Genomic DNA, 144179 nt, shown 5'->3' with positions numbered 1-144179 from the left:
ACCATCACTTCTACCAAAACGACTGCTTTGTAAGTAATCTTCCTAACTTGTCTTAATTCCTCAGCATATCCAATAGCTCAGAAAAACTTGATGTTGTAACAGAAACTATGGACTCCCTTCTTTACATCACTTTAGACAATGTTGCTCCTTTATGCTTAAAGAAGATAAAGGAAAACAGTCTGACTCCGTGGTATAACGAGCACACTCGTGCCCTAAAGAGAACAGCCCAGAAAATGGAGAGCAGCTGGAGGAAAACAAAACTAGAGGTATTTTGTATTGCATGGAGGGAATGTACTTCTACCTACAGAAAAGCCTAAAAAACTGCTAGAATTGCTTACTTTTTGTCTCTTTTAGAACAAAACAAACACAACCCCAAGTATTTAGTCAGTACAGTGGCTAAATTAATGAAAAATAAGGCATCAACAGGCACAGACATTCCCCAACAGCACAGCAGTAACGACTTTTTTAACTTCTTTACTTCCAAGATCAATTCTATTAGAGATAAAATTATAATTATGTTGCCATTTGCTACAGTATCACATCATAGTATAGATCCCCTGAGGAACAATTTCACTCATTCTCTGCTATAGGACAAAATACTAGAAAAGGCTACTGCCTTTTTTCCCTTTTTTATTTTTTTCCCACAACTATGTTCCTTCTTAGAGAGGAATGGTATCTATGAGGATTTCCAGTCAGGACTGTGTCATAGACCATATCATAGTACTGAGACTGCTTTGATCAGAGCTACAAATGACCTGCTCTCATCATTCGATTGCAGTTGTATCTCTCTATTAGTGCTACTGGATCTTAGTGCCGCATTTGTCACTATCGACCACAACATTCTTTTGAATAGACTAGAAAATGATGTTGGCATTAGAGGAAGTGCATTGACATGGTTCAAATTATACTTATGTAACCGTCATTAATTCATAGCAGTGAATGAAGAGGTATCATGTTGATCACAAGTGCAGTATGGAGTTCCACAAGGCTCAGTACTAGGACCGCTGCTTATCACGCTTTACATGTTGCCCTTGGGAGACATCATCAGGAAACATGGTGTTAGATTTCACTGTTATGCTGATGATACTCAGCTCTGAATTTCTTTGTGTTCTGACAAAGTCATAACAATTTGCAGAACGCATAGTTGATTTAAAAAACAACAACAACTGAATGACTAGTAATTCCCTAATACTAAACGAAAAAACAGAGGTGTTAATTATTGGACCAAAAACCTGCATGTGATAACCTAGATCACTGTCTAATACTTGATGGCTGTTCTGTCCAGTAATCATCATTAGGTGGGAACCTAGGTGTGCTATTTGATATGCAATCTTTCATTTGAAAGCCATTTTTATAACATTTGTAAAACCTAATTTTTCCATCTTAAAAATATTACGACATATGCTCTCAATGTCAAATGCAAAAATGTTAATTCCTGTGTTCATGGCCTCAAGGTTAGATTATTGTAATGCTTTATTGGGTGGTTGCTCTGTGCGCTTAATAAACAAACTATAGCTGGTTCAAAATGCAGCAGCTAGAGTTCTTACTAGAACCAGGAAGTATGACCATATTAGCCCGGTTCTGTTAACACTGCACTGGCTCCCTATTAAACATTGTATACATTTTAAAATCTTGCTAATTACTCATAAAACTACACTATGCCCAAAAGCATGCTAATACTACGTTACTTTAAAGTTAAAAATGGTATTATAATATGCTACTGCAGTCAGAGACAGTAAGCTGACTATTCATAAACTCAGTCTTGAGTTGGTTCTCTCTCACACAGTTAAGAGAAACTCAAAGTGGTGTATTTGAGCACAGAGAGCTCGTCAGGCAGGTTTGCTATAATTATGTGAAAAATTGCCTGAGTCCCTGGAGGCTTTGAGCCCAACACAGGCAGGAACTATGTGAACCGGCATGTACTTCCACTGTCACTGCTCATTTTACAGCCTCTCTCCTATCACACCATCAACTGTGCTGTATAATTAAAATCTTTAATGAAGATCATTCATTTGTGCTGAATACATATCTATGCTCCAGTTACATTGAATAGTTTTGCTGATACATAAGCAGTCATGAAATAATTAAATTTTATAAAATTAACTCATATTCATATGCACTTGTCCTTCTGTCAAATATATACTTTTTTTTAAACCTTTGGACAAAGCACAACAAGTCTAATTTCTCACACTAGATAGATGGCAGTGTTTTCTTTGTTCTAGCTCTTGCCTTACGGGTGTGATGAATGCATGATTGATTTCACATTGCCTGTTTATTTGGCTGCGATCAAGGATTAATCCACTTCTTTCTACATGCATATATTTGATGTTTTTAAGCAAAACCTGCAGCTTTTTCATTTTGTAACTTGATCCCAGGAGTTTCTTTTCACCCTAATGTGATCTCATTCCCTCACATGAGAAAGAAAGAGATTCTCTCTCTCATTGAGCTTCCAGTGGAATAAAGAGAAATGGCAAGATGAAGGTCCTGTAATTTTGACACTAGCATCATATGCCATTTTAAGCTTCCAATCACGTCTAATACCATAAAATTAGAATATACCAACAGTATTCAGTATAGCACTATTCTCTTCATATCTCATCTCTCTCTGTTTCATATTTCATGAGTAAAATCCTGCTTGGCTCATGTCAGGTTTAGATGACGTCATGGATTACGCAGTTAGCCATGTTACTCGGTTTGAATGTCTCAGTAGTTGCTTGCTTCTTAGCATGCTTGTTTTATAGTGTTTGAGTTCTTTGGTCCTGTGGAGACAAGTTTGGAGATCGCCCATAAAGGAAGCCCATATTCTGCTCAATGAGGTAAAGGAGAAAAACATGGCCTGCAGGTAGCTATTTTCCCGCAGGGAAGCCTGGCGCTGCTCGTCCAACATGGAGAAGAAGAACTGATCCTGAAGAATTCATGTTGCGGATGTGAATGGATTCACATTCAACTGATATATTGAGCAGACAAAGACTTCAAACCTGCCTCTGGTGTTTGTTTCTGAAAACTACGTTTTGGTCGAATCTGATCATAAAATCAAACAGTCCCATTAAATGTTCCATTAACATTCAACAAACTGTGAATTTGTAGTTTGATGACACCAACGATTTGTATGGCAAACTTCCCAAACTATTTGTGATTATATGTGGACTGATCGTAGTTTTGGAGACTTTCTGACACCAAGACTCAACTAGTGTCTGTATTTCTCCAACTGTTCTACTTTAACTGATTGTCTGGTCACTCAAACCATCCTCCTGCTGTGTGTGAGGACACATGTGCTGTTGCAGATCAGTTGTCTCCAGTTCTCCAAATTTCTTAATCATTTTCCTGATAGTGGCAATGATCATTTCCCCATTGACTTTTTCCTTAATTTGTGCAGCTTAACAACATTTAGATGTACATCATTGCTATATTTTCAGGTGCTTTCTTTAGTGATGAATGACTATAGGAATTTGTCTTGTGTGTCACCTTAGAGCTTAATGAAACAGGAAGATATGGCTTAAGCGTTCCTAATCACTAATGTGAACGTAAAAACATATAGTACTGTATCAGTCAGATTATACTGCATTTTGATTTTTACTCATTAGAACTTGTTGGGGTGTCAATAATTTTGGCACAGATTTTTTTTTTTTTTGGGGGGGGGGCTTAATTTATTAATGAAAATTTAAATGTTTTTGTTGTTGTTGTTGTTGTTCCTATTGACCAAGGCTGTCAATACAAAAAAAAAGTGAAATAAAGACTTTAAAAATAAAGTAAAAAAGAAAGTCTGATTTAAAAACCTTTTCTAATTTGTTATAGTTTTTCCTCAAATTATATTCATGGTTTGGTTCAAACCTTCAGTTTTAATTTATTATTAATCTAAAATATTTTTTTTTTGCCAAAGACAAAAACATTTATATAAAGTAAAAAGATTATTCATTATAAAGACCTACTTATAAACAGAAATAGTTTCTTTTACATTTTTCTCTTTGGGGAGTGTTATTTGCTTTTAGACAAACTAAACGAAACATGTTTAAACTGAAAACCATGATTAGATTAATAAAAAAATGCACTTGAAATGACACGGTTGTTTCGTGTTTTTATTTGTAGGACATTTCATAGTGTGTGTTTGTTCTGTCTTTCTCTTCTGCATTTACATGCATTCATTGAGGAATTTGTCTTGTAAATACCATGTCATCTAAATCTGAGCTCAGGTGTCACTTTCTTGAGTGTCTTTAGGTATCAGTTGGCTTGTCATGCTCCAGGAAATTCCCATCTTCAAGTACTTTTGTTGAAATGCCTGGGACCAAATGTGACGAGTAATGAGCCTTCACACCTGAAACACTGCAGAGTAAACTCACATGAAAGACTTGACCAAAATTAAGCATCTCTATTGAGGTTTCCAAATTAAAAGGAGAGGAAATTCCCTTGCAAAAATCACCAGTGAGGAAAGCCTGGCCTCTAAATGCATGTTTATGGATGTGGCATTCATCAGGATGAAACTTGTGGCTTTAAGATTTTTTTCATGCATTTTACAGCGTCTCTCTGCACTCACTTGCAGTTGTGTAAACAATTATCAGCAGGAAGTGTCATAATGTGAAGGATTGCCCACAAAATCTCTTGATGGCAGCTTCTTGAAATTGCAGTGTGTAATTTTTGTGCCAATAGCGGCACCAAATGGTATTGCACCATAATGAGGGCATCAAACAAGTTAAAAATAACATTTATTCAAATAATTTATGAAGGATCATGTGACACTGAAGACTGGAGTAATGATGCTGAAAATTCAGCTTTACTTCACAGGAATAAATTATATGTTAAAGTATATTAAAATAGAAAACTGTTATTTAAAATAGCAATAAAAATATTGTATAAAAATATAAAAAATATTTAACAAAATAAAAACAAAATTCTGTATTTTTGAATAAATAGATACAGCCTTGATATATATACCATATATATATATATATATATATATATATCGTATATCTGTCAAACAATTAATCACATCCAAAATATTTTTTTACTATATATAATATGTGTACGTATGTATGTATGAAAAGTGGGGAAAAAATTATTTGATCCCCTGCTGATTTTGTACGTTTGCTCACTGACAAATAAATGATCAGACTATAATTGTAATGGTAGGTTTATTTTAACAGTGAGAGACAGAGTAACAAAAAAAATCCAGAAAAACGCATTTCAAAAAAGTTATAAATTGATTTGGATTTTAATGAGTCAAATAAGTATTTGACCCTTCACAAAACATGACTTAGTACTTGGTGGCAAAACCCTTGCTGACAATCACAGCGGTCAAATGTTTCTTATAGTTGGCCACCAGGTTTGCACACATCACGGGAGGGATTTTGTCCCACTCCTCTTTGCAGATCCTCTCCAAGTCATTAAGGTTTCGAGGCTGACGTTTGCCAACTCGAACCTTCAGCTCCCTCCACAGATATTTTATGGGATTAAGGTCTGGAGACTGGCTAGGCCACTCCAGGACCTTAATGTGCTTCTTCTTGAGCTTCTCCTTTGTTGCCTTGGCCATGTGTTTTGGGTCATTGTCATGCTGGAATACCCATCCACGACCCATTTTCAATGCCCTGGCCCTGGCGCTACATGGCCCTGTTCATCATCCCTTTTTAATGCGGTGCAGTTGTCCTGTCGCCTTAGCAGAAAAACACCCCCAAAGCATAATGTTTCCACCTCCATGTTTGACGGTGAGGATGGTGTTCTTGGGGTCATAGGCAGCATTCCTCCTCCTCCAAACACGGCGAGTTGAGTTGATGCCAAAGAGCTGGATTTTGGTCTCATCTGACCACAACACTTTCACCCAGTTCTCCTCTGAATCATTGGCAAACTTCAGATGGGCCTGTACATGTGCTTTCTTGAGCAGGGGGACCTTGCGGGTGCTCCAGGATTTCAGTCCTTCACGGCATAGTGTGTTACCAATTGTTTTCTTGGTGACTATGGGCCCAGCTGCCTTGAGATCATTGACAAGATCCTCCCATGTATTTCTGGGCTGATTCCTCACCGTTCTCATGATCACTGACACTCCACGAGGTGAGATCTTGCATGGAGCCCCAGTCCGAGGGAGATTGACAGTTATTTTCTGTTTCTTCCATTTGCGAAAAATGGAACCAACTGTTGTCACCTTCTCACCAAGCTGCTTGGCGATGGTCTTGTAGCCCATTCCAGCCTTGTGCAGGTCTACAATCTTGTCCCTGACATCATTGGACAGCTCTTTGGTCTTGGCCATGGTGGAGAGTTTGGAATCTGATTGATTGCTTGCTTCTGTGGACAGGTGTCTGTTCTACAGGTTATACACTCCCTTTAAGAGAGTGCTCCTAATCTCAGCTCCTTAACTGTATAAAAGACGACTGGGAGCCAGTTCTTGCTGATGGATAGGGATCAAAAACTTATTTGACTCATTAAAATGCAAATCAATTTCTAACTTTTTTTAAATGCATTTTTCTGGATTTTTGTTGTTATGCAAACAGTCTTTAATATTCCACAAACACAAGTCAGACAGACAGGATCACACGTAGGGATATAGTAGACCGGACGACAACCATTGAACAGAACACAACTTAAATAGGGAATCTAATGAGGGACAGACAGGTGGAGATGATTAACTAATGATGAACTAATAATGACATGAGGAAAGGAACGACCAAATATGGGCACATGAGGGAGAAAACACAACAAAACAGTCCTTGGGTCTGACAGTTTGCCCCCTCCCGGAAGGCACCACGGAAGTCGAAAGTTTGTCGAAAGTTTGACCTAATTAATGCAGCCTAACAAGCCTTTAACGGATTTGAATTATAGAAATGCAATAGTGTATTATGTGTAAACCAGGTTAAAGAGATGGGTCTTTAATCTAGATTTAAACTGCTTCCCGAACAGTGTTAGGTAGATTGTTCCAGAGTTTGGGCACTAAATAGGAAAACGATCTCCCGTCCGCAGTTGATTTTGATTTTCTAGGTATTATCAAATGGCCAGAGTTTTGAGATTGCAGCGGACGTGAACGACTATAATGCAATAAGAGCTCACTCAAATACTGAGGTGCCAAACCATTCAGGGCCTTATAGGTAATTAGCAAGATCTTAAAATGTATACAATGTTTAATAGGGAGCCAGTGCAGTGTTGACAGAATCGGGCTAATGTGGTAATACTTCCTTGCTGGGGCAGTCGTGGCCTAATGGATAGAGAGCTGGACTTGTAACCCAAAGGCCATGGGTTCGAGTCTCAGGTCCGGCAGGGATTGTAGGTGGGGGGGAGTGAATAACCAGTGAATAACTCTCTCCACTTTCAATACCATGACTGAGGTGAGACCCTTGAGCAAGGCACCGAACCCCCAACTGCTCCCCGGGCGCCATTGCTGCCCACTGCTCCGGATGTATGTGCACTTGGATGGATTAAATGCAGAGCACAAATTCCAAGTATGGTTCACCATATTTGGCCGCACACCACTTCCCTTTCCTATTAAGGGGAAGTTGTAAATTACAAATTTCATATCAACTTTTGCAGAGCAGCTTGTCTAAATTTCAGGAAGCTGTCTCTTTGGAATGGGCAAAGTATCTTTCTAATTTAATTTAAACAAATTCTCATTGTCCAAAGATTTTGTTCTCTACATTGAATTCAGTGTTTAATCCATCCAGACCAACTGGCCCTGATCCTAGCTTGGAGTTATGTGAGAAGTTTTGTAACTTCTTCATTAACAAGATTGCTTCTATCAGGGTGCGGATTTCTTGTAATTTATCCCAGAATTTTCAATATGGAAATACTAGCTCCTCTGTGTTTTCAAATTTTCAAGCTATTTCTCTTTCTGAGTTATCAGACATTATTTTAAATATGAAATCAACTACTTGTTCTTGTGACGTTGTTCCTACAAAGCTGCTGAAGGATGTTCTGCCCTCTGTTTTGCCTAGCTTACTCTCTATTATTAATGGTTCTGTACAGACAGGCATTGTCCCTTCCTGTCTTAAAAAGGCGGTGGTCCAGCCTTTACTAAAAAAAAACAAACCTTGATCCCACTGAATTAAACAATTATAGGCCAATTTCAAAACTGCCGTTTTTGCACAAAGTTTTGGAAAAGGTTGTATTAAACCAGATTTCCCTTTATTTAAATTCTAATGATATTCTGGATCCTTTTCAGTCTGGCTTCAGAGCAAAACATAGTACTGAATCAGCTCTTTTAAGAGTAGTAAATTATATTTTGTTATCTGCAGATTGTGGTAACTGTACTATTCTTTTATTATTGGACCTCAGCGCTGTAGATCACTGCATCTTGTTAAAAAGATTAAATCTTGAGGTTGGCATTTGTGGTATTGCATTAGACTGGTTTGCATCGTATCTCACAAACAGGAGTTTTTCGGTGGAAATTGGTGAATTTTCATCAAGCGCAGTTCCCATCACTTGTGGGGTACCCCAGGGCTCTATTTTGGGTCCAATTTTATTCTCTCTGTATTTGCTTCCTCTTCGTTTTATATTTGAGTTTCATAAAGTTTCATACCATATTTATGCAGATGATACTCAGCTTTATTTTCCTCTAAAATCAGGTTCTGATTCAGTGTCCTCCTTGCTGGCTTGTTTAGAGGACATCAAGAATTGGATGGAAAATAATTTCCTACAGTTGAATCAAAATAAGACCAAAGTTATTTTGTTTGGTCCTTCTCACCTTTTACAAAATCTAAGACCTACTCTGGGCCCTCTTGAAGACAACATCCGTGAGAAGGTTAAACATCTGGGAGTTATTTTTGATCCTGAATTAAAATTCGATAAATTAACTCTGTAGTCAGATCCAGTTTTTTGCAGCTTAAGGGGGTTCGCAAGCTGAAAGGTTTTCTCAGTTTTAATGATTTAGAGGTTGTTATTCATGCATTAATTTCAATCAGGCTTGATTACTGTAATGCTCTTTACGCAGGAATAAACCAGTTCTCACTATCAAGTTTACAACTGGTACAGAATGCTGTTGCTCGCTTTTTGACAGGGACAAAAAAGAGGGAGCATATTACCCCTGTGTTAGCGTCACTTCACTGGTTACCTGTTAAATTCAGAGTTGATTTTAAGGTTTTAGTTTTTGTTTTTAAAGCACTTCATGGTCTTGCTCCAATTTATATTAATATATTAATTTGAATTTACTTTTTGTTTTGTCTCTGTTTGTTTTTTCTTTGGTGATGTTTTGTATAACTTTTTGTATCATTTATTGGTTTTAAATTTTAATATTGTCTTAATGCTTTTGTTAGTTGGTATTTTTGATGTCTTGCCTGTGCAGCACCTTGGTCAGCACGTGTTGCTTTTATAAATAAACTTGACCTTGACCTTGTGGCCTAATGGTTAGAGAGTCGGACTCGTAATCCAAAGGTTGTGGGTTCGAGTCTCGGGCCAGCAAGAATTGTAGGTGAGGGGAGTGAATGTACAGCGCTCTCTCCACACTCAATACCACGACTGAGATGCCCTTTGAACCCCCAACTGCTCCCCGGGTGCCGCAGCATAAATGGCTGCCCACTGCTCCGGGTGTGTGTTCACTGCTGTGTGTGTGCACTTTGGATAGGTTAAAAACGCAGAGCACGAATTCCAAGTATGGGTCACCATATTTGGCCGTATGCCACTTCACTTCACTTCACTTCCTGGTTGTAGTAAGAACTCTAGCTGCTGCATTTTAAACCAGTTTTATTAAACGTGCAGAGCAACCACCCAATAAAGCATTGCAATAATCTAGCCTCGAGGTCATGAATGCATGAATTAATGTTTCTGCATTTGACATTGAGAGCATAGGTCGTAATTTAGATATATTTTTAAGATGGAAAAATGCAGTTTTACAAATGCTAGAAACATATTTTTCCAAGTTTTCCTTTTTACATATTTTTCCAAGTTTTCCTTTTTGCTATCAAAAAGTACGCCTAGGTTCCTAACTGATGACGAAGAATTTACAGAGCAGCCATCAAGTATTAGACAGTGATCTACGCTATTACATGCAAAAGTTTTTGGTCCAATAATTAACACCTCTGTTTTTTCAGAATTTAGCAGTAAGAAATTGCTGGTCATCCAGTTTTTGATATCAACTATACATTCCGTTAGTTTTTGATAAGTTTCATCAAGTCGCAAAGAAATATAGAGCTGGGTATCATCAGCATAACAGTGAAAGCTAACACCATGTTTCCTAATGATATCTCCCAAGGATAACATGTAAAGCGTGAAAAGTAAGGGGCCAAGTACTGAGCCTTGAGGTATTCCATACTGCACTTGTGATTGGTATGATACCTCTTCATTTACTGCCACAAACTGATGACGGTCAGATGTACGATTTGAACCATGCCAGTGCACTTCCTCTAATACCAACATAATTTTCTAGTCTATTTAAAAGAATGTTGTGGTCGATAGTGTTAAGATCCAGTAGCACCTAATAAAGAGATACAACCATGATCAGATGATAGAAACAGGTCATTTGTAACTCTAATGAGAGCAGTACTATGATACGGTCTAAATCCTGACTGGATTTCCTCACAGATAACATTTTTCTCTAAGAAGGAATATAATTGTGAGGATACTACCTTTTCTAGTATCTTTGACAGAAAAGGGACATTTGAGATCGGTCTGTAATTGACTAGATCTTTGGGGGCAAGTTGTGGTTTTTAATGAGAGGCTTAATTACAGACAATTTGAAGGTTTTGAGGACATATCCTAATGACAATGATGAATTAATAATAGCCAAAAGAGGATCTATGACTTCTGGAAGCAGCTCTTTTAGTAGTTTAGATGGAATAGGGTCTAACATTCATGTTGTTGGTTTAGATGATTTAACAAGTTTATACAATTCTTCCTCTTCTATAGTAGAGAATGAGTGGAATTGTTCCTCAGGGGATATGCTGAGGAATAGAGATAAGTCAGGAAGATTATTTATAAAGTAGTCTTTTGTGGTAGAAGTGATGGTTCTACCATATTTGTAACAAGGAGTTGGCTTTACAGCTTTAGCTATATGGAATATACACAAAACTAGATAATGATCTGAGATATCATCGCTCTGCTGCAATATTTCAATGCCACTGACATCAATTCCATATGACAGTATTAAATCTAAAGTATGATTTTGACAATGAGTAGGTCCTGAAATGTGTTGTTTAACACCAATGTAGTTTAGAATGTCTGTAAATGCTGATCCCAACGAATCTCTTTCATTATCAACATGGATATTAAAATCACCAGCAATTAGGACTTTATCTTCAGCCAACACTACCTCAGATAGAAAATCAGCAAATTCTTTAATAAAGTCTGTATACAGTAGCCAGTACAAATGTCAATAGGGGATTTATCATTAGCACTTGTTTCTTTGGATAACGTTATATGAAGCACCATTACTTCGAATGAATTATACTTGAAACCCGACCTCTGAGAAATACTGAAAATATTGCTATAAATTGTAGAAACACCCCCCCCCCCCTCCCCTTTACCCTTTGGCTCATGTTTGTAACTGTAATCTTGGGGGGTAGACTCGTTTAAAGTAATGTAGTCAGCTGGTTTTAGCCAGGTTTCTGTCAAACAAAGCACATCTAGTTTATGGTCAGTGATCATATCATTTACAAAAAGTGATTTTGTAGAAAGTGATCTAATATTCAATAAGCCAAGCTTTATCATTTGTTTATCTGTATTATATCTGTTTTTTATTTGTTGAACATCAATTAAATCGTTTCTCTTACTTTGGTTTGGATGTTTTCTGTATTTTCTAGTTTGGGGCACAGAGACAGTGTCTATAGTGTGATATCTAGGTGAAAGAGTCTCTATGTGCTGAGAATTAACTGACTTCTGTGACGTGAGGCGGCTAGCAGACGGTCGGTTTAGCCAGTCTGTCTGCTTCCTGACCTGGGCCCCAGTTAGTCAAGTACGAACTCTCAAGTGCGAGCTCCATAACAACAAAACACTTTCGTAAACCGAAAACAAAACACAGGGATACATGCCGCGTACTTTCACTTTTTAGGTCCGGTCTTCTACAGTGAAATGAGCGCACAAAGAAGATGTTGAATGCAAACAGTCTTTAATATTCCACAACAGGGCAAACACAGGTCAGACAGGCAGGATCACACGTAGGCATGTAGTAGACCAGACAACAACCATTGAACAGAACACAACTTAAATAGGGAATCTAATGAGGGACAGACAGGTGGAGATGATTAACTAATGATGAACTAATAATGACACGAGGACAGGAACAGGAATGACCAAATATGGGCACATGAGGGAGAAAACACAACAAAACAGTCCTTGGGTCTGACAATATATATTGTGACACCTGTCCCGGGAGCCTATCAGCGTCGCCCTGGCAACGGAGGAGAAGCACCTGCACCTCGTCACGGCGGGCTGATCAGGTCCAGCTGCAGCGGCTTAGGAGAGCGCTACAAAAGCCGCTGGAGAGGAGAAGCTGGTGAGCAACGCCTCCTGCAAGACGGACCGCTAACGTGTGTTCTCTCTCTTACTTCCAGAAAGCCCTGACTAACTGCTCAGCCCGCCACCAGCACCAGGACACTTTGCACGCCACGCTGAGGATTGAGGGACACGAGCACCAGAGGGGAAGAGGAAACCACGCACGAACGGCACTTACTTGCACCTTTTATTGTTTATCTTTGAATAAATACACCCTCCGAGGACTTCACCTCACGTTGCTCGGTTGTGTGATTCTTCAGCCCGCCACACTGGTGGAGAATGCGGGCATAAAGCTGAAGAATCACCACCGCTCACGCACGCCAATTGTTGACTTTTTTCCCTGTTTCTTGTTTGGACACAGGCGGCGACTCCTTCCCAGCCATGGAAGAACTCCTGAAGCACCTGACCGAAGTCAGCATCCGGCAGCAGCAAATCGTGGAGCACATGGCTGCTCGGCAAGGCGAGACCGAGAGGGAGGTGGCCGCCCTTCGGGCTGCTGCCAGTCCGCGGGTTCCGCCCATTGATCCACGTGCGCAAGCGACCCAGCTGCTGCCAAAGATGACCATCCACGACGACGCAGAGAAATATATGAAAATGTTTGAGATCATCGCGGAGCGTGAGGGATGGCCGCGGGAAGATTGGGCGCGAGTCCTGGCGCCAATGTTGACGGGAGAGCCCCAACAAGCATATTTCTCCCTACCAGCCGAATCAGTGAACGACTATGAGGAGCTGAAGCGAGAGATCCTGGCCCGGGTCGGGCTGTCCCCAGTTGCGGCGGCCCAATTATTTCACAGCTGGCAATATGATGGGAAGGTGCCAGCCCGCGCCCAAGCCGCCGAACTATCCCGACTGGCTCAGCACTGGCTCCTAGCGGGAAGTCCCAGCGCCTCGCACGTGGCCGAACGCGTCGTCGTGGACCGGTATCTGCGAGCCTTACCACGCCCCCTTCGGCAAGCAGCTGGGATGCGGAACCCGCGCACCGTGGGAGAAGCTGTCGAGGCAGTGGAGTTGGCAGTGTCCACCATGCGTCAGGAGGCTGGGGAGAGAGCGCCGCCTTTTCCCCGGAGGGTGTTCCAGGAGCGGCGCACGCCAGAGGGGCCCCAGCGACCAGCAAGCAGGCCAGCGGTTCCCGACGCCCAGGATGAGCCCATGCCGACCGAACCGGCCCATTCCCCTAAGCGGACCTGGCTGACCGGCTGTGCGATGCACCAGGAGCCCCCACAAGATGCACGACATGCCCGTGTCCGAATCAATGGACGCCCCTATCAGGCCGTGGTGGACACGGGGAGCTCCATTAGCCTGGTCTCGCCGGTAGTGGTCGCCCCATCACCCCATTCTAAGGCCAGGGTGGCCTTCCAATGTGTGCACGGCGACACACACCACATCCCAACCCGGCGGATTACGGTCACCGCAAGACAGGGGACCTGGAACCTCGAGGTGGGAGTCGTGAAGGACCTGCCGGTACCGGTGCTCCTGGGGCGTGACTGGCCCGGCCTGGAGCGTATGTTTCCCTCCCCCACACGGTCGGGTAGCCGCGCCGGGAACCGCCAACGGTCAGAGCCCAGCCGAAAACGTCGCCAGCCAGCCGTCCTCCTGACAACGGACAGCGCGCGCGATGGTGAGTCTACCCCCCAATCCACTAACTTGTTCTTTGACATCTTCCAGCAGGTGAAAGGGGGGGGAGACTTCGCCAGAGAGCAACAGGAGGACGAGCGCCTTAAACACTGCTGGGCTCAAGTGAGGGTGATCGAGGGCGAGGAGACGCAGCCACCCCCTCATCCGACCCCCCACTTCATAGTGCAAGACGGCCTGCTTTACTGTGTCGCTCAGCGGAGAGGGGAAGGAGTAAAACTGTTGGTGGTCCCACGAGGAAAAGTGGAGACGATCCTGGAGCTCGCCCACTCCCATCCCATGGCTGGCCACCTGGGGGCGGCAAATACCAGCCAACGAATCCGGGACCGTTTCCACTGGCCAGGACTAGATGGTGATGTGAAGAGGTTCTGTCAAGCCTGCCCGGAGTGCCAACGCACCTCCCCTCGACGTCCACCCCCCTCTCCGCTCATTCCATTACCTATCATTGGGGTCCCCTTTGAGCGAATCGGGATGGACCTGGTGGGGCCTTTGCCTAAGTCAGCCCGGGGACATGAACACATCCTAGTCGTCGTCGACTATGCCACCCGGTACCCTGAGGCCATACCCCTGCGGAAAGCCACCACCAAGGCCATCGCTAAAGAGCTATTCCTGCTGTGCAGCCGGGTGGGCATACCAAAGGAGATATTGACCGACCAGGGCACCCCATTCATGTCCCGGATGATGAAGGACCTCTGTCGCCTCCTCCAGGTACAACAGATCCGCACCTCAATCTACCATCCACAGACCGATGGGCTGGTGGAGAGGTTCAATCAAACGCTAAAGCAGATGCTCCGCCGGGTGGCGGCGGAGGACCGGAGGGACTGGGATCAGATGATACCCTATGTGCTCTTCGGCATTCGGGAAGTTCCCCAGGCCTCTACCGGATTCACCCCATTTGAATTACTGTTCGGGCGGCAGCCCAGGGGCTTGCTCGATGTCGCCCGAGAGGCCTGGGAACAGCAACCCACCGCCCATCGGTCCACGATCGAGCACGTGCAAGAGATGAGGGAGCGGATCGAGCGCGTCATGCCCCTAGTCCGGGAACAACTGGCCAAAGCCCAAGAAGCTCAACGTCGGTACTACGATCGGGCGGCCCAGCCACGGGAGTTCCAAGTAGGATACTACGTCCTGGCCCTGGTACCATCGTCAGCCTGCAAGTTCCTGGCCAAGTGGCAAGGGCCGCATATTGTGACGGAGAAGATCGGCCCAGTCACCTATAGGGTCCGCCAGCCGGGGCGAAGGAAAGAGACACAGATCTACCACATCAACCTGCTGAAACGATGGGTTGGAACAGGCCCCCAGCTGTCGGCCCTTGCCACTTCAACTCCCGTGGTTGTCGATATGAGTCCCCACCTGTCGGCCGCCCAGAAGACGGAGCTTCAACATCTGGTCGGTCAATTCTCGGATGTGTTCTCTCCTCTCCCCGGGCGAACTCGCGTCCTCACCCACAACATCCATACTCCCACCGGAACCGTCGTCAGGCAAAGGCCCTACCGTCTCCCGGAGGCCCGGAGACAGGCTGTCGAGGAGGAAGTTCGGGAGATGCTGAAGTTAGGAGTAATTGAGCCCTCCCGCAGCCCCTGGAGTAGTCCCATCGTTATGGTCCCCAAACCAGATGGCACCCTCCGGTTTTGCAACGACTTCCGCCGCCTGAACGAGGTCTCTGAGTTTGACAGCTACCCGATGCCACGCGTCGATGAGCTCCTGGATCGGCTGGGGAGAGCCCGGTATATCTCCACGCTTGACCTCACCAAGGGCTATTGGCAGGTCCCCCTGACCGACCAGGCCAAACCCAAGACCGCCTTCTCCACCCCAAGTGGCCACTGGCAATACCGGGTTCTCCCCTTCGGGCTGCACGGGGCACCCGCCACGTTCCAACGTATGATGGATATCCTGCTAAGGCCCCATCAGGAATATGCAGCCGCCTACATCGACGACGTGGTCATCCACTCAGAGACCTGGGAAGACCACCTGGAGCGGCTCCGGAGGGTGCTTGGGGAATTACGTCGGGCTGGGCTCACCGCCAACCCCAAGAAATGTCACCTGGCCCTACCTGAAACCAGATACCTGGGTTACATAGTCGGCCGGGGACTCGTTCGCCCGCAAGAAGACAAGGTGGCCGCCGTCCGCAACGCCTCCCGACCCTCCACAAAAAAGCAGGTACGGGCCTTTTTGGGGTTGGCGGGGTACTACCGGTGTTTTATTCCTAACTTCTCCTCCTTAGCCACCCTGTTGACAGACCTGACCAAGAAAGGGCGGCCGGAGATAGTGAACTGGGGAAAAGCCGAAGATGAGGCGTTCCAGAGGATCAAGGCTGCCCCCACGTCGGAACCAGTACTCCGTGCCCCCGACTTTAACCGGCCTTTCTTGTTACAGACGGACGCCTCTGACACCGGGTTGGGAGCCGTCCTCTCGCAGGTTCAGGACGGTGAGGAACACCCGGTGATCTACATCAGCCGGAAGCTGTCCCCCGCCGAACAACGCTACGCAGCGGTTGAGAGGGAGGCGCTTGCAGTCAAGTGGGCAGTCCTGGAGCTAAAATATTACCTTCTAGGACGGACCTTCACTCTGGTCACCGACCACGCTCCCCTACAATGGATGGCCCGGGCCAAGGACACGAACGCAAGGGTGACTCGGTGGTTCCTGGCACTCCAGGACTTCCGCTTTGACGTGCGACATCGAGCCGGCGCCGCCCACGCCAATGCCGATGGACTCTCCCGCTGGGGGACAGCTTTCTCAGGTCTGTCAATGAGACTTCCTCCTCCAGCCCCATCCTCCCCCTTAGCCCGAGGGACCTATCAGCGTCGCCCTGGCAACGGAGGAGAATCACCTGCACCTCGTCACGGCGGGCTGATCAGGTCCAGCTGCAGCGGCTTAGGAGAGCGCTACAAAAGCCGCTGGAGAGGAGAAGCTGGTGAGCAACGCCTCCTGCAAGACGGACCGCTAACGTGTGTTCTCTCTCTTACTTCCAGAAAGCCCTGACTAACTGCTCAGCCCGCCACCAGCACCAGGACACTTTGCACGCCACGCTGAGGATTGAGGGACACGAGCACCAGAGGGGAAGAGGAAACCACGCACGAACGGCACTTACTTGCACCTTTTATTGTTTATCTTTGAATAAATACACCCTCCGGGGACTTCACCTCACGTTGCTCGGTTGTGTGATTCTTCAGCCCGCCACAATATATAATCAAATGTAATACTGTGAAATATTATTACAATTTAAAAATTTTAAATAACTGTTTTATATTTAAATAATTTTTAAAAAACTTAATTTATTTCTGTGATGCAGCGCTGAATTTTCAGCATCATTACTCCAGTCTTTAGTGTCACATTATCCTTTAGAAATCATTCTAATACGCTCATTTGCTTTTGTTGTTATTAACATTTAGTTGTGCCACTTCATGTTTTTGTGCAAACACACACACACAAAGTCACACTGACCCCAAACTTCTGAATGGTAGTGTATGTAAAAATTAAAAAATGGGGTCTTTAAAATGAAATAAAATTAATGAAATTAAATGAAATAAATACATTTTTCATTATGTGGGGTAATGCTAAGTGGCAAACAGAACAATGTTTTGAACACATTTTGAAGTTTCTCTACACATAAACTGGGATTAGAGACAGTATTTTCAATAAATCTCAACCTGGTTACCTGCAAATTCCATAATCTGTTTGGAGGAAAATATCTTCAGGTATCACACATACACACTGCAGATAGTTGAGGAGCAGCAGTCACTGAGTTTCCTTCTACACGGAGACCAACATCTCAGAAGTCTCTGCTGTGATGATAAGAAAGGTGAGTGTCAAACGACTCTTATACTGTTGACACAAGGCCGGTGACTGTGAAAGACACGCATGTGGGACTCACGGGTTTCTTATCAGCGTTTGAGCGCAATCTCATGCCTAACAGAAGCAGTGAAGATGAACTCAGATCCTGAACAGAAAGCTGTTGTGAGAGTGGCGCACAGGGCAGATGCTGATCAGACTCAGAGTGAATGGAGATCTGCTCTGAGATCAGCACACAGTGTGAGCGAATGAGCTAACAGCTACTGAGCTACATTCCATGAGCGTTATGATGTGAAACAGCAAAGCACGGGGAAACAATGATCACATTCATCCGTCATTTTCCTCTCCTTTTATCTCACACTTTCTCCCTCCCCTTTCATAAGATTTTTACCTGCACCTCAACTAAAGTGGGCCTTTGAAGAAGCAGCGCTGACATTTTACCTAAACTTGAGCAGCCAAACCTCCCAGCCTGTAATGTCATGTCGTCTGAACACTTACAGTGGCCTCAAAAATCTGAATGTCACTGTATTAGATAACAAAATATCTGTGATTTACTTTCAAGAAACAAAAATGTCATGCAAAAACATCTGCCAAAAAAATATTGGGTCATTCAAATTTCAACCAAATTTCAGAAACTTTGATAAGTTCAAATTTTTGATTTTGCTAAAGTTTGTTTTTTTCTGAAGAAAGATAAACATGTATAGTGATGAAAGCCAAAATACTAAATGTCATGGATGAATATTTACTGAATAATCCACTATTTTAGTGGCAATTAAATTAAATTTAACTATTAAATGGCAATTTTCACCTGAGATTCAGAGTCAAATGACAGGGGGGTAAAAGTGACTTCAGAAAGATGGCAGCTTCACAATGTTATTTTTACACAGAGATTGGTAGGTCTGGTAGTAAAATCTGTTGACTTTAGCAATCTTTGTTGCATTATGTGCCAATGGTGACCGTTCAAAAATGGAGAAACAGTACTTTTCAAGTTTTTTTCTCCAAAGTCTGCATGCCTATAAATCAAGAGGTATTAAAGATATCGTAATGCCCTTTTAGATATTGGATCTTAACAAACTTTCGACATCATTTTTAAGGCCCTATATTATTCAGTTCCAGAGACATTGGAATTTCAATATGGCTCCAGGAATAAACGTTAAATTGTACACATTTTCAATGGTCAAAAACCAAATGTGGGTCACTTCACAAAAATATAATGCTTTTAAAATATTTAATTTAAATTTTTTTTAAGAGGAATGTCTGAAGAATAAATAATGTTGAAACTAGAAGTATCTCATTTCCTTCTGTCAAAACAACTTGATTGAACACCAGTCTGAGTGCCATAAATATTATTTCTGGTAAAAACAATGTTTGCGTGCCTATAAGTAGATATTGCAATAGGATTTTATATTTGGTGTCTTCATTTTCAAAGCCCTACATCGTTCAGTCCCAGAGATATGAGGGACTCATTTAGGCTCCATATTCAGATTGTTGAATATTACTCATTTTCAGTGCTTGAAAACCAAATGTTGGTCACTTTGTGTACAGTTGACACTTACTGTATTTAAAGCACAATATCTGAAGAATGAGTAATGCTGAAACTAGAAATGTACCATGTTATCAAAATAATTTATTATTTTGGCTTTCATCACTATACATGTTAATCTTTCTTCAGAAAAAATATGAGCAAAATCTAAAATTTGTGCTCAATTAAGCCGACATGGAATGACCCTGTTGGGTTTTAAATGATAATACAATATTGAAATGAAGATAAAAAAAAAACGTGTCAAATGTCATTGGAATAAGTTCATAGTTAAGGCTGTGAACTACACCAGTGGTTGTTCTGTTAGGACGCCTGGAAGAGCACAGCTAGTTCTGAGAAAAGCGCTAGCAGCATTTGATTGATAAGATGATGTTGATGTTGTATGTGAAGCATAAGACAATCAAAGGATGAAATCCAGGTTTATCATAAAGTGGCGTTCCACAGGTGAAGCAGTATGTTTCAGATCTTCTGTAGAGACTGCAGATCTAGATATGAATTTCCCAGACATGTCAACAATCTTCACATGTAAGACGATGCTGATTTTGACAGCTTTACTGAAGCACAGCTCCACCTGCTGGTTTCTGAGCACATGTGCTGTACATGCAGCTTTGTGGAAGCTGTTATTGGGTTTTCAGTCCCAGGACAAAACAGGCTGCAAAACTGAAAACATAAAAGTTTATATTCGGATGTAACCACCAGCTTTGGGGTAACGCAATACAAGTAACACAAGTTCTGTAATAAAATTACTTTTTTCAAGTAACTAGTAAAGTAACGCACTACTTTTAAATGTACAACAAAATATCGGAGTAAACTTTTTCAAATAAGCAATGGCAGTAACTTTATTTCTTCATTTTCTTTTTTTTGCTGACAGCTCTCCTGTCTCTGCGCTGATCTTCAGCCTGAGGCCTAATAATTTCACTTTTGGTCTGAAAGGGCCTTTACAGTTTTTTATTTTCCTTTTTGTTATTAAAATATAAATAATACGTAAAAAAGTAACACAAAAGTAATGCAATGCATTACTTTCCAGTATGTAGGACATGATGGAAAATTTCGGAAAGTTTTACAAAAAATTCAATCCAAGCAATTTCTGTGACAGTATTGACATATTATAAACATACAATACAACTCCAGCCTCTGTGTGACTCTGTGTAACACATTTTTTAAAGGTTTATTAATATAATAATATGAAGTATGGAGTAGAGAGTGAAAAAGTTGTGGTTGAAAGACAAAATGAAAAGACATGGTAAAGAACATTCTAGGGATCATCTTGTTTTTTCTTAATTTTACAATCGAATTACAGTTACGTTGTCCTACGTCTCAAGAACTCGAGAATGTAAAAATACTACAGTATCACAAGCATATAATTCAAGCCTCATCAAGTGAAGTTTTGCTCTGTAGTTGACTCCTTGAAAAGGGAGACTCTTTATGCAGTTGCTTTAGGGAAACCACAGATATCCTGCAGAAGCTGAGATCTTTCTGGAAGGAGTACACAGGATATTGTCACCTACCCTGTAGGGGGAAAGATGAAGAAAATAATAGTTAGAATGTGGTTTCTGTGGTATGCAGCCATGAAAGATCGGCCTGTTGTGTCTTGCAGAAGTCAGTTTCTGAAATATGACAGTTTGACTAATATATGTAGCTCTGCCTGCATGTGCAGGAATACATCCAGAGAATAAATACTTCGCCACAATCAGGAGTCGATTTCTGTGATAGTAATCTATAGGGGAAAGAATTATTGAAAATTGCTTTTTTTTAAACCCATTCTTACTGTTGCCAGTTAATTACTGTAATTAAGATTTACAGTAGCAAACTGGATTGATTTATAGTTGCAAACTGTACATTAATCAGTATACTACTGTAATTTTTAATATAGATTTCATTACATTTTATAATTTTTTATATAGAATTAATTTTATTTTTTACTCTACATAGGTACTACTGGCATTCAATTAAAAAAGACACAATAATTAAAAATATAGTCTTCCAATGCTGGACGCGCTGAGTTAAGGCTGGATTTCCCTCAAAAGAAGAACAATATTTCATCCAGCAGAGGAGATCAATCTGATGAATATGTCACGATGTGACAAAAAGCATCTGGAACTTATTCCCGCTGAAGCAGTGTTTCCGGTGGGACACTTGTGAGTGAAACTCCGTCCCCCGGCCTGAGTGTGTGTCTGTTGTCATGACAACCCCAACAGATTGGCGACAGGTGTGGGGAATTTACTCGGAGAGTTTGGAAGAAGCCCCGTCAGTATTTGAGAGGATAAAAGGCAGGAGAGAGAGGCGGTTGTCGTTGGTCTTTTCCCCCCCGTGAGAAGTTGGTTTATTGGGTGGTTGCAGTTATTTGAGTACGGGTGGATGAAGAGGAGAGTGTTGGCTTGATGAGAGACCTGAGGACAACAGAGGGAGAGTGAAATACCCCGTTTGCATTGGAGAAGAGCTAAGTAACTGAGAACGGAGTCTCGTAATTACATGTGTTTGACACTGAATTGGATGTGGCTGGGAGTGTTTGGATCACGTTTAAAAATATCACTGAGTGGATTGTATTGATTCATTACCGATCTCTTATCTCTCCCTCCATTAAAAATGGTGAGGTGAACTCTGCCTGTGTATGTGAAGAAAGACATCCTAAACCATCCTCAGCAGTATTGATGATCACGGCCCCTCGCACAGAGACCCAAGGGTGAGTGCTGGCTTTAAATTGCACTTGTGAAGAGAGTTTGCAGTGCCGATGATTGACGTTTCCCCCACATTATATGCTTGAAGTGGAATTGCCGTGTGTGTGGAAGATACATCCCCTTTTGCCGTGCACTCTCCCTGTGTTATGCTGGTCTACCGTCAATAGTGAGAGTTCTGTGACATTGATCTGTTTTTAACTGTTTGGATGTTGAAGAATTATCATCTGGGATTTGAATTAACCCCTCTGTTGCCCTAATAGGAGAGGAGATGCCCTGTTGCAATGTTCACTGTCTGTCTCAGTAAAAGCCTCGTGCAGCCTGTCAGCTTCGAGTCTGCTGCATCCTTGTAGCCCACCTGTGCTGGGAGAAGCGACTGTCCCTCTGCCCCGAATGTGAGGTTGGCACGCTCTGTCTGAAATATTCATTTTGCCTGTGTTAGAAGAAGCCCTGTTCGGCCTGTCGACTTCGAGTCTGTTGTATCCCTGCAACTTAACTATACTGTGGGAAGTGTTCGCTCCTTTCAACGCATGTGGAACTGTATACTTTGTCTGAAGCATTAATTCTGTCTGTCTCAGTAGAAGCCTTGTGCAGCCTGTCGACTTCGAGTCTGCTGTATCCTTGTGGCCCACCTGTGCTGGGAGAAGTGACTGTCCCCTTGTCACGAACGTAAGGCTGGCACGCTCTGTCTGAAATATCCACTCTGTCTGTGTCAGAAGAAGCCCTGTTCGGCCCGTCGACTTCGAGTCTGCTGTATTCCTGCAACTCACCTGCATTGTGAGAAGTGTTTGTTCCTGTCAGCGCATGTGAACTGCATACTTGTTTGCAGCACCCATTCTGTCTGTCTCAGTAGGAGCCCCGTGCAGCCTGTCGACTTCGAGTCTGCTGCATCCTTATAGTCACCTGTGTTGGGAGAAGGGGCTGTCCCTCTGTCACGAACGTGAGGCTGGCACACTCTGTCTGGAATATCCACCCTGTCGGTGTCAGAAGAATCCCCGTTCAGCAGTCGACGTGGAGTCCGTTACCACTTGTAACCCCCTTGCACTGGAGAAGTGCCCGCTCCCGCCGCGAGCAAGCGTGGGAACAGTGTGCCGTGTTGGAGCCGCCATTCAGTGTGCCCCCTTCCTAGTTACTCACCGGCTTGCCGTGTACCTGCTGAAGGCCCTGCTCTGGTACTGCAAAGAAAGTAGAAGAGCCCGATCACACCTTACCCGAGGAAGACTCCCCTAGTCATCCCACCATAAGACCGTGTACCTGCCGTATACGCACCTGACTGATATCCATCTGCCCCAAATTTTGCACTTGTGAAAGAAGGAAGGAAGGTTGGAATTACCTCCTTACCAGGGCAGACTTATCGGACCGCTCACTTGCCAACTGCATCCCCACCTGTGAAAGACCTACTTGACCATCCACTTGTTCGCCGGCCATCTGCTGCAGGGTCTGCACTGAGGAAGAGGGCGGGGGAGTCTCTAGTCGCAGCACCGTTCACCCTCGATCTTTGAGGGCAACAAGGAAGAAGATTTTAGATTAGGATTTCCAATTTGCTTTTACTTCAAAATAAAACTTGTTAAATTTATTTTCTGTCTCTGACTCTTCCCTCTGACACGCTCCTCGAGGTGGTCCTGGTTCAGGGGTGGGTGCAGTCTAGCTTGGCCCACTCGACCTGTGACAGATTTCTGGCGTAGTCGGCAGGGTCCACCTCGAGTTGAGCGACCGGAGGTTGAGATGGCAGAAGAGGAAGAGCCCGGGGCACGGCAACCCGTCATGCCGATCTTTATGGGGGCCCCGTGGGCTCCGAAGTATGGAGGCCCGGGATCCGAAATGAGCTTGTCGATGTGGAAGGTTCAGGTGGAGTACTTGGCAGGGCTCCAAGGTCTGAGTGCCCTGCAGAAGGTTCAGTTTGTTTTAAATTCCTTGGAAGGGGAAGCGAGAAGAGAAGTTCAGGCAGCACCGGAAGCAACTCGAGCGACTGTCCAGGCCATTTTTGACTTTCTCATGGGACAATATGGAGACACCACCCCGGTAGCTGTTCTGAGGATGCAGTTCTTCAATTCTCGGCAAGGCCCTCGCCAATCTGTTCGGGCATTTACCCTACAACTACGAGAGCAGTTTTCTAGACTTACGGGGAGACGGGATCATGGCCTGGGAGGCGGAGAGGTTCTACTACGAGAGCAGTTTTTATTGGGGCTGCGGGAGGGCCCTGTGCGTCAGAGTCTGCGGGTGCAAGTTCGACGAACTCCGAACCTGACCTTTGAAGAGCTTCGACGAGAAGCACTGGCCCTTGAGCATGATCATACGGAGAATGTAGATCCTCCTAGCTGTCTAGCCACGAATGTTGTTGGCACCCCTTCGACTACTACGGCACCCGACTGGAAGCAGGCCCTCCGGGAAGAGCTGAAGAGAGATGTGCGGGAACAAATGTCTGACCTGTCTAAATCTTTTATGGAGGAGCTTCGTCGAGAACGCCTCCAGTTGTCCTCTTTACCGCGGGAGCGGGCTTACTCCGATGGGAATCGTCCCCCCGACCGCCGTCCCTCTCGACCTTCGGGCTCTCGATTTCAGTGGGATGAGCATGGGCGTCCCATCTGTAACGGCTGTGGAGAGCCGGGGCATTACTTTCGTCAGTGTCCCGCACGACGTGCATCGCAAGGGGGTTTTTAGAGTTTCCGGCCACTGTGGGTCAAGTGGTCGGGACCCCCTTATCAGACCCCTCCCTGCCTACATCTTCTAGGAGCCGCCTGGTGGGCTGTTGCCCGGTGGTGGTGGTTCAGGTCAATGACCAGGAAGTACAGTGCCTCTTGGATACAGGCTCCCAAGTGACCCTATTCACCGAAAGCTTGGCCCATGAGTTGTTTGGCACCGAAGGTCGACCGCCTGCGGAAGCCCCCTGGTTGACGCTACGTGGGGCGAATGGTCTCAACATTCCGTATGTGGGATACCTTGTGACCGATCTAAAGATTCATGGAGTTGTAGTGCCTCAGAAAGGAGTGGTGGTCGTACGAGACACATGCCTGGGGTCCCATCGTGCCCTGATTGGGATGAACGTCATTTCGGACTGTTGGGAGGAGCTGTTCCGAAGTAGACCGGCTCGAGCAGCTACAACATCGGCCGGCCAGGAGTGGGACCGCATCAGGGCTGATTGCCGCCGGGTATGTCTGGCTGAACGACAGGGGGACCGGGAGAGCACGGGAAGAGTGGCCTGCCGTTACGCCTTGTCCATCCCAGCTCAGAGCGAGGCTGTGGTCTGGGCCAGGTTACCCCCTCGACTTTATAGTCCGGAAGAATGGGTCATGGTGGAACCCCATGAAGATGGTCCCAAGGTGGAAGTCGCTCGAGGATTGGCGACTGCTCAGGGGGGCCAGGTCTCAGTGCGGGTCAGGAACACGAACCTCTTCCCTGTTCATTTGTATCGTCACCAGCGTTTGGCCCGAGTGACCTCAGTGAGGCCCCAGCAGGTTCGTGAACAGGGTGAAGTTAACTTCAATCGAGTGAGCCCGACAGTGGTCGAGGTGGCCCTGGCACGAGCAGGTCCGGGGGCGGGAGAGACAGGAAGAGGATTGCCTGCCCACCTGATGGGGGAGTCTTTACGGGGTGAAGGACTAGGGGGAGAGCAATTGGGGCAACTCCAAGAGTTCTTGATGGGATGGCAGCATTTGTTTTCCACTCACGATGAGGACTACGGCCGCACGGATGTGGTACGACATCAAATTCCAACTGGGTACGCTGCACCCAGCCGAGAGCGCTATCGACCCGTGCCTCCGACCTTGTACTCAGAGGTCCGCACCCTTTTGCGAGGGATGCTCGACAAGGGAATTATTCGAGAGAGCAGTAGCCCTTGGGCCGCCCCAATAGTACTGGTTCGAAAGAAAACGGGTTCCTGGAGATTTTGTGTGGATTACCGAAGGCTGAATCAAGTAACCAAAAGAGATGCTTTCCCGTTGCCTCGAGTTGAAGACTCTCTCACGAGCCTCACACAAGCCACCTGGTATTCCACCCTTGACTTGGCCAGCGGTTACTGGCAGGTGCAGATGGATGAGCATGACCGGGAGAAGACGGCATTCACTACCCCCTTCGGCCTATATGAATGGGACCGGATGCCGTTCGGCCTCTGCAACGCCCCAGCCACGTTCCAACGGCTGATGCAGCGCTGTTTAGGCAACCAACTGATGGATACCACCCTCGTCTACTTAGACGACGTCATCGTCTATTCTCCAGATTTCAAGTCCCATCTTGAGCACCTAGAGCAAGTCTTTCGCTCCTTAGAGCGATATGGGTTGAAGCTCCAGCCCGACAAGTGCCAGCTCTTCCGCAAAGAAGTTAAATTCCTGGGGCATGTGGTGAGCGCGGTGGGGATCTCAGTTGATCCGGAGAAGGTGGTGGCAGTGCAGGAGTGGGCTGCGCCCAAGACGGTGCGCCAAGTTCGTTCGTTCCTGGGCTTCGTGGGTTACTATAGGCGATTTATTAAGGATTTTTCTAAAATCGCTAAACCGATCAACCAGTTGTTGGGAGGTACGGGACGAGTCCGGGGCCGAGGGTCCCCTTCGATCCAATGGGATCCGGCCTGTGAAGCCGCCTTCCAGAAGCTCAAGCAGGAACTACTACAGGCCCCGATCCTAGCCTATGCCGACTTCACACAACCCTTCATCCTGTACACCGACGCTAGCCACCTCGGCTTGGGGGCCGTCTTGGCACAGAAGCAGCAGGGAGAGGAAAAGGTAATTGCCTATGCAAGCCGAAGTCTACATCCAACGGAGAAGAACGACTCCAACTACAGTTCTTTTAAGCTTGAGTTGCTGGCAGTAAAGTGGGCGTTGTGTGAAAAGTTCAAGGATTATTTGTGGGGAGCCAAGGTACGGGTCGTGACGGACAATAACCCGTTGGTACATTTGCAGACTGCTAAACTGGGGGCGGTGGAGCAACGCTGGGCGGCACAACTGGCCAATTTCGACTATCAGCTCCAGTACCGGCCAGGAAGAGAACACACTAATGCCGATGTACTATCTAGGCTACCCGGCGAAGGATCGGCAGGTCAGGTACCGGCACCAGAAGCGGGGTCCGACGAGGGATTGATGGTGGGAGTTGTAGAGGCACCGGGGCAAACGCCGGAGGAACCCCCCCCTTGTTGGGGGTGGGACCCACAGCGATGGAGGCTGTGGCAGGGCGAAGATGGAGATGTAACATTGGTTCGAACATGGCTAGAACAGAAGGCCTGGCCCGAGGGTGCGGGACGCCGGGCTCAGACTCGGATTGTGCGGGGCCTGCTGGGACAGAGGGAGAGACTCTATTTGAAGGAAGGTGTGCTCTGTAGGGCCCTCCAGGACCCAAGGTGGGGCGATGAGGTCTGTCAAATCGTGGTCCCTGAAGGGTGTTGTCAGGCTTTATTGGAGGCATATCACACTAGGATGGGACACCAGGGGCAAGAGAGGACATTGGCACTGGTGAGGCGACACTTCTACTGGCCCGGGATGGAGGGTACCACGAGGACTTACCTTCAGAGGTGCCCACGCTGCACGTTGTTTAAGACCAGGAAGGAGGCACGGGCACCGCTGGTCCCGATTCAGGCCAAGGCACCGTTGCATATGGTGGCCATGGATTATCTGACTTTGGGACGGCCAGTGGATCGGATCCAGAACATCCTCGTGGTGACCGATCTGTTTACCAAGTACGCTTGGGCCATCCCAACTGTGGACCAAACCGCCATCACTACCGCCAACGCCCTCTGGAGGTATGTGATCCAACCATTCGGATGCCCTGAAATCTTCCACTCAGACCAAGGAACCAACTTTGAGTCCAGGGTGATCCATGAGCTGTGCCAAATATACGGATGCAAGAAGACCCACACGACTCCCTATCACCCCCAAGGGAATGGGGGGTGTGAGAGGTTTAATCAGACTTTGTTGAGTTTATTGGGAACCTTAGAGGAGAAACAGCAAGGCCATTGGGTCGACAGGCTTCCGGCGATGGTACAGGCCTATAACAACAGTGTGCACAGTACCACTGGTTACGCTCCCACTTACCTGATGTTCGGCAGACATGTGAGACTTCCGATGGATATGCTTCTGGGGACCACTGCAGGGGAAGAGGGAAGTAGCTTGACAGATTGGGTGACGGGACACCACCAACGCCTCCAGTCGGCGTACGAACGAGTCTCTGGCCAGATTAATCAAGCAGCGCTAAAGAACAAGAGGTTGTATGACCGGACGGCTCGAGAGGCACCGCTATTGCCAGGGGAGAGGGTGCTGGTGCGGGACAATCGCCGACAAGGGAAGGGGAAATTGAGTGACCGATGGGAGGCTCAGCCGTTTGTCGTCCAGCGACAGCCACACCCAGACCAACCTGTATATGCATTGCGGCCAGAAGGAAAGGCGGGCCCCGAACGGGTGTTACACCGCAATTTGATCCGCCCTTGCCCAAACTATCCAAAATGTGTTGTAGAGAACCCACCGGTCGAGACGTCCGGGATGCCCCCGCTGGTGGGATGGGCAGTGATTCCGAGAGGCCTAGGCCTAGGGCCACGACCTGAAGCACCCATTTCCCCACCTCGACGGTCCCAGCGAGAGAATCGAGGTCAGCCTCCAGCCAGGTATGGAGACTGGGTGTCTGGAGACCGTTCTTGGGACTAGAACGGTTTGGCGGGGGGGTATGTCACGATGTGACAAAAAGCATCTGGAACTTATTCCCGCTGAAGCAGTGTTTCCGGTGGGACACTTGTGAGTGAAACTCCGTCCCCCGGCCTGAGTGTGTGTCTGTTGTCATGACAACCCCAACAGATTGGCGACAGGTGTGGGGAATTTACTCGGAGAGTTTGGAAGAAGCCCCGTCAGTATTTGAGAGGATAAAAGGCAGGAGAGAGAGGCGGTTGTCGTTGGTCTTTTCCCCCCCGTGAGAAGTTGGTTTATTGGGTGGTTGCAGTTATTTGAGTACGGGTGGATGAAGAGGAGAGTGTTGGCTTGATGAGAGACCTGAGGACAACAGAGGGAGAGTGAAATACCCCGTTTGCATTGGAGAAGAGCTAAGTAACTGAGAACGGAGTCTCGTAATTACATGTGTTTGACACTGAATTGGATGTGGCTGGGAGTGTTTGGATCACGTTTAAAAATATCACTGAGTGGATTGTATTGATTCATTACCGATCTCTTATCTCTCCCTCCATTAAAAATGGTGAGGTGAACTCTGCCTGTGTATGTGAAGAAAGACATCCTAAACCATCCTCAGCAGTATTGATGATCACGGCCCCTCGCACAGAGACCCAAGGGTGAGTGCTGGCTTTAAATTGCACTTGTGAAGTGAGTTTGCAGTGCCGATGATTGACGTTTCCCCCACATTATATGCTTGAAGTGGAATTGCCGTGTGTGTGGAAGATACATCCCCTTTTGCCGTGCACTCTCCCTGTGTTATGCTGGTCTACCGTCAATAGTGAGAGTTCTGTGACATTGATCTGTTTTTAACTGTTTGGATGTTGAAGAATTATCATCTGGGATTTGAATTAACCCCTCTGTTGCCCTAATAGGAGAGGAGATGCCCTGTTGCAATGTTCACTGTCTGTCTCAGTAAAAGCCTCGTGCAGCCTGTCAGCTTCGAGTCTGCTGCATCCTTGTAGCCCACCTGTGCTGGGAGAAGCGACTGTCCCTCTGCCCCGAATGTGAGGTTGGCACGCTCTGTCTGAAATATTCATTTTGCCTGTGTTAGAAGAAGCCCTGTTCGGCCTGTCGACTTCGAGTCTGTTGTATCCCTGCAACTTAACTATACTGTGGGAAGTGTTCGCTCCTTTCAACGCATGTGGAACTGTATACTTTGTCTGAAGCATTCATTCTGTCTGTCTCAGTAGAAGCCTTGTGCAGCCTGTCGACTTCGAGTCTGCTGTATCCTTGTGGCCCACCTGTGCTGGGAGAAGTGACTGTCCCCTTGTCACGAACGTAAGGCTGGCACGCTCTGTCTGAAATATCCACTCTGTCTGTGTCAGAAGAAGCCCTGTTCGGCCCGTCGACTTCGAGTCTGCTGTATTCCTGCAACTCACCTGCATTGTGAGAAGTGTTTGTTCCTGTCAGCGCATGTGAACTGCATACTTGTTTGCAGCACCCATTCTGTCTGTCTCAGTAGGAGCCCCGTGCAGCCTGTCGACTTCGAGTCTGCTGCATCCTTATAGTCACCTGTGTTGGGAGAAGGGGCTGTCCCTCTGTCACGAACGTGAGGCTGGCACACTCTGTCTGGAATATCCACCCTGTCGGTGTCAGAAGAATCCCCGTTCAGCAGTCGACGTGGAGTCCGTTACCACTTGTAACCCCCTTGCACTGGAGAAGTGCCCGCTCCCGCCGCGAGCAAGCGTGGGAACAGTGTGCCGTGTTGGAGCCGCCATTCAGTGTGCCCCCTTCCTAGTTACTCACCGGCTTGCCGTGTACCTGCTGAAGGCCCTGCTCTGGTACTGCAAAGAAAGTAGAAGAGCCCGATCACACCTTACCCGAGGAAGACTCCCCTAGTCATCCCACCATAAGACCGTGTACCTGCCGTATACGCACCTGACTGATATCCATCTGCCCCAAATTTCGCACTTGTGAAAGAAGGAAGGAAGGTTGGAATTACCTCCTTACCAGGGCAGACTTATCGGACCGCTCACTTGCCAACTGCATCCCCACCTGTGAAAGACCTACTTGACCATCCACTTGTTCGCCGGCCATCTGCTGCAGGGTCTGCACTGAGGAAGAGGGCGGGGGAGTCTCTAGTCGCAGCACCGTTCACCCTCGATCTTTGAGGGCAACAAGGAAGAAGATTTTAGATTAGGATTTCCAATTTGCTTTTACTTCAAAATAAAACTTGTTAAATTTATTTTCTGTCTCTGACTCTTCCCTCTGACACGCTCCTCGAGGTGGTCCTGGTTCAGGGGTGGGTGCAGTCTAGCTTGGCCCACTCGACCTGTGACAAATACCTGAACCACAGATTAATCCTGATGACTTTCAGAGGTCACATGCTTTCAAGCCACAGAGAGTTCCAATCGATTGCTTCTGTCTGTCGTGCTGCTGAGAGGCTTGTGCTCCATACAGCTTCGCTTTTCTGTTGAATCTCTCTTACTTTCACTCTCTGTTGTTTAAAGTGATAATATATAACTTAATTCCCACCATATTTCTGGTATTATCTATCAAACTAATCAAACTAATTTGATCGTTCACTTTTTAAAACCGCGCGTGCAGCGCGTTAGCATTCTTTAGCCGGTTAGCTTGTCACTCGCGGTTCCGTTCACATTTCTATTACTGTTTTCTTTTTTCCGGCTCCATTTTTCACGAGTTCATCAAACAGCAGCGGTAAGCGAATCATTCTTCAATCACGGTGAGTAATGGCTTCTTCTCCTGCTATTGTTGTTTGCACTGCTTGCCACATGTACAGTTTATCTCTCTCTGTCGGCGATGAGGGATTCACATGTGATAAATGCAGGGAAATAGTTAGGCTGACAGAGAAGATTTCAGAATTAGAGACACGCATCCAAACTTTAGTTGAGGATAGTAAGAATGTGAGGGCTGTAGATACTGCTTTGGATGTGACTAGTTCAGGGAGTCCTGTACATTGTTTGGTTCCGGTAGAGGCCGTGCAGCAGGGCGGCTGGGTGACTGTGAGGCGGCCTAGTCGCGGGTCAAAACACCACTCTTCCGTTCCGATCAAAACATCAAACAGGTTCTCCCCACTCAGTGAGGCACCCACTGAGAAACCTGATGAAAGTGCTCTGGTTATTGGCGATTCTATTGTACGGAACGTGAAAATAGAGACACCAGCCACCATAGTCCAATGTTTACCGGGAGCCAGAGCGCCTGACATCTTGGCAAATTTAAAAGTGCTGGCTAATGCTAAACATAAATTCAGTAAGATTGTTATCCATGTCGGCGCTAATGAAGTTTGACCTCGCCAGTCGGAGATCACAAAATATAATGTATAATGTATAAATAAACATAATAATGTTACTCCTCTTATGATCAGTGGGACCCCTGTGGAGAGGGTGAGTAGCTTCAAGTACCTCGGTGTAAACATCTCCGAGAACCTGACTTGGACTACACACATCCAAACACATGTTAAGAAAGCCAGGCAAAGACTGTACCATCTGCGACAGCTGAGGAAATTCAGGGTCTCACCAGCAATCCTGAAAACTTTCTATTCAGGGACCATAGAAAGTGTATTGACTCAGTGCATCTCAGTGTGGTATGGAAACAGCTCCAATCAGGACTGCAAAGCACTACAGAGAGTTGTGCGCTTAGCTGAGCGCATCTCAGGGTCTGCTCTCCCCTCTCTGCAGGACATCTACCTCAAACGCTGCAAAAATAGAGCTGTCAAAATCATCAAGGACTCTAATCACCCTGATAACCGACTATTCACTTTGCTTCCATCTGGTAAGCGCTTCCGTAGCCTGATGGCAAAAACTGAGAGACTTAGGAGGAGCTTCTTCCCCCAGGCCATCAGGCTCCTAAACTCTAACTCTGTGTCATAACATCACATGACTCATGTAAATATCATATATCAATAAGCTATTCATAACTTTTTTCTACCTCATATTGCTGATATTTAAATTTCCCTGTACAACTTTTTGCACATTCCTCTTTATTACTAAGTCAACAACATACTGACCTGCACATTTATATTTATATTTGTTATCTTTTATTTTATTTTATTTTTTCTACTTTTCTTTTTCTTAATATTTGTATTCTATATAATTGCGCTGTCCTTGGAGCGGACCTGACCTACATTTCACTGCTGGTTATACTCTGTATAATTGTGTATGTGACAAATAAAAATCTTGAATCTTGAAGAGGTTTGTGAACTTCTCTGACACATGCTTTAATTTTACAATTTCCTATCGTCCAGGTGCCAAGAATGTGAAGGCCGACGCCCTGTCTCGTCTCCATGCCTCTGAAGAAGTTAATGAGGAACCAGAATCTATCATCCCCGAAAAGCTCATCTTAAGCACCATTCAATGGGATTCCAGTCCATTCACTTTCTCCAATGCTTCCACGGCCACTCCATATTACAGACACTGTAATATGCTCTGGTTCACTCCCTGCTTACCGGGGTGATGAGATTCATAGCAGACTGTCGTCACTCAATGGCTGGATGTCTAAGTGGTGCCCGCAGAATAACATAGGTTTCATAGACAATTGGAAGAATTTTGGGGGCAAACCTGACCTGTTGAAAAGAGATGGTCTTCATCCCTCCTAGGGTGGTCCCGCTCTTCTCTCTAGAAATGTGGCACATAGTCTTAAGAGTTCGTACTTGACTAACTGTGGCCCAGGTCAGGAAGCAGACAGACTGGCTAAACCGATCGCCTGCTAGCCACCTCCCGTCACAGAAGTCAGTTAATTCTCAGCACATAGAGACTCTTTCACCCAGATATCACACTATAGAGACTGTGTCTGTTCCCCGAACTAGAAAATACAGAAAACATCCAAACCAAAGTAAGAGAAACGATTTAATTGATGTTCAACAAATAAAAAACAGATATAATACAGATAAACAAATGATAAAGCTTGGCTTATTGAATATTAGATCCCTTTCTACAAAAAGCACTTTTTGTAAATGATATGATCACTGACCATAAACTAGATGTGCTTTGTTTGACAGAAACCTGGCAAAAACCAGCTGACTACATTACTTTAAACGAGTCTACACCCCAAGATTACAGTTACAAACATGAACCGCATCCAAAAGGTAAAGGGGAGGTGTTGTTATAATTTATAGCAATATTGTCAGTATATTGTATATTGTCAGTATATTGTCAGGTTTCAAGTATAATTTGTTCGAAGTAATGGTGCTTCATATAACGTTATCCAAAGAAGCAAGTGTTAATGATAAATCACTATTGACATTTGTACTGGCTACTGTATACAGGCCACCAGGGCACCATACAGACTTTATTAAAGAATTTGCTGATTTTCTATCTGAGGTAGTGCTGGCTGGAGATAAAGTCCTAATTGCTGGTGATTTTAATATCCATGTTGATAATGAAAGAGATTCGTTGGGATCAGCATTTACAGACATTCTAAACTCCATTGGTGTTAAACAACACATTTCAGGACCTACTCATTGTCAAAATCATACTTTAGATTTAATACTGTCATATGAAATTGATGTCAGTGGCGTTGAAATATTGCAGCAGAGCGATGATATCTCAGATCATTATCTAGTTTCGTGTATATTCTATATAGCTAAAGCTGTAAAGCCAACTCCTTGTTACAAATATGGTAGAACACTTCTACCACAAAAGACTACTTTATAAATAATCTTCCTGACTTATCTCAATTCCTCAGCATATCCAATAGCTCAGAACAACTTGATGTAACAGAAACTATAGACTCTCACTTTTCTAGCACTTTAGATACGGTTGCTCCTTTACGCTTAAGGAAGATTAAGCAAAAGAGTCCAACACCGTGGTATAATGAGCACACTCTAAAGACAGCAGCCCGGAAAATGGGGCGCAGCTGGGGAAAAACAAAATTAGAGGTATTTCGTTTTGCTTGGCGGGAAAGTACCCTATCCTACAGAAAAGCATTACAAACTGCTAGATCTGCTTACTTTACATCTCTTTTAGAAGAAAACAAACACAACAAAAAAATATAATATCAGCAGGTGCAGACATTACCCAGCAGCATAGTAGTAATGACTTTAGGAAATACTTTACTTCCAAGATCGAAACTATTATAGATCAAATTGTAACCATGCAGCTGTCAGCCACAGTATTGCATCAGATAGTGCACTATAGATCCCCTGAGGAACAATTCCACTCATTCTCTTCTATTGGAAATGAAGAATTGTTAAATCATCTAAACCAACAACCTGTATTTTAGACCCTGTTCCATCTAAGCTCCAAAAAGAGGTGCTTCCAGAAGTAGTAGATCCTCTTCTGAATATTATTAACTCATCATTGTCATTAGGATATGTCCCAAAAACCATCAAGCTGGCTGTTATTAAGCCTCTCATTAAAAAACCACAACTTGACCCCAAATAATTAATTAATTACAGACCGATCTCGAATCTCCCTTTTCTGTCAAAGATATTAGAAAAGGTAGTATCATCACAACTATGTTCCTTCTTAGAGAAAAATGATATACGTGAGGATTTCCAGTCAGGTTTTAGACCATATCATAGTACTGAGACTGCTCTCATTAGAGTTACAAACAACCTGCTTTTGTCATCTCATCATGGTTGTATCTCTCTATTAGTGCTACTGGATCTTAGCGCTGCGTTTGACACTATCGACCACAGCATTCTTTTAAATAGACTAGAAAATGATGTTGGAATTAGAGGAAGTGCAATAGCATGGTTCAAATCGTATTTATCTGAGCGTCATCAATTTGTGGCAGTAAATGAAGAGGGATCATACCAATCACAAGTGCAGTATGGAGTACCTCAAGGCTCAGTACTTGGCCCCTTACTTTTCACGCTTTACATGTTACCCTTGGGAGATATCATTAGGAAACATGGTTTTAGCTTTCACTGTTATGCTGATGATACCCAGCTCTATATCTCTTCGCGACCTGATGAAACTTACCAATTTGCAAAATTAACGGAATGTATAGTTGATATCAAAAACTGGATGACTAGCAATTTCTTACTGCTAAATTCTGAAAAAAGAGGTGTTAATTATTGGACCAAAAACTTTTGCATGTAATAATTGTGATTGGCTGGTGATAGAGCCTGGCCAATCTGTAACATTACCCCCCTCTCCACGGCCCGCTCCAGAGGGCTGAGGACCCCAACATCGTGGTGGTCTACCTCTTCCCCTGGGTGGTGGACGATCCGGGTGACTTGAATGGAAATTTTCGAGCAGTGTGAGATCTAGGACATCATCTCTGGGAACTCAGGATCTTTCTTCTGGGCCGTACCCCTCCCAGTCGACTAGGTACTAGGTACAGCTGACCACCACGGCGCCGGGAGTTCAAGATCTCCTTGACTTCATAGATGGCGCCGTCTTCCAGAATCAGTGGGAGAGGGGGTTCTTCCTCCGGGCCAGGCTCTGTGGAAGGAGAAACAGGTGAGAGGCAAGGTTTAACTAGGGAAACATGGAATGTGGGGTGAATCTTGTACTGAGGAGGGAGCTGGAGCTGGTTGGTAACCGGGTTGACTTGTCTGGAGATGGTGAAGGGTCCAACATATCTGGGACTGAGATTTCTACAGGGTAGGCGCATCCTGATATCCCTGGTCGACACCCAGACCTTCTGTCCGGGTTGATACTGGGGGCTTTGGATCTACGAAGGTCGGCTGTCATTTTGTGCCTACGCACTGCACGCTGAAGTTGGTGGCGAGCAGCGTCCCAGACCCTCTCGCTCTCTTGGAACCAGTAGTCCACTGATGGTACTTCCGAGGGTTCCTCTGACCAGGGGAACAGGGGTGGCTGGTAGCCGAGCACACACTGGAAAGGAGTCAGGAGGGCTGGCGCAGAGAATTCTGGGCGTACTCGGCCCAGCCAATGAACTGGTTCCAAGAGTCCTGGTGGCCATGGCAGAAGGTTCGCAGGAATCGTCCAATCTCTTGGATCTTCCTTTCTGTCTGCCCATTCGTTTGGGGGTGGTATCCCGATGACAGGCTGATGGTCACACCTAGGAGTTTGAAAAAGGATTTCCATACCCTGGATACAAATTGTGGTCCTCGGTCTGAAACAATGTCTTCATGCCATAATACCGGAAGATGTGATTAAACATCAATTCTGCAGTCTCCTTTGCCGTGGGAAAACCCTTGAGGGGGAGAAGGCGACTTGACTTAGAAAATCAATCAATGACCACAAGTATGCAAGTGTTACCGTCTGAGGCTGGCAGGTCAGTAATGAAGTCTACTCCTAGGTGTGACCAGGGACGATTGGGAATGGGCAGTGGAAGAAGCTTGCCTGATGGTAAGTGGCGTGGGCTCTTGGACATGGCACAGTCGGCACAACACTGGATGAACCTTCTAACATTTCGCGCCATGTTAGGCCACCAGAAGCAGTCTTTTAGCACCGAGAGGGTGTTGTTGGCCCCTGGGTGGCCAGTGCCCAGAGATGAATGAGCTGATCGGATGAGAGATTTGCGTTGAGCCCTGGAGACATACTGTAAGCCGGGTGGACAGCCCGGTGGAGTGGCCGTGGAAGCATTGGAGGAGGTGAATGGACTGGAATCCCATTGAATGGGGCTTAAGATGAGCTTTTCGGGGATGATGGATTCTGGTTCCTCATTGACTTCTTCAGAGGCATGGAAACGAGACAGGGCGTCGGCCTTCACATTCTTGGCACCTGGACGATAGGAAATTGTAAAATTAAAGCGTGTGAAGAAGAGAGCCCACCGGGCCTGGCAAGAATTGAGTCTCTTGGCCTCTCTTAGATATTGCAAGTTTTTGTGATCAGTGAGAACTGTAAACTGATGCTGCGCTCCCTCCAACCAATGCCTCCACTCTTCAAGGGCTAGTTTGATGGCAAGGAGTTCTCGGTTACCAATATCATAGTTGTTCTCCGCCAGGCTGAGCTTACGGAAAAGAAGGCACATGGATGGAGTTCCGCTGGTGTCCCCTGCTGCTAAGACAGTAATGCACCCACTCCATAGGTGGAAGCATCAACTTCAACGATGAACGGCTTTCTGGGATCTGGATGTACAAGGACTGGCGCATTAGTAAACGCTCAAAAGTTTCTTAAAGGATTCAGAGGCGGCTGGTGTCCAGGCTAGAGACTTGGGTTTGTTACGTAGCAGGTTGGTAAGAGGTCTGGTGATGGTGCTGTAATTGTGGATAAACCTGCGATAAAAGTTAGAGAATCCCAGGAATGTTGGAGTTCTTTTATGGTAGCAGGAGTGGAACAGTTTCTGATGGCGTCCACCTTCCCCTCGTCCATCTGGATGCCACCGCTATCGATGTAATATCCAAGGACTGGTGGAAGGAGCATTTTTTCTGCCTTGATTTAATAATTGGTAATCTCTCAGGCGTTTCAGGACCTCCGCAACGTGTTGGCGATGTTCGGCCATGCTCCGGGAGTAGATAAGGATGTCGTCAATGTAGACCAGCACGAATCTATGGAGATACTCCCAGAGAACCTCATGCAGAAAATCTTAAAATACGGAGGGGGCGTTGACAAGGCCATATGGCATGACAAGATATTCATTACATTTACATTTAGTCATTTGGCAGACGCTTTTATCCAAAGCGACTTACAATTGGGGAATAAAAAAAGCGATTAATCTTGAAGAGGCAATCAGACAGAGGAAGTGCTCGTAACACCAAGTCTCAGTCATTGTTCAAATAAGTGCAAGCTAGTAAGCGGAGAGAACGATAGAGGGAAAGGTTTTTTTTTTTGAGTTTAGGATGAAGTAGTTCATAGTGGCCAGTAGGGGTCACAAATGCTGTTTTCCACTCGTCCCCCTCACATATTCGGATGAGGTTGTAAGCGCTGCGAAGCTCCAACTTGGTGAACACGGTGGCTCCGCGAAGATGTTCAAGCGCCGCTGGGACGAGAGGAAGGGGTTAACGGAACTTTACCATTATATTGTTGAGTGCCCGGTAATCGATGCAAGGTCGTAAACCTCTGTCTTTCTTGGCAACAAAAAAGAAACTCGAAGCAGTAGGGGAAGTCGACAGACGGATGTAACCTTGCTGAAGCGCCTCCTCAGTATACTCCTCCATGGCCTTCTGTTCTGGGAGTGAGTGGATAAATCTTTCCACGGGGCACTGGCTCACCCGGTACAAGATCTATTGCACAGTCCCATGGCCGGTGTGGAGGTAACTGGGAGGCCCTCTTCGGGCAAACCACGTCACTGAAGTGGGAGTAACAGGCGGGAATGGACACTGATTGTTTCTCCAGAGGGCTTTCTATGGACGTGGAATTAAAGGCTACTGTCTTGACACGGAGAGAGGTGGGCTGAGGAACATGAGGGAAGCAGCCAGGAAAACATTGGTACACTTCAGGACCTCACCAGTTTGCCAGGAAATATGTGGCTCATGTTGTGCAAACCAGGGTCGACCGAGAATGATATCTGCCATGGATCCCTCCAGAACCAGTAGGTGGATCTCCTCCTTATGCAAAAGTCCAATCTTTAGATGAACAGGGCCGGCACTGGATCAGACATCCTTGTGGCTTAGAGGTTTGCTGGTTACCGACTGGACCTGGTAACTGGTTTTGGTGGCGATTGTCTTTAGGTCGAGCTGGCGACAGAGGTCTCCTGAAATAAAGTTCCCGGCAGAACCGGAGTCGAGGGGGACATAGACTGGAAGAGAGAATTTGGGAGCAATAAGTAAAGCAACGATTGACAGTGTCTATCATGCGTCCTGTTGCCGAGCCCCACCTTGATGTAATGATTGACAGCTGGGGGGGGTGCTCCACCCGGAATGCATTTTCAAATCCACAATGACTTAAACTATATTCATCGTGGGGTATACACTCTAGTTAATGAAATTGCAATTGAAACGTCATATAAAAGTGTCAATGCATTTAAGAAAGACATTGAAATCACTCTTATGCTGCACCTTTGGCTCTGAATACATTTTGAAACTCGCACTGAATTTTGCTACAATTATCACGCGGTCTCACGATGAAAATTCAATCCCAAGTGTCCTACCTCTAAATATAAATGCATTTAGGAAAAACATCAGTTAAATGATAATTTTGCTACAGTTTTTGCTTGAACATGTTAAACATATCTAATCAATTTGGGTAATACATTTTCATTTTGTAACTTATAAAGCTTTAAAATATGTTTTTAATTTACATATGAAAACTAGTGTAGAAAATGGCAAATTTCAATGATATTGAATTTTCCATTTCATTTTGCACTAAAGGTTGCACATATGAATGGGAAAATGTAAATTTAAATAAAGAAATATATTGCCATTTTACATATTACATTTCAAATTGAATTTAGCTACACATATACATGTATACAGCACTGCACATTTTGGATGTCTCCCTAATCAGACACACCCAATTTAGTTCTTGCAGTCTGATGAGTGGAATCAGGTGTGTTAGATGAGGGCGACATACAAAAGGTGCAGGGCTGGGGGCAGGGCCGGCTCTAGGTTATTTGGTGCCCAAGGCGAGAGTGCCAAGGCGAGCAACGCGCGTGAGTTTGACAGCTGTCAGAGTGACTCAGTCGTTTTTTAGGATTGTATAATCTAGTAAAAGAAATGGACAAATACAAGCAGTGTGGACAGTGCACAGTAAAAGTGTACAGCGTGTGCGCAGCTTTCATAATACGATACATACATTTAATTAACTTTTTTTTTTTCTTTCTGCAATTTTGCGTCCCGTCCAGCAGATGGCGCCCCAGGCGGCCGCCTGTGTCGCCTGTCGGCAAAGCCGGCCCTGGCTGGGGGCCTCCAGAACAGGTTTGGGAGCCACTGTTTTAGAGCAGTTGATTTAAGTCAATTAAATCTGTATGTGAAAAAAAAAAATCAGATGTAAAACCCATTTGCAATTTGTTCAATGATACCTAAAAGTGACTAGATAATGTGGAGGCTGAACAAGTAGTTGAAATGTAGGCTATCAAAGCGACTGAGAAAAACTAGAGTTTCTAGAGCATTTCTAGAGCAGCCACAGTAATTTTAGAAGCACTCTCAATGATGTGATTCTGGAACAGGCCTGTAAGGACCGCTGTAAAGACACAGAATGAAACTGTGTCTGCACCTCTTATTCATTCATTTAAAATACGTCTATATTTTGTGAATGATTACTATTTTTTTTTTAAACCAACACTGTCTGCACTTCAGTACCGTGTACCTTTAAGGAAACTCGTCACTCTTTTCACAATGACGGAGTGCATGTCCCAGCATGCATTACCACGGCGGGTATTTCCATGCTACTATGTGTTCAAAACATAATATTATTTTTGCATGCTCCGCCTAAAGTTTTGGCCCGTTTTTCGGACTTATATTTTAAATCTCCACGGTTTTTGTTCTTGTTTAAATATCTGAAGCGCTGAATTTATGAAGCAGCAATAATGAAAGTAGTATTGCCGGTGACAGTGAGTGCGCGTGCAGCTGCTGTAACGGTAGTCTGATGCACGCACTGCTCATTTCTGACACTTGCTCAGTGCTTTGAGGGATGCGGAGGGAGCTTGAGTTTCTGCATGAAGCTACTGGAGAAACCAAATTATCTCATAACCTTGACTTGACATATCTTCGTGAATAGTGAATCTGTGAAGATGATGAACGCTCGTGCGCTCGTTATTCTGACCTTCATCTGCAGTTTGACGCACGCGGCCAAACTCAACATACCTAAAGTTTTATTACCTCTTGCCAAAGGCACGAAGATTAATTTTACACTGGAAGCAACTGAAGGATGTTATCGATGGTAAGTGCACTGAATATAGCATATACTTACAGAGTCATTAAGAAATACTGCTATATTAAGAATGTAATAAAGCACACACATATATATAATATACCTTACCTCGTTAATAAGATGCCTTGTAACATCAAACATGTAGTCCGTGACAGGCCAAATGAGAAGGTACAGTACAAGGAACATGGTGGATACCTTATGAATGATAAAGTAACAGTAAAGCTGTTGCTTGTGTAAAGATGAAGCACGTGGTGCTGTTGTGAGGGATGCTGGTCCCACTTTATATTAGATGGCCTTAATTACTACGTGCATTTAAATGAATCACTTGATACAATGCACTTATCGTGTACATGTTCTTACATTGCACTTATATTTTATAAAACACCTGCATGCGATTACATCTGTAATTAATTTATGTAATTACATTTATAATTAGACTGTTGACCCATTCCTGCACCTTAACCCCCCCTTAATAACCCACCCATAGGAAACAGTGTTGGGGAGTCACTAGTTACATGTAACTTAATTACAAAATAAATGCAACTGTAATCTGTTACTGAGAAAAATAGATATAATTAAATTACACTTATGAAAATGTTAACGATTACAAATGGAGTAACATCTGAATATTTTTTACACACAAACGGATATGATTGATTTCTTTCATAAATTGCATTGACTGCTTTAAAATATGAGAGACCAATGTTTCAGGAGTTTAGGACACATGCTTATTTGATAACTGCTTTATTTCCTGTTTGGGTTTGTGTAGATGCTTAAAGACGTTATTAGATGCCAGTGTTTCCTGTCATAGCTATGCAAAGAATTGATTTGAAAAAAGTATAAAAGCTATTAAACTAGATTTGGTTGTGATTTTAAATCTGTTTTTAATCTCAGAACGATCTCAAAGTAAAAAGAGGCACTAAAGTCTGATGTTGTGGTGGCTGTGCTTTAAGTGAAATGTTTTATGATCTTAATTCAAGTGAAGTCTACTGTAAGGTTACCCCGGCCTGCTTTAAATGTTTCTAAATGATCAACAGTTGAAAGCATTTGTTAGAAGTTTAGTAAAGTAATTAAAATAGTTATTACATTGGGGTAATCTGTAAACTGTTACTCTTCCCAGCTCAGCCAGTAAGTGAAGAGTGTTCTCTCTCTCTCTCGCAGGTCGTCTAACAGGCCGGAGGTGGCCAGTATAGAGGCGCTGGATGTGGATGAGCGGCAGTGCTCTCATAAAGCAGTTCTTCAGGCCCGCTCCACGCAGGCGTCCAGACTCACCAGCATCATACTCGCCGAGGACATCTGTGAGTGCCGCTGACGACTCCTCTCACTTGTATATGGTCCCACACCTGTATAGGGTTGCATGATATACCAGTACTACAGTAGTGTTGCGATAAAGCTTAAAAATACCTGCGGTGCCATTGCATTTTTTAAATGGTAGTATCATCCATACTTTAGTACCGTAAGATATGTTGTATGCACGGCAGGAACACTGTTTAAAACGTTCGTTTGAACATGCATGCCAGCAGAAACTTTACAAGTTAATTGCCAAATGTCTTCTCCTGTGCTCTGTGTCGTACAGGCTGTGTATACGCTTTATATGCTATTGGGTGATTCCCGATGCTTCAGTTCAGTTTGCACGTCGTTGTTCATGCTGCAGATTATCAGAAGAAAGGGTCTGATTTACACCATCTGATGGCATTTTAAAAAACAGCAGCTCAAGCATCACTTATTCAACGTCATAATGTCTTATAAGGAAATATTCTCGCCGTTTTATTCATTTGACCACAACTAGAACAGGTGTAATAGTTAGTTTCTGGAAGCATCTTTGAGATCACGAATGCAGTTCCATTCATCAACAAAGCGGCTTTGCACTTGGTTCTTCTATATTTGTTTTTAACATTGTTTTAATATACATGCTGCTAACTTGGAAATTTCAAAAATGCTCCTGACAGTTCGGCAGTATGACACGAGCAAGAGTGCTGTTTTTGATTCGTTTCTGGGTTCGAATCCGAATCCGAGTTGTTTTGGGCGAATCACTGATTCACTAAACCATTCCTAAAAACAGTCGTTTGATTCGCTCCTGAAGGAGTCAGCCGTTTCGAAAGAATCGTTTGAATGACTCCGTGATCAAGAGCTGCACGATTCTGTCTCATAGAGATCACGATTTTGAACTAAACAAAATAATGTGTGACAAAATATTAATTGCTGCACTCTAAGTGTTTAATTTAAATGAATTATTAAACATTTTAATATATAATACACAGACAGGGCTTAGACTAAGCCAGGATTAGATCATAGTTCAATTAAAACATTTAAGCTATTTTTAGAAACTTGCTTATATAAACATTATAGAAACTTTTATAAACTTGCATCTTAGTCTAGGACTAGTCTTAAACCTTGTCTGTGAAACCCGGGGTATATGTATTTAAAATAGTGCATTTAATACACCAATTTTTTGTATTAAAATGATGAAAAACTGGTTTGTATTAATGATTCAATGACTCACTCATACCTCAGTTGTTTCATTAATGGATGAATCTGTGTTTTTGAACAAATCTCGAATGAATGATTCAATGACAAATACATTTTCTAAGTCACTTGTCGCCACCTAGTGGTGAAACGATGCAATCGACACAAACGTTATTTGAAGCGCCACTTACTTTCGAAAGATGAGTGGCTCTATTTTGATCGCTACCATAGACATCAATGTTTGTAGCCGAACTATAAATTATTATCCCAGTATTTCTATGAATGACTGTAAGACAGAAATAATACTGGTAGTTGAAAAGACTGTTTGTGAAGCTTTTTCGTACCTAAACACGTTAACTGTCTGCTCTCTGGATCAGCAGCATTTTTGAATATTCCGGTATGAGTTTTTTCAAGTTTTAATAGACACGGGCGAATCGTTGTCATTTAGAAATTAGATCGTGTGGGTATTTGAATTGAGATCGTGATCTTTTAACGATTAATCGTGCAGCTCTAACACTTAACTCTACACCTGTATGACTTTCTAGGAACTCAAGAAGAGTTTTCGTAGAATCTACTGGCTGTTCTTTTCTATGACCTTACAGTGAACTGAGCTTTTGAGCTTCAGGAAGGTGTGCATTAGTACCATTAATGTATAAAAATAGTCTGAATGACCTGTGTGCTATATTACAAGCCATCTAATATATATTATAACTTTGTGACTTGTAAATTTGTATATGTTGATAATTGTCCACTGCTGCTGGATCGGTCTAATGTTTGCGCTCCTCACTCCCACCTCAACTCAAAACAACAATTTGTTCACAACTTCTCTCTTTAACTCCAATAAGCTACTAACAAACCTTTATCAATAATAACATGACTTTCTGTCTGTTCCTCACAAACTGTCTTATAACTTTGTTGGACTTGAAATATAGTTGTACAGACCACTGATGCTCTAATGGTGCTGTTGTGGTTTGGCTGTGCTATCAGCAGTTGTTGTCCATCGTCTCAGAGGAGATGTCCATCTGTGTGCACACTGCTGATGATTGTGCTGTGTGTGTGTGTCAGTGACCGGACAGGTGCTGCGCTGTGATGCTATAGTGGATGTGATCAGCGAGATCCAGATCGTGTCCACCACGCGAGAGCTTCATCTGGAGGATTCGCCGCTGGAGCTGAAGATCCATGCACTGGACTCTGAGGGTGAGTGCATTCAGATCTGCTCACTTTCATTGGTGCTTAGCTTGTATCACCACTGACCAAAAACAATACTTTATAACGTAATTGTGACTTACCATCTTTGAGGAAATAATTTTGTTGTGTTCTACCATATCGGTTTTATTTACTAATTGAAATGGAGAATGTAATCAGAAAGTGAATGCTTCTGTTCAGTTCACCTGTGCATTGTATTCATGCTCAGTAGTTGATGTACATCTGGCTTTATCTGATGAATGGTGTTGCTTTCTCATTCCTGTAGGAATTAAGATGTTACAGTTTTTTTTACTCGGCTCAAACCTTAAATTTAAGCAAAAGTTATCGTTTGTGTTCATCCAACTAAAATGATATAAACAAGATTACATTCATTACAAACTAACATGCCATTTTTTTGGGGGGTTTTTATTGATTTAAAAATACATGTAAATGTAATTAAAACATTTAATGTTTTAATGTTTTAAATACACAGACTCTGATTAGCATTCTTTAAATTTCTTTTGGGCAGGGTTTTTTAAATCATAATGGAAAAAAACATCATTTGAAAACAATTTACAAAATTAGGGATGCGCTATATTATTGGACTGATATCGGCCGATAATGACTTTAAATGTAAATATCGGCATCGACCCGATATGAAAAATTATGCCGATATTTCTTGCCGATAAGAGGATTCACTCGTTTGGATCACTGCATTTAATCTGTGAAAGCACCTACAGAATGAAGCGTTCGGTGTGTGATTTTAGGCGCGTTCGACTTGAAGCAGCGCTGTGTAGAATGAACACTGTATGACATCAAAGTACTGCGAGAGCAGATGGATGCACTAGAATCGCTCTCGCGGTACTTCGATGTCATAAAGTGATCATTCTGTGCTGCGCAAGTCGAACGCGCCTAGAGTAAACAGTAATAGCACGTGCAGAAGCAGCAGTGACAGCCTCCCCCTGGTCCTAACGCCCACTCGGTAAGGAGTTTTAATCTGTAGGGGGCGCTGTTGGCCTACTTCTAATGAAATTAAAAGTAAAATAGTCTACACAAATAACATTTAGACTAATTACTGCTTTATTTAATCAGAAACAATGTCATAAAATGAGTGTGTTTTGATTTAAAGGTCAGAAGCTATAGCTTAAAGCATGGAAAAAAAAAATCACAAACATGACACTTATATATACCGATTTATTCATTAATGTGTAATATGTTTTATTTTTTTAAATAAATCCTAAGCTCAAAAAGATTTTCAGAATTTTTACAACTCTTGTTTTAGACCATGTTAAATCTTAAATCTTAAAATAAAATGTTAGGGTTAACACTGAAGCTGTGAAAATAACTGTGAAAATAACTATAAATAAACTACAGTCAGGTCCATAAATATTGGGACATCGACACAATTCTAACATTTTTGGCTCTATACACCACCACAATGGATTTCAAATGAAACGAACAAGATGTGCTTTAACTGCAGACTGTCAGCTTTAATTTGAGGGTATTTACATCCAAATCAGGTGAACGGTGTAGGAATTACAACAGTTTGTATATGTGCCTCCCACTTGTTAAGGGACCAAAAGTAATGGGACAGAATAATAATCATAAATCAAACTTTCACTTTTTAATACTTGGTTGCAAATCCTTTGCAGTCAATTACAGCCTGAAGTCTGGAAGGCATAGACATCACCAGACGCTGGGTTTCATCCCTGGTGATGCTCTGCCAGGCCTCTACTGCAACCGTCTTCAGTTCCTGCTTGTTCTTGGGGCATTTTCCCTTCAGTTTTGTCTTCAGCAAGTGAAATGCATGCTCAATCAGATTCAGGTCAGGTGATTGACTTGGCCATTGCATAACAGTCCACTTCTTTCCCTTCAAAAACGCTTTGGTTGCTTTTGCAGTATGCTTTGGGTCATTGTCCATCTGCACTGTGAAGCGCCGTCCAGTGAGTTCTGAAGCATTTGGCTGAATATGAGCAGATAATATTGCCCAAAACACTTCAGAATTCATCCTGCTGCTTTTGTCAGCAGTCACATCATCAATAAATACAAGAGAACCAGTTCCACTGGCAGCCATACATGCCCACGCCATGACACTACCACCACCATGCTTCACTGATGAGGTGGTATGCTTAGGATCATGAGCAGTTCCTTTCCTTCTCCATACTCTTCTCTTCCCATCACTCTGGTACAAGTTGATCTTGGTCTCATCTGTCCATAGGATGTTGTTCCAGAACTGTGAAGGCTTTTTTAGATGTCGTTTGGCAAACTCTAATCTGGCCTTCCTGTTTTTGAGGCTCACCAATGGTTTACATCTTGTGGTGAACCCTCTGTATTCACTCTGGTGAAGTCTTCTCTTGATTGTTGGCTTTGACACACATACACCTACCTCCTGGAGAGTGTTCTTGATCTGGCCAACTGTTGTGAAGGGTGTTTTCTTCACCAGGGAGAGAATTCTTCGGTCATCCACCACAGTTGTTTTCCGTGGTCTTCCGGGTCTTTTGGTGTTGCTGAGCTCACCGGTGCGTTCCTTCTTTTTAAGAATGTTCCAGACAGTTGTCTTGGCCACGCCTAATGTTTTTGCTATCTCTCTGATGGGTTTTTGTTTTTTCAGCCTAATGATGGCTTGCTTCACTGATAGTGACAGCTCTTTGGATCTCATCTTGACAGTTGACAGCAACAGATTCCAAATGCAAATAGCACACTTGAAATGAACTCTGGACCTTTTGTCTGCTCATTGTAATTGGGATAATGAGGGAATAACACACACCTGGCCATGGAACAGCTGAGAAGCCAATTGTCCCATTACTTTTGGTCCCTTAACAAGTGGGAGGCACATATGCAAACTGTTGTAATTCCTACACCGTTCACCTGATTTGGATGTAAATACCCTCAAATTAAAGCTGACAGTCTGCAGTTAAAGCACATCTTGTTCGTTTAATTTGAAATCCATTGTGGTGGTGTATAGAGCCAAAAATGTTAGAATTGTGTCGATGTCCCAATATTTATGGACCTGACTGTATATCAGAAAGATGCAATGTAATGTCAAAACTTTATTTTTGTTGATTTAATTGTAACAAGTTTTTGTTAAAAACTAACCAAAATAAAAAATATTTCTGCACAGGAGAGATTTGGTGTTGTTTCCAAACAAAAGAAAATATATCGGTATCGCCCAAAATGAGTAAAAATATCGGCATATCGGCAAAAATCCAATATCGTGCATCCATATACAAAATACATTGTGTGGAATAATATTTTATTATTTATATACTCTGTCATGGACAATACATTACTAAAAGTATCAAATCATTTTCTTTTTTTAATGACAAAACTGGGTTTGTTGAGGTTGCATAATGTCACATGCTGTGGAGCCCAATATAAGGAATTTTACTGAATACTAATTTTGAAGGATATTTAAAAACTGATTTTAAGTAATATTACTTAAAAAAAAAAAAAAAATATATATATATATATATGTGTCTTAATATATACACGTGTATGTGTACACGTGCATATATTTTTTTATAGAAATTAAACTTAAACCATTAGCACAAGAGTGTTTTTCTAAAAACATGGAATTTAATTCGATCTGGAAACGAAATCTTATTCAAATATTTTTTCTTTAAAGGAACACAGTGTTTGGCATTAAGCATTATAACACTTACCGCATGCATTGTTGTTACCTCTGCTTGTACGCTGCACGCATTAAACCGTTTTAGGCTTCCAGGATGACAGTGATGAAGGGTTGTGTCATGCTGTTCGTGTGCAGTCTGGGTAAAGTATTCCTCCTCCTGTCTTCAGGAAACACCTTCAGTACTCTAGCCAGTCTGCTGTTTGAGTGGACGATCGTGAAGGACGCTGAGATGGCCGGCTTCCCCGACTCCTACAACACCCTGCAGTAAGAGCACATCTGTCAAATGAGGACCAAATCAGGCTTTGATCCAGTTTTGTTCCAGTTTCCTCATGTTTGACTAGTTACAATTGAATATTCATAAACACTTTATTTTTTTCAGCATATGGAGGTGAAATTAATCTGTATTTCAATATAAAGGGATTTTATCCTTTAGCTGGGCTGGACACCATGTTTAAAGGGGTAGTTCACCCAAAAATACAAATTCTGTCATTTAATCATCCTCAGTTTATTCCAAAGTTTTAAGACCGTTTCGTAGAACACAAAGAGAAGATATTTTGAAGAATGTTTCAACCGTTTTTTTGTCCACAAAATGAAATTCAGAGTCCAAAACAACATTTTTCAAAATATCATCTTTTTATGGAAGAAAGGAAGTCATGCAGGTTTGGAAAGACATGAGGGTGAGTAAAAGATGTAGTCAGATTTTTGGGTGAACTATCCTTTTAATTATTCATGAATGACAACGAGGCTGTGAGGAATAAAATCTGTTTACTGGATTCGGTTCAGCTTTTGAAGATGCGTCTTTCCAAAAACCATTCCTGGTGACAAAGAAAATGAAAATGAGACCGTCCAGCTATCCTTCACATCCTTGTTTTTAGTTTTATATGGTGTCTACTGTGTCTGTCTCCAGGGTGTGGAGGTTTTCAGAGTCCGCGTACACTCCTCCTGCGTATATTTCTGAGATGGAGCGAGTGGGACATCAGGGAGATATCATCCTAGTTTCAGGAATCAAAACCGGCCATGCCAAACTCAAAGCCAAAATACAAGAAGCAGTCTACAAGGTGCCACTTTTGTACTTGCTTTTACACTTCATACGAATAGATTATTGGCCATATTTTGAGAATGTTATAACAGAGATGAATATGTGAAGGTGTTTTTCTGAACATGGCTTACTTGTGGTTGACTCTTCTAACTGTTTTTCAGGATGTTGGTGCTGCTGAGGTCAGATTGCTGATTCTGGAAAACATCCTTCTGAGTCCTGCATATGACGTTTATCTGCTTGCTGGCACCTCCATCAAATACAAAGTCCAGAAGATTCGGCAGGGAAAGATTACAGGTGAACTTGCGTTAATTCAGCAATGAATCAGTTTCTTTATCGGTTAGTGCAGTGTGATTTATATTATTAGCCAAAATTAATGAACTAAAAAGGCTGTAATCCATTGCTAAAAAAAGATTTTCAAAATCAAATTAATAAAAGGGTCTAAACTGATTTAAATGAAAACTGCTCTAATGAAATAGTGCCATTTAAACACTGTAGGAGTGTGGCCCTTCAGGAGCTGGATTGGACACCCTTGCTCTAGATTATCAAAACATTTGATATTGTTTTAATTCATTTTAATTGTTGTAATAATGCAGGAAACCACTCGTTATAAATCTTTCAGTAATATAAGTAGCTTTTTTTCATCTAAAACGTGCTGTGATTTATATTCCAAAGCGACTCCTATAATGCAGAAACACACATGAAGCAAGCATGTGCACGTATTTGTACTAGTACAGAATGAGAGGGACAAGTACAGTACAGCCAAGCACATTTCACTCTGGCCCATAGTTTCACTTTCGCCATAGTCGTGCATGCTTGAAAATAAATGTTTATAGTGAATGCCCCTATAAATGTTGTTTTATGTTTACGATTTAGTTTTAATCCAAGTATCGGTACCAGAATCGGTATCGGTACATCCCTAGAAAAAAGCGAACGGACCCTAACGTCTTTTTTAGGTTGGCCATGTTGGCTCTTATTGCAGTGGACATGCTTTGTCTGTTTCTGAGCGTGTCCTTCTCTCTTTCAGAGCTGTCCATGCCCTGTGATCAGTATGAGCTTCACCTTCAGAACAGTGTGGTCGCCCCTCACGGAAACCCAGATGCCCCCGTGGCAAACATGGACCAGAGCAGCTCGACGGTGTTTGCGCTTCAGCATGGACACACCAACATCGTGCTGGACCACAAGAGTATCCTTCACACCAGCGACAAACATGCTGACGTTTCCCAGCTTCAGTAGCGTTCTGAGATTTTCTTTCCTGAAGATAGGGGTGTTTCTGTAGCATGGGATGTTTAGAGATGACTGTGCATTTGCATCAGTTGCTTTGATAACTTTACTCTGAGGTTTCCTTCATTCTGAATGTAAAGGTCTCGGGATGCAGGGCGCTTCCCGACTTCCCAACAGCACCATCTATGTCGTGGAGCCTGGATACTTGGGTTTGTCTCTTCATTAGCTTTGCATGAAGAAAACTTACTCTCAGCATTTTTGACAACTTGTAATCTTATTAAATTGATTACTAAATGAATAACACTGAGTAATTGATTGAAATAGTGTAATGAAAGGCTTTTTTATTGTCTTGTGTTCTAGCATTCAAGATTCATCCTGAGGATCGCTGGGTCCTTGAGACAGGGAGGAAATATGAGATCTTCATTGAAGTGTTTGATAAATCAGGACACAAGATTTATCTGTCTGATGTAAGTCAGGTTTGGATGTTGAAATGTCTTTGGTTTTGAATATTTTCAATGTCATGGAATTAAATCAGTCCTCTTCTCATTTCAGTATTAGTGGAGAATCTGAAAAGTTAATCACAAGTTAAATTAAAGGGTTACTTAACCAAAAATGAAACCTTTGTCTTCATTTACCCATCCTCATGATGAAGATATTGAATAAAATTCTCTCGTCATTTTTGTCTATCCATTGGCAGCATAAAGAAGCATACAGGAGCTCAAAGGCTCCTACAGTGCAGTTTATCATTGGTAGAAAATAAAATGCGTAAAATATTTCAAAAACATTTCATTCAGATATGCAATATGTCAAACCTTTAACCCTTTAGCGGGAAAGAAAAGCAACCTGCGGCAACCGTTTAAAATGATCCCAATTCTGTGGGAAGATGCAGATTTGGCAACCCTGTTGTCGTCCCAGACATAAGACATCTGCCACTAATCACTCACAGGCATGAAGTTTGTCAGGATGGTTTGGAAGTGCACGCTAAACCATAAGTCATTTATTACATTTATTTAAAAAAACAAAAAACACACAGTGGTTTGGTTTCCTCAATGACTACAACTCAGTTTTCCTGGAAGTGAAGCTTCTGTTCTCTTGAACACATGGCATTGGAAGATTCTTTAACAAATAGTTTCCCTATATTTTGTGTAAATTAAATTCCCATCTTGTGGTAGTTTTTTTTTAATGATTAAACATTCATGTTTTCACAGAATATCCGAATAGAAACCACGTTCCCTACAGAGTACTTTGAGATGCTGGTCTCGTCTGTTAATGGATCTTACCACCACGTGAAAGCTTTGAAGCGCGGTCAGACCATCATTGATGGCACGCTGAAAGCGGTTGTTGATCAAGTAGGTTTTTGTCTCCTGTTTAAGCATTTAGGGTCTTCCCAGTGTTCAGTGTTGTTGGGTTGATGCTGTTGTAGTTGATGGTCTCCTCATTTGTGTCTTCAGGCAGGAAGTGTCCACGCACTCTCTGTTCCTGTGCGTAATGAGCAGGACGTGGAGATCTACGACCCCATCGTCCTCACTCCCGCCATCCTCACATTCCCATGGCAGCCTAAAGAGGGAGCGTACCAGTACACCATCAAGGTGTCTGACAGTGTTCTTTTCTTTCATCAGACATCATCGTCTAATTGCATAATAGGGCCCTATGGAATCTGTTTTGGTTTATTTTTTCTCAAATTCTATTTTCCATTCCATTTTTCCCAAATTAAATGTTTAAATGTTTCTGAATTCCGTTTTGTTCCTGTTTTCTTTCTAGACCCTATTTTAATGGTTAAATTTTATTAATCAAAAAGCATGTCTAATTAATTAGTCATGAAACTTACAGTAGTAAACAGCAGTTTATTAAAAGTTTAACAAAAAATTACATTTTTAAGGCCCTATGAAATGTTTTATTTTGTTAAATTCTGGTAAATAATTTCTCTGGTAAATATTCCTTTAAAAATAATGTTTAATCATTTTTATTAGTAGTAGTAGTACTATCATTATATTAAGTAATTTCTGTCACTGTTTCTTCAAGTTATAGCGTTAATGTGAAGATCTTTAGGTGTCTGTTTATGATATGACCATAGATTTACTCAAAAGAAACTGTAAAATGCTGATGAAGTGACTCTCAGAGCAGTTCTAGAGATTGCTTGTGTTCATGAACTCCTATATTAAGGTGGCAGAGGCTGAAAACACAGCGAGCGTCCCGTGCTTTAGTGTGTGTAGTAAAGGAAACATTCATTCACACAGAGATGCGCAGAAGCATGATTCATGAATCTTTTTGCAGCTTAATATTCACAGATAATATTTTGATCGAAGCGTACTGACCTACTTTTGATTTATTCATCCAAAATTTGGCAAATTCCGTGACTTTCCGCGTTGTACAGTAAAATCCATTTTTACGACTGGATTCCGTCTGTGTTTTCGGCATCACAGAAATCATAGGGCCCTGCATGAGAGGAAATAAAGTTTGAATCTAGTTTTCCGGGTGTGGTTGAATCTTTAGGTTAATGTGATGTTGCCTCTGTTTCAGGCGACTGGAGGAAGTGGCAACTTCAGCTGGACATCCACTAACTCCGCAGTCGCCACAGTCACAGTGAGAGGCATGATGACCACGGTCAGAGACGTTGGAGTCAGTGTGATTTACGCCCATGACATGAGAAACCCGCTGCACTACGGAGACATGAAGGTGATGCCAGCAATCATGCATGTACAAATGTGACCCTGCAGCACAAAAGCAGTCATGAGTAGCACAGGTATATTTGTAGCAATATCCAAACACTATATTGCATGGGTCAAAATTATACATTTTTCTTTTATGCCAAAAATCATTAGGATATTAAGTAAAGATCATGTTCCATGAAGATATTTTGTAAAGTTTCTACTGTTAAAAATATAAAAACTTAATTTTTGATTAGTAATGCATTGCTAAGAACTTAATTTGAACAACTTTAAAGGAGATTTTCTCAATATTTAGATTTTTTTGCTCCCTCAGATTCCAGATTTTCAAATAGTTGTATCTCAGCCAAATATTGTCCGATCATAACAAACCATACATCAATGGAAATATTATTTATTTTATATTTCAGCTTTCAGATGATATATAATCTCAAATTTAAAAAAATTGACCCTTATGACTGGTTGTGTGGTCCAGGGTCACAAATGAGGATTGTTTTAAATTACTGTTATGGATTGAATATTCCAGGATTTTATTAGATATTTTTAAGTGACGAGCATGTGCAGTGTAGATATTGAGCTAACCTGCTGTGTGCTGCTGCAGGTGTATGTGATCGAGCCGGTGGGGATGGAGTTCAGCCCGTGTGTGGTGGAGGCCCGCGTGGGATTGAGTCTGGACCTGCCGCTGCGAATCTTCGGTCAGCTGGCCGGAGAGAGAGTGACCCTCAGTGACTGCTCTCACTTCGACATGCAGGTGGACATGGAGAGTCACGGCGTCTTTCAGCTAATGGAGGGTGAGTCGAGATGATGTTAGAAGATTTTCTTACTTGTGTTGAACAAAAAAGCAGAGGTTTTGAAGATGAGCTTCCATAGAGCAAAAGTACAGTTAGGAGGGCTGTCGAAATAGTGCTGACCGAAGGAAGCCTGTTACTAGAGTAACAGACAAATATTAAAGGGTTAATTCGAACAAAAATTAAAATTGTCGTCATTTACATACCCTCATGTCATTCCAAACCCGTAAGACTTTCCTTCATCTTCAGAACACAAATGAAGGTATTTGTAATTCAATCTGAGAGATGTCTGTTCCTCCATTGACCGTCTACACAACTACCACTTTAACTCCATATGGATTGTGCGGTTTACTCCAAATGTTCAGAAGAGACTTGATCGCTTTATGAACGGTTTTAATTGAGGCTTTTATTCAGATATAAACCTTCATAAACGCACACACTGGTTATGGCAATTGGAAGCTCAACCTAATCTTTTATTACGCGTCGAGCAAGTACGGTTGAGTTTGTTTACTGATCAATGTAAATATGTGAATAAAAGCCTAAAATAAATCTGTTCATAAAATGATTGAGTCTCTTCAGAACATTTGGACTAAACCACACAGTTCATATGGATTAGTTTTACAATCTCTATGAATTTTTGAAGTGTCAAAGTGGTATTTGTGTGAACTGTCAATGGAGGGACAGAAATCTCAGATTTCATTGAAAATGTGTGATCGAAAGTCTTATGGTCGTCTTATGGAAAGCATCTGCTCCTAATTTGGAAATTAACATCTTCCCATACTTCCAAAAAAAAAAAAAAAAGGTTAAAGGGCTTCCTGTGGTTTCTGTCAAAATAAAAGTCTTGATAGTTTAATGCTTACAATTACAATCTGTACCAGAAAAATCACAATTGCATTTAAGCTTTCTTCAATGGCAGAGCCCTTGGTGTCTCCCAATAACAGGACCATCTCTGAATTAAGATCTTCAGTAGCATTTGATAATTACAGACGGGTCACAGTTAGCATTGAACTCTGCAGGAAGGTGGATCTTCGGGAACAGGATTGGCCACCACTGCTTAGTTAAGTTTTCATGTGTGAAAACGAACAAGAGCCTGTGAAACAGACTGAGTGCATAATTCATCATGAAATATGAACATGGCAAAGGTCACACAAGCTGTTCTGACTCAGTTTCCGATTTCAGTGTTCAGAGTGATTTCAATGTTTGTTTGCAGATTTAACAATGTTATGTAATTCATTTTGAGTGTTTGTGTGTGTTCAGGTCGACTTCCCCCAGGTCAGGGCCACTGCAGTGGGGTTCGAGTTAAGGCCTTGACCCCCAGTTACACCAACCTATTGGTTAGCTACACCCATGGTAATGTCCACCTCAGTGCAAAGATCACCATTGCTGCCTACCCCCCTCTCAGGGTGAGTGTTTAAATGCGCTGTGCTTTAAAGCTGGAGGAGGATCAGTGGGCAGTGATTTGATGGCCATGCATGTTTTCCCTGACAGCCAATTGACCCCGTGTCTGTGGCTGTGGTGACGTTAGGCTCCTCTAAAGACATGACGTTTGAAGGAGGCCCCCGGCCCTGGGTGCTGGAGCCCTCCAAGTTCTTCAGAAACCTGACGGCTGAGGACCACAGCAGCGTCGCTCTGTCTCTGTACGGACCCGCCTCGCGAACATACTCCAGCCATTTGGTCAGAGCCACATGCCGAGCCCTGGGAGAACAGGTCAGAGGAGCCTGTGATGTCATATCCTGTGGACTATCCTCTAGTGCTAAGTTTGTCAGCCATTTTCAATTTAGTCTTATGGTGCGTCCCAAATCACGTACTTATGCGCAATATATATAATCTATTGTGTATAAATAGAGCAAGTAGTGCGTTCACCCTGAAAAAAGAAAGAGTGCACTTTAAATACCAGGATGATGCACTTAACCAAAAAAGTGTGGAATGTTGGACACTTCATGCACTCAACCGTCACAGCTTTAATTACATTTACATTTACATTTAGTCATTTGGCAGACGCTTTTATCCAAAGCGACTTACAATTGGGGAATACAAAAAGCCATTAATCTTGAAGAGGCAGTCAGACAGAGGAAGTGCTCGTAACACCAAGCCTCAGTCATTGTTCAAATAAGTACAAACTAGTAGGTGGAGAGAAAGATAGAGGGAAAGTTTTTTTTTTTTTTGAGTTTAGGATGAAGTCAAGTACTGCCGAAAGAGATGAGTTTTAAGTTGTTGCTTGAAGGTTGCCAGAGATCCGGCGTTCCGGATAGGGGTGGGAAGATTATTCCACCAGCCAGGAATGGTGAACGAGAATGTTCTGGAGAGTGATTTTGAGCCTCTCTGTGATGGTACCACAAGGCGACGCTCACTAGCAGATCTCAAACTTCTGGAGGGGATGTAGGTTCGTAATAGTGAGTGGACGTAGGAGGGTGCAGAGCCTGTGGTAGATCTGTACGCAAGCATCAGTGACTTGAACTGGATGCGAATTACGTCGCAAAGGGGGCGGGGCTATCATACTCCGATTATAAATGACAAAATAACCTTATAAAATTCATGCACTACATGGTTGACTACATGGTGTATAGTGCGTCATTTGGGACGCAGTATTAGTCTTTTAAACGAGTCTTAGTCCTGTGTCCTATGTACTTTTTAGTTATTGTCTCATTTAGTCGGGACATAAACTTTAAACATGTTGGAGGGGGACAACGATTGCTGCTGTCAATGCTTTTCTTTATTCTTTATTTTTTTTCCAACAACTACAGCACCTTGTCTTGTCGTTTATATTTATAAATGGGCATTTGAAGCATATTTTATGTATCATAAACAGTGAAATAAGCATGCATTTGACCCAAATTCCAGAATCGTATCAGGCTGACGTATCTGGTGCAGTGAATGCTTAGGTTATCAACCAATGGAATATTACATTTTATTCACTTGAATACAACAAACTCATAATCACGACTTCATAAGCTCTCGTTCAGCACAGTGGAGTGAATTTTGTTAACTTTGGTTAATTATTTTGAGTGTTTGGGACGTGGTGACATGCGACCCTCTCACAGTATTGCTTAACAGATCTATCACTTTTGGTGCTTAGAAATGTTCAGGCAATCATGCTGCATGTATCATAAGTTCTGCGCTCGGGTGCGGTTAGCTCTCACACTACCTGTGTACCAAGCCCAACCTCTTCCAACCGAGCCAGGGCCGGCTAAACAAACCGTGCATGGAGCGATCACACTAGTCAAACAAACCGGGCTTTGGAGGTCAAACGAGCTCGGGCACGGTTCAAGAGTATACCCTAAACGTCTGAGCATTTTAGTCAGTGAAATCTGTCACATTTTCATCATGCTGTATAATGGTTAAACTGATAAAACATATTTTTGCTCAAGTACAATCATTTCAGGTAATGCACTTTCACCAGTCAGCACAAATCAATAGAATATCAACTCATACACATGGTTTATTTTACCACACCTATTGTACTGATTGTATTATAGGCTATTTATTATGTAAAACTTATGTATCTCGGTCTACATTATGAAAACTGGTAATACAAACAAAAAATTCTTAATAGTAGGCTAAATCCAATAACTCCAAATTGCAATAATATTTCTCTATTAAAACAGCAGTCTGGAGTAATATTTTGTCTCCTTTTTTTGATGAAAATAAAAAGAGAATTTGGTGAAATTTGTATTTTTAAATACATTTTAGTCTCATCTTTCATTGTCAACAATATTGCATGTTGACATAGTCACGCTTATCGTTTATTGACATTATTATCGTCTCATTTTAGTCATGGGAAAAAAGCTTGTCAGCGAACATTTTTCGTCATAGTTTTCATTAACGAAATTAACACCGCTATCCTCTAGGAATGTGGACTGATATGCTTGAAATACTCAAATAATTGTGACTTTGCAGGTCTTAGCAGTGACGGTCGGAAACCATCCCACCGTGATGAACCCGTTTCCTGCTGTGGAGCCGGCTGTGGTGAGGTTTGTGTGCGCGCCTCCGTCACGTCTCACACTGACGCCCATATACCTGAACCCTCAGCTGGATGTGTCCTGCCCTCTGCTGCAGCAGAACAAACAAGTGGTGAGCGCTCAAACTCTCAGACATAGATGTAGTCTTATTATGACAGGAAGTTCAGGAGCGTTTGTGCTTGTTCTGTAGGTGCCGGTTTCCAATTATCACAACCCAGAGCTGGATGTGGCGGCCTTTGACCAGCAGGGCAGGAAGTTTGATAACTTCAGCTCTTTGAGTATGATCTGGGAGTCCTCCAAAGTTTCCCTGGCGAGCATCGAACCAACCATGCCCATGCAGCTACACGTACACGAGGACGACAACAAACAGAAAAAACTCCACGGTACCTCACACTAAATTGCCTATATTGCACAACATGCAATATACTGTGAAATGGCTAGTAAAATAGTATGATTTTTTTCATACCCATCTATTCCTAATACATACTTGAAAAAAATCATGCTACTTTACTAGCCATTTAACCGTATATTGCATAACAGCATATCATAATTAGGGATGTCACGATGAGAAAATTTTAAACTTGTGCCAAAACCGGTATTACCGGTAAGCTGTTTGGATGCTTTCACTTTCACGCTCACATTTTTTGGTCTTGGTGTCACGTAGTTTACTAATTTTTTTTTTTTTATTGCATGGTACAGCCAAACTAACTTCCCTATTATAAAGACAAAGCCTTTCAAAGTAACAAAATATAAAAAAGAATGGTGGATATTTAGGCCAAAGTGGGCGAAGATAAAAATCTTTGTCATTATTTTATTTGTTATTAAAAAATGAATCAAAGATACACATTATAAATACACATAATCTACAAATAAAATAAACGGTGCTTTATTTTCAGGTACAATAGGCATATTTAGCAGGAGCATTCAATGAAATTGAATGAACAAATATAACAACAACTCTATATAGATTGATTCCTATTAAAGCAACTCTATTTTTTTCAGTCAAGAGTACTGTTATTCTTTTTTTCTCGTTGCGTTTTGTTGTTAACATTAAAGAATAACAATTCTGTTATCTGTCTGTCGATTCTGTCATGGGTTTTATATTTATACCATAATTTACTCACTCAAAATGAGTTTTAAACCTGAATGAGTTTTTCTTCTGCTGAACAAATGCAGTTTTGAAGAACGTGGAAACCATGTTTCCTGCTATCAAAGTCAATGTGGACCAGCAACTGTTTGGTTACCCACGTTCTTCAAAATATCTTTTGTGTTCAACACTACAAGGAAATTAATACAGGTTTGGGACAATGTGAATGAGTAAATAATGAAAGAAATACATTTTTTGGGTGAACGACCCCTCTAATGACAGTCGGCTGCATGTTTAGTACTGTCGCTTTAAGTTTAAGACCTGCACTCATCTAATATATGCATCCGTTTGTCTCGGCTGTTTACTTTCTTTTTAGACATAACCAACTATGTGAGTCTATATGTAAAGCTTGTGTGTTTTCACCGTATTAGTTCAAAACATAACGGTAATCAGGCGTTAGTGAGCACACTTTAGGTGTACGGGCTCAGAAAAAGCGCACGGCAGACCAGCGCGCGAATGGAAAGCTGGCAAGGCTTTAAAACAAACACTCAAATAATGTAGTTTTGTGATTGTGAATAAGTGCAGTGTTCCGTGAGTGTACCTCTACCGCTGAGTTAGGGCTGAACGAGTTTGGAAAATATCATCTTTTTTTATTTTATTTTTTTTTACCAATATTGCGATTTTAATATCCGATTTTTATTTTTTTTAAAGCTTTTTATATTCTGTATTCAACAAAGACAAGTAATAAATCATTGTACAGTATGCAGTGTTGGGCACGTTACTTTAAAACAGTAATTAGTTATATTAGTAGTTACTTCTCACAAACAGTAACTGAGTTACAGCATTATAAAAGAAACTAATCACCAGGGGAAGTATTGTTACTTTTTTTTTTAAATGTTCAAATATGTCAAATAACTTGGATGCCCTCAATTTTAAATGTTAAATGAATGAAATGATCACTAAATAGAATAAATTATTATTATAAAACATTGTACACTAATCTACACTATTTTAATGTTTCTGTGGGACAATGAGAGACACTTATCAAATTCAGTTGATTATTGTAAATATTATCAACCCTCTACTTGGCAATACAATCTCCATTGGCTTGTAATTCTTTTTAGTTTACTCACCAGACTAATATTAATTATCTGATATTCTAATGTGTGTGTATATATATATATATATATATATATATATATATATATATATATATATATATATATATATATATATATATATATATATATATATATATGCATGCATGCTTATGTTTGGAAAATGGCATTTTTTTTATTAATTCTTTTTAATATCTCACTTAGCATCAGTCAGTCAAACATGATATTCTGATAATTTAGCATTAAATGATGATAGAACTTTAGTAATTAGAATAATCATGTATAAATGCATATTTGTCTTGTTGACTGAGCTTAGGTCTGGTGGTGGTGCTTAAGATATTGTTTGTCATTTTAGAGTTTCTATAAAAAAGGGGGGAAAAACTGTTAAGATAAAACTACTACAAATTCTTCTACTAATAAGACCAATATAAAACGCATTTCTATATTATTGAGCTGCTGGGTTCATGAATATTAATCAGGTTGTCTGCATTCGCTCGAACTGATTCGCTGAAATCAAAACAGAGAGGATAATAGGTGAGCGCCAGCCAATGAGATTGCCGTTTGCGCATTAGTCCCGCCCACTATCAGAAAACCCAGCAGATCTTAAAAGCTGAAGAATTCCAAAGCAACTCCGTTATTTTGACAGGAAAATACAACAAATGATATAATTTACATGTAGCGTGTCAATTCTGCATGATATGCAAGACCGCAAACCACAGACTTGGCAACATAGCGTGCCAACTTGATGCTTCCTCTGCAGACTGCTTAGATGTGTTCAGCTTGAAGCAGCGCAGCGAGACCGATCGCAGTGGGTCATCAAATACTGCGAGAGCTATAAGAGAGCAGGCGTCTCCTTATGCCTTCTCTCGCCGTACTTTGATGTCATACACCGATCGATCAAGTCGAACACACCTCTTTACTCTCGCGCGTCACGGGACAGTATAATCGCAGCCTCTGCGGTTGAAAAATCGTGTTTTTTCATACCGCGATATTATCGCAAATGCAGTTAACCGCTCAGCCCTATGCTGAGTTAACACTGATGTGAATGTATGTCGTGTTGTACAGTACATAGAGACGGCGGCTCCAGAACTGTATTTGACAGAATGTGCGCTGTAGCACGATCCTATCATATTTCTTCAAAAGCAGATTATTTATCAAAAATAGTCATATAGAACACCCCTAGTGTCACGTTTTACAAGAAAAGACAATTGTGTGTTGCGCTTACATTTTTACACCTTTCACTTTCTAAGACTAAAACAAATGGTTTAAAGATGGATTTATTATTATTCTTTATGAAAAGCACAACAATACAACTAGTGTTGGGCTATTCAATTGTCATATCATCAGCCTGTTAGATTGCCGATATATGGTACTATCGTGCTAATTTATTTAATTTACTTAGTTTCATAGCCGGAGAGTAAACCAACTCCAGGGTAAGGCTAAAAGCAGCCTAATGTTTTTAATAAGACTGAATTTGTATTTAAAATGATGATAATTTAATAGAATTGTAAGGTACTAATCATAAGGCTTACATTTGGTCAGTTATTCAAACATCAGCTACAGAAAACGAGCAAAGAACATTTACATTACCAAAGAACATCATTACTTCAGTCTAGCGCGAGTTTATGCACTTTACAAAACACTCCTGTTATAGTCAGTGAAGCTCTGCACTGTATGATGAATAAATCTCTTATACTTACACGTACATCTGCACTTTGTTGTTTATGATCAGAAAATTAGCGAAAGAGCAGAGTTCAGTTAACAAGCAGAACAACAAAAGTCCGCTGTTTCAGCGATGACTCATCTGAACGCCTCTGATTGGCCACTGCGTTCATAAGCTCAACATAATCGTATGTGATTGGTTATAATGCACAACACTGGAAAAACTCGGAAAAAGATATATAATAATCCCTATTAAAATCTGACCTTCTGCTGCACTAATTGCGAGCATAATGTATAAATTCTCAAATGATTCTGTCGATGCCTATATGCATAACCACTGTGTCTGAAGTTCTTTAAGAAAATTTAATTACACCGTGTATTTATTCCACCAGGTTACACATTTCACCGCTCAGCCCTAATGTTCATATGTATGTATGTGATGTTTTCCACAGGTCATCAGATGGTTCTTGTCCATCGTGAATCAGGCGTGGCAGTCATCACTGTGACCGCAGTCGGCTATCAGACGTCCCATCTAGAGACAGCAGCCGTTCTGAGTGGAGTGAGTTCATCTGTAGTATCCCATGAAAAGCTCAGCCTGTTTTTTTTCCACAATAGTATAGTGCAGGCACAAATTCAGAATCTTTTTTGTTTTTATGTAATTGATTTACACAGCCCCACCAAATCTGCAGTAATATGGAATGGGTTATATTCTGTCATGAGCAAACGAGTTGGTCAGATATTATTTTAGAGTTAGATGCAATTCTTTATTGTCCATTGTCATTTCTTTTCTTAGACGCAAAATTTCAAGATAGTAAAAAACAAACAATAGTGTACACTTATTAATGTTTATTGATGTTGGCAGTTTTTTTTTTTTTTAATTAGGATAAACATGGCAAACCAAACTAATATTTATTATATTGATATGACATTGAGGTATTTATAATTGCAATGTAAAGTCTCTGCGACAGCTCGAGCTCTCTGGCGCATGGAGTAGTACTTGAGTGTTCAAATTTGTTCACTCATGGCTGACCTAGTTCACTATTGAACTGATATGGTACGGTATTTCTTTGGTGTGATATTGAACTGATCTACTGCACTATTGAACTTATATGATGCGTTATTGACTGATCTTGTGCACTGTTGAACTGATCTTGTGCACTGTTGAACTGATCTTGTGCACTGTTGAACTGATATGGTGTGATAACAGCAACTATTTTATTTATTGATTTTTTGTGGCAAGGCTAGTGAAAATATTAACAGGGCAAGTAATAATTTTAACCACTGAAAAAATCCTTAGTATTGAGCCCTGGGCTATTTTTTCAGCGCCATCTTATTCCCTTCCCGCTTGTCAACTGGCTATCGCTATGCCAAACGCAGTCACCAGGCCACCAGGCTGTACCGGTTAACAAAGGCAAATATGCCAGAAAATGAACATTTCTGGGAGCTTTGTACGGTGACCGAGAGATCTCAACGCTTTGCAAATAGAAAAAACACCTGCAAATTAAGAAAACAACTTTCGTCAATTTGACAACACGCATGCTGCAAATGCTCACAACACAACCAAACAAAGAACTGCATATAAAATATATTTGGTTGTATTGTGAACATTTGCAGTGTTTCTTTATTTGTTTGTGTTGTGAGCATTTGCACCACCTCCTGTCAAACTGATGAAGATGTTTTCTTGATTTGCTGGTGCTTTTTCTATTTGCATGTGTTTTCTGAAGTTGCAGCGCGTTGAGCTCTCTCGGCCACTGTAGCTTTGGCTACAAAATGACCTCTTCAAAGACGGAGTTTAAAAAAAAAAAGTGTAAAACATATCAAAGAGCATTTCATGGTAAAAAGGCTCAGCACAACAGCGGCCTGTTTTTCCATTCATTATAGGTCATGGAAATTAAGCTTTTTAGTCAGTGAAAGTCAGGGAATTTGACATTTGACTTAGTGGGAACCTATTTCTATTTACCAGAGTTCCTATTTAGATCCTCCTTCAGTTTTAAGATCATCTTATTTTTCCACTTGTGAGTCTGTTCCTAAGTTTGCTGTATAAATGGAACAAGTAAGAAGTGGGTTAAGGAGAATTAAAAAAGAAATCTGCATGCCCTGACGGTATTAGTGCTGGAGTTCTTAAAGCCTGTGCTGATCGAATATGCTGGGTAATTCACTATATTTTTAATTTGAGTTTGCGCTTAGAAAGGGTACCTGTTTTATGGAAGACATCATGTGTAGCACCTAGTGTTGTCACGATACTGGAATTTCTAACTTCGATACGATACCTTGAAAAATATCGATATTCGATACCATTTTCGATACCACGGTGAAAAAAACTGCCACAATATTAAGGGGGTAATTTTTTTTAATTTAAAGATAGATGTAACAAGTCGAGAACATGCGGTATATTTTACATGAACAAAAAAATGTCTTGAGCTACTGCAATTGTTGATTTATTTATTAATCTTAGTTAAATGTTAATTGAAACTAACGTTTACTAATACATGTACTAATTAAAATCCAAAGTTCTATTTGTTGATATTCTCATTTGCTTCATAACCAAAATATTTCCAGATATAGGGCCCTATGAAATCCGTTTTATTTTTCCCCAAATTCCGTTTAATTTTTTTCTACATTCAATTTTTTCCATTTAAATTTTTCGGGATTCCGTTTTTTTCCGTTTGAATTTTTCTGGACTCTTTTTTTTTTTTTAATGGTCAAATTAAATGCTATTAATCTAAAAACATGTCTAATTTATTAAAATCATGAATATTATACAATTTAACATTTAATTTATTAAAAGTGTAACAAATGACACGTTTAGGGCCGTATAAAATGTTTAATTTTTTTCTCACCTTATGTTTTATTGTTACCAAATTCTGTGTTTTAGCATGTCTATTATTTGAATGCATACAAACTATTTTTATTTATTCTTACAGTAGCCTTATGAAATGTGTTTTCCCCCTCAGAAATTCTGTGTTGTGTATTTAAATTTGACTGGATATCAGATGAAGGCATAAAACTATTTTAATTAATTTATATTTGAATTAATGAAAATTAAACATTTACATTTTTGGCAAATGAAGGGGATTTACTATTAAAATTAAAATATTTTGTGATTATTTCTTTAAAAAAATTAACAGTAGTAGTATTATGTACATTCTACTAAATAATAGTAATATAGCCTATTTCTGGCACACGGTCTTTAATAGGCTAAGTTAAACCGAACTTTTATTTTGACGGGTTGCCGTGAATACTTCTAAAGTTCTGTGTGTGTATGATATGACGCTAGTTTTACTCAATTAAATGGTAAAATGCTGGTAAAGTGCCTTTCAGATCAGTTCTGGAGATATTGTTGATGTATTTATGTCCTCATTGAGACGGCAGACGCTGAAATCACCGCGAGCGCCACATTAGTAAACACAACCGCACGTGCAGCACATTCACACAGAGACACGCAGAACATGCAGGATTCAGATTTAAATCCACTTTTGCAGCTTAATATTTACAGATACTAGTCCATATCGCGATTTGATTTAAGTGTAATGACCTACTTTTGATTAATTCATCCAAACTTTGACAAATTCCGTGACATTCCGCCTTAAACTGTAAATTCCGTTTTTATGACTGGATTCCGTGCGCGTTCTCTGCATCGCGGAGATCATAGATCCCTACAGATAGCGCTGCTGCTGTGTTCTTTAACAACCAGAGCAGTCATCTTTCTATTCGCTTCACTTGTGCTATTTAACCAGAGCGAAGGAGACGAGTGCGGTCACGTGTGGTGCTTGTCCACGCGCCTCTGGAGAGAAGTGAAAGTGACAGCTCGGCTAGTATCGGTGTATCGATACTTCGGGAAATTAATATTGGTACCGTTCAGATATTTCAGTATCAATATTTATCGAAATATCCATATTTTTGACAACACTAATAGCACCAGTCCCTAAGAAATCTAATCCTACTGAGTTCTCTCAGTATAGACCAATAGCTTTAACGGCTCAGTTGATGGTTTTGAGAGGTTGGTTTTAAGTTATTGTGTGCTGCTGAGGATAAACTGCAGTTCGCTTACAAATAGGGATGCAACGATACCATTTTTTCAGATACCGATCCAATCCGATACAGCGCAATTTTTATTTAATTTTTTTAATAGATGTACAATTTCTATACTTCTGTGTTGACCTGATTGTCACTCTTTTGTGTGTTAAACACAATCTACTACATACAGATGACTTCATTTTAATGAAAAATAACAAATGAAAAATATATATATATATATATATATATAATCATAATCTATGACAAAAGATACTCTAGTATATATGTATTATGGCTCAAGATTAATTCAGCCCCGATGCCATAAGGAACGATATAAAAAGTAATTTTTACCAACAGCCATTAGCTTATATAATCAATGTCATATTAGATGACTGATGTAGTGTTTTAAATTGTACTTGTATAACATGGTGTAGAGTGTACTATGATGCTTGAAACAAGGGGGGCTGTATGAAATATCGTATTGTGCAGTATCTTTTTCTCATATCTATTTATTGTGGTGAGCGGCTGTGACGTGACTTTCCCTTTGGGATTAATAAAGTTAATCAATCAATATTGAACTGATATAGTTAGCTATTGAACTGATCTGGTACGCTATTGAACTGACATGTTGCACTGTTTAACCCTCTGGGCCCTGAGGGTGTTTTGGGGGCCTGGAGAACTTTCGACATGCCCTGACATTTGTGCTTTTTTCAGTTGCTTATAAAAATATAAATGGCTAAAGTCTAATAACACTGTAAACAGCACAAACTGGGCTACAATAATATGTTAGCAGCATTTGTGTACATGATTGTGTTTTTGAGAAAACAACGTTTATGCGTGGTTAGTGAAAAACTAAAATTTTGAAGTCACTGAAATAAGGCCATAAAACACATACAGAACAATTGTTCACAAGACTTTTGAGAACCGGATCTTGTAGGCTAGAATATTTACTTCACAATTATGTGAAAATCATTCTGCTTACTCATTCACAGAAAACAATATATTGATTTAAATGTTTAAAGACATGTTTTGTGATTGAAAGCCAATATGCGAGGGAGTGGTAATAGTCTTGAATATTAAGTGATTCTCACCTGAGAGACAAAGGGCCCTCCCCTAAAGCTGCTAATGGCCCATCAGTGTGACTGTGACTGAGGCAGGTAAGCCAGAGAGTGTGAGGAGACTGAAAAAATGGGGTTTTAAATGATTTGTATTTTATTTACAACACAGTATAATCAAAACATACATAATGAAGGTCAAAGAAACATTATTGAGCACACTGATCTAACCACAGAGATGTGAAGAGACTTTGACTCATTCCTGCAACAGATTCTGTTCAACAAGTGAAACAAATAAATCATATCTGATATTTACGTGTTATTTAAGAACTTCTGATGTTGGTGCAGCGCTCTCAGAGGAAAACAGTTGGAAGAGACTGAAAGTCAGCAGGATTCATCATCTGTGGTGCAGGTGTCTGATTCAATAAAATACAAACAACAAAAAAAGAGAAAAAACATTTGTGAGCATGTTTCTATCAGGAGCATCTATATATATATAGGTTTTGTAGTCATAGACTCATTCATGCTTTGTATTATCGTAAAAAAAAGACATTTTATTTGAGAAACAAATTATTATTGTTTAGCACGCTATTAAAATCTATTTTTGAACAGAGTAGGCTATTAATAATAAACATGTTGTAAACATACTTAGACTCGTAGCATTCATCATGTTACAATGTACTCTCATATTACTTTTATTGTTTTATAAAAAGCATGAAATTTAAATATAATGAATTGCCCATCATATTCACAATGTTTTACTGGATTTCAAACATTTTAGTCAGGAATTATAGTTTGGGGAAAACCCAACTATGATTTTGTAGTCATATAGCCATCCTGATCATCATGTATGATTTTATAGTATAAAAGATATGATTCTGCAGTCATAAACTCAAGCATGCTTTGTACTATAAAAGGATGTACTTCGTAATATAAAAAAAGGATATTTTATATCTGATAACTAATTGTTATCGTTTAGCACACTATTAAAATATATTTGTGAACAGATTATTAATAATAAACATGGTCTAAACATTCTTAGATGCGTAGCATTCATCGTGTTGTAATTTGGGAACAACCCAACTAGTAATGTGTTCAAGTTTATGTCACAATAACAGTTAACTAATGCAAAACATAAACATTACTTACTCATTAGATCGATCAGCAGCCTTTTCTCAGCGCGTCTTCTTCCAGAAACTAACAGTATAGCAGCGATGAACAGTCTACGTGTTTGTGTTGGGCGTCTCCAAGCGCGCGGGTCACGTGGTTATTTACATGTGAACTTTTATTTCGGGATCTCATTAGAAATAAGGATTTAGACGGGATAGACTGAACATCGTGTTGGTTTCATACGGATTACTTCATCACAGAATATTTGTTTTCGGTATGGCTTACTTCATTTGAAAGAAGACACTTCAGGCTTTCTATAGATATAACTCATGTCTGTGTGTTGAGTATTTGCTGAGTTACACTTCATTTTAGTGACGCATTTCTGAAAACAGATCGCGGAGACTGAGAAGACAGAGAGCGCACCCTGTTTTTTTTGTTTTTTTTCTTCAAAAGCACAAAGTTTAGTTGTTATTATGAGTGTATACAAATAAAAGAAGACCCCTTACAGATTCAAATGGTGTATTGCTCTTATCTGAACGATCAAAAATTGCAGAGTAATTCAAGCTCATTTCTGCCTTATCAGGAAAATCTGCCCCAAAACGCGTATTCGCGTTTGTCGGGCTCAGAGGGTTAACTGATCTAGTTCACTATTGAACTGACTGGTGCACTATTGAACTGACTGACTGGTGCGCTATTGAACTGATCTGGTACGCTATTGAACTGATCTAGTTCACTATTGAACTGATATGGTGCACTGTTTAACTGATATGGTACACTGTTTAACTGATCTAGTTCGCTATTGAACTGATGTGGTTCGCTGTTTAACTGACTGGTGCACTATTGAACTGATCTTGTGCACTGTTGAACTGACATGTTGCACTATTGAACTGACTGGTGCGCTATTGAACTGATCTGGTACGCTATTGAACTGATATGGTGCACTGTTTAACTGATCTAGTTCGCTGTTGAACTGATGTGGTTCGCCGTTGAGCTGATCTAGTTCGCCGTTGAACTGATAAGGTGCACTATTGAACTGATAGTTCTCTGTTTAACTGATCTAGTTCACTATTAAACTGACTGGTGCACTATTGAACTAATCTGGTGCACTGTTTAACTGATCTAGTTTTATGGTGCACTATTGAACTGACTGGTGCACTATTTAACTGATCTGGTGCACTGTTTAACTGATCTAGTTCACTATTGGACTGACTGGTGCACTATTGAACTAATCTGGTGCACTGTTTAACTGATCTAGTTTTATGGTGCACTATTGAACTGACTGGTGCACTATTTAACTGATCTGGTGCACTGTTTAACTGATCTAGTTCACTATTGAACTGACTGGTGCACTATTGAACTGCTCTAGTTCGCTGTTGAACTGATCTTGTGCGCTATTGAACTGATCTTGTGCACTATTGAACTGATCTTGTGCACTATTGAACTGATCTGGTGCACTATTGAACTGCTCTAGTTCGCAGTTTAACTGATATGGTACACTATTGAACTGATTTGGTGCGCTATTGATTTGATCTGGTTCGCTGTTTAATTGATAGTTCACTGTTGAACTGCTCTAGTTCGCTGTTGAACTGATCTTGTGCGCTATTGAACTGATCTGGTGCACTGTTTAACTGATCTAGTTCACTATTGAACTGATAGTTCACCATTGAACTGATCTGGTGCACTATTGAACTGCTCTAGTTCGCAGTTTAACTGATATGGTACACTATTGAACTGATTTGGTGCGCTATTGATTTGATCTGGTTCGCTGTTTAATTGATAGTTCACTGTTGAACTGATATGGTGCACTATTGAACTGATATGGTGTGCTACTGAACTGATCTAGTTCACCACTGAACTGATATGGTGCGCTATTGAACTGATATGGTGCACTGTTTAACTGATCTAGTTCACTATGGAAATGACTTGTGCACTATTGAACTGATCTGGTGCACTGTTTAACTGATCTAGTTCACTATTGAACTGACTGGTGAACTATTGAACTGATCTGGTGCACTGTTTAACTGAGTGCACTGTTTAACTGATTTAGTTCACTATTGAACTGATATAGTTCACCACTGAACTGATATGGTGCGCTATTGAACTCATATGGTGCACTGTTTAACTGATCTAGTTCACTATTGAACTGACTGGCGCACTATTGAACTGATCTGGTGCACTGTTTAACTGATATAGTTCACCACTGAACTGATATGGTAGGCTATTGAACTGATATGGTGCACTGTTTCACTGATCTAGTTCACTATTGAACTGATCTAGTTCACTGTAGAACTGATCTAGTTCACTATATAGTATAACTTTTTTCTGACGTAGGAACATGGGTTGGAGCTCTTCATTTTGAACTCTCAAAGTGCATTAGAATAATTTAACTTTAAAATGTACGTTTTCATTTTTTCCAAATTTCTTTTTTAAAAATATTGCAATAAATATTGCATCGTGAGGTTTTGATATAATTACATCCCTAATATTCAGTCGTTATTGAACTTGATTCTGAAGTTGAGCTCTTGACTGATGTGTGTTATGTTCACCTGTGTGTAGTTTGATCCTCTGAGCCCCGTCTCTGCCACGCTTGACCTGCTGTTAGTAGAGGACGTGAAGGTGACCCCTGACACCATCACCATATACAACCATCCTGATGTGACGGTAAGCTCATACGTGCCTGATTGCTCTGGATCGTCTGGCGTGTGTGACACCTTGTGCTGTGTTTTCTCCTCTGCAGGCGGATCTGATTCTGCAGCAGGGCTCGGGGTATTTCTACATCAATGCGAGCGTTAGGGGAATCGCAGACGTCACGTTCCAGGAGTCCCAGGGAATGGCTCAGGTAACAATTAAGATGAAAGTAATAGATAAGCTCTCTCAGTGGTATTTGTGGCATTTTTTTTTTTTCACAACAAAAAACTCTTTCTGCATCGCACGAGGAAGAAAATCTGAAATAGCAAATTTTGTCCAGTGGTGTGGTACAAATTTTAACCATATTTTAGGAAGAAAAGCAAATCACATGTGTTGCCAGGGGTTTAGGGGATCATAGACCTGTAACTAATCAATCTATTCTCATTAAACAAGTGTGGAAGGCACGTACATCTCTGCTCTAGAATACAGTAGACTTGAGAAATCAATTTATGGTTTTATTCTAACATGTAGTCCTGTACGAGCCAGGTATTCAAGTTCAAGTTTATTTGTATAGCGCTTTTTATGATACAAATCGTTGCAAAGCAGCTCTACAGGAAATTAAGTTTCCACAATATATTTATATATTGCAGAACCTTAATATATTTAACTTATGGCAAAATTTGGTTATTCTGTATGTTGTCTGAGCATTGGCATCTCTGAGGTCCTCTGAGGGGTTGGCATTATCTTTTCTCAGGTGTTCGGTCATCTCAGTGCGAAATGGCTGACATGGATTTTGTTGAGAGGGTAGTTGCACTTTGTGCTATGGAAACACTGGACGCGTGTATTTCAGCAGAGAATGTAGTTGTTTAAAACTCAAATCTACGGTTTATTTATAAAAACGGCGCCTATTTGAAATTGTGCTTCGCCGATTTCGGAGCCGTGAGCTCCAGGCGATCACCAGGCGCTCGTGCTCATGTATCCCGAAGAGAGGAGCATAACCTCGGCTAGTCCTTCTGACATTTGCCGGTGGCTCTGATGTCTCTGATGTCTCTGTAGTGGATAAACATAAGATATAATTCGTTTTGGGTAAATCTAACAGGTAATCTTTGGTCTATCGTACAGCTCCGGGTATCCACATACAGCGACAATGATTTTATTCTCTGTTATGGATTTCTGCCTCCGCTCGTAATCACGTCACTACTAGAGCAAGCTCCTGATTGGTTAGCGCGGCGCGAATATCCGCCAAAGTTCAGATTTTTCAGCTTGCGTGATTCACGAGAACGCCCGAAACGCTCAATTTGCGCCGCAGGATGAGTTAACAAGTAAATCACTCGCGCTTAATGCTTCATTCGCGTCTGGTGTGAACGCACCATTAGCAGCGTGCTGTATACTTACCCCGGACTTGTGAGCATCAGCCCGGGATGTTTCCAGCGCGGCACCGAATGCAGCTCGAATGTGTCCTCACCTGCACTCAAAGGTAGACACAAATCCGCCATTTAAGGAAGTAACAGTGAAACAATGGTAATGTGTGTGAATATAGTAGAGCTGTCGCGACTTGTCGATTTTAGTCGACTATTCGATTTTTAAAAATCGTCGACTTAATTTTGCTCGCGTCGACTAACCGGCCAAATACCGGAAGTGGCGCATTTCACGGACGAGAATCCATAAAACACAATATTAGACTATTTTCCAAGGCTGCATGATATATTGAACCCATTTAAAAATCATAATTAAGCATAATTGTGAATTCACAAACGCTGATTTAATTCAATAATTATATGCGATGCCGTTCTAATACAGTATATGCGCTTTAATTATTTCCGTGTGTAGATTAAGTTTGTGCGTCTCACAGCGGCTCCGGTCACAGTAGCTCCACAGAAACTTATTTACATGTGGAGCGTCTCAAACTCCATCTCTGCATGTTGAGTTTGGGTTTATTATAGCGTTCATCTGGCAAACGCAACGTGCGCCATTTCATCACATTTGTAAGGTAAATCATTTATAAATCTACACAAACACAGGAGAATAGATCAAAAGTTTACAAGTTTTGATGTCTACATATTCATTTAATTACAGCGGCTATAGCATTTCTGTGCCAAATATTAAAGATTAAGTGGACATTTGAGTTAAATGGTGCTTGGTCAATATTAAACGAGGATTAGATCGCGCAGTAATGAGTAAAAACGATCATCAGGCCGTCGGCGCCCCCTGCAGGCCTGTGTTATGCGTTATCTTCATTCGCTCTATTGTTTATTATACATTATTTAAAGTTTTGTTCAATAAAACCATATGATTTCTTGCTTTTGATACTTTATTTGAATTAATTGCATCATTGCTATTATATATGTATTTTAAGTCCATTTTAAAAGCTATTGTTCACTTACATCTATTTTTATTAACACAAAAGAAATAAAAACAAATATATAATATAATATATAATTATAGGGCCCTATGAAATCCGTTTTATTTCCAAATTCAGTTTTTTCCATTTTAATTTTTAATGGTTAAATAAAATTTTCTTATTTCCTATAGTCTTATTAATTGAGTTTTACAGTTGTATCATCTTTACCAAATTCTGGATTCCATTTAAATGGTTACATTAAATTTTAATAATCAAAAGCATCTTCAATTAATTTTTTTTTTTTTTTTTAAAGTATATATTTTTTGTTTTTTTTCAGAAATGAGTGCGGGCCGCCCTCCTAAGATAATGGCAGGGGAGACACTGTAACTGTTTAAATCCATGACATACAAGTTTTATTAGAAATGGCATTATTTTAATTTAGCATAAATGTTTGTTCAGTACAATTGGCAGTACATTTTAATCATATTTCAAAGACGGTGGAAGTTAAAAAGCACTTAAGTTCAACTATTTTCTTTTAATATCAATTTAAACTATAATACATTTTCATTTAATTGCAATAAATATTAAATTTTATGTGTCCAAAAACACATTGTTCACATTTAAGTACACTATGTAAAGCATAGTATTCTTTATTCCTTTATAATATAAAATTTACACTTTACACGGACATGTGTTGTTACACTATTTAATTTTTAAATTTTTTTCTGGAGCGTGAACCTGGAGCTTTACTTCAACAAAATATTTCACAAAATTCATACATTAGTCATAGTTTCTGGTATTTCCAGTGGACCTCTGTTATGGCTCGTTTCCACCGAGCGGTAAGGTTCAGTACTGTATGGTACAGTACACAATTATGTCCGTTTCCATTGTCAGAAGTTGTGAATGGTACCAAAATAGCGAACCATACCACTTTTTTGGTACCCTTCCCTTGGGGTACCTAGCACAGCGAAGGCTACCAAAAGGGTGGAGCTAAACTCACTGCAGAACGTTGATTGGTTGACTAGAATCGTCACTTGTGGGTCATACAAGGGGATATAGCTTCTCCTTCACTCGTTCCGCGCTGCTGTCCATGAGTGTTCGGCTTATTTACATCAGATTGCGCAAATGCAAAAAAACATAACACTGTATTTTATATTTTCACACAGACAATAGCCGTTTCCCAATATGAGTTCTTGTGGACTTGTGAGACATCATTGCCCAAAAACCCACGTAACTTTCAAAATATTAATGTTATGTGTCATGAAATGTAGTTTTAAGAGTTTTTCAGGTGAGAATGTAGTTGTTATAAAGATGGCGCCTATTTGGACAATTTTCTATGCCGACTTCGGAGTTGTGCTTATTGTCGCACTTTATCTTCGATAGCTACTTTCCGGCATACACCACACCTATCAAGTAAGCGTACTGTTGGCAGTGGAAACGCAAGATGGATCAGGGTGTTCGGTCCCAAACCATGCCGTGCCGTACTGTACTGTACTGACTAGGGCTGGGTATCGTTCAAAAATTTTCGATACCGATACCTTGAGTTCGATACCGGTTCCTGAACGATACTTTTTTCGATACCAGTTTTATGAAATCAGTTTTAATAAGATTACATTATCTCAAAAAACTTTTTTTTTTTTAGCTTGTTGATATTTATACAGACTCAAAGTCTCATCTCCTGAGCCACTGCACAAAGGAACTAAATATATCCAACACAATAAATAAATAAATAATTTTAATAAAGTTCAAATAGTTTTCGGTTTACACATCTGTTAGGCTACGTTTACATTAGTGCGTGTTCATTTTAAAACACATAGCTCAGACAGAATCATCATTTCTAGGTTGTTAAAGACTTCAAGAAATTTTAAATCTTCATCCACTTTCATAAGTGGGTGTTTTATTTTCTTTCACCATATGTTTTATTGTTATTCAATTCTGGTGTAGTATGTCTAATTATTTGAATGCATAAAAACAACTTAGTTTATTTAAATTTATTCTTAAAATAGCCTTATGAAATGTTTTATTTTTCCTCAGAAATTCTGTGTTCTGTATCTGGTTTTCAAATGAAGACATAAAACATTAATTTAATTTATCTTTAAATTATTGAAAATCAAAGTTTATTTATTTTGGCAAACAAAGGGGGGTTACTATTAAAATTAAAACATGGAATAACTGTTATGTGATCATTACTAAAAAAAAAAAAATTTTTATAATTTTAATAGTAGCCTAGTAGTAGCAGTATGTACTGTCTGCTGAACAATATTAATATATTTCTGCCGCAGTGTCTTCCAAGTTAAACCGAACTTTTATTTTGACGGGTTGTCTGAAATACCTTTACAGTTCTGTGTGTTATATGATATGACGCTAGTTTTACTCGAATCAAACGGTAAAATGCTCACGAAGTGACTCTCAGAGCAGGTCTGGAGATGTTGTTCATGTCCTCATTTAGAGAGGCGGCAGACGCTGAAATCACCGCGAGCGTCACGCGAGCTTCAGTCTGTGTATAATAAACAAACCGCACGATATAAAGAGCGGACTGCTCCGTGCGCTTTCGAAACGCTCTTGCGGAGGTCAAACACTGATCTATCAGCGCCGCTTCTAGTCAAACACACCTGGTGCTGCAGGATTATTGGCTCACTGACGGTGATGAGATTAACCCCTTAGGTATCGAAATTTGGTACCGAACGACAAGACGTTTTTCGATACTCGATGGTATCGAGGCAATTCGGTCGGTGCCTAAAAAGTATCGAACTCGATACCCAGCCCTAGTACTGACCCTTACCGCTCGGTGGAAACGAGCCATTAGTGAGCCTTACAGCTGACTACACAATATCAGTTGTTAATAACTTGTTTCTTCTGTGGTTTGCTTTGAATGTAATCTCATGTGGTTGTGACTCAGGTGGTCCCGGCTCAGGCGGGGGTCTTGCAGGTGATGGTTCATGACCTTTGCCTGACCTTCCCTTCTCCTGCTACGGCTACGGTTCACATCTCTGATATTCTGGAGGTTTATGTGCGTGTGGTCGACAAGGTTGGTGACATCTAATAAAAAAAAAAAAAAGCTTGAAACATTCATATGTTAAAATCTCTTTAAAGAGTTTCTCAAAAACAAATCAGTTTCAAACTTCCATGCATGTGCATTTTATAATCGTTTATAAAATGGTTTTGAAATCAGAAGTAAAATTCGGATGACATTCATTTCAGGTGGAGATCAGCAAGTCCGTCAAAGCATATGTTCGGGTTTTGGATGGCAACAAGAAGCCTTTCCTGGCCAAATATTTCTCTGTCATGAACCTGAAGCTGAGGGCAGCGTCCTCCATTATATCCCTGCAGTGAGTAACCCTTTCTAGATCTCCTGAGCTTGATGTTCTGCTGTCTGAGAGAGCTAATAAACCTCTGCTGTTTGCCAGAGCTCTGCCTGATTCCTCAGAAGAAGATACAGCCACGTTTCTGGTCAAAGGCCTGGTGATCGGACAAACCAGTGTGTCTGCTGTCGTCATAGACAACAATGGCAGGAAAATCACCTCTGCACCCCAGCAAATTGAAGTAAGCCTCTCCTGTGCCATCATTTACAGCTTTATGAATGGTTTGTGCCAAGCTTAATGTGTGTGTAGATTATATAGTATGTGTTTTTTGCACTACCTTTACCTTTGAGAAGATATGAAGAGTTCATTTGCAAAAACCGTTAACTCCGTTTTTAACAATTGTCAGAAATCATGTTTCTTCATTGTGCATTCCAATTAATCTCAATCAAACTGCAGGTGGGTTATTTTGACTGGGTTAAAACATAACTACAAAAACAGCTGACTAACACAATAAAACATAATAAAAAAACATGACTTTTGAACATTTTAAAAAACGGAGTTACCTGTTTTTGCAAGTAAACTGTTCATATGCTTTTTGTCTGGTGTTCATAACCCAGTCAGCAGTCAGTATAGGTTTGGGACTTGCTGTTAACTGGTTCTGGGTGTCAGATAAAACGCTGCTGACTGGGCTTGAGTACCAGACAAAAGGGATCTGTTTTGATGGATGTAGTAGAGGGACTGGATCTAATATTGCTAGCATGAAGAACCAGGGGATCCCACACTCTTTTGTGTGGGGATCTAGTTTATTTTTTAAATGAGAAACTTGCCGAGATCTACCAAGTGAACAAATAAATGCATAAAATAATTATAAAATAAATAATTAATATAAAGATGCATCCCAACAAGCTTTATTAATTTATAATAATAATAATGTTCAGATTCTTAGTACCCCGTAGATCTCTAAATCAATACTGCAAGAACCCCCAACCTTTTCTATTAAAACCTTTGTATTCTAGTGTTATTACAACAGGGAGATAGCTTCAGTTCAATTTACTTCATGTTTATTTGTATAGCGCTTTACAGAATTCAAGTTTCTACAATATATTTAGTAGTAGCTTATCAGTGGTGACTGTCACGTTGATGTACATATGGCAGAAATGTACGGTAAAAATCAGTTAATGACGAAATTAAACAGACGATGAACACTATTAACAGCAATGATTATATGTTGCAATCAAACTTATTGCAAAGTTTGGTAGTTCTGTGTGTTGTTTCAGGGTTAGCATCATCTGAGGTGTTCTGTCGTCTCAGATCATTTAAGGGTTGGATCCAGACTGAAGCTTCTGTCATTCCTAGTTACCACGAGATGCCAATCCCGAGGCAGAAACAGAGAAACAAATAGAGACATGATTAGCATAGCTGCTGTTCCATCTAAGCAAAAATGATTTGTTCAACCCAAGCTAAAGGATAATAATAATGTACATTTGATCAGATACAACTGCAGTACAAGATTATAAGATGCATTATGTGAATGCTTGGCTGAAGAGATGTGTGTTTAATCTAGATTTAAACAGAGAGAGTGTGTCTGAACCCCGAATGTTATCAGGAAGGCTATTCCAGAGTTTGGGAGCCAAATGTGAAAAAGCTCTACCTCCTTTAGTGGACTTTGCTATCCTAGGTACTGCCAAAAGTCCAGAGTTTTGCGACCTTAGGGAGCGGGTTGGATTGTAGCGTGGTAGAAGACGAGTTAGGTACGCAGGAGCTAAACCATTTAGGGCCTTATAGGTAAGTACTAGCCTAATATTTGCCAAAGGATTGCATATAAACCACTATACGGATCCATTCAGAATCACTAAACGCCAAAATACAAATGAAAAATGAAACCATTTTGAATGCGTCAACTCAGCGATCTGAAAGCGACTCGACGTCATCAGGGAACAGTTCCTCTGTCAGAACAAGCGGTCATGTTTGGAGCGTCTGATGCCCATATATATACATAAACATCACTGATCCTCAAAAACTTCTCCAAAACACGCGAGCATCTGTTATAAAACACTCGCTGTATACAACGACGTGAATATACTGAACTGTGTTCAAGAAGAAATATGATGTTATAGTGATCAGTGCGACGAGAGCGCACATGCACAGATCATTTGCGCTCAATGACAGACACATGCGTGCCTAATATATGTGGCCCTGGAGCACAAAACCAGTCTTAAGTCTCACGGGATATTTGTAGCAGTAGCCATTGTTTGGGTCAAAATTATACATTTCTCTTTTATGCCAAAAATCATTAGGATATTAAGTAAAGATCATGTTCCATGAAGATATTTTGTAAAGTTCCTACTGTAAATATATCAAAACTTAATTTTTGATTAGTAATATGCATTACTAAGAGCTTCATTTGAACAACTTTAAAGGAGATTTTCTCGATATTTAGATTTTTTTGCTCCCTCAGATTCCAGATTTTCAGATAGTTGTATCTCAGACAAATATTGTCCTATCATAACAAACCATACATCAATGGAGAGATTATTTATTCAGCTTTCAGACAGCGTATACATCTCCATTTAAAAAAATTGACCCTTATGATTGTGTGGTCCAGGGTCACACATGACTCCTGTATGTTACTATAATCGTCTTTACCTTGATTACAGTCGTCATCCATCAAACCTTTATTAGTGCGACCCTGGCTTGATTTATCCAGCTGAGAGCTGTAGTTTGCATATCATATGCTCATACAGCGGTTTGAGCCGCCGTTTAGTCTGTATTTCACAGCATGATGAGAAACAGCTTGAGCTGCTCCAAAACACTGAATACATGGAGAGGTGATGTTATTTATATTTTTTAATTATTTAACATATTAGTCATAATATTAGTGAATTTATTATATCTTAGTGTCAAGTTATATCGCACCTTTTCACTTATCAAGCAGTGAAATAGCAGTTAAGCAAAGAAAATAATAAAAATATTAAATATATATTAAAAATGACTGAATAAATGATAATGTGCAATAAATGGTATTAATGATCAAATTGATAGGATATAAATGATTATTTCTAAATAATAGCTGAATAAATGAAGAATGGAGAGAGCTACTCTTGAAGCTACACAACAGGTTGCTAATAAAAATTCAAATGAGATGCTTGCTTTGTTTGTGGCGATAGAATCCTAAACGTGTTGTCTTTTTTGATCTGTAGGTATTTCCTCCGTTCAGACTGCTGCCCAGGAAAGGCACTCTTATAGTCGGAGCAATGATGCAGGCAAGTCATCCCCTTTCTCAGATTGGTCTTATTTAATACAGCACACTTCACTTGTCTAATGCACTCAGATCTGATGTGAGTGAGCAGATCAACACACAACACAAGCGAAGCCTGCACTCTTATGCATACATCATGCATGTGTTCCCTCGTGTGCTGGCATTGTTTTGCATTATGGATGAAATAATAGTTGGACTGCCACTGGCAAACATCTCCGGTTATGACATAGATGTCTGCTTCCCAGATAACTCAAATGACAAGGATTATAATCTGCATTTCTTAACATTTGGATTATAAAAGGAATATACCACACTTTACAACTGGAATGAAATTTAGGTCACACTTTAGTTTGGGGTCCACTTCTCACTATTAACTATGGCTTTTGTCTCAAACTCCTAATTTGCTGCTTATTAGTAGTTAGTAAGTTAGTTGTTTTGGTAAAGGGTGGATTAAGGGGTCTAAAATGAGCATGCAGACTAAGGAATTAATATGTGCTTTATAAGTACTAGTAAACCGCTAATATGCTAGTGATATGCATGCTAAGAAGCAACTAGTTAATAGTGAGAATTGTTTTCATGTGCTGCCACAATCTAACTGGGTCTGATGTGTGTGATTGGTGATCATCTTCAGAGATAGACTGACTGGATGCATTGCACCTGTTCATTTGTAGATCACGTCAGAGGGAGGACCACAGCCCCAGTCCAACATCCTCTTCTCTCTGTCCCACGAGAGCATCGCCTCAGTCAGCAGTCTGGGTCACGTCAAGGGCCTGTCGGTGGGCAACATGAGCGTGACCGGCGTGGTTCAGGCGGTCGACACAGAAACCGGCAAACTGGTGGTGGTGTCGAAGGTGATGCTCCGCAGACAGATGTGTAGAAACTAGAGATGCACCGATCCACCAGCCAGGAGCCGGAATTAGCTGGTTTTCCGCATGATCGTCCCGAACCGGTGACCGGTGGTCAGTCTGCCGATTCCAAGCCGGTCTGCTTTGACGTCACACTTATAGCGACTGATAATGTATTTTTGTCGTATCAGATGAGGCTCGCGCAGCCTGAGTGAGTGTGAGAGAGAGACTCGTGCAGAAATAAAAACAAATGAGCGCAACAGCACTCACAGAAACTTATAGATGCATACTGCGTTAGTAAAAAAATACGATTTATAATACATGATTTAGGTACGCAACATTGCAATTTGTGTTGAAACATTTTGGTCATGCAATGTTATTTTATACAATAGTACTTCAATAAACGAGAAGTTAAAATTGAGACTTACTTTTTAGACACAACATTGAGTTTTTTGCTCAATTTCGCGGATGAAAATATTCCAATCAAAGCCACAGCAGAACTGTTGTGTGTCTCCGAGCAACACAGCGGTGTTTCGTTACTGAATGAATCCACGTTTCTGAACGAATCAAGAGAGTCAATGATTCAGTAAACCGATCATAAAGACAGTAGTCACTTTCCTCGTTTCTGAACGAATCTGTTAGATGAAGGATTCAATGACTCACTCATTCAAACAGTCATTTACCGCCACCTACTGGTTTGGTTTCATATTTAAAACTATCATTGCATTTTTCCCAACATTTTTTAGTTGTACGTTTAAAAACTATTTAAAACATTAATCTTATAAAATTCTTTTTGTAAATGCATTTATGGTTCAGCTTCATCAAACAGTCCAAGTACATCTAATGCCACTTCTGTGTTTCCTGCAGTGGAAAGATGGAGTTTGTTGATGCTGATTTAGTTCGAATGGTAACAGCTCTACAGTTTCTTATTATTCTAACTGAATTAATTGAAATAATGTAAGAATTTCACAACATGGTGTGAAATGACATCTGTATTCTTATATACAGCAACTCCTTTTCAGTTAACTATTTCTACCTCTTTTCTAGTCAAAGAGCACTTTATTTTGAGAGTTGTTTAAGTGAGAGAACATCTTTGTCCAGATGGGGGGATTTGTAATGTTTAATAATTTATGTAATTTTTATTTTTTTTGCATTAAAGGATAGATTTTTGTTTGTATAAGCTGTCAATTATAGTTTTTGGAAAGTAAATCAGAATCTGCAAAAATCGGCATTGGCAGGTCACACTTACAAAAAAAATGTAAATCTGAATCGGCCGGGAAAACTGCAATTGGTGCATCTCTAGCAGAAAGCGCATTGATGTGTGTGATGAGTGAGTTAAACACCGTCTCTTACAGGATCAGGTGGATGTGGAGGTGGTCCAGCTGAAGGCTATTAGGATCCGAGCTCCCATCACCAGAATGAAGACAGGAACGCTGGTAAACACACATTATGAGTTCAGGTTTTATCTGCAGAGTACTGTGAGAAGGTTGTGATGAAGGTTTGGTGTCTGGCGGTAGATGCCGGTGTATGTGATGGGCCTGACCAGCAGCGAGACGCCGTTCTCCTTCGGGAACGCTCTTCCTGGACTGACCTTCCACTGGTCTGTGACCAAGAGAGACATTCTGGACGTTCACACGCGCCATGCAGAGGTCAGGATAACACTCTCTCCCTGTGCTCTACAGTGCTTGATTCCAGTATTTGTTGTGATGATTTTAACTTCATCACAGTTTGGGCTGGTATCTCGGTATTTTTCTTGGTGATAGGTTTAACAACCTATTGGCCACTTACTGATTTTTACAGAATGAACATAAAAAGAACATTCAAAACCATATTAAAAAAAATCTAAATATTGAGAAAATCTCCTTTAAAGTTGTTCAAATGAAGTTCTTAGCAATGCATATTACTAATCAAAAATTAAGTTTTGATATTTATGATAGGAAATTTACTAAATATCTTCATGGAACATGATCTTTACTTAATATCCTAATGATTTTTGGCATAAAAGAGAAATGTATCATTTTGAGCCATACAGTATTGTTGGCTATTGCTACAAATTTACCCCAGCGACTTAAGACTGCTGTTGTGCTCCAGGGACACATATGCAGTTTTGACGCTCATTATTGTGGTGCTTCAGTTCAAGCAGCAGCACAGAACAAGTTATAGTGTAAAATAAACATGAATGATCCTCAGAAGGTATATTGAAAATGATAATACAATACATGTAATCACTGTTTCAACCGCAGAAAGATGTCAGTAAAACAGCTTGTTAAATGTGACTTAATGTTGCATTTGAAAGTTATCCAGTGTTCACAGTTGGTTAGTTAGCTATGAAGAAACACTAGAGAGGAGCTTCACTGTCAATCATGTATCTGTCATGAAACGGTTTAATGAAAACTGCTTTGTGAGTTGTATGCAGACATTTCAGTTTTTGAGTGTGATTATTGTCTGACAATAAATAGCAGTTAAAAATAATAGTTTGTGCTTTAATTTTAACCTCTATTATAGGAATGTATGAGCAGATGTTATTCTGAATAATCATCTGTTGGTATCAGTGGAGAAAATTGATATTGTGCATCTCTAGTACCAATATTAAAATATGAAAATTAAACCTATAAAAAGACATTGTTCTTCAGAAAACTTGCTTTGTTGCAACAACCAAGAAACTAAGTGGCAGGTCTATTAGTTTCTGTGGTAAACCTTTACTCCAGTGTGTGCTGGTGTTGCGGTTCAGGTAAATCAGTGTGTGTGTGTGTGTGTGTGTGTGTGTGTGTGATCTGTCCTGCAGGCGTCTGTACAGCTCAGCGCCGAGCACAACTTTGCCATGAGTGTGTTTGGCAGGAGTAAAGGCCGCACAGGACTGAGGGTGGTGGTGAAGGCCAGCGCTCCTCTGGCTGGACATCTGCAGGACAGTGCCCTGGAGCTCCATGATGAGATACAGATACAGGTAGACTAACCCCATATTCAGCATTGAATGTTTTCTTTTTACTATATAGTCGAACCAAACATTATTCAGACTCCAGATATAATTTTTTACTACTGGGTGCAGGACACTAAAGGGTCATTTATGTAAGTGAGGATACCAAAATAAAGTCAACTGTGACATATTATACCCCAAAATTCTTCATACAGTGGACTACCAGTAAAACTGATCAAACGTTTGGATCAAATGTTATTCAGACACTTTGAGCTGAGCATGTTTTTCTTTAATTGCTAATGTGATCTTTTCACACCACAGACTGAACAGAATGAAGCATTGCTTGGTGATTGGTTGAGCTAAATTGGTTTTAGCTGATTGTGTTCTTAAGTTTATCAGCTGACAGCTATTCAACTGAATTCATTACATATCTTTTCAAAGTTATCTGACATCATCAAGATCAATTTGTTCTGACACAGTTTAACTCTGAGTTCTTGTCATATTTTATTACCATTTTCTAAACTATAGTGAATAAACTATGAAAATGTGAGAAATGCTGAAGGTGTCTGAATAGATTTGACTTATTTTGACTGTAAACATCACAGCCATTGCAAAACTGTATTTTGAAGAACATTTGTTAAACTGAGAGCCATTTACTGAACTTCAGGTTTATGAGAAACTGCAGCTGTTGAACCCAGAAGTTCAAGCCGAGGAGATCCTGATGTCCCCAAACTCCCTGCTCAAACTCCAAACCAACAGGTGCCTCAGCAGAAACCCTTCAGGTCCACACACACGCACAGTTGCAGTTAGACTGAACCACATCACATATCCATGCTGCGCTGCCCTACAAATACACACAAACTAGTGCAACAGAAATGCAGTACAGACCACATATTACGTTTGTTTTTAAATTAACAAATTTTGACTAACATATGTATGTGTAGTATGTGGAATTAATATTTAAGCAATGTCACGCCTGCATCATGCTGTTGTATATCATTATATCTGATATTCAGAGTATGATATTGCTTTTAAGTGAAATGATAAGCCAGAAGGGTTGTGTACTTTAATTCTAATTTATTACTCAATTTTAACATTTAATTTACAGCAGTTAAATTAGAATTAAGTGCTCCAGAGATCCAAATTAATATTGAGTAACAGATCAAAATTGGATCTTAAGTTCCAGATCTTCAGATCGTTGTGTTGAGCAGTGCTCATTATAGCTGTATGATGTGTGTTCTGTCCTGTAGAGATGGCCTGGGCTCCCTGTCCTACCGGGTGCTGGACTGTCCAGACAGAGCTGCTCTCGTTCAGGTGGATGATAAAGGTCACCTGACGTCTGGATCTCTGACAGGAACAGCATCGCTACAGATCAGCTCGCAGGAAACATTCGGCGTCAATCAAACCATCATTGTCGCTGTGAAGGTATTTATTTGAATTGCAGATTAGTAATAATGCATAAATTCATATTATAATAATATTACAGTTAGGGTTGAACAATTAATTGAATTTCTAATCGCGATTATGGATGCCATAATTGTTCAAAGCCGCGATTAAAAAAAAAAAATAAAACAATTAGAAATGGCCACTTGCATTGTTCTGTGTGCTTAAGAGGTGTTTGCAGCGCGGGGTGTAACAAACTCAAACACTGGATAACACACAGATGTCACTGTTGTGCATGATGGATGTTAAACGCCAAACGTGTCAAAAGCAGAACAAAATAGCTGTACTGGGTTGACCTGCGCACCACACTGACCTTCTATCTGCTCGCCTCAAAAGAAAACAGCGCATGCGTTTATTACAGTGACCAGTCGCGATCAGGCACTAAACAACGCTGTGAACTCCAGTAAGAAGCGCTCGAGTAGAACAAATCACATCTCTTTAACTTAAACTAGTTTAATAGCTAAATAAATGGGAGCTGCTATTCTCATCAGCACTGATGCAGAAACAGTGCAACAACGATCCAGTTAGAAGACGATTCAGTCCACATCACCCATATTTACCATAGTTTTACTGTAACACTAACGGTAACAATGGTACGGTGGCAGAAACGTAGGATATTCATTTTGAGCATTATATTAATAATATACTAAATGTTAAAGGAGTAATGGAATATAATTACAGTATTTTAATTATTCTGTCAGTTGATGTGGATTTGTAATTGACTGAATGTCTTTAGGCTACTGTTCTTCAATGCAAACACCATAGAAACCTATAGTTAGGCTACTTTTTACCATGGTAATGAGGTGCTGTACTTTTGGTTATGTATAAAAGATGAGGCCGTTACAGTTTTCACAATGGTATACGGTCAAATATACATCTGCATCCCGACTCCAATGTTAGTCTGGAGCCCTGATATTATTAACTGTACTGTAATTTGAAATTTGGTCTGTTTAATTGTAAATGAAATATATAGCTTTAGTAGACCCTTTTTTCTTTACATTTTTCTTTTAGTTTTAGTATAACATTATTATATCATGCATAATTTTACCTTTTTTGTTTAAAGAAGAAACCAAACCAATGTATAGTTGACATTTGAGGCTCAATGCTATAGAAAAGCAATAAAAGTTCAAGAGTGTTTTCAGCCTTTTTTTTTAATATATATTTTATATAAAAATATGGCATGCAGCTTCAAACAATGGCATACATCTGTTCAAAATAATCGTTATTAATTACAATCTCAAGGGAATAATAGACAATTATTATTTTTGTCATAATCGTACAGCCCTAATTAGTTTAATCTACAATTAAGATTTAAAGAAAAAACCAATTAGCTCATGGAAGAAAAATAATGACAAATGTCTTTTGAAACGAAAGAGCATGTTGAATTGAACTAACTGAAAAATAATGCATTGTATTAACAGTGTCTGCATTTCAATGCCTTGTATTTTTAGGGGCTGAAATGTAAAATAGGTGTTTATTTAAGCTGTGTATTTTTCAATTCAAAACAATTCACACATTTTCATAATTAAAAATTCATTAAATCATATTCACCTTCCAGAATTCACTTCCGAAATACTCAATCGGTTTAAAAATACGATGTATAATATTCGACAGGTAATTTTCGGTTCATTTTATTTCACTTTACAAATTCACAATTTTTAAAAATGCAAGCCCTGAAAATACAATGCATTATTTTTTCAGTTCAACATGCTTTTTTTATTTCAGAGACATGTCATTATTTTCTTCCGTACTCATAGTTCATTGCCATATATTTCACTGACAAGCTATGAGCAATGTGTGTTTTTATTAGTGCTGTCCAACGATTAATCACATCCAAAATAAGTTTTTGTTTGCATAATATTTGTGTATACATTGTATATGTATTATGTATATATAAATACAAACATACACATGTATATATTTAAGATAAATGTTATGTTTAGATGTTAAATATTTTTAGATAAAATATAAAGAATATAAATATATACATGTAAATAGTAAAAAATATTTACTGTGTGTATTAATATATACATAATAAATAAACGCAGTACACTTACATATATTATGTAAACACAAACGTTTATCTTGGATGCGATTTAATTGTTTGAGTCAGGCAGTGGGATAGTAACTTCAGGGTGATACCTACAGAACATATTCATGAATTTAGCGATTTAATGACTGTACATTATCCCTTACTTATCTGTATAATGTTTTGCCATTCACAATAACTGTTAACTGTAAATGAATGATTCAGTAGTTGACATTGTGTCAGCAGTCAAGCATGTAAGCTACTGGTGTGACACGGAGCTGGTGTTTGTTGCCAGGTGGTGACCGTCTCGTACCTGCGTCTGAGCACTAGTCCAGTCGTGTACACGTCTAACAGAGAGACGGTGTCCGCCATCCCGCTGGGAGCCGTTCTGACCTTCACCGTTCACTTCCACGACAGCACAGGAGAAACCTTACACAGCCACAACTCAGTGCTCCGCTTCTCCACCAACAGGTAACAGAATCACAGCCATCTACAGCAGATCTACATGACCGCTGTGCCTTTGAATGCAACACTTACACCGTTCCTTCACTGCAAACCAGCATCAAGACACAGCTACACCACTCCTATCATCAACAAAACTTCCAGAGGCCTCCACTTGTTTGTTTAATATAATATTGAAGATGACCTATTATCAAACATGGACTAAACATTTCACATCAAAATTCAACAGCAGCTAGGGCTGAAATAATGCATTTGAAGTTGTTGTTGGTTCTTTAACATATATAATGGATAAACTCAGTTGGACTAATTTAACATGCTGTGAAGTCTGATAAAACTTCCCTGTGTTATGGACATTGCTAGAAGTTATTAATTATTGGTAGGTTAACCAAGTTTATTGGTAATGATTAATTGAAAAATCAGAAAATAATAAATTGATTCAATGTAAAAAAAAAAAAAAGATAAAAAATATAGATTGATAGATTAATCGTAAAAAAATAACCAAAAGATTAATCGATCATCAAAATATTGGTTTGTTACAGCCCTAACAGCAACAAACATTAGTTTATTGAGAAGTTCCTTCTGAAACTCCACTTTAGGGACAAAAGAAAGCACAAGTTCACTGTTTTATTTCCATTGTGAAAGAGACTCTGAGAAACATTAGATTTCGAGTTACAAAGTCCTTTCTAAATCTTTCATATAGCTTCCATATCAGCTTTATTTGAAATGAAGTAAGAATTTTCTCGTTTCTACCGTGGTTTCGTCCCATGTATTGCAATAACATTATCTTAATGTAATACTAGCACACAATCAAACCCCATTCCTCCTCATCTGAAGTGGCAAATGGTTGCAAATCAAAAACTAATGTTGTTGTGTTTGTTTTTTTGTACAAATAGAAACTAATTAGAAACAATGTTAAAACTGGTAATTGCAGATAAAAGTCAGAGATAATCAGTGCATATGCTTTTTTTTTTTTTCTTGGATCAGTGTGTATTAATGATCTGTCTCGTGTGCAGGGATGATTTGGTGCAGGTCGGTAAGGGTTCGAGTAACGGCACGCTGATGGTGCGGACGGTGAATGTGGGTCTGACTCTGCTGGGGGTTTGGGACTCGGAGCAGACCGGACTCGCAGATTTCCTCGCAATACCGGTCCAACATGCCATTCATCCGGCTAAAGCCCAGCGGCTGATCGTGGGAGACGTTGTGTGTTTTTCTGCACAGTTTGTTAATCAGGAGGGTAAGAGAAAACACGGACACATGCAAATATTGATAGCATTTACAGGCTTTCTGTGAGTATTCAAGTCATTGTTCATGTGCAGGTGCACCAGGTGTGTGGAGCTCATCGTCCAGCGCTCTGCTGGAGATCGATCCCAGGACTGGAGCTGCAGTAGCCAGAGACAAGGGCACAGTCACGGTGTACTATGAGATACCCGGTCAACTCCACACTTACAGAGAGGTGAAGCTAATCACATGAAAACATTTACATTTATTCATTTAGCTGACGCTTTTATCCAAAGCGACTTACAATTGCTATATATGTCAGAGGTCGCACGCCTCTGGAGCAACTAGGGGTTAAGTGTCTTGCTCAGGGACACATTGGTGTCTCACAGTGGATTCGAACCCGGGTCTCTCACACCAAAGGCATGTGTCTTATCCACTGCGCCATCACCACCCCATAAACGAGTTTAAAATGGAAAAATCATGAAGGTTCTTTGGTCCAACAGTGTGATGCCTGTTAAACTGCATGTAAAGATTATTGGGATTGTGCTGTAATGCTGTATTTTGTTTAGGTTCTTATTGAAGGTGCTTCTCGGACGTCTGTCGTGATTCCCGCAGTGAAGAAGGACAGAGACTCTAAAGTTTTGATGTCAACCAGGGACACGGGAAGCAACCTCATCGGTACAAAACACTGCTGGAATTGCATTAGAGAGAGACTGAATAATGCTTGACATATAACACTACTGTTCAGTGTTTTTAACCGTTACATTGAAATCCAGGAAAAATAAAACGGAGGACACTGAAATCAGTTTAATTTTTACCAAATTCTAAGGGCCCCACTAGCAACACTAACGTCATGGGTTTGATTCCTAACAATCACGAATGCAAAAGATTTTTCTTTTAAATGAGCATTTTCAGGGTTCTTAAGTCTTACATTTAGTTGTGTAAGACTTAAGTGCAATTTATTTGTGATATGGCTTATGTGACGATTAAACTTAAAAAGGTTATGATTTCATATAGGGCTGCACGATTAATCGAATGCGTTTGTTACATGCATCTCGTCAGTAAAGCCGGTTCTGTGATTAGTAGTAAATCTCCATCACCTGCTTTCAGATGGAGCAGCATTTACTACGCATTCGTTGTTTACTGACAAGCTACGTAAAACAATTACGATAAAAATCATACGATTATGAAATAATAACATAATCATGCGATTATGAAATCGTTCGTGATAATGCTTAATATTTATATTTAATAACATATTTTTACTCCAAACTCACTTCATAACATCAGTCGAGTGTTTGAAATAAATCCTTCTGTGAGATGTGGCTTCTTACACAGAATAAGGCACACAACGTATTTCATAGCGTTCTAAGCAGTGATAAAGGCTATGTCGATTAGCATTGCATTATAGATATACTTTATCATAATAAGACGAACTCAGATAAACCATATATTGCCTTAGTCATGTGTTTATTAGTCACGTTGAATCAATGAAAGCAGTTAAATCTTCTGTTTATTCATCTGCAGCGATTGGCATTTCCTGTGTTTCTTCTGCGAGGTGTATTTGGAGTTTCCTTGCTAGAGCGCCCTCTGGCCTTCGGATGATTTACTACTGATCACAGAACCATGCTTCACTGAAAGATGCGCATGACAATCGCAGCTTCTGTCTAATCGCAATTTCCATTTCACTTCAATTTATCTTGCAGCCCTTATTTCATTAAATAAACGAGAGTCCTGTGTTGCCGTGGAAACAAATTTCTTCCGTTCCGAAGGCGCCACCTACTGGCAGGGGACAAGTGTGCGTCTTATATAAGCCTGTTGTTTTTGTTCAGACCAATGCAAAAATCATCCCATGTTTTTATGCTGCAAACACGCAGAGCTGGTGGAGCGATAAGAAGATAATGCATTATAAAAATCTAAACAGTGAAATGTATGTACATGTAATGTAATTTATTGATGATAATTGTTTAAATTAATATAATTAATGCTTTTCAGCATAAATTTTCTTACAACTGGTTGAAAGGCTGAAATGTAAAGTGTATCACTTTTTGTTTTTGTGTGAACCTTTATCTGGACTAATTTATCTGTAAATCATGCATTTTACAGTTTAATATGTTACTATAAACATTGCCCTACCCTGCTCATGTGGTATTCACTTTATTAGGTCTTAAATGTCTTAAAGTCTTCAATTTGAGCTTAAATATCCTGCAGAAACCCTGATTTTTATCAGGCTCTTGTTATTTTCATAAGAAAATAACATTTGACATTTTTTCAAATAAGGCATTGTGTACTAATAACTTTCATTGCAAATAAAGTGAAATTGCTGAAGCTAAACAGGAGCCTGATAAAAATGTGCATTTAAATGAAAAATCTCAGATGGGCTTAAAGGTTTTTGCATCTGAATTTTGCATCTTTTTGCCAAATGAAGACAAGCAAATGTAAAAGTCTCATAAACAGGTGCTGTGGTCCATTTATTTAAATCGTAGTGCTTTTCTGAACAGCATCCTAACACATGTTTCCTCTGTCCACAGGAAGCTGCTCGTCGTTTCAGTCTGACAGCATCGCTCTGCTCCACCCAGAGTCCTCCGTCAGCTGTCAGCTGCGCTTCACCAGCAGCGCCGTGGATTTCTCCGCTCATGATGTCTACCACACTCACACGGCATTCGACGCCAGCACAGGTCTCACATGAACCTTGGACTTCAGCCTGACTTCACACTGACAGGTGTAACCCCTTGATCTGTGTCTCCTCTGACCGTCAGGTTTCTACAGCTGCGTGTTGAGCTTTAAGCCCATGAGCGACCAGCAGGTGAAGGTGTTGAGCCTGTCTATGACGGACGTGGAGGTGAGGGCCGGCGTGCAGGGATCTGTCTTCAGCGGAGAGCAGGTCAGCGCCCGGCTGCCTGTCAGTCCAGGGATCTACGCCGATCAGACGGACATCATCCTGAGCAATCAGCACACGTCTGCGGAGCTGACCATCTACGGGCCGGCAGGCGCTCTTCAGCAGCTAGACGTAACGTTTGCATCCTTGTCTCTTTGTCTGTAAAGTGAAATGTTTTTAAATTAGGGCTGGGCGATAAATCAATAATGATAATTATCGCAATATAATTTTTCTTGATAAAACAATATGAAGCGTTCGATGTAATTTAGGGATGCGCCGATACTGAGCTCCTGTACTCGTTAAAATGCCCCGATACCACACAGCATGTGATAAGTGCTGTATTCAGACAAAGAAACCCCGTCAACAGAACAACAGACAGCAGAATGGAGTTATTAGAGATTAAGGATGTCTACGAAGTATATGTATGCAATGAATATAATGTTAAACATTCTGTATTAACGCCTGTAGAGCTGATGTACATGAGCTGATAAGCAAAGCAGGCTGAGTGGATTGAGCGCGTGGCGGCGCAGATGCGAGAGCTTAAGTTAATATCCATTTCGCATAGACATCACTGGAAAGTTTGTAGTTCGGTCGGATATGTCAAAAACAAGTAAAACAATGCACAAGTTACTTAACGGTAGGGAGGGAGAGAGAGAGAGAGCACACTTCTGTTGCGTGATATTTGATCTCGCTCACTTGGCACACGCATTATTTGGATTAAAATTTAATTATAATATATAAATATAAAACAACATTCATTGGGGCATTCGCCATAAACTACATTTATTTTCAACCTTAAGCATACACGACTTTCTGGCGAAAGTGAAACTAATAGCCTGTGTGAAATGCACTTGGTTGTACTCATTCTGCACCGATACAAATACATGCGTGCGTTGCGCGTGTTTTGCTTGCTTCATGAGTGTTTCTACATTATAGGAGTCACTTTGGAAAATAAAGCACATTTCAGATGAAAAAAACACAAATTTTTCTGAAAGATTTATAACAAGTGGTTCCCTGCATTATTACAGCAGAACGTGTGATTACAGCACTGAGCCGCTCTAATGTTATTCATTTAATGATGATGTACCAGAGAGCAAAAAAATGAACCGTGAAAGTAAATAAAACTTGCAAAATACATTTTAATGGACATAATTAACTGAAAATAACTGAAGGATGTATCTATTTGATAAATGAAGTTAACCAACTAACATTATACACATTCTTTTGGTTTCTGTACCCAATATTTAAAAAAAATTATGAATGCAATGAAAGTATCGGTATCGGTATTCTGTTTCGGCAAGTACCAAAAATAAAAGTATCGGTATCGGCCAAGTACTGGAAAAAGTGGTATCGGTGCATTCCTCATATAATTTTTATGCTCAAAGTGGAAGGAAACAGCACGACTCATTTGAAGCGTGCCATGTTGACCGTTTATCCGCTCGGATCAGAGTTCAAACAGCGGCGCAGAGCGAGCTCACCAGAGCAGATGTGTTTATTCACTAAGCAGCGCTGTGAGAGTCACTGTGAAGCGCTTGAATTGACTCTGTGATTTAAACTAGTTTACAGCAGATGAACAGGAGAAACACTGTGTGCAATGATGATCAGAAGGCTTTTCAGTCTACAAATCGCCATCATTTACCATGGTTTACTGTAGTAACACTAACCGTTGGTACTGTGGCAGAAATGTGGCAGAAATTGTTTTATAGGAGTAATTGAACATTATATTATGTATTTGTGATTAAGCGATTGCATGTGTGCATTTATACTGAATGTTTTTAGGCTAACGTTACGGTTTTTCATACAAATACCTAACAATAATATAGTTATATATTTACCATGGTATTGAGGTGCTATGTGTGGTTTTAACTGTTCATCATGATTCAAATTTATGCTACTATGGGAGAACAATGATTAATAAAAAAATACTTTATTTAGAATAATTAAATTTCACCATATAAAAATGAGGCTGCTACAATTTTTACAGATGCTACTGATTTTGATAATGAACACAACTTTACCTCTGCATCCTAACTCAAGCTACTACTACTATCAAATGTGTATTTCTAAGAGACAAAAAAGTAATATTATTATTATTATTATTATTAGGGTTGGGCCGATAGACGATGCCATCGATGTTGAGCAGACATTGTGATTCTCCCCCATTCCCCCTGCATCCCAATACTGTGTTCGGAAAGAAAATGACGTGTAGCCTATACAGAACCCCCTAAAGGGAATACATACGAGATGGGAGGAAAATGCATATGTCAGTACTTTCTCTCGCAGTTATATCAAGTAATCATACTGTATATAAATTGCGGGCATCAGGAAGCCGCTATTATACCTTGCATTGAATGCATGATCATGTTTTAGTTTCACTTTCGAGGTTCGCGACCGCACGTGCTCTGTTTATACTATGGAGCGGCAGTGCTTGCCACACATTTGACAAGATTAGATGTTTGTCAGTGGTGCTCAGGATCTGTAAATCATTGGCCATCCTCATCTCTCCTTACTCTGTTTATGTGGTAAGTGAAATTAAGTACTGTAATGTAACAGGCTACCGTTAGCAATCATTATTTGTTTTCCGTGCCTTTCTGAATACAGATTCACGCTTCAGGCTAAACCACCCCCCATCGTCATCATTAATCGCAAGGTTTCACTGTAGACCTCGTCCGGTGCCAATTTTGTAGACATCGCCCAACCCTAATTATTATTGATTATTAAAATGATCAGGCAACCCAAACCTTCTTCTTGATTTGAAACAATATCACACATTAGAACATGCAGAAACTAAGAAATACATTTTTCTATTAAAATATTTATTTTGGTTTCTGTAACTCTAACTTTGGAACAAAAATCTGGCTTTAAACTTAAAAAGAAATTAAGATTTGACATGTATCGTTATAATTATTGATATCGACTGATATGGAAAAATAATAATTTGCCCTTTTAGACTTACACTCTATTCATTTACTAACTGCTTGTTTTTTTTTTTAAACTAACACTAGCTTATTTATTCTTTTTGTATTCTATGCATTTTCTTTTTATTTATTATACACTTTAACAGAAAGAAGGGCTCTAACACTAGCTTGCTCTATTCTTTTTCTGTTCTATCGGTTTTCTTTTTATTTATTATATAATACAAATTTTTAAAAACTTGCTACATGTACTGTGTTAAGCTAAATGAGCACTTGTATATTATTGCTGTTTTGTTGATTTTGATTGCTTCCATTGAACTCATTTGTAAGTTGCTTTGGATAAAAGCGTCTGCTAAATGACTAAAAGTAAATGTATGAAAGAAATGATGGTGATTGAAATGTTTTGGCCATATCGCCCAGCCCTAGTTGAAGTAAGTGTTATTGTGGTCAGCAGCTGTGTGACTGGCTCTCTCGTGTTCAGGTGAAGAGCAGTTCTCCTGCGGTTGTGATCGAGGAGAAGGAGGTTTCTCTCAGCGTTCCCAGCTTCATCAGGTACGCGGTCAGAGTGGTGAGGATGCAGGGGTCTCTGACGGCGTCTGTGTCTGTGAGCAGCGCGTCCAGTGCTCAGGTGCTGCACATCCCGGTGTCTGTCATGCATCTCTCAGCCGGCAGCACTTCTGTGCAAGGTTTGTTCCTCAGCATCTGTCTGACCGCATAGTGAGAAGGATCCTTCGGAAGGATTCCAGCATCAGGAACAAGTGGGATGGTTTTTAATGGCGTCCTGATCATGATGGAAGATTATATGTTCTTTGGAGCATTTTACTGCAGACTTTTTTATTATTTTAATATGTTCCTTGAGCTTTACTTATATTGTGCAAATAACCATTGCCTAAAAAAATCCATGTCATGAGCCCTTTAATGTTTTTCTTATACTGACCCATGATGCTTCACCTTTCTCGTAGCACATATAGTAGATGGAGTGGACGGGCCCAATATTCTTCAACAGTTCATTGACTCCTATCAAGTGATGTTCTTCACTTTATTCTCTCTCTTGGCTGCCACCGCTGTCATCATCATCGGTAAATACTTCCACATCCTGCCTAACACGTTTCAGTATCATGAATGATGGGTTTTCAGACAGTGATTGTTCCCGTTTTAATATCATCGTATTTTGCTGTTTCTGTAGTGTGCCATGCGCTGTTTTCCCCGAGAGATCCTGTCCATCATCCTGCATTCATCCAGAAGACTCCGCCTCCTGCAGGTACATGCATCTGGAAAATACTCATGCAGGAACATAACCAAACATAATCTGAATCACTGAAACAACTCAACTGAACATTCACTTTTATTTTTGATATGCGAAAGGTGTATACAGTTCTTTATGCAATAAAGGATGCTAATGAATGTTTATTTCAGTTAAAGAAATCATATATTATTGTTTGCATAATAAACTAAATTAGTACATTTGTTCCCAGCCTCTCTCTGATCCTTAGAAGTCTTCATTACCAGAAACAGCCTGTTTATTGAACAGATGCACTTTAGTGTACTTACACCCGTCTGTGGGTTTTCTGTCCACTAGATCAGCACTGAATTTGTGAAATGTGCTGCTCAAACTGTTTACATCAGTCTGAAATAATCAGGGATTTGGGGGAAGAGTGCTGATTTCTTATGGACTTCCTCAGAAGTGTGTGCAGAGTCGTAGGTGCTACACACACAGAGAAAAGACAACTGATCAGACAGACTTCTCCACATGCTCGCATTATTATTATTATTATTTCTTCTGGTGTTTAGGAATGGTACGCTGTAAAAAAAAATAATAATAATAAAAAGTTGAGGAAACTTAAAAGTTTAAGCCAACCAGTTTCAGGAGATTGAGTTTTCTCAACTTTTTGTTGTATAAACTGAATACAAGAAGTTGAGAAAACTAAAAAAAAAACACATTTAAGCATTCTCAACTTTTGTTTTTTTACAGTGTAGTGGATTTGACTGACTGAATTGAGCACTCATGTGTAAATGCTGCTGTTTCTGCAGGTGTAGCGAAGCTGACTGAAAGCCCCTTCAACAGCAGCATGTCTCCAAACACGAAGGCAAGCCCAAGATTACACTTGTATTCACCAAACTATAACTCCAGATAAACCGTCTCCGCTTGAAGACTGAAGAAAGTGCCTTCCCACTGAATGCAGGAGTATAAGAAGCGTGCTGGAAAATACTTGTACGAGAGTATTGCTTGCATGCTTAAAACGATAGCTTTTCCATTTGAATCCTCGTGTGAGGAAATGCTGCATATCTGACTGAATATGGCAGGGCTGCATATTGTTTTGTCTGCTTTGATTATTTAAACGTTTGACGTGTGAACTCATTTATTATAATTATTTACAGTGTTTTTTCCCCCAATAGTTTTCATAGCTTGAGACATTGTAATTTTTTATTGAATTGCAATGGTGAACTTTCTCTCTCTCTCTCTCTCTGAAGCTCAGGACAGTTTTTGAGATGTAATGTGAAACGGCTCTGTTGATTTGTGAATAGTGCAACCACTGATTCCGTCCAAAGTGCTCTACATGTGTTTGTTGTGCAGGAACTAACGGCCAGTCGTTTTGTTTTAGTTTAGGAACAATATGAATTGATTTTAATGAGATATTGAACTCTTCTAGTGCAGCTTCTTTCAGTTATTAATGTGAATGTTAAATCTGTTTAAGGGCTTAATTCAGTTGCTTTAGATATAAAGGGCTTCTGGAAGGACTGACTGGTACTCTTTGACATGTTTGCTGTTCAGATGAAGCCTCAGTCCCACTATAGATACATTACACTGATACATCTGGAACTGTGTGTTGATTTAAGTATTTGAGACCATTTTTGACCGAAAAAGCACCTCAGCCTTGTGAGCCTGTTTAAGTGAAACCGAGTGAAGACTTTTCTAGTAACTGCCTTTGTAAGCAAGAGCCATAATGTGACTCAGAACTGCTGCACTGAATAAAACCAGGAATTGTGAATCTGTCATAACCTTTGACTTGTTGATGTAACCACTTCTGAGTCTGTCAATGTATGTGTGCTCTTGTCATTCATAACTTTCTCAAACGTTAACCGCTTGTTGCTTTATTTACGCTGAGCTTTGTGCAGCATGTTTGTGATCTATAAACATTAAATACGCTCTTGTTAATTATCACCTGTTCACAGTGGGTTTTACATATTTGCCATTTGAATAAAAAAAACACTGGAATGTGGAATTAATTTGACCTTTGTGGTGGATTTTTATTAGTCGAAAGATTAATTAATCAAGTATAATTAAGGTGAAGTTAGCCATTTATGCATCAAGTTATTCTTCCATTATAATCATATGCCTGTGTGTGTCAGGCCTGCATGAATGTAAAGTGCAGACCCTCAAAATAGGTAACAGCTGTAAAAGTGCAAGAGGGGCTACTTTCCCTTCTATATATATATATATATATATATATGTGTAAAGAAAACACAGCCTAAAAAGGTGAAACCATATACTGTATGAAATGTATTGAACTCTATTTAAAGAGAACGCAGAATAAATTCGGGAGAACTTTTCTGCAGAAGACTTCTCTGCTTTATTTTCTTGTTTTAATAAAGTCTATTTTCTGGCATCGAAACCCCAAGACTTTGAGAGTGATTCTTCATAAAATAGGCGGAAGCCACCACATTTGGCGTCACGAACAGGATGGAAAGAAACAGAGGGTGAAAGACCACGTTGGGCTTGCTTGACAGGCAACACAAATTAAGTGGCCACTAAAAAGGTAATGCTTATATAAGCAGTTTATGCTTATATAATTGGTTTGTGTTGTTTGCCAGTTGGCCCTTGGTGGTAAGAACTCTTAAAAATTGCTCTTCCCAATTTAAAGAACAAAAAGAAAAAGGGGTTTTGATTCCAGAAGAAACGATTGAATGCACAGATCTGTTTTACTGTTAAGAGGATCTTTGATAGATAACAGTGAATTAGGGCAGATCGTGCATGCAACAATCTGTGTTTACTGTCAAGAGGGCCTTGATGGATGGCAGTGGACATTGAGCAGATATACGTTCATGCAATGGTCTGTGTTTATTGTTAAGTGGGCCTTGAGGATAACAAATGTTAAGCAGATAAAGTCGAGGAAAGCATGCAAAGTCCTTCGGATACCGCTCTGTTAACGTTGTAGGAGGCAACAGAGGACTGAATAGGGAGGCAAAAATCCTGCAGGGTGCTGGTTTTTTACTGTGTTGAGGAAGTGAATCAGTAAAAGAGTGAGTAGAACTGACATGGTCGCTCAAGAAGAGTGTAGTGTAGTCTGTTTTAATGTCTGTGTGAGTGATTGTGTCTGTATGAGGAAATAAGTGTGCACCCCCTCCTGGACCATCACGTGAGTGTGGTCAGGCAGTGGAGATGGGCGCAGCTGGTGTTACCCTAGGGAAGAGTGAATGAGTGTATGGGCCCTAAATAAAAAAATGAACAAAGGATGATTTTATGAGCCTTAAATAATAAAGGGACTTGTATAAATGTGGCTTATAAAAGCTGTTCCAAGATGTGGCCTTTACAGATTATTAAAATAATAATAGATTAATTAAAATGAGATATATATTTATTAAATGACATGTCTTAATAGATGAATAAAAATATTGCACATGCTTAAAACTTTATATCTTATATCTGAAGACGTCTAAAATTTGTATCTTGTTATTCCTGGGAGACAGTGTGAAAGTGAATCTAGTACAGAGTTTCAAAGATTTGTCAAAGATTTGATTAGTCTTCATAAGACTAAACTTTAAATCACACAAACAAGTTCAAGTTCAATTTATTATTTGTATAGCACATATACAACAGCCACCAGGCTGACCAAAGTGCTTTACAGATGATACCACATACACAGAAAACAGACCCGACAAAATTTAATATAAGCCGATTAAAAATTAAAAATAGCCATATCACAGTAGTCAATACACTAAGGAAAACAAATACGTTTTTAGCAGGGACTTAAAAACAGACAGTGAAGGGCCATTCTAATCTCTAGAGGCAGGGCATTCCAAAGTCGAGGCCCTGCTACTGCAAATACACGCTCACCTCTGCGCTTAAGCCTAACGTGAGGGACTACCAACAAAGCCTGGTCACAGGATCGAAGGCTTCTGGACGGAGTGTAGAGATGAAGAAGTTCAGAGAGGTAGACAGGGGCTAGGTTGTGTAGGGATTTATAAACAAAAAGGAGAATTTTAAAGTCTATTCTCTGACAAACCGGCAACCAGTGTAAGGATTTAAGAACTGGGGTGATGTGTTCGTTTACGACACTTTAAAAGAAGAACAAACAAGTGATATTTTAGAAATTACAATTGGTTCTATCAGTTGCACAATGCCTAAGACAATTATACTAAACCAATAAATCTATTAGATTTTGTTAGAGGAAAAAAAGAGGTTAATACTGCGATGTTAAATTAATCTTTATCATGACAGATGTTGTCCAGTTGTATATGACATTTAAACACTATGTAGAATGCTACCAGGTCTACGCTTAGAAGAGTCTAACAAGAAAAGTCATGTTATCCTATTCGGAATCTGTGGCATTCCACAGCTAAAACCATTCAGTTCACAATCAGCTGAAATCTCAAAGAGTGTGAAAAAGTATGAATGATGGTGTTGTGGAGTGACGGAAGGTGTCTGGCGAGACACTGAGGCAACTCAATTATTTGCCAAAACAGCTGTATGCAAATTCTAATATGTGGGCCCACAGGGCAAATAATGCCCAGTAAAATAATGACCATGGATGAATTTGGCTAAGTGTCCTGGTCAGTACCTAGGTTATTGTTGTGGCAGAAAGAAAAACAATGCCACACTTGCGCAGCGCATAACACGGGAAGGCAAATCAAGAAAGCTTGCTCTGTCCACCCCACATCTAACTTTCTTTTCACTTTCACTTTTCAGCATATCATGATGGAGCGGAGTCTGTGTCAAAAGGGTCAAATATTGTCTTTCCGACTGTTAACAGAAATAAAGTGAGTTGAGTGTTTTCCAGGTCAAAATGCCTATGCTACGGAGCAAGACAGGCCCAGGAAATGATCTAAGGATATAGAGGAACTCAGTTTATAAAGCAAAAAATAAACTAATTAGTCAATTGTTGAGAATAAATTTGAAATAATTTGGACAATAATAAGGATGAAGATAACAGAGTAAATCCAAATTCTTTATTATATTATAGAAAATGGGTATTAGCCCTATACACATTGTATTGACAGAACTGGATTTGTGAGACAACAAAAAACAAAAAAAAGAAGGGCCAGGACAGCCCTCAACCCACATAAAGTTTCCACAGGTCACTCCAAAAAAGAAAAACGACTGGCCAGATGAGCAAATGAACATGCTTGATATCACTAACAAAAACTGAAAGTTTCCATTTATAGGTTACAGCAGTTCTATCAGGGCCAGGGAATGGTTTGAACCACCATTAAGAACCAGTGAGTGAGCAGTAATGGTCTTGAAGGTCAAAGTGATACCTGGGTCTACATCTCTCGCCTTAAAATACGCCAACCAGCTTCAACAACCCCACGCAGCGTGCAGTAAGAGATAAAGGGCGTGCAAAGACCATTGCAACGACTCGCAAAGAGTCACCCTGGTGAAGATGGAATGATTGATGGGAGATGGCTAATGAGATGATGTGCAGATGTGGGCACACAAATGGAAAAGAGGAAGTGGCAAAATGAAGAAACAGACAAGCAGACGATTCAGGAGAAAGGGACAAGGAGAAACCAGAGGCACAAGATGAAGTGCAAACTGAAGAAAACTCCAAAGAGCGCACAAAGAGCGCACATCCTCCTGTCAGGTGAACAGGAGAGGAGAGAGAATAAGTCCGATAACATATCTGAAGACCATCATATGGCTAATGCTCCTAATAATGCAAGTCCAAACTCAACCAACGGAAAGCAACCTGACTTCCCTTCAATTAACTTTTCAACCTTTGAACAACAGTGATAATGATATCAACTCAACAGAACCAATGACAATCAAATATCGTAGAAATGTTGAACATGATATTCAAGGTGATGCAGAAATCAGTCAAAATGATGAATTATGGGAAACAGGCCAAAATAATGAGCGGTACAGATGGGCAACCTATGCTGCTAGAGAAATGGGGAAAGAAACTTGCGTGCTGTGCTCCAAATCTCCATTAAACAAAGTGATAGCCGTACCAAATCCATATGATTATCAAAAATGTGAAAAACAGAAAGTAGAGATTCCAAAATGGTATAGCATAGATTATAAACAAGAATATTAGAGTATTTTCATAAACCCAAAAGGAACACAAGATGTGGGCGGGTTCAAAGGAAAATGTGCTGTTAGTTGGTATATAGATAAGAAAATTCTTGGAAATCAGGAATTCCTTCTAGGGCTCCAGAACTTCTAGCACACGGAATAAATAAAGGAAGTAAAATAGGGCCAGAAAAATGTGAGAATCAAACTATTGCTTTACCTTCTATAAAAAATTATGAAGACCAATCATTAATAATAGCAGATTTCTTTTGGATCTGTGGAGGTGAGCTATTATTGCCTTCTTTACCAATTGGATGGAAAGGTATATGCGTAAGAGTACGATTACTTCAAGAAATTAACATGGCCCAATGGGGAACAGAAGAAAGCACAAACAAAGAAGACAACAGAATTAGAAGAGGTTATGAGCCAGACCCCAATGTATATTTAGACTCAATTGGACAACGCGAGGCATTCCCAATGAATTTAAGACAAGAGATGAAGTAAAAGCAGGTTTTGAGTCAATATTTGTTTGGATCACACCAAACAAAAATGCAGAATGGATTAATTAAATTTATTATAATCAACAAAGATTTATCAATTATACTGATGACGCATTAACCCTATTAGGAGACCAAGTGCACCAACAAGTAGAAAGACATGGCAAAACAGACAGGCTCTTAATTGGCTTTTAGCAGACAAAGGAGGAGTTTGTGTAATGTTTGGAGATCAATGTTGTACTTTTATACCAAACAATACTGCACCTGGGGGGGCTTTTAGTGAAGTTATGGTTAAAATTAAACCATTAAGAGCTGACGTTACAGCAAATGCCGGAAGAGACAAACAAATTTGGGATTGGTTTGATCTGAAATTTGGAGCATGGAGAGCATGGTTTGCTAAACTGGGAATGTTTTTAGGAGTTGCCATATTAATAGGAGGATTATTATTTTTTCTGTATATTACCCATATTAAGAACATTAATTATTAATGCTACTGTTAAGCAAATGGAAGTGATACAAGTCCCAAATAATAGACAAATGGTTACAGAAAAGAACCTGGATGAATATTATGAAGGATGGCTAAAGAAAGTAAACTTAAATGAGCAAACTTTGGATGATAGTTCCAGTGACTCTGATGAAGATGAAGAAGAGGTGTGAAGATGAACCATACCCTGGGTGTAAGTGCTAGCCTAACCTCTGCCCAAGGGTGGCCCTCTACGATGCGCAAAGTGTCTGGGCTGAAGATCAACTATGTTATTTTTGTGATGCTACAATGTTTATGTTTTGATGTTTAAGTCTATTGTCTTTATACATAACTATGACAACCAAAGGCAAGTGCTGAACCAATTACACGCTCACGCTTATAACATTGTTTTATATTAGATAAGGGTTACGGAGGTGGGATCTTTTACTCCTTCCTAGTCAAGTGTGGGGGGAGAGGTTTGGTCCTGTTGCTCCGCCAGAACGCTGTTACATAATCTAGTCATTGGAGGTAGAACTGTGTGACTTAATTTAGTCACTAGGTACTGATAACTGATAGGACTGGGTTATGAAACTGCACTCTGGGTAAAGACAAGTGCAATTGAGCAACTTTCTTTTCCAAAAACAGCAGATGGTGCTGTCGAGACCTGAAACACCTCTTTACCTTTTCAGACCAATATGAGTGGGGAACAGGTGAGTTTCTGTCTTACTGTCTCTATAATTAACCATTTAGATGTTTTCACAAAGCGACCCTACTACAGAGTCAGGGAAATTCACAACAAGTGCTGTAAAGTTGTTAACATGATTGATTAGTTCAAAAATCAGAGGTGACCTGGATAAACATTTAACTAGGCTGTCTTTCCCTATAAAAACTGATCCATACTCCGTACCTCTTATTAACAGAGGTTGGATGTGACATGATATATTGTTATACCCCTGCATTGTTTTGAATGTTGAACAATTGTATCAGTATATCTGTATATTTCATATCCCGCGATCCAACAGAGATAAGAGGTACGGAGAATGGATCAGTTTTTATAGGGAAAGCCTGCCTAGTTAAATGTTTAGTCATGTCACTCCTGATTTTTGAACTAATCAGTCATGTTAACTGTTGTGAGTGGGGTGGGGCCGAGAGCCGTGGGAATGGAGCGAGGCCGGTGGAGTTAATGATAATGAGCGACACCTACATCACTCACCGGTCTCGAGTCCCACGGAGGAGCTCCGGAAGGATAAAAGGAGGAGTGACGAGAGAGGACCAGGCCTGGACTTTATTTTGTGTGCGGCAGTCGTCCGTGAGGGGCTGCCGCTTTACTTTTGTGTTTATTTTATTTATTAAAGTCCTTAAATGTTTACCGGTTCCCGCCTCCTTCTTCCCGTTCAACGAACTGTGTTACATTAACAACTTTACAGCACTTGTTGTGAATTTCACTGACATTGTAGTAGGGTCGCTTTGTGAAAACATCTAAATGGTTAATTATAGAGACAGTAAGACAGAAACTCACCTGTTCCCCACTCATATTGGTCTGAAAAGGTAAAGAGGTGTTTCAGGTCTCGGGAGACTAGCGTAAATTGACCAACAGCACCATCTGCTGTTTTTGGAAAAGAAAGTTGCTCAATTGCATTTGTGAGAAAATCAAACCAAGTTTCCTCATAAAAAGGCAAATGAGTCTCACAGTTGTAACACACAATACATATATTTGTCCATACCTCTGCATTTTCTCTCAAATAGTTTTGTATTTGAAAATCACTTTGCGTTTGTTTGAAAGTTGAGTTTTTCTTTGCAAAGCAGATTGTGTTTATTTGTAAAACACTGGATTTATTTCATGAATATTGGCACAAAATTCGTTCCATAAAATCACTTTTTAAAATAATTTGTGAAAATGTAATATGTGAATTTCAAAAGCGCTGGTTTTTAACGAGGAAAGGAAGGCTGAATTCAGAATAGTATATTAGCATGCTACTGCAATATCCTTAGATGGCAAATGTACAGTGTAATTATTATATTCTGATCATATGTTTTTTTCCAAACACATTTCAAGTTCCAAACTACATACATCTTAATAATCAGGGAGAATAATAATTTTAGGGTGATGAGTGATGGTGTGATTTAAATTGTCAAACTCTTTAAATTCAGACGTGCTTAATTATTAGGGAGATTTCTACTACAGGTGAAAATGGGCAAAAAAAGAAAGATTCAACTGACACAGAAAAGACAAAAATTACAAAACATCTATCAGAAAAATGTGGTAAAGCATGACCATTAGGCAATTTGCCAATAGTAGGCATGGGTAGCCAAAAAAAATAATGTTGAGAAGAAAACAGTGTGTATGTGGTTGTTTTTTTTGTTTTGTGTTGTGTGTGTCTGTTTGTGTGCATGTGTGGTTGTGTGTTTTGTGTTGTGTGTGTGTGTGTGTGTGTTGGGGGTGGGAATAATGGTGTGGGTTGCTGTGAGCTAGCTGACAGACTGAAAATAAACTCCCAAAACTCCTGCCAGTTTCTGGAAGACACTTTCTCCAGCAGCATTTAGAAAGGTCATGATCTTTATACATGACAATGCTAAGTATTTCACTGTTTGGCTTGCCGGAAAACTCTCCAGGGGTGACAGAACGACGGCCTGCCCCATGAATTAAACCCAATTGACTACGGTGACTGCATCAACTAGTTGATCGAGAACTGATCAAGACACTAATTCTGTGGATTTGTTTTTTTTTATTTTATTTGTGTAAACTTTCTTTTTTACTGTTACACAATGAGGTAAATGAATAGCAATCCTTTATAGTCTAATTGCCTTATAATTGTGCACACAAATATTTGGGAAAGTTGTTGTAATTCCCTTTAGAGAGACAAACCCCTTTTTTTAATGCAGTTTTTGAAAAATAAAATAAAGTTTGGGACTTCTAGTATTGTATCTCTTCAGCAGTAAAGTTAGTCGTGATAAACAGCGTAATAAGTATGCACACAGTGTAGCTGGAGTATTATGCAGGAATGCTATTTCAAATTTAGCTTATCCTGGCCCACATCACTAGTTTGGTCAGGGGTTTTTTTTTTTGGATGATGATGATGATTGTCCTATGGCTTTCAAACCTTTCTTGCAAAATTGGTCTTGTTGCCCCATCACCATGCACTTCCTCTGATGCAACATTAATGTCATCTTCTGAAACTTGTCTTTCAGTATCTGTGACTGAGGAATGGTCCAGTGCTCTGCTGTTATCATGTCTTGAAACAGGATCTGTAGCCTCATTATCCTGCAATACTTGCTCTTTGTGCTCCTTGCAAATGTCATACCAAATAACCCGTGTGTTCGACTGCTGAAATTAGATCATTGTGCAAATTATATGGAATAATTCATTCTACATTGACTATTGAGCTTTTTTCTACCAGTCATATAGTCACATAGTGTTAAGTCAAATGTAATTTTTTAACAAACCAGTTTTTGTGAGCAGTGATAGTGATGTTACACATGATACATAAAAATGCAATATTTAAAAAAACACATTTTCACTCACTAATGGGCTAAATTAATTTCTTTCAAAGCTGAAGTTCTCCTGTTTCATGCAGAATACTGTAGCACCACCACTGATACTTCCCTAAGAGCTTCAAACAATGTTATTCATCTTTCTTTCCTTTTCTTTTTTTGAAGATTCCATAGAAACATCTGCTTTTGTCCATTTCTAAACTCATTAAGACATTTCATGTTCTTTTTGATTTTCTAATATTTAAACTATCATGATATGTCTATAGAAGACCAATACAGATGTTTTGAAAGCTGAGATAGTTCTGTCCCTCTTCTGACAGTTTTCATTATTTTGGGAAATAAATCTTTCATTTAACAAAAACATTAGATGTGTTGTAATGCTGTGCTGCTCACTATATTAGTCATAAATCTACACTAAAAAACTTGCCTGATACTGAAGAGTACAGATGATGTAAAAAACAGATCAGATGTCTGAATGCACTGCTAGAACTCAATCTGTTAGTGTGGTGCATGCCTCACATCAAGTCATTCCAGGTCCAGACAGCTTAATCTCATTTCACCAAATTACTTCAAAGATCCTTACAGTCCTCCCATCATACCACAGTAAAAGAGAGAAAGAGAGAGAAAGCTTGCATCTCCTTAAACATAAAGCCAGTCATTTAACATTAGCTTCTTAAATGGAAATTATTGCATTGACTAGAAAAGCAAGAATTAGAAATGACAGTTAAAAGTCTGAACACCAACATACGCTTGCATTTGTTTGTACTTATGAAATTTAATAATGTTTGTGATTTTCTTTGAGGGTTGTGTTTAGAGGTAGTTCAGCCAGACCAAATTCCAGCAGTTGCTGTCAGTATTAAACCTAGCCTTATAAACCTTTTTGGACACTTGCCACAGATAAAAATGTCTTTGCGTTATAGACTACATCAAAATAAGTAGCATTTGTTTAGAATAAACAGCAGGCCTACTAAATGGGAAAATCTCTATCTTTAAAATCAGAAAAAAGTCAAAACTGCCATATACTGTGATGTTAAGGCCCTGAACTGTATCTAAGCGATGATTAAATACAGGTCAAAAACTGCTAGACGCGACGCGACGCGAAACAGAAGGAGCTTGACGCGTCCGTCAGGACTGCGGTGGAATCGTGACGCAGACCTCCAGTCGACCAATCAGAGCCTTTGTTTACGCGTGCGGCGGGTTTATTCGACGTCGCGCGTTCGCAGTGTAGACAGCTGCGTTGTCGCGTCGCGTTGCATGCGGTGTATTCAGGGTGTTACTGCGCCACCATTTATAAGTGCATTCCAGTGTATGGCAAGTGGATTAAATATTCTCTACTGCACCACGAACTGCTTCCAGAAGTGTGACAGAAACGATGTTAACCTATAGCCACATTTAACCTCTAGTGGCACAAAGCCACCGCAGGAGACGCAGAGTCAGTGTTCGACTAAAGCATGGCTGAGCGCGCCTCTCATATATCACAGCGCGTCTTTACCTGGAGAAAAGACTAGCGTTATTGGTTAGTAAGAGAGGAAGAAGGAGATGGACAGCCGGGCCGAGAATCCGACGAAGGCAGCGGGCTATCTGAAGGAGCTGAATAAGATCATAGAGACCCAGCAGACGCTGCTGGAGCGGCAGAAGATGCGCATCTTTGAGCTGGAGCAGCATGTGTCCGATCTGTGCGCCGAGAACAGCCGCCTGAGACAAGAGTACCAGCGGCACCTGCTCACCTGCAGACTGCGCTCCATCCAGGAAAACAGCCCGCAACAGCAGTAAGACTCCTCTTATACACTTCCTTCAAAAACCTGCCTCTCAATCAGATATTACAAGCTAGGTCAACGACAATACACAGGACGCTTATTTTAACATTTTATTTATAGGCTATATATTGTATTGTTTTTAGGGTTCGTCTCATTTTGGAGCATGTTTGGTTAGTTTGATTTTGAAAAATACATAATTGCAGTGTTTGGTATGTCCAGAATACTATTAAAGTAGATTGTGCTTCTTTTTTTCTAATAGCTGCAGCAGTTAATGCTTTCAGCAATAGGCTAGTCTCCCAGCCTGACGATAATGTGCCCAAAACCATATAAAAACACCTACAGATCTAACCAACCAGCTTAGGCTGGTTTAAGATTTAGATACTGTCTAGCTAAACTAACTAAAGTATTTTCTGTATTGAAAGTGGCATTCTGAATTGGTGTGTGTGATGAATTTCTGACTGAAGAGATCCCATAAGCAGGCTCCAAGACAGCAGTGTTGCAGATGTTGGTTAAATCTGCTGAAATCAGCAATCAAGTTCAAGAAAAAATAAGCACCAAGTGATCAAATGTCTAAAGTTTGTTATGAGGGACTCCCACAGTTTAGATGTTCATGAGGTTTAGGAAACCCTCTGCTACCCCTGTATTTCACACCTCTGCTGCAACTCGAAAGCATGTCAGGTGAGATACACTGTAAAAATAAATAGGTAAAGTAACAGAAAAAGTACTGGCGGCTCATTACACATGACATTAATTTTACAGACATTTCTGTTAACTCTAAAACACTGAAATCAAAATACTAAAATCAAAATACTGGTAAAACACCTATGAAAAATAAACACGGAAAAATTCCTTTAAATTACACAGTTTATTGTGCCCTATTTTTACAGATGTTTTTTAGTGTAAGTAGATTTTCATACTCCGTATCACAACATAACACATTAGTCTACTGGTTTTTCTGGTTGATTTTCTTTCTCTTGCCCAGTCTGTAGTTATTTCATATATTAATAAAACTGCTATTTTGATTTCAACAAAAAAGGCAGAGTCACTTAGCAGAATGACTGCTGTCTAGTTGCAAATCTGTTGTTTGAGGCAAAGCACGTGACATCTCCTTATTGCTTCATGACTCCTAGAATAAGAGAGGAACTACGAGATTGATATTTCACCACAGTATGGGATTCAGTAACATTCTCTCCGTAACTGGATCTTTGATTATAGACAGAATATCTTCAGAATAGACACCAGCATATGAGTCTGTTGACTCTACCATGAGTCTGAGCACTGGTGTCCCACAAGGCTCTGTAATCGGACCTGTACTGTTTCCTTGCTTGCATACTGTATTGATGTATTGTCGAGCAGAACTCAGTTGAAACAATTGTGTCATTCTTTTCGGTCAGATCTTTTAAGTAAATCAGTTAAACCAGTTCACAAAACTATTCTGGTCCAAACAGTTAATGACTCAAAACACTCACTCAATCATTAAACTGAAAACCATCATTTTTGCAAATGTAAAGTTTGTAGGCTAATTAATGCTACTTTATCAGGCTTTATACGATGAAATGAAAATGCTATTGAAACTTTTCTGAAGACAGTTGGTTCCCTTTAGAGATACATTCATATAAAAAACACCTGCACCCCAAACACTCGACTTCACCCACATCTATCTGTGACGGTCTTTTCTAATATTGTGGTGGGCTGCCACAAATAAATCAATGTATGGGAAATGATGACATGCCATGTTACTTAGCTAATGCAATTCTTAAAATATATAATACATATTCACACAAAAAGGTGGTTGAAACAATAATTTTGTAATTTGATTTTGAATTGATAATTTGTAGTACTGAATAAAATATAAATTCAGTTACAATCATAATTTCTTTCTGTTAATTACATTAGATATTCCGGTAACATAATAAATCACACAGACAAATTATTCATCTAAAATATAAAAGATCAAGATTAATTATTTGTGCTGATATTCATGAACTAATGCGTAGCCATTCATTGACCTCACACACAGCATATAGAAATCAATAAGCTCCCTGTTTACAGCAGATGGAATATGTAGAAAGTCCATCAGTGTTTTCCATCAAAAAGCTGTGGCAGTAATTCAGAGACATTTTCACAAATGGGCTAGCCTTAAAAATATACTTTAAGAAGATAAGATTCGAAGCACATTCAGTACAGTTGAATGCACATCTTTTTCACAGAAGCATATGACCCATACACTATGAATGCTCTCTTCTGAAGCCATGGTTTTATGTGAGGAGCAAACTTAGGGGGTTACGTATAACACAGGAAGCCAGCAGTAAATCAGAGCAGTAGTCAATGTGTTTATTGCATCTTTTCTCATGGAGTGGCCTGATGTTTATTACAGTGGCGTCTTCAAACAGTACAGTGGGCAGCTGAGCGAAGACCCACTTCTAAAGCCTTCTGTTCCCAGGCCACAGGGGAAGTCGTGGCCTAATGGTTAGAGAGCCGGACTTGTAATCCAAAGGTTGCGGGTTCGAGTCCCCGGCCGGCAGGAATTGTAGGTGGGGGGAGTGAATGTCCAGCGCTCTCTCCACCCTCAATACCACGACTGAGGTGCCCTTGAGCAAGGCACCGAACCCCCAACTGCTCCCCGGGCACCTCAGCATGGCTGCCCACTGCCCACTGTGTGCCCACTGCTCCGGGTGTGTGTTCACGGTGTGTGTGTGTTCACTGCTGTGTGTGTGCACGTTGGATGGGTTAAATGCAGAGCATGCAGAGCATTTAACCCATGGGTTAAGCATGGCTCATTAAGCATGGGTCACCATACTTGGCAGTATGTCACTTCACTTCTAATGTAACAGTCCTGAGATCCGGTAGATCCGCAGGCATTTGTCATCCAGCTCCAAAATGATGTTTGCATTCAGTCAGACCTTTACAGATTAAAGCCAATATTATCGAGGCCTATACAATTCATAATTCTACCCTCACCGGAGCTGATATTTGACATGAGAACACTAATATATATATATATATATATATATATATATGAATGAGCTGGTTCATGGCCACAGATGCTGACAGTACAGAGTTCTGCAGCCGTGACGTCAAAACCAGGAAGACTAATTCACCACTGGTTTCCCTTGAGATTTTCCTGTGGGTTTTATAATGGGGTTTTGTAAGTCATGAGCAAAATAAGTGTTGATGATATGCTGTACTGTTGTACAACGTAAACTGCGCACACAACACAAACCTTATGTAGTTACTTACATCCATTACAAACAAATAAATAACTGCCTTAAAATTCTTGTTTAATTTGTTTGTTTGAATTACGTTGTGGAGCAAAATGTCCAAGTATTGTCAAGTTATGTTTGCAGACCTTATTTTACTCATGAATTACAAAAACTCAAGGGACTTAGTCTTCCGGGTTTTGATGTCACGTTGCAGCAGGAAAACACTTTATTACAGCTTTTTTCAGCTGCTTGCACACTAAATCTTTCCTCGTCACACAGTTTCTGAAAGCTGACACTCAAACAGCAGAAGCACACACCAAATCTGCAAAACCAGACATTAATTATCAGCCTGGTGTTTGCAAATGTTTGCTTTTGAGACGTGTTTGTGATATTTTGAATGCAGTGCTTCATTTTTGCAAGATATGTGAGGCATTTAGCATTTTGTGCGTGAAGTTTTGAAAAAGAGAGGCAAAGTTTTGAAAAAGTGTGTAAGCAGCTGAAAAAAACTGAAATTTCTGAATTTTATGCTGAAATTTGTCATAATTATGTAGTGGCACTTGTTAAAAAGCATATGTATTTACAATAAATGAAGGTTTGCTTAATTACTGTTTTTCATTCCAGTGTGACTTGAAATGTGATTTTGATTTGTTCTACTCTGTTTAGATATGTTTTTCCTGAAAAATTATTTTTGCGTGTTTCAGGCCAGAATATGGCAGTGCAAGAATCGTCAGGTAAGTTGTATGTTTGCTTCTATTGCACTGGTGAATATTGTCTGAATTTTCAAATATTTTAAACTGGTTGATTATAAAGCACATTACTCTGTGAGTGCTGGGTTGCTAACACCCTGCTAGGTGTCTGAGTGTTCATTTGGGTGCATCACATTCAGTGACAGCAGCTGTCCTGGAGCAGCATCAGCTCGGACATTCTGCTGCAGACTCTTGTGAAGTGTCTGGAGTCTGTGTTGTGTTTCTGTCTACAGAAGACATGCCTCTCTTCCTGTGGAAAGGACGGACAGTCCCAGCAGACTCCGATCAGCCGTGTGCAGGAGAACTGTGCCGTGCCGACAGTGGAAGTCTGCATCCTTCGGGTACAGTAAACTCTCGTCTTTGTTTAGATCATCTTGAAGGGTGTTTGTATACTATACTAGAATTGGATTATTTTATCAGTGACAGTAAGTCATAGCAAATGAAATGCATTGTTTGGCTACATTGGAATTATTTCCTTTGTCCAATTTGATGACATATTGATAGTCGCTTGTCATTTTTACACCTGATGGTATATTATAGGTCGTACAACATACAGAACATCTTCAACAACATCAACATCTTCAGGTCATTAGGCACATTACTAAATGAAACACACCCAAAGAATGATATTAATATTAATAATAGCAGGCATACAGCATTAATGAACGGAACAAATTTTAAGCTTGAATGAGTGATGATAACTAGTGATCAGGTAGATTCATTTCATGCTGTATGTGTAAAAATCCCAGTCACTCTGGTGAAGAATACCAAACACCAGGATATGTGATGAGAAATGAGCTCAGTGAGGATGCTTGTGATGTGATCAATGTGTCAGTGGTTTAATGGTCATCTTGAAATGACCAATGGGGTGACTGTAGTGTAATGAAGATTTCATGGGACATTTAAGGCAAGAAAACAAAATACAGTATGTATTTGAGTTTTGCAGTCTGTGTGAATGACAGTTGACAAAGGCAGACTGGGCTGATAATTGAAGGTGCTGTAAACTTTTATTAATTTTTTTTAAATAGCACACATAAAATGTTGCTACTACTTGACGGATATCACTGATGTTGTGAGAAATCACATCAGCCCTGGGGGTCAAACCTTTGATTTTTCTTTGATCTTAAACTTTCCCAGAAACGCTTTTTTGCGTGTGTACATGAATAAATTAATGCATTTAAAAAACGATGCCCTATATATAGTTGAAATAACAGTACAGAATTTAAGGATGTTTACCTTATTCAAAGATATGTCTGTCAAATCCATACATTAATTCTTCTGCATAAATGCCCATTAAATTAATCTGGGAACTGATATATACATGTCCACCCAATTTTTGGTATATGATTGAAGCTAGTGATTTTGGCAAGTGTGTTGTATCATACAGTGAGTGAACAGGTTATAGTGGTCTGTGTGTGTGCTGTCTGAAGCTGAGACTAGTTTATTTGTTCTAATATCTGTATGTTGGCAAAACATTGCCTTTTAGTGCAGAAATTGAAGTGGTGACTTTATATTGCTATGCGTTTACAGTACCAAACATTTTTTTAACAACGGTTGGAAAGTCTTGTTCGAATGTGTTGAGATGTGTTATGTGCAGCCCTTTATACTTCCAGATGTGAGACTTGAAGGTGACCTGAAGCTCATGAATTTTTCATGGATTTCGAGCAGTTTTCTCTGATTTGTGTTTATTGAGAAGAAACAAACTTTGAATTCTAGTATGGTTTCAGTCATCTTGTGTCTTGTGAGATCACACCATATTGCTTATTAACAGCTAAGAGCTACAGCCATTCATTTCTGAAAGGAAGGTTTCAGGTTCAATAAAAAGTTAGAGCACCATCAGAAGCATTTGTAGCATAATCAGCAGAGGGTGAGAATGAGGGTTGAGACGTGTTTTTCAAACGTTGTTTTTTATGCAAATAATTCTATTAATAAGTGAACCGCAAGGACAATATTAAAATATAAAAGCATGACTGCTTTAACCAAAAAATCAGGTCTGAAAAAGAAACTACAGCCAATTTTATAAATGTAATTTATATACTTGTTTCTCAGACAAACTCTGACAGCATCAGACTCATAATAATGTATTATATCTTATATTCATTAGTTAAGTACTTGGAAAAAATCAAGTATTTCACTGTTAGTATTTTTCCTTGTATCTGTCAGTGTTGTGATTATTATTGTGAGCGACGCTCACAATTTGCAGAAATTCATGAATTTGTGAAATGCATTAATTTCATGAATAAATTAATGAAATTGCAGAAATTATGCATTGAATACATGCATTTACACATACGATGCAGTGAATGTGATGGAAATATAGTCCAGCGTGTTAATAGAGGACACATGTTGACGTGATGCAAGGCAGAGCTCAGCTCTTACTGCACTGGGTGGGCAGGAGTATCCTCACAGGAATAAACCCATCTGAAACAAAGCCTCATCCAGGGCAGAGCCATGTCCTTCACGCTCATGGGACGAGCTGTCAGTGTGTGTTAGCTGCCAGTGGACAGAGAGAGGCCACCAAACTAGAAATGCTGTAGTGTGTAGTAATATGTTTCAATTGCATTTTCATTAAATACCCCACAATGAATATAGTTAATCTATATTCATATAGTTCAAGGTTGCTGCTGGAAGAGGTGTTAGTGAGATCAGCAGGGGGTGCTCACCCTGTGGTCTGTGTGGGTCCTAACGCCTTCGTATAGTGATGTTGAAATTATACTGTCAACAAGCACCATCTTTTGAAAGGTCCTGACTCTCTGTGGTCACTAAAAATCCCATGGCACTTCTCGTAAAGAGTAGGGGTGTAACCCCAGTGTTACTTACACCTTTTCTTTGGCACTCTTTCACCAGCTCTATGTACTGTAGATCTCTTCCTCTCATTGGCCTCCTCAATACGATCTTCTCAGGGGACTGTGATTTCAAAGAGAATGATCTGCTTAGAAGCTGCTGAGATCAGCACCATGTCTGGCCTCAGCGATGTTATAGCAACAGTTTCAGAAAACTTAAGTTGCCTCCCCAGGTCGACTTTCAGCTCCCAGTCCCATGCAGATGTTAGCATGCCAGAGGAGGTGGTCCTGATAGATGTTGTTATCTTCTCCAAAATCCTGAAAAAAGTGATGGTCTTCTTTGATGAGCGTAAGCACTTGCAGTGGGTAATCCCACTGGAGATGGTCTTCAGAACTCCCACGACTCCCAGTATTGCAGCACCTCCCTAGGACAGGTCACAATGAATTCTTCATTCACACTGGTGATGTGGAGTTTCAGCTTGTTGTTTTGCCCATTTAAGGCGATGCTGCTTAGGCTTTGGGGTAATCCAAGCTACTTGCGTTAAAACCTACTGATCCTCCTCTCAAAGCCCTCCACTGTGTAAATTGGAACCCCATAGACTAAAATCTTAGGCTGAAACCATTGTAATAGTCCAAGATGAGATCTGTGAACTTGGCTGGTGTATGGTACCAAGCCAGAGCCACCTCTATTAGCTTGTGGGGTGTGGATCCATACGCGTTTGTGAAGTCAAGCCACAAACTGCAAAGTTCTCTGGGCCTCCCTGATCAGCTGTGTGACCACACCTGTGTGTTCTGTACACCCTGGCACCTTCGGGATTCCTCCTTTCTGGACAGCAGTATCAATGTATGCGTTCCTCAGGAGGTAGTCTGTAAGGTGCCTTGCAACAATGCTAAAGAATATCTTTCCTTCAACACTGAGCAGAAAGATGATTCTGAATTGATCAAAGTTCTTTGATTCTTTCTCCTTCAGAATCCACGCTCCTGTGTACCTCCACTGGTGGGCTACCTTGCCCCTCCTCCACATCACCTTCAGGATCCACCATAGCCTGTGGTGTAGCCTTGGGCAATTCCTACAGACCCTGTAAGGTACCCCACTCAGTCCTGGGGCTGAGCTTGTTCTTGCTTTTTTGAACACCTCCTGCACCTCTTTCCAGCTGGGCTCCTTACTGTCAAATTCCACAGTTGGTTTTGGCAGACTGATCAAGGTCTTACATACCGCTTTTCCACTGAGGCTGGAGCCAGAGCTGGAATTGGTGCTTGGCCAAGACTGACAAGTAGCGTTGTTTGTTTTCTGTTGGAATCTATCTTACTAATACTCTATCTTATTATGGTTTAAACAGCTAAAGTATAATTTAATTCTCACCATATTTCTGATTTTATCTACCAAACTAATCTGACATCTTCGGCCTTTATTCTTTCACTCTAAACCGCTAGCGTTGCGCGTTTGCAGCGCATTAGCATTCCGTTAACATGTTAGCTGGTCAATCGCATCCCCGTTAACATTTCTTACCGCAGCTTTTTTCTCTCTCTGTCTCACCGTATCGGTCTCAGTGTATCTGTCTCTGTCAACAGTGAGGGATTCGCATGTGATAAATGCGGGGAAATAGTTAGGCTGACAGAGAAGATTTCAGAATTAGAGACGCGCATCCAAACTTTAATTGAGGACAGTAAGAATGTGAGGGCTCTAGATTTGGCTTTGGATGTGACTAGCTCAGGGAGTCCTGTACATTGTTCGGTTCCGGTAGAGCCCGTGCAGCAGGGCAGCTGGGTGACTGTGAGGGTGACTGGGTGACCGCTCTTCTGTTCTGATCAAAACATTAAACAGGCTCTCCTCACTCAGTGACGCACCCACTGAGAAACCTGATGAAAGTGCTCTAGTTATTGACAATTATATTGTGCGGAACATAAAAATAGAGACACCAGCCACCATAGTCCAATGTTTACCAGGAGCCAGAGCGTCATAGGTTCCCTTGTTCAAGACGAGAGGTTTCGGGGCGTAGTTCCTGAGAGCTGCGACTCTTGCACCACCAGTACCCATTTCATCCATGCTGGTTCTTGCACACATTGCTGCACACACAATCCACACTCATTATCATATATCCATTGTCTGTGTCCTTTGGTCCATCAGTATGGGATCCTTTTCCACCCCCCTCTCTTGGATCCCTGGGGGTATTCTTCCATGGGTTGATCTGTAGCTTGCTATGGGTTCTTCCTCTCAGAAGCTGCAGGTCTTGCTGCTAGCCCTCACTGCCCCAATGCCATCATTTCAAACTGTCTGCTGTTTCTCCAGCCGTCACCAAGCTCTTCTTGGTCGTCAATCAGCCTCTTCCTGGTAGTCACTAGCTACTCCAGACAGATGCTTTTAAAGGGGTCATCGGATGCCCATTTTCCACAAGTTGATATGATTCTTTAGAGTCTTAACCCTCTGGGCCCTGAGGGTGTTTTGGGGGCCTGGAGAACTTTCGACATGCCCTGACATTTGTGCTTTTTTCAGTTGCTTATAAAAATATAAATGGCTAAAGTCTAATAACACTGTAAACAGCACAAACTGGGCTACAATAATATGTTAGCAGCATTTATGTACATGATTGTGTTTTTGAGAAATCAACGTTTATGTGTGGTTAGTGAAAAACTAACATTTTGAAGTCACTGAAATAAGACCATAAAACACATACAGAACAATTGTTCACAAGACTTTTGAGAACCGGATCTTGTAGCCTAGAATTTTTGCTTCAAAATTATGTGAAAATCATCTTGTTTATTTGCTCACAGAAAACAATACATTGATTTAAATGTTTAAAGACATGTTTTGTGATTGAAAGCCAATATGCGAGGGAGTGGTAATAGCTTTGAATATTAAGTGATTTTCACCTGAGAGACAAAGGGCCCTCCCCTAAAGCTGCTAATGGGCCATCAGTGTGACTGTGACTGAGGCAGGTAAGAGAGTGTGAGGAGACTGAAAAAATGGGTTTTTAAATTATTTGTATTTTATTTACAACACAGTATAATCAAAACATACATAATGAAGGTCAAAGACACATTATTGAGCACCCTGATCTAACCACAGAGATGTGAACAGACTTTGACTCGTTCCTGCAACAGATTCTGTTCAACAAGTGAAACAAATAAATCATACCTGATATTTACGTGTTATTTAAGTGTTTCTGCTACTTTCCATGGATATATACAGTGATTATTTATATATATATATATATATATATATATATATATATATATATATATATATATATATACACTGTATATATTTATATAGGTTTTGTGTCATAGACTCATTCATGCTTTGTATTATTGTAAAAAAAATACATTTTATATGAGAAATTAATTATTATTGTTTAGCACGCTATTAAAATCTATTTTTTGAACAGAGTAGGCTATTAATAATAAACATGTTCTAAACATACTTAGACTCGTAGCATTCATCATGTTACAATGTACTCTCATATTACTTTTATTGTTTTATATGGAGCAAGAAAACATACTCGCACCGTAAGAAATTGAAATACAATGAATTGCCCATCATATTCAAAATTTTTTACTGGATTTCAAACATTTTAGTCAGGAATTATAGTTTGGGGAAAACCCAACTATGATTTTGTAGTCATATAGCCATCCTGATCATCATGTATGATTTTATAGTATAGAAGATATGATTCTGCAGTCATAGACTCACGCATGCTTTATACTATAAAAGGATGTACTTCATACTATAAAAAATATACAACTAAATAAATAAACTAATTGTTATCGTTTAGCACATTATTAAAATATATTTGTGAACAGATTATTAATAATAAACATGGTCTAAACTTTCTTAGATGTGTAGCATTCATCGTGTTGTAATTTGGGAACAACCCAACTAGTAATGTGTTCAAGTTTGTCACAATAACACGCTAACTAATGCAAAACATAAACATTACTTACTCATCAGATCGATCTTCTCTACTTGATGAACTCTTGCTCTTATTTTGAGGGAAATCCAGCCTTTACTCAGAAATGAACAGTATAGCAGCGATGAACAGTCTCCGTGTTTATGTTGTGTGTCTCCACACGCGCGCGGGTCACGTGGTTATTTACATGTGAACGCGAGGGGGCGGGATCTCATTAAAAATAATGAGTTAGACGGGACAGACTGAACATCGTGTTGGTTTCATACGGATTACTTCATCACAGAATATTTGTTTTCGATATGACTTCATTTGAAAGAAGACACTTCAGGCTTTCTATAGATATATAACTCATGTTTCTGTGTTGAGTATTTGCTGAGTTACACTTCATTTTAGTGACGCGTTTCTGAAAACAGATCGCGGAGACGGAGAAGACCGAGAGCGCACGCTGTTTGTTTTCTTTATTCTTCAAAAGCACAAAGTTTAGTTGTTGTTATGAGTGTATACAAATAAAAGTAGACCCCTTACAGATTCGAATGGTGTATTGCTCTTATCTGAACGATCAAAAATGGCAGAGTAAATCAAGCTAATTTCTGCCTTATCAGGAAAATCTGCCCCAAAACGCATATTCGCGTTTGTCGGGCTCAGAGGGTTAATGAAAAGTCTCAATTAATCAAAAAATTTCTCAGTGGTAGTGTAAAACAACACCCTTTTTACCTTGTCAAAAACAGCTGTGTTTAAAATGAGCCGTTTTATTGCATGTCTCTTTAAATGCTCATGAGCTCTGCTCACCCCGCCCCTCTCTTCTGTGGGGTGACCATCAGTTCTCATGAGACTGTTTACTTTAGCCGCATTTAGCCACGGAACTTATTAACTAGCATGTTATTAGGAAAGGCAATTTGCAAAGATTCATTAAAAAAACCTTATACTCACTTCTTCTGGTTAGGCTGGATCACGAATGATTTGCGCGAACATAGGTAGATCGGGGTGTGCATTCCCTTCCAAAACAAATGTAATCCACTGCGTCTTCAGCGGCTTAGATGTCGGGAGTAATTGACAACTGCTATGTTCATTATTACATCCAACAACTAAACACCTCAATCGTTTCCGAGACATTCTTGTCTACCCCTGCTCCGGCATCGAAACAATGGCAGACTATTGACAGCTCACTCAGGGCAGGTCTAAGGTAAAACACCAGTGTCGATCAACAATCGTGGGAGGAGCCTGAGATCTGGAGAACGGCTTGATTTGAGAAAGGGGATATTATTTATAGGGATTTTAAAAAAAAAACACTGGGTGGATTTTTATCATTATAGGGTGGATGTGTACAAACACTGCCAACACACATTTATGTTCAAACAACATGTAAAAGTGAATTTTGCATCCGATGACCCCTTTAACATACATCACCATGTGATCCTTCTGGACACATTATCAGAAGCTATGTTTCCATCCACCTATTTTTATGCACATTTTGGAATATCGCATTAAAAAAAAAGCTGGATGGAAATGCCAAGATGCGCATAAATTCTAAAAATGACAAAAAACTTATGTGGACATTTGAGTAGGATTAACTTTTTATCCGATAAGAAAAAATGCGCATAGACTACGATGGAAACACATTTACCGAATAAATTTCTCTATGCGCATCAAAAGAGTCATGTGACTTTGTGCTGTGAGACGGGATATCTTGACTAACCAGCGGACCGATCTCGTTCACAGCATCTATACGTTGTTTTGGTCGTTCTGAAATGCCTGAGCAAAGTCTGTTGTCAAAGTATTTCTGTGTAATTGTCTTACATGACTACGTTCTCAAACAGCAGCATCCACCTCCGAAAGCAATGATTGCATTTATTGTGTTTCGTCTGCAGGTGCAAGTAACTTATCATATATGAAAATTATTATATTCAGTGGCTTCTCCTAGTTTTCTTCGTGCTTCACTTTTTCGTGTTCATATTTAGTGCCAGTTTACCAGGACGTGACTATTTTGTTCTCTTTGACTTGTTGAATGGAAACGGTGCTTTATTCGCAAATGTTTTATGTGATATTCCAGTTTTGCGCATAAGTTTAATTTGAAACTTTGGATGGAAACATAGCTACTGATGTTTCCTGTAGTATATTCAATTGTAAATAGAGAGCATAACATGCAGACTTCATATTTAGATAGCAGACTAAAATTATTCTAAAAAGAATAACATCTTTAAAATTATTTTAGGCCAAGGTGTTGTCGCTGCATCTTTTTCAAAAGCATACAGTAATTAACACCTATAATATTTGTTTTACTAGAAATGACCAGTGCTGTAAAAAGTGAGTCTTGTGCAGTTTTCATAGGCGCACTAAATTAAGCTGTGATTCTTGTGCCAGGACAACATGTACAAAATGGGACGTCCAAAAAAATAAAGGAGCACTATTTTTGTGATGAGTAGACATTGTTTTTAGATGTCTAACATGCAATGTCTATTTTCCACACAGTGTAAACTCATTTGCTCAGTTGAGGGATGCCACCAGCAGGTGCTGTCAATGTGCATGTTCTCAGCCAGTGGAACATAACATGATAATCACAGTACAGTGAATACTAGCCATAGTGTAGTGTTTAATTTATATGATTAAAGATGGATTACGATTACATTAAGTGAGCAACATAACATCATGACAAAAACACACACATGGTCCTTGTGCTTTGCAATCCCAATTTTGTCAGTCTAACTTATACCTGAGACTTAGGCCCACTGCTAGATGTATATGACACATGCCCTCAAGATGCATCACTCTTAAAATATGGCCCTGCATGTCATTAGATCTTCAATAAAAACATACAAAATGCACAAAACTGACTCTTCATGAATAAAAACACAAGATGATGTATGTATCATGTATATATTATTTTAACACTCCATTTACACAGACTAATTTTGGCCTTGCAGAACTGAGTGGCATCTGTGAGCATTTCAAAAGAGTTTAAGCTGGACTTGACTAGATCACTCCAACACTTTAATTTTTGTTTTTCATTCTTTCTGAGGTAGACTTGCTTGCTGTCTTGCTGCACGACCCAACTGTTAATTAATTCTCGGAGAACAAAATTCATAGAATGATGGCAAGACGCCCAGGTCCTGATGCAGCAGAACATCCCCAAACACCATACTACCAGTGTGTGTATGTTTGGGGATTTTGCCTGACATAACAGGGCCTGTGTTGCATTCTGCTTGTACTGTATCTGTTCATAAGTCCTTTGATCCAGAGTTCATCCAGGATCATACAGGTGGAAGAATAGCAACTATAGACCCTTTTTCTGTTAGTAAGCATTGTGACGTTTTTCTGAGGGTGGAGCTTAGCTGGAGGTACAAAGATTCCCCTGACTGCTTCACTAACACTATCTATGAAGTTTGTTAGCTTGTTTTTTTAACAATAACTGGAGAAATTCAGATTTTACCTGCATATGTAAGGTATAGATGCACTGTCTGGGACCGCACTTGTTTTTGAAAAGGTTAACTTTAACGGACAAAACCAGATTGGCCGACCTGCACACACTTTTACTGAAAGGATCTGACAGGATTCCCTCCGGTTGAGTGACTCACATCTAACATGTATAGTTAAGACCAACTCACCGTGTCTATCTAGTCATGAAGACGTGTATATATTTCAATTTCAGCTGGCAACTATTTTTACAGCTACATTATTATTCCAGCCACAATTAATCACAACAATGTATATACAATTACAAATGATTAAGCATATAAATCGTCAGTTTGTTGTTTTACACACATGCACACAGACATCATTTATTATACATAGCAGTGAGATGCATAAGAAATCTTTAGATGTGCCCATAACAACAAAAGACAGTACTTTATTGAACCTTTTCTGATAAAAGGCTGCAAACGCGAGGATTTTTGTTTCTGTGCAGTTTTATCATGTTTAACCACAGCAGTGGTCAGTTTTTTGTTTTTTTGTCTTGGAGTTAAATCTGTCTTGTGTTTTAGTCTGTGGATAGAGTAGAAACAGCCCATTGTTACACTTGCATGGCAGAGCAGTGCAGACATGCTCTCAGGTCCATTTTTAGCACAGATACACAGCAGAAAGTAGTCTGAGGGGTGAAGCAGAAGCAGGATTCCCAGCCATGCACCATCACTGCTGCTGTATCACTGCTTGCTTTCCATGGGACACAATGGGGCACGTTTTAGAATTTAAATCTCAACTGAAAAAAATCGAATAAATAAATAATGTTTTTGTCTGTAATTATGAATATGATAATGCATGATAAAATTCGAATTTAGTTACTGAAAGTTACAAGTTACAAAGTTACTGTATATGCATTCAGATTTTATAGTCTCTCTATCACCAATGCAGAAGCAGATCAACATTTTTGATTCAAAATCTGATCTGACCCACCACCTTGATAAAATGACTCTAAAGCTGTGCCTGAAATCAGTCAATTATTCAGACTTTGACTGTTGTCTGTCTGGTAATTGGTCCCCTGTGCTCTGTATAGGCGACAGTGAATGATTCAGACCGTCTAAATATGCTGTTCTTTCAGGCGAATAAAGCCCGGTTTGTGTCACAAAAACCACCACAGTGGGTTGTGAAATGCTGAAAACTGTGCAAAGAAAGTCTCAAAATCCAAATGAATCAAATAGGATTGGCTCGGAAAAGATGCCAACGAATGCACACGTGCCACTTGATGCACAAATGATCATCTTCCTTGTTGCATGCGCAAACTGATACACTAATGCAAATGAAAACATCTGCATTCACAAACATGTTTCTGTTTGTACAAATCGCTGCATGTTCATGTAATTCTGAATTTCACAGACACACAGGCATTTGATTGTGGATAGTGAGATTCATTTGCAACATTTATCAAGTTCATGGATTATTGTGTATGCACTTGTTAGTAAATTTGAAACTTAATTTCATTCCATAATGCAAAGGCATTCCAACACCAGAGAAAGACCGATTCAGCATGTTCAATCTCCGAAAATCAGATGCTGACTGGGTAACACACTGATCCGACTAAACTAAGTGAATGTGGCTTTGGTTCTCTCTGCGTCTGTCTTTGATGGTGTGAACTGGCTTTATTACAGCTGTGGCCGCCACACACAGTCAAATGAGGCTTTGCCTGGCTGTGACTTGAATAAAACAAAATTTATAAAAGGGGATGAGGCTCTCAATATCATCTCATCCTGAGTTTCAGTTCACATTACATCCCTTAATAGTGCCATGTGTTTCAAGGCACTTCAGTGGGCATTGAACTATTATGTATGTTAGATAAACTTTAATACAGATGAAACCTAGAACGAACATTTTGTTAGTTTATTTAAAGGTGTCCTTGTTGCAGTGTAATTATAAGTACTGGGTAATATTAATTAACTACATGTACTTACTATATGGTTAGGGTTAGGTTATAATAATACTTTATAATACAATATAATTTATTGTTATTAAAATAGTAATTACATGTCACGTCACAAGGACACCTTTAAATAAAGTGTTACTGAACATTCCTTAAAATTGCATCTCCCAACATAAACTGGACCCTTTCAGTCTCTTTTTTTTGTGCACATCTCTATTTCTCCTACAGTATGTCCAGCAGCAGTGGATTTGTACAGAACATCAGCGTTCATGAACACCTGTGAAGTGTCAGTAGTTTCTCCAGTGAACTCTGGACCACTGTACAGTTTTATTTTTATTTTTAGTCAGGTGGAATTTATTTGATTTCAGTCAGGACCACTCTGTTTGAGTAAGATTGTTGTAGAGGTCCTAAACTTTATATTTGGCGGCAGGCTTCGCTCTGAAGGGTTCAGATTCTGAGCTATCCACAGGCAAACCTCATGAGGTTTAAACCCCCCTGAAGCCTAAGCAATTGCCAGATATTTTATATGCAACAGTTGCATATTCCAAGTAGAGTAATAAAGTACTGTGAATAAATTTGGACAAATTTAGCAATGAGCTGGACAGATGATATATCTCTGTGGGCAAGCAGTTAGTGATCGTGTATCTGCATAAGGAGGAGCTGGGGATGGAGGAGGGTAAGCGCATGTCTATGCGACTCTGGCAAGTGTAAGTACAGATGATCTTTTATATCTTATTCATATGTAGTGGGAGGAGTTACGATCGGCTGAGTGTCAGCTGATGCTGCAGGCACGCTGTGGTCTGCCTGAACTAAGCTTGAGCTCCATTCGACGCTCAAACTAGATTTACTTTCATGTGCCACAATATTGTAGCAGTAGCACCAAAATATGTTTGATATTTAATTGAATAGTGGACAGGTAGTGGGCAATAATAATATTTTTTAGTGGACAAAGTTTATGAAACCTCCATCACCAGGTCATATTTTACCCTAAAAAAACTAATAAAGTCATGATATAATTGAACATTTTTCATATATTTTCATATAGTGACATTATATTCATGACCTTTTTACCACATACTAAATTCACATTAACAAATGATTAATTTACTGGCCATGCGGTTTCATTTCTCAGAACAGAAAGCGATTCTCTCTTCCTTGCTTGACCTCTGGCTGTGATGTTGATGTATTATTACGTGTGTAATGGGTGCTGCGTTCAGGATCTCTCTCCTCCTGTTTCTATGGAGACCAGAGAGCCAATCAGCTGCCCTGGCTGTGGACTGTACTAAAGGCTGCAGATGGAGGAGGCAGCGCATGTCCTACACATTAAGAAATCTCTCTCACACACACACGCACTTCCTCAGCAGCATCGGTGAATTGCTGTCCTCGTTCTGCGCAGTGTCAGTGTTCGCTTGCTGATGTAAGTGTGTGATGCTTGTGTGACGTCGCAGGCCAGGAGCACAGCGCTGTAGCGTTGAGCAGACTGAATGAGACCCGCGGCCATGGCACACAGACTCGGCGTCATGTGAGTATCAGATCCGTGGTCTGCATGCATTACAGCGCTCATGTGTTTTACACAGAGGCTGTGCGATTGAGCTTGTGGTGATGGACTAATGTCTGGATGGCGAGGCTAGTTCTGCATTGGTCATAATGTGTTTGGGATGCGCTGTTGCTTTAAACTGAACTGAGCTGGACGATGACACGATGAATCGATGAACTGCCTTTAACTGAAAATTGAGTGTTTACTATTGGCCTTTTGCATTATTGACACACTATTTTCTTATTTGATACTGTAAAGTTGCTTTGACACAATCTGTATTGTTAAAAGCGCTATATAAATAAAGGTGACTTGACTTGACTGTTGCAGTAAATGGCAGTGATAGCTGCTTGCTCTGCTGAGCTGAGGTGTTTTCATGTGTCGCATCAACACGAGGAGCTGTGACCCTCTGTGTGTGTGTGTGTGTGTGTGTGTGTGTGTTTGGCTGTAGCTGATGTGCATTATGACGCAATTTCACAGTCACATGCTTTGAGCACAATGTGCTGCTATAAACTGATTTGTTATGCATTTCTCCTTCACGTGCAGTGTTCAGTCTGGCCATCCGTCTCATAAATAACTGCCGAAAGCTTTTTGATGCTTTGGATTTTTATTTTTACAATTTGTTTATTCTTGCTCTTGTCAGCATATAAAGCGTACTAAAAGCATCTGAAAGCAGCATCTGAGATGTATGAGTGTTTATTGGAGATTCAGTCCTCTCAAGGTGACTGAGGTTAAACTGAAGGGCACTTTAGCACTAGTTCATGGGTTTAAGGCTATTTGGGCACTTTGTAGGACGTTCCAGCGGTGAATTTAAAGTGATTCAGTAAGGAACACTAGCATCCTGCTTGTACTGCACAGTGTGTACTTTAAACTGATAGCTATTTATTTATTATTAATTAATAAATTTTTCAAATAGCATATAAATCAGTATGATGTGTGCAACGATAACATTTCCATTAGCTGTATGTCGCATTGTTGACCTCATCACATTGCATTTAATTCAGCCAGTGGCATCCAGTTATCATTATAATCAGATATATATTTAGTTAGCTATTTTGTGTTGTATGACAGATATTGTTGTAAATAAAGCTCTTGTATTTCTTTACTTGTATTTAGCTTCAGTTTCAGAAAAATGTTTTTATTTATAGATTAATGTGGTTACATAATAATAATAATAATAATTATTATTATTATTTCTAAATGAAAAAACAGGAAGTAGGAACAGACATCCTATTTTTATTTATTATTATTATTATTATTATTAACTATAAGCAACAGCCTTTATTTATTAGGCCTATGTTACAGCTAGGAACATTATTTGCCACTTAATATTAGGTGGCCAAGATGATGTAATCAATATTTTGTGTGGATGTATTAAAGAAAAAACACTTATAAAAGTTGCATGTGATCCCCGATGTGAAGTGATTATGTTTGACAAACATTTGAATACATTAAATGACATTTAAGCTCTCTTTGTGAAATATTCCTCTTACGTTGATGTAGTGTATGAGAGTCTGTGTCTGAAGCAGTAACGGTGTGTATGTGACAGCAGTCTGGTGCAGAGTTACATAAAGACCTGAGTACTCATCGAGAAATGAACTGACATCTTCACCAGTCATTTATTCATCAATATCAGACACAAACCGCCATTTACCCAGCAAACTCTTTATAAGCCTATTGTGTCACAGGATGAGAGCAATCGTAATGTTATCTGGAGATGAGAATATGCTAAAAAGCATTTAATTCTCCTACAACCCGAATTCCGGAAATGTTGGGACGTTTTTTAAATTTGAATAAAATAAAAATTGAAAGAATTTCAAATCACATGGGCCAATATTTTATTTACAATAGAACATAGAGAACATAACAGAGAAATTTTACACTTTTATCCACTAAATGAGCTCATTTCAAATTTGATGCCAGCTACAGGTCTAAAAAAAGTTGGTACGGGGGCAACAAAGGCTGAAAAGATTCAGCTGGGAGAACATCTAGCAATTAACTGACATCAGGTCTGTAACATGATTGGCTATAAAAGGAATGTCTAGAGGCAGAGTCTCTCAGAAGTAAAGAAGTAAAGAGGCTCTCCAATCTGTGAAAGAGTGCGTAAAAAGATTGTGGAATACTTTAAAAACAACATTCCTCAATGTCAAATTGCAAAGGCTTTGCAAATCTCATCAGCTACAGTGCATAACATCATCCAAAGATTCAGAGAAACGGGAGAAATCTCTGTGCGTAAGGGACAGGACCGAAGACCTTTGTTGGATGCCCGTGGTATTCGGGCCCTCAGACGACACTGCATCACTCATCTGCATGATTCTGTTATTGACATACTAAATGGGCCCAGGAATACTTCCAGAAACCACTGTCGGTAAACACAATCCACCGTACCATCTGCAGATGCCAACTAAAGCTCTAACATGCAAAAAGGAGCCATATGTGAACATGGTCCAGAAGCGCTGTTGTGTCCTGTGGGCCAAGGCTCATTTAAAATGGACTGTTTCAAAGTGGAAAAGTGTTCTATGTTCAGACGAGTCCAAATTTGACATTCTTGTTGGAAATCACAGAGGCCATGTCTTCTGGGCTAAAGAGGAGGGAGACCTTCCAGCGTATTATCAGCGTTCAGTTCAAAAGCCAGCATCTCTGATGGTATGGGGGTGCATAAGTGCATACGGTATGGGCAGCTTGCATGTTTTGGAACTATGAATGCTGAAAGGTATATAAAGGTTTTAGAGCAACATGCTCCCCTCCAGACGACGTCTATTTCAGCAGGACAATGCAAAACCACATACTGCAGCTATTACAACAGCATGGCTTCGTAGTAGAAGAGTCCGGGTGCTGAATTGACCCGCCTGCAGTCCAGATCTTTCACCTATAGAGAACATTTGGTGCATCATTAAACGAAAAATACAGCAAAGACGACCACAAACTCTTCAGCAGCTGGAAACCTATATCAGACAAGAATGGGACCAAATTTCTAGAAACTCATAACCTCGATGCCCAGACGTCTTCAAACTGTTTTGAAAAGAAGAGATGTTACACCATGGTAAACATGCCCCCGTCCCAACTATTTTCAGACCTGTAGCAGGCATCACATTTCAAATGAGCTCATTTTGTGCATAAAATTGTACAAATTTTCAGTTTAAACATTTGTTATCTATGTTCTATTGTGAATAAAATATTGGCTCATGTGATTTGAAATTCTTTGTTTTCATTTTATTCAAAAAAGGAAAGAGTATAAAATAATTTGATTGTCCTGTCTGAGAATGAACTTGTATTTGAATCCTCATATCAACACACTGAGCAGAGTACTGCAGGACACGAGGCAGCTGATCTGTGAGAGTGATGGGCTGAAGTGTGTTTGTAGTGTGGAGTAGATGACGTCTTTGTTTCTCCTTGTGTCGTAGGTATGTAAATGCTTTGCACCAGTACTGCTGTCCCGCGCCGTTGCGCTCTAAGCAGCTAGCTGTACCTGCTCCTCTCTCTGAGTGCAGGTAAGAGGCGCTCGAGTCAGAATGCATCCTATCAAACTGCTGTCCACACTCAATCCTATTAGACGTTACGTAATGCTCTGTGCAAACTTTCAGTAGCCCTGCTGTTTGTTGTATCTGTTATAGTCAAGTTAAATGCATTACATCAGCTTCTTTCATATTTTGGTCTGTCTCTCATTTTAAAGGTTTTATGTACTGTATAATATAAGTTGTCAGTAATAACACTGTTGGCTAGATTCATCACAGATAATATGATGGAACAGTAGCAATTTGAATATTTTAGTGGTTCACAATTACCTGAATTTAATGGTAGACAACAAATGTAATTGTTGTTTAATGAACTTTAAGTCTTTGCTTTGGGCTATTTGAAGATATTTGTAAATATGAAATTTGTGAATTTCTAGTGTCAGGGCAAATATTCAGAAATGTGATGTGACTGTTTTCTCCTGTATTTTTTTTTTTTTTTTTTTTTACATTGTTTATTGTAATTCCAGTTCACGAGAATGTTTTGTTTGTTTCTATATCAAGCTGTCTAATGAGGTTAATGAGGCTAATGAGAATAACATCCTGTGATTTGATTGAAATTGCTTCATTTTAAGCAAGGCGATGATTGGATAAAATTACAACCCAAATGATTTAAACAACCAACAAAATGTTTGTGTATATATACAGTATATATATATATCCTCAAAGCACTTCTTTATGATTTTGCCTAATTCAAATCTGAAGCATTGTGAATCAGTTCAGGGTTTGCGACTGACAGCTGCATTATTTTCTGTCGGTTGTGAATCTCTTGTTCTGACTCTGCTGTGTAAATGCAGCCTGTTGAATCTTTGAATGTGGCTCAGTTTGCTCCCTAGTTGAGTAATCATTTTAGCTACAGGAATTATTTATGAAATTATTTTTATGTATGGTTGGCAGTTTTTTTTTTTTTTTTTATTAGATTTGTTAGATTTTTATTAGATAGTATTTTTTTGTCATTAGATTTTTTTAATGTCTGATTTTCCTTGAGATTTTGACGCTTGATTAGATTAGTTTTTAGAGCTGTTTCACAAATCTGCTGTCTGTCCTATTATTCTCATGAACTGGAATTTAATTAACTTATTTGTGAAATTGTAGACCAATCTCATCACAGCTTGTCACACAATAAACCAGTGGCAAAAATGACCCAAGTAGTTACACTCAAAAGAGCGACTCGAAGCATAAGCCCAGTGCTGTTGAGGGACTACAGTGTTGTGCTGAGCTGTTTCTGTCAAAACAACACATTCTCTCTCACTCACAAAGCATTTGATGCTCTGAGCATCGCTATATCTACTGTACGCTAGAGGCCTGTAGCATCTTTTTTTGTGATGTGGCTGGTAACCTCACTGAATGCTTTGCCATCAAATTACATGGGAATCATTGTGGAATTATACTTTGAGTTCAATTTTAATACAATAATATGTTGTTACATCTAAATTCATTTTTATATACATGACATGCAGGGAAAATATATATATATATATACTGTATTGTGGCCACATATTAAGAATTCATTCTTCATTTGTTTATTTTTAGTTAAATTGTGGCCATGATTGACCAATTTGTTCCTTCATTTTAGTAAATAGTGGAAAAAACTTTTCAGCCTTCTCATATTTTTGTTGTTGACATCTGACCAACTCTTGGTATTTTGGCACATTTATTGGAGGCCAAATGATACAGATGCCAACAAGAGCATGAACAAAACTACGTAAGGTAACCTGTCTACATTAAATACAGGTAAATGGGTAAATTGCACTTCTGATCAACAAAATAATCATTATGCTTATTTAGCCTATGTCATGTTAAAGGGATAGTTCAACCGAAATGTACATTTTGTGATCATTTATTCATCCTCTAGTTATTCCAAACTTCTATGAGTTTCTATCTTCTGTTAAAAGAAGATATTTTGAAGAATGTGGGTAACCAAACAGTTTCTGGTTCATATTGACTTCCATATGGAAAAAATTAAATAAATAAATAAAAAATGCTATGCAAGTCAATGGGGGCCAGAAACTGTTTGGTTACCCACATTCTTCAAAATATCTTCTTTCTCATTCAATGAATGTGCCAAAATAGTTTGGTCGAACATCAGCAATAAAAAAGTATGTTGCATCTATGCAGTTGAAGGTCAGAACATTTCTGTTCACCTCTGTACAATAAACAATTTTGATGACGTGTTTGGGCCGCCACATGATGTCCAGTATAAAACCTGCGTCCTGAACAGTGGTGGCTGAGAAGCGCTGGCCTAGAGTATGCAGTGCGTCACATTGAAGTGTGCTGTTCTTATAGTGTGCTTCTCTCACAGGGATGATAATGTGCTGCATCAGTTCTGCTGTCCTCCGTCTGGAAGCAGCAGTCCTTCAAGATAGCAGGAATGACATCTCCAGCCGGCCACGGATCTGTCCTCTCTCTCAAAGCGTTCTTCATACAAGCATCCATCCATCCGTCTCCTGAGGGAACACTGTGTTTCTCTGAGGGAATAAATGTCACTGTGTGTGCTGTCGCATTCACATGTAGCACAGATGGAAGTCTTCCTGCAGTAGTTAATTTCATAAACGCTGGAAGAACACAACTGTAGCGCTAGAACTTATGCATACAGTCGAGTGTTGAACCTCAAACATGTATCTCTAATACAAGGATGCAGAACTGAGTGTGTTGCACAGTGTGGAAGAGTAAAACGAGTGAAGAGCAACTTCATTCAGTTCTCCGAGTGATGCATGAAATGAAAAAGCAATATCTATTTAAAAACCAATTACTACATCATAGCTGTATTTGCTTTGCTTGATATCAGTAGCTTATTGTCCTGAATGTGTAACAAGATTCAAATTAAAAGTTTCATTTTTTTACCCTCTTGTATATGATGATTATTTTTGTATTATTATTTAATGGCACTCAATATTGTGTTGTGTGTTTTTCTTTCATGTGTGGATGGTTTTTTTAGGACTGTGTTCAGATTGGCATACTAGCTTGTTGCATTCTACTCCGTAAGTGCTGTATACTGCTTACCGTGTTTATTTTCATGTGAAACACTATGTAATGATAAAATAGGAGTATGTTTAAACAGTAGAATGCTGCATGCTTGCCACATGACCTCATTACATTGCATCATCTCATCATATATTTATGTTGCTTTTCTTTCTTTTTTATTATCAAATTGTGTGGTAAAATCACTTTACTCGTGCCTGTCCTGTCAAATACTGATTTAAGAACAAGTTCAGGCTGATACTTCCTGTTCATTTGTCACACTGTAAATGACAGGTAATGGCTGGGAATAGCAATGTGGCTGATGTTGTACTGTAAGTCAAGTTTATTTATATAGAGCTTTTCACAATACACATTGTTACAAAGCAGCTTTACAGAAAATCATGATGTTGATGTTTTATAATGTTTATATCTTATTCTTACTATCTTCCTTTATAGTTGCATTTAGCAGATTAGAGCTGGGTGATAATTTAGTTCACATTTTGAGATGATACGAGCAATTAAGCAGTTGACATTTGCTACAGTACATGGTACATATCACCCTATGTGAGTACATTGTAGAACAAATATAGCTAACTTTATATAAAGAGCTGGCTGATAATATAGTTTACATTTTGCGATGAAATAAAAATAATATATATGACGGTGCCAACTTTCTGGATGTTGTATGCCCATATTTTATTCATACTACATGCGTACAGGATTGTGTTACCCGGGGTTTAGGATGACTAGAATACTTCATGAGTGAAAAGCCCTTGTGCTGCCTCTAGTGGACGACACAGACCATTACATCAAGATCTTGGCTCAATCCCAGTTCATACTTCTAAGTATGAAAAGTATGTTATTTGCTGATGCAATAGTATGCTGTCCAAGAACCTTTGGTGTAGTATTTTCAAAATCCTATGATTTGGGACACACTACTCAATCTCTCTATCTTGAATGTATTGGGTGGATAGTGCATGAATTGATATTTTTATGTCTCTTGTACAGTAGAGATTGTTTCAAAGCAGCTTCAGAAAGTAACAGGATCAATGACATACTCTTCAAAAATGATGCAAATCCAAATTGGGCTTTAAAACATCTGTAGTGAGAGCATATAGTGTCATTATTCAGCTCCAGTCAGTTCAGTGTTGATTCAGTTCAGTTCAATAAGTGTGTAAAGTTCACTCCTTCTGAAATAAGTTCAATTCAACTATAAACAGCTTGCTCACACTTTATTTTAAGGTCCATTAACATTTCGCTATTAACAAAGCATTAACTATGACTTTTGTCTCAATAAACGGTAACACTTTATTTCTATAGTCCACTTTAGACATTCTACTAACAGTAAGTAACTTTGCAACTAGCAGTCATTAGAGTATTAGTAGACTGTCTGCTTAATATCTTCTAACAATTTATTTTTATGGGTCCACAACATGCAACATACTGACTATGACAAACTTTCCAAGTATATGCCAACTTATTCTACTAACCCTAGAACAGTCTACTCATGTAGTTGCAAATTAACAAGAATTAGTTGACATCTAGTTACAAAGTTACTTATAGTTAGTAGAATGTCTAAAGTGGACTATCAAAATAAAGTGTAACCCAATAAACTTAAGTTAGTGCGGTAGTTAAGTTTGGTTATTGGGTGGGATTAGAGATGTAGAATATAGACGTTTCAACGGCAACAACATAAACGTTACTTTTGTGGCCCTAACTTCACTTCGATAGACTTCCAAATAGAATCAATAACAACAGCTAAGTCTCTATTATTTTTGATAACGAGCAAACTGTGTTTGCTGCGTAAATCAGACGGACTTATTGAAAATGCTAATTCATTCTCTGCCAGCAGGAGGCGCTTTAAAGCGGGAGAAATAGCGGTTTCACCGGTAACGGCTGTACACAAAGCAGCGCTGACCTCACAAACGCTGCTTTATCAGGCATTACATGCAAGATGAAATGAAAATGAATGACATTGAAAACTTTCGAAAGACAGTCTTCCTTCAGAAATACAGTGATATAAAAACACCCGCACCTCGTTTTGATTTTTAAACGTGCAGTATGTGCTCATGTTTATTCAACAAAGCCTTTTGGAAAATCGGTCAGTTTTGATATCGCGGCGGGTCGCCACAAATTAATAAATATATGGGAAACACATCCCACAGCACAACAACCTGAGCCAAACTTACTCATCACTTTAACTTTAACTGCGTTTGTAGTCGGCGCCACTAACCAGACTGATAAACAAACACAGACTGGAAGTTAACTTCGGGCCAGGCGCGTGTGCGCCCGATGAAACGTCTATACTGCTTTATAAATACTAATAAACAGGCAATATGTTAATAACAGGCATGCTTATGAGCAACTAGAATTGGTCCCTAAACTAAAGTGTTACCAACAGTATTCAATACTGTATATGGTTAGTGTCGTTATTCAGCTCAATTCAGTTCAAGTTTTGTTCTCATCCGATAGTGTCCGTGCCGTCAAATCGATGATATTACTCAATAGGGCCTTTCGGTGCCTTTTCATTGTACCTGAACTATTGCCGGAAGTACCTGCTTTTTGGCGTGTTTGCACCGCAGGAACTAGGAACAGTTTTAGTTCTATGAACTCCGTTTGGACTCCTTCATTACTACTTCAGAGTAGGGTCTAAAACAGATCTATAGGAACTACTAGTGATTGTAAGTGTACGCTGATTGGCCAAACGCATACGAAACACTGGCTACCCGGCATTTTTAAAAAGACATGTAAAAATACTTACTCCATGGAAAACAGCGATAACGCCATTTACCTGTTGCCTGCAGCATTGTGTTCTTTTCTCTGCCTCGATATGTAACACTGAAAGTTGTCATTGGAGATTTCGTCTCTTAGCCCAGCTTTTTGCTCTTTCAGTCAAGTAAATTGTGCATTTACATTCTATCTCCATTATCACGAAACCCAAAACACACAACAAAAATAGCTCAGATCATGGCGTCCTCCATTCATCGGTTGCTGACATGTAAATGCAGCGCATGAAGACTTTGCTGTCGGCCGCTTCAAAGTTCCTGCTGCTGGTGTGAATGCATCCAGGAGAACAGCCCGAGGGGGAAATTGGTTCTCTAGGAACCACCCTGCTATGGAAGCATATGTGTAGCCAAATTCAATCTGCAATGTAATATGCAAAATGGCAATGGAGTGGTGATGGCGCAGTGGATAAGACACATGCCTTTGGTGTGAGAGACCCGGGTTCGAATCCATTGTGAGACACCAATGTGTCCCTGAGCAAGACACTTAACCCCCTAGTTGCTCCAGAGCTACTTACATAGCAATTGTCGCTATGGATAAAAGCGTCAGCTAAATGAATAAATGTGGCAATGTATTTCTGTATTTAAATTTACATTTTCCCATACATATGTGCAACATGTAGTGCAAAATGAAAATGAAAATTCAATTATATAATTTAAGTTTGCCATTTTCTACACTAGTTTTAATATGCATATTAAAAACATATTTTAAAGCTTTATAAGTTGCAAAATGAAAATGAAAATGTATCACCCAAATTGATTAGATATGTTTAACATGTCCAAGCAAAAACTGTAGCAAAATTATAATTTAAATGCTGTTTTTCCTAAATGCATTTATATTTAGGGGTAAGACACTTGGGATTGCATTTTCATCGTGAGACCGCATGATAATTGTAGCAAAATTCAGTGCGAGTTTCAAAACGCATTCAGAGCCCAAAGGGTAGCAAAATGGTGATTTAAATGTCTTTTTATTTTTTTCTTAAATGCATTGACACTTACATATATGACGTCTCAATTGCATTTTCATTAAATACCCCAAGATGAATATAGTTTAAGTCATTGTGGATTTGAAAATGCATTCCGGGTGGAGCACCCCCCCCAGCTGTCAATCATTACATCAAGGCGGGTCTCGGCAACAGGACGCACGATAGGTCAATATTCACCATTAACCAAACGCTTTTCACCTGCCTCAACATCTCTCACCGTTTACACTCGGATTGATGCACATAAGCAAACAGACAGTGCTATTCTGCAGAGAGTTCCTCAGGGGCAGGGGCTCAAATGTGAAAAAAGTTGCAATGTGAGGGGGGAAAAAAATAAAATAAAATTATAGGTCAAAAGTTTGGATACATTAATATTTTATATTTTTGCAATAAGTCACTTATGGTCATCAAGCCTACAATTATTTGATCAAAATATACTTTAATATACTTTAAAATACATTTTATGAAATGCTTATTTCAGGATTCTTTGAATAAAATGTTAATTAAGAACAGCATTTTTTAAAAATATAAATTTCGTAACAATATACACTACCGTTCAAAAGCTTGCGGTCAGTATATATATATATATATATATATATATATTTAAAGAAATTAGTTTTTATTCAGCAAGGATTTGTTAAATTGATAGAAACAGTGATAGTAAAGATTGTTAGAAAACATCTCTATTTTGAATAAATGCTGTTCTTTTAAACTTTTTATTAATCAATGAACCCCAAAAAAGTATCACCGTTCCAAAATAAATAAATAAATAAAATTAAAATAAAAACAAAACATTAAGCAGCACAACTGTTTCCAACACTGATAATAAATCAGCATATTAGAATAATTTCACAAGGAAGACTGGAGTAATGATGTTGAAAATTCAGCTTTGAATCACATAAATAAATGATATTTTAAAGTATATTAAAATAGAAAAATATTCTTTTAAATTGTAATATTTCACAATATTACAGTTTTTCTGTATTTTTGATCAAATAAATGCAGGCTTGATGAGCATAAGACACTTTCCTAATGCTGCGTAATGCCTAATTATCAAAAATGGTAATATAATAAAGTCATTTCGGCAGCCTACACTTCACATAACAGGCCTGTACGTGGCCCTTGGGCTTCATTAACTATGAGAGTTTCATGAAACGGTGTGATACACAAATATAAGTGAATTGAATAGCCTACTGATTACCTTTTTTTGTGCTTTTGTAGTCATTCAGCATCTATTTTCTCAGCGATGTAATTTGATTTATAAAATGAGACAAACCGCAGATCCAGATCACTCCACAAATAAGCTTGTCTGTCCCACGTCATTTTCTACCGATTTATGAATAAGAACGGAAAACGACCGCTCCACTTCACATTATTGTCCAACGAAATTTGAACTTGAGCCAGATCATGATTGGTTGGTGTATTATACGTGACAAATGATGAATTATTGTAATATTCTAAAATATATAATGTATGGATTTTACATCGACACAAACACATTGATTATTGATGAAAAAAGTTTAAGATATTTTTTGGCTTATTTTTTTCCTTCCATCGACCCACTCACTGAGGGTGCTTTCACATCTGTAGTTCGGTTCATTTGGTCCGGACCAAAGGCAAAAAATTATACATTGTAGCTATTTTTAGCCGTTTTGGTTCCTTTTCACACCACACTGTTTGCTCTGGTCCGAACCAGCTGAATCCAGCCAAAATGCAGTCACGTGACAACATCCGCTTCACTTGTTGGCTAGATGTGTCTTTGAACACATTCCCTAAACTGCTTTTTGATTGGTCAGAAAGAGCGTGCGGGAAAATTCCAACGGTGCTCCCGGAAGTAAACAAAGACAGGAGTAAAATACAGCAGACAGCACACTGCTATTTTGAGGCTCCGCACCTCCTCACAACCCCAAGTTTGTCCACGACCTACCATGCTAAACTGCAAACTGTCAACAAACACTTCCTCGTCCTATAATGCACAGCGCAGCTGACTACGGCTGCTGGTTTAGTCCGTAAATGCGCAGTTATTTTTGCGGTTGGGTCTGTTTAAGGTCGGATCGCTTTCTCAATGGTGAATATTGACCTATCGTGCGTCCTGTTGCCGAGACCCGCCTTGATGTAATGATTGACAGTTGGGGGGGGGGGGGTGCTCCACCCGGAATGCATTTTCAAATCCACAATGACTTAAACTATATTCATTGCGGGGTATTTAATGAAAATGCAATTGAAACGTCATATATTTACATTTATGCATTTAGCAGACGCTTTTATCCAAAGCGACTTACACTGCATTCAAGTTACAGTTTTTACATTTTTATCAGCTCTTGCTTTCCCTGGGAATCGAACCCATGACCTTGGCGTTGCTAGCGCCATGCTCTACTATTTGAGCTACAGGAAAGCATATTAATATATGTAAGTATCAATGCATTTAAGAAAAAATAAAAGACATTTAAATCACCATTTTGCTACCCTTTTGGCTCTGAATGCATTTTGAAACTCGCACTGAATTTTGCTACAATTATCACACGTCTCACGATGAAAATGCAATCCCAAGTGTCCTACCCCTAAATATAAATGCATTTAGGAAAAACAACATTTAAATGATAATTTTTTGTATAAATGATAATACTAGCAATGAGGTGCGGCCTTGGTCTGACGCAAAAAGCAAGTAATTTGTAATTTTAACAAGTGCAGTTTCTGTACTATGGTGAGGCCTGAAACCTGACTGAAATTCTTCATAGAGATCATTTTTTGCAAGAAGGAGCACAATTGAGCAGACACAACTCTTTCTAAAATTGATATAAATTGACATAAACGGAAGATTTGAAATGGGTCTGTAATTTGCCAGTTCATTAGAATCTAGTTGTTGTTTCTTAATAAGAGGCTTAATAACCGCCAGCTTGAATGGTTTTGGGACGTGACCTAAATATAACGATGAGGTAATAATATTGAGAAGCGGTTTTTCTGCTACAGGCAACAACTCTTTCAGTAGTTTAGTGGGTACAGGATCTAATAAACATGTTGTTGGTTTAGATGCACTGATAAGTTTATTTAGCTCTTCCTGTCTTATAGTTGTAAAGCACTGCAGTTTTTCTTTGGGTGCGATGAATGAAGCTGAAATACTAGACGCAGTAGAATCTACATTTGTTATTGTATTTCTGATGTTATCTATTTTATCAGTAAAGAAATTCATAAAATCATTACTTTAAACTGTGAGGGAATATTTAGATCGGGCGGTGTCTGTTTATTTGTTAATCTAGCCACTGTGCTAAATAAGAACCTTGGATTGTTTTGGTTATTATCTATGAGTTTGCGGATATGCTCTACCCTGGCAGCTTTTAGAGCCTGTCTATAGCTGGACATACTGTTTTTCCACGCAATTCTAGAAACTTCCAAGTTAGTTTTTCTCCATTTGCGCTCAAGATTACGAGCTTCTTTCTTAAGAGAATGGGTATAACTGTTGTACCATGGCACAGTACGTTTTTCTCTAACCTTTTTAAATTGGAGGGGGCAACATCTTCTAATGTATTAGAGAAGATAGTGCCCATGTTGCTAGTCATTTCGTCTAGTTCATGTGTATTTATGGGTACACAGAGCAGTTGAGATAAATCAGGCAGGTTATTTGTGAATCTTTCAGACCTCAACTAATTAAGCCAAAGGCAACAGTGGCAAAGAACTCAAACTCCATCAGCTGACAGAAAGATCCAGTTCTCTTCTGGCCTAAAAGAATGAACATGGTGTGATATTGATCAGGATATGTCACACTGGCATCAGGCGAGAAGGAAGAGTTGTAGTCTGTCCAGCAACCTGAAATATGGAGGTAGAGCTGCAGTCTATTGAGTAGTAGGCAGTGGGCTTAAGCACGATCAGCGTCGTTCTTGTTAGAAGGTCCCTGTTTCCAGTCCCGGCCGAGCTAGGAGGTCTTTCTGTGCAGTTTGCATGTTCTCCCTGTGTCTGCGTGGGTTTCCTCTGGGTGGAGCACAGGTTTCCCCACAGTCCAAAAGACATGCAGCATCGGTGAAGTAGACACAATAAACTGCCTGTAAGTGTGTGTGTGTGTGTGTGTGTCAGCCCTGTGATGGACTAACCATCCATCCAGGGTGTTTCCGCCAACAGCCAGAGACGCTGGGGCCGACTCCTGCATCCTCACCAATATACAGGGGACAAGCAGCTTGGATGAATGATGCTGCTGATGGGTCCAATTCACACCTTCAGTGAAGCAGTTCACTAGTCAGAATCAGAATCAGAATGAGCTTTATTGGCCAAGTATGTTTACGCATACAAGGAATTAGTTGTAGTGACAGAAGCTCCACAGTGCAACAGAGAGACAGCAACAGGACAGGACACAGATAGTAAAAGAATAATATACAATTATACAAATAGACAATGTAGTCATGTCATGATAAACACTAGTCTTATTTCCTTCATTTTACAACTGATGAAGACACTTGGATAAGTGGCAGAACATCTTTACACAGCAAAAACACTGTAGTTTAAATTTTTTGGATCAGGATTGTAAATTATTATTTTTTTTTAATTTCAATTAAATTCCTGTAGTAAACAAAATGCAGAATTATTACATTTAGAAATGAAGATAGAATAAAAAAATTAAATATACCCAGTATACCCTTTTTTCTTAACATGCTGCTTGTCTTTCTTTGCGTACATTTTTACAATGTTTTATAAAGTTTATGCTTACAACATGAAGAAATCGTTTCATCATTGATGCAGTTTTTTGTGAGAATTAGAATAATTTGCAGCTGTTTTAAAACTGCATCATTTGTGTGTGTTCTCTTCTTTGTGATCCCTTTATGACTGATTTATTGACGGCAGTTTCTTTCGATGCTGATGGCTGATGCTCACAGACTCTCATGAACACTTCAGTGCATCAGTAGATGCTATAAACTGTGACTGTCTCTGCTGTGAGCTGCACTAATCAATCAATGTGCTTTCAGCTTGAATGTGCAGCGCTCATAGAAGGAGGTTTGGAGTGAATATGATGGCATTATAATGTTGTGCTGAATGATACCTGCATGCCACCTCTGTCTATGACTCAAAGCTCTGGTAGGGTCTAATTGGTGTCCCTTTATTATTAGACAAAAAAAAAAAAAACGTAAAGGGGCATTTCCTTCATTTCATGTGAATGCTAATAAAGTAGACAGGCAACTCAAGTTCATTGGAATTTCAATGCTTTCCAAAGTTAAAGTTGTGATCAACAGGAGATTGATAAATTATGGTGTGACCTATTAAAAAGAACACTAGCTTGCATGATTGCAGCATTGCTGTAAAGTGGAGTAGATTGCATATTTTTACACTTAAGTATTATGTAAGTATTATGTGTTGAATTATGTTCACACAGAGTGTGACATCATATTAAAACCGATGCAAGCTACAAGTGCTTTGGCCTTGAAGTTATTAATAAATTAGCATTTCTGCATCTTGAGAATGTGCTTTTTTGACCAAAAAGCAAACACTTACCCCGGTTTCACAGACATGGCATAAGGCTAGTCCCAGACTAAGGACGATCCGAGAATGTTGGTCTAAGAAGGTTTTCTCAACGTTGTTAGAATGTTCATCAAGTATGAATAGCATCACAAGGATATTCGAAGAATGATGTTCTAAGTATGCTTTGTCCTAACATTTTTTTAACTGTTAAAAAACATTGAAAGTTGTGAGAACATTCCCTGTTAGCTGGGCATGTGCCATCAAATGTCTCTCAAAATGTTCCTCAGCCAGTAACCCCATGTCAAACGAAATGCTGTACATTTCTCATGCTTCTTAGTGGTTCTGTTGTGAATCATTGTAATAATGGCGCTTGAGCCTTACAGATGGGTCTGTTGAGAAAAGCTGCTTTACATTTCTCTATTTACTGCAAGACCGCACTATTTTTCAGTGCAGTAGAATTAATATACACTATGGTTTATGTACATGACATCATAGTATTGAGGATGAGGGAGTCCCTCCCCTCTGACAGCGAACCACCGGGGTATTGTCAGCAAACCATTTGCAAGTTCAGTAGTGATGTTGTTGCCAGGCAACCAGCATTCAGCATATATAGGTGGAGATCTCTTCATGGATGCAGTGGCTGTAATGCACTCGTAGGGAACAGCTGAGGAAAATCCTGCAGCACGGAGCACCTGCACTCTGGAAGTTCACTCTCAGATGTCAATCTGATACGGTTTATACAGTATACTCCGAGGTGCATGTCAGAGACTCTATGCTCTGGGTGTTTTCTGGATCTATATGTGAAGACGCTGAAGCTGATGCAGTGAGGGTGGATCTGGAGCTGACCTGGTTTCCTTATCAAGGAGCCGAACGCTGTAGGACTCTCCTCCTGGATACACAGAGTGTACCAGGCTTGTCTGTGAGCTCTGGAGGATGCTTTGGGTTCTTCACAGCTGCAAGAGGAAGCAGAAAGCTGGACGGTGGGACTGTCAGGTGTGTTTAGCCCATCAGATTCATTGCAGCATTGCACGACCTACAAACAGCATGTAACACGCACAGAGATCTTCTCTGCTGCACGAATCTTTGGCTTGCGTCTCTCAGGCGAAAACGGAGCTTGATCATTTTGCCATGTGACTGAGCATTCAGCCCTGAAAATGTCAAGATTTAAAGCCCTGTGTTTGGATTATTGGCAGTTTTTGTGCCTGCAGCCTAATAGTGCATTTTTCAAAAGGTAAGTGAGTTGTCTGTCAAATAATGAACATGTTGCATGCTCTTAAAATAATTTTGGATTGACAGCACAAGCAGAATTTATATTGAACATGGCAATCATTATTGATCCTATTTGCACAGTTGTTTTGTGTTTTAAGATTGAATTAAAATGATTTTTCAACTGATGTCACCTTGACCATGTGGGCTACACCAACAGCTGTTTAGGCAATGTTTTCAGCTGGTTATGGTTGGTAAAGCAGTCCTTCTGAAATCTTGCAAATGGTTTATTCAGTAGTTTGGGGCTTTTGTCGTTATTGTTACAGCAATAATAGCAAGTAATGCTAGATTTGACAAGGGATGCATGCACATGCTCAATCCCAGTCAAAAAGCCTCTTCAGAAGTGTGTCACGCTCAGCTCTGACTCTGTGCTAGTAAAAATCATCCCATCAATTCCAGAGGGATATAACATCAAGTTTTGCCCTGCATATTTTCTCATTAAATATTCTGTTTAACTGTAAAAAATACCACATTGCGTAATTAAAATGGGGTGTTTTAACTCACGATCAAACGTATTTTAATCAAATGATTTTAATCAAGGTAACACAATTCTCTCAACTACTACTGCATACTGAGGGTCATTAAGTCTGTAACGCTTGTTCTGTTTACTGAGTGGAGACATGCTGATATCTGTTTGGTCTCGTTCTGTCTCGCGTATCTTGTCAGTGTCTGCGCTTGCTTGGCCATTTGTCGTGGAAAAATAAGGAAAGTGTGTTCAGCTAAATTAAATTAGTATTTTGTTACATGGGTATAAAAAAGCTTAGTTTACCGCGGCAGTTGTCGTGTGAAGGCCTCCGTGTGTGAAGACTGAAGAGTGTAAAGACCATCGACTCCACCGGGCTGGGACACCGGCAAAGGATATAAGTATCACTTTTTATTTCTCCTCTTTTCTACTATTTGTTTCACTTCTGTTTCAGTTTTTATAACAATTTCTTAGTATGTGTAATTAAGTTGTTGTTTTTAGCATGTGTGTTTGGCTCAGTGTTATTTCTTAGGATTACTTATAAACTATACTGTCGTGATTTGTATTTGTTATCTATTTTCATTTTAGTTAATGTCTTTTTTATGTCAATTATTATGTCTGTATAGGTCTTTTATTACGTTTTAGTTTTACTTAATTTGAGTTATTTTAATACTTCAACAAACTAAATGGAAATGAAATATATATTTATATATATATATATATATATATATATATATATATATATATATATATATATATATATATATTAGGGATGCACGATATTGGAATTCTGCCGATATTCGATATGCCGATATTTTTCAACTCATTTTGGCCGATATCGATGCCGATACCGATATATTTCCTTTTGTTTGGAAACAACACCAAGTCTCTCCTGTGCAGAAATTATAAGCAAAATATTATTAATTTTGGTTAGTTTTTAACAAGAACTTATTTATTAGAATTAAATAAAAAATAATAAAGGTTTTTTAACAGTACATTGAAGCTTTGAAAATAAATATAAATCAACTATATCAATCGCTGCATTTTTTCCCCCAGAAAGATGCAGTGTTAACCCAAATATTTTATTTTAAGATTTAACATTTGTAGATGGTCTAAAACAAAAAAGTTGTAAAAATTCTGAAAATCTTTTAGAGCTCATGATTTGTTTAAAAAATAAAACGTTGCACATTAATGAATAAATCAGTATATATAAAATTATTTAATTTACAAGTGTCATGTTTGTGATTTTTTTTTTCATGTAAGCTATAGCT

General features: G+C 39.8%; 2 protein-coding genes across 3 annotated transcripts; both read left to right on the top strand.

Annotated features, from left to right (window-relative positions):
- Positions 1-40759: 40759 nt before the first annotated feature.
- On the top strand, positions 40760-97771 carry LOC306860967 (nuclear pore membrane glycoprotein 210-like). The gene is made up of 40 exons (XM_079402990.1): positions 40760-41308; positions 42461-42597; positions 44831-44962; positions 48749-48845; positions 49489-49639; positions 49782-49914; positions 50645-50803; positions 50982-51050; positions 51202-51308; positions 52050-52190; positions 52293-52430; positions 53362-53517; positions 54109-54298; positions 55553-55698; positions 55784-56002; positions 58193-58366; positions 58445-58637; positions 62574-62680; positions 70860-70964; positions 71041-71142; positions 76172-76300; positions 76474-76601; positions 76680-76815; positions 79775-79837; positions 80505-80684; positions 82034-82114; positions 82196-82327; positions 83464-83622; positions 84260-84351; positions 84843-85017; positions 87360-87535; positions 88540-88760; positions 88843-88979; positions 89314-89422; positions 91276-91422; positions 91504-91754; positions 95019-95223; positions 95500-95616; positions 95724-95798; positions 96569-97771. Exons 1-40 carry the CDS (start codon positions 41160-41162, stop codon positions 96670-96672), a joined length of 5622 nt encoding a protein of 1873 aa, XP_079259116.1. The 5' UTR covers positions 40760-41159; the 3' UTR covers positions 96673-97771.
- A 9675-nt stretch (positions 97772-107446) lies between these two features.
- LOC306860974 (uncharacterized protein) lies at positions 107447-131852 on the top strand. 2 transcript variants are annotated; one of them, XM_079403002.1, is made up of 5 exons: positions 107447-107989; positions 111882-111911; positions 112160-112267; positions 128903-128989; positions 131313-131852. In XM_079403002.1, exons 1-5 carry the CDS (start codon positions 107760-107762, stop codon positions 131374-131376), a joined length of 519 nt encoding a protein of 172 aa, XP_079259128.1. In that variant the 5' UTR covers positions 107447-107759; the 3' UTR covers positions 131377-131852. The 2 variants fall into 2 exon arrangements, with proteins under 2 accessions (XP_079259128.1, XP_079259129.1); XM_079403003.1 differs by lacking the exon at positions 128903-128989.
- The last annotated feature ends 12327 nt before the right edge of the window (positions 131853-144179 follow it).

Source organism: Barbus barbus, assembly GCF_936440315.1.
Source record: "Barbus barbus genome assembly, chromosome: 41".
NCBI lineage: Eukaryota > Metazoa > Chordata > Actinopteri > Cypriniformes > Cyprinidae > Barbus > Barbus barbus.
Note: the sequence above shows the minus strand (reverse complement) of the source record. Positions and strands in the feature narration are given on the sequence as shown.

Excerpts from the sequence above, each read along its gene's own strand:
- LOC306860967 (XM_079402990.1), top strand. The coding sequence starts at position 41,160 with ATGATGAACGCTCGTGCGCTCGTTATTCTGACCTTCATCTGCAGTTTG. Across the intron at positions 53,518-54,108 it reads TGCACTACGGAGACATGAAG|GTGTATGTGATCGAGCCGGT; the intron begins GTGATGCCAGCA and ends GTGCTGCTGCAG. Across the intron at positions 87,536-88,539 it reads CTCCGCTTCTCCACCAACAG|GGATGATTTGGTGCAGGTCG; the intron begins GTAACAGAATCA and ends TCTCGTGTGCAG.
- LOC306860974 (XM_079403002.1), top strand. The coding sequence starts at position 107,760 with ATGGACAGCCGGGCCGAGAATCCGACGAAGGCAGCGGGCTATCTGAAG. Across the intron at positions 111,912-112,159 it reads GGCAGTGCAAGAATCGTCAG|AAGACATGCCTCTCTTCCTG; the intron begins GTAAGTTGTATG and ends TTCTGTCTACAG. Across the intron at positions 112,268-128,902 it reads TGGAAGTCTGCATCCTTCGG|GTATGTAAATGCTTTGCACC; the intron begins GTACAGTAAACT and ends CTTGTGTCGTAG.